At 43.5% G+C, this 144,179-nt stretch overlaps 2 protein-coding genes across 4 annotated transcripts; both read right to left on the bottom strand.

Annotated features, from left to right (window-relative positions):
* Positions 1-69,374: 69,374 nt before the first annotated feature.
* On the bottom strand, positions 69,375-100,356 carry LOC144888489 (guanylate cyclase 2G-like). Of its 3 annotated transcripts, XM_078766508.1 has the most exons (10): positions 99,948-100,356; positions 97,586-97,741; positions 94,283-94,448; positions 94,039-94,179; positions 84,441-84,633; positions 79,583-79,757; positions 72,751-72,849; positions 72,220-72,311; positions 71,937-72,017; positions 69,375-70,142 (listed from the first exon to the last, which is right to left on the bottom strand). In XM_078766508.1, the coding sequence occupies exons 2-10, from the start codon at positions 97,638-97,640 to the stop codon at positions 70,071-70,073; spliced, it is 1,074 nt and encodes a 357-aa protein (XP_078622634.1). In that variant the 5' UTR covers positions 97,641-97,741; positions 99,948-100,356; the 3' UTR covers positions 69,375-70,070. The 3 variants fall into 3 exon arrangements, with proteins under 3 accessions (XP_078622634.1, XP_078622635.1, XP_078622636.1); XM_078766509.1 differs by lacking the exon at positions 71,937-72,017; XM_078766510.1 differs by lacking the exons at positions 97,586-97,741; positions 99,948-100,356 and having other exon boundaries at positions 94,039-94,175; positions 94,283-94,378.
* On the bottom strand, positions 100,349-142,443 carry LOC137437271 (guanylate cyclase 2G). The gene is made up of 15 exons (XM_078766359.1): positions 142,425-142,443; positions 141,735-142,135; positions 128,735-128,879; positions 125,370-125,531; positions 124,773-124,882; positions 119,919-120,060; positions 118,221-118,359; positions 113,026-113,129; positions 112,703-112,857; positions 110,639-110,743; positions 107,487-107,570; positions 104,181-104,285; positions 103,702-103,773; positions 100,549-100,632; positions 100,349-100,423 (listed from the first exon to the last, which is right to left on the bottom strand). The coding sequence occupies exons 1-15, from the start codon at positions 142,441-142,443 to the stop codon at positions 100,349-100,351; spliced, it is 1,902 nt and encodes a 633-aa protein (XP_078622485.1).
* Between the last annotated feature and the right edge of the window lie 1,736 nt (positions 142,444-144,179).

Raw genomic sequence — 144,179 nt, 5'->3', positions numbered from 1 at the left:
ACTCACTCGCACATACACACACACACAAAAGTTAAGCCCCAACTAAAAAGTTGTGGGATTCTGTGTTTGGGGTTCACAGATTTAAAAACGTATCCCCATTATACACACACAAAAGTTAAGCCCCAACTAAAAAGTTGTGGGATTCTGTGTTTGGGGTTCACAGATTTAAAAACGTATCCCCATTATACACACACAAAAGTTAAGCCCCAACTAAAAAGTTGTGGGATTCTGTGTTTGGGGTTCACAGATTTAAAAACGTATCCCCATTATACACACACAAAAGTTAAGCCCCAACTAAAAAGTTGTGGGATTCTGTGTTTGGGGTTCACAGATTTAAAAACGTATCCCCATTACATTTTATTTATTTATTTATTATTTTCAAGGGTATAATCTGCTTACTTGTGTTTTTTGTAATTCTTGTGAGTAAAATGAACCCAAGATTTCTTCTCCATTTAAATCATATAATTTGTAGGTCCAAGGGACTGTATCCATTACATCAATGATTTTAAATAATTCACGAGTCCATTTTTGTGTATAACCTTTCTCAAAATGACTTTTCCATTTGTATATTCTTACAATATCACCAACTTTAAACTTGGGCTTTCTCAAATTAATCTCCTTTTCATATTCTAATTTTGTAAATGTTTCTGATGGTTTTGATTGTGTTGATGAATGAACTGTATTATTGTAATTATCTACAATATCCTGAATTAAATACACCCATTTTTGAGAACCGAGTTGTGTGAATTTTTTATATAATTTCTCTTTTAAAGTACGATTAAAACGCTCAATAACAACTGCCTTTCCTTCATTAAAGGTGCTGTATAATTTAATACCCTTCCCCTTAAGAAATTTCATGAATATTTTGTTATAGAACTCTGTTCCCTCATCAGTCCATAACTTCTTTGGTTTCCTTTTATCCCGATCAAATATTAGCTTAAAGGCTAACATTAAAGTATCACCCCTTTTATTTTTTAAAGGGACAACCCAGGCAAATCTACTCCTCAAATCAATAACGGTTAAAGCATACCTGTATCCCCTGTCATTATTCAATTCAATTAAATCAGCGGACCATATGTGGTCAGTGTATTTAGAATAAACCTTCCTTCTTTTAAACTTTGTGATTATAGGTTTGTGTAATTCTTCAGCCAAAAGCTCCTCAGTCTTGATGGCATCATTAGAGCCTAATAGTTTTTTGAGGAATAACCAAGACCAAGTTTCAATTTAGCATTTATCAAATTTCTCACAATAAACCTATCAACTTTCTCTCTCAACGTTGGATTTTGTATCAAAGACAAATTATACAACATTTCGCTGTCGGCTTTATGTTTTTCAGTCAACGTAGTGGTTTTCCCATAAGCAATATCATGCTTCATACACACTTCGTCAACCCTATTTGTAGGTTTAGACCAAGGTTTAGGATTGTCAGCCTCATCTAATCTTTTATCCAAGTTTGTTCCTGGACCACAGAAAGAATACCCTGGAAGGTGTAATTCCCCTGGAATTCCAGTTGTTGTAAATTTACTTCCTGACAGAAACTTTTGTATGTCTCCTCCTCTTTTAGGAGAGATGAATTGGCACTTTTTAGAGCCACATACTTGACATATTCCTTTTTGATAAACTCTATTATTTTTAGCTTTAACATAAGAGATATTTTTAGATTTAGTTTTCTTTTTACATTTGAGACAATAACTCATATTTATTTATCAGAAAAATTCCGACAGAGTATCAAAACCTTTTTGGTTTTCAACATATACATTTCAATCTTTATTTTTAAAACATAAAGAATCCTAAGGAATGCCTTCACTCTCTCCTCCATTTATTTACAAATAAAAACTAACTAAAGTCAATGACACCAACATCATCAATCACATAATCTTTTCCTTCTTCTTCTTCTTCTTCTTCACCACTTTCTCGTTTAAATCTCTGAAATTGAAGACATTGACGTTCTTATTTTTGAAACCATTATCTTCATAAGAGTTGTTAATTCTTTAATTTCCTCTTCGGTGCGTTGAGATTGATTTATTTGCTTTAATACACTCAATCTTTTATGAATCTCAGTGATTTCCATCTTTTTATATTTTTCCTCCCTCTCTCTTTGCTCCCTCTCCTCCTCCTCCATTTTCTCCCTCTCCTCCTTCTCCTTTTTCTCCCTTTTCTCCCTTTCCTCCTTCTCCCTTTTCTCCCTTTCCTCCTTCTCCTTTTTCTCCCTCTCCTCCTTCTCCTCCTTTTTCTCCCTCTCCTCCTTCTCCTCCCTCTCCCTTTCCTCCTTCTCCTTTTTCTCTCTTTCCTCCTTCTCTTCTTCAACTCCTTCCTCATCCCTTGCTACCCTTGAGTTTGAACCCCAAAGAATATTATACATATACTCATCTGGATTTTGAGATATTCTTGTATCTATAATTATTTTTCTCATAATAGGATACCAATAAGATTTGTTGACGATTTCTAAAAGAGTTTTATATTTCATAACTTTGAGAAGTTCATTTTTATTTAATATTTTAAACAAGTCTCTATTTGTGGGTTTAACAATATCAGTATAAGGCCAGTTTTTTATGACAAAATTCCCATGTATATGCTCCAAATCATAAGGTATGTAATACCGAGCACCCTTTTCTTGTAGGTATCCTTGAATACAAAAATTATAATTCTCTTGTAGTCTTCTTCCTGCCATTTATGTATCAGAAATATATGTGAGATTAATATTATGACAGGTAATACCACCCCATCTTCCCACTACCAAATCGGTTTGTATTCCTCGGCTTTCTATCCTTATCTCATTACCTTCCTTCTTTGTCATGCGAACCATCGCTATACTATCATATATTTTTATTTTCTTAAAATCACGTATTTGTTGTTTACTAATTGTACTTCCACATAAATCCTTATCTTCACCAAGTGGATAATATTCTTCTTTACGAGACTGATTTAAATCATGTAGGTCTTCTATGTTTATTGAAAAAGACCAATTATACCCTAAATCAGGCATATCATACCCCCATTTATTAATTCGCATATTAACTAAATGTCCTTCTTTATAAAATTTAATTGTAAGCAGGTAGTTAAATTCAATGAGGAAAGGTGTATGGTCAGTATAACCAGGTGTTGTGGTTGTAAATTTTACTTGTTTCACAAAACGTGCTGTTTTCTTTAAAGATATATATTGTGATAAATCACTGAATCTAATCAAGTCATTCGCATCTGTAGGGTTTGGATAATTGATTAATTTATAAGTATTCTTCATATTAATATTTTTACTTACACTATATTTTTGTCGTTCAGCCTGTGCCTTTGTATAATAATTTGATAAATCAATATCCTGAGAGGATTTTCCAAAGATAGAACCATCTTTTCCAACATAGGTCATTTATATTAGATAAAAAATGATATCATAAAAATTTTCATTATTGTTGAGTTGAAATAATACATATAAACATAATTGGCCACAACATTTAGAATTAATTTCTTGAACTTGGAATGTTTGATAAACACCATTCTGTAAGAATTGTATTACTTCAACAGGTGGTGGCATACCATAACTATCAAAATAATATTTATCCTGACTATTATGAATACAAACCCAATGAGAACCATTCTGTGTGTCTAAATTCATAATAATATTCTTTGTATTCTTATTTATATGTGTTAATTCATCTCTCATACAAATAACCACATTATCAATTTTTAGTGTTTTACAATACTTAGCTAGTTCTATATTTGACGTTGTATTCTTTCCAAATTGTTTAAACCATTTATCCATTTATTTATGAGAAAGATACAATCCATTACCCCGTTTAGTTAGTTTAACACCCGCTTGAGCGATAGAGGAAAGCATATCTCCAACCAACAATCTAGCTTTATCAGGTAGACTTTCAAGTTTTTGAGCAAAATCTACAATTACACCACTTCCACTAATTTGTTTCTCCAACTCCTTGTTATGTCTTTCCAATTCTTTTTGAGCTTTTAGTTGTGCCTTCCTTTCGTTAGCAGTTTTTACCGCTGCTGAAATACCACCAGTCAATGCTCCCGCCGCACTTAAACCAGCAAATAAAGGAATTAGAAACGGGAGAAATCCTCCTCTTGACTCATCTATTGAATATTTCTTTAACATAGGTTTCGTCATTTTAATTTTAAGTGATCCAACATCATTTAGTGTTTTTACTTGTGTGTGTGTGAGTAAAACATCAATTCTTACAGCTCCTTTTCTTTGAATTGTATTAACATTAATAATACAAGGCTTTTGATTTTGAATACAAGATGTTAATTTATTAAGATTGATTTGATTAACATATACCCCAACCATTTATTTATGAGAAAAAACCTATGTGATATTAATCATAACACCATTATCTGTATTAATCTGTAATTCTGTTTCCTCCAAAAGCAAACAATATGCATTAACCTCTTCACTCTCCCCTCTTTCAATGTATAGAGAAGTATCCACTCGATTAGACTTTATAGTTTCCTTTTGAGAACTCAGGTCAATTGCGTAGATTGTATATAAACCTTTAAATGCAACCATATCCAAAATAGGATCATTATTACCATTACTTTCACACACCTTTTGGTAGGACTTGTAGGCTTCCGCATAATCATTTTTTTCCCAATCAATTTCCAATCTATCTCGCGGATAAAATGTGCCATCAAGAGAAACCCGAAGTTGTTTCACCTTAGCATTATCACTCAGCGCATTATTCTTATTAGTACCGTCCTCTCCATCTGGTTTTTTAAAAATGAGCCAGAGGTATCGTGGCTTTCCTTGAAGAACACCCAAATTCCAAGTGTAGGTAGTGTGTTCCAGTTTAACGTGTTGACATCTTCTTTTAAGGTATGATACATTTAGCGGTTTCTTTGAGTTAAGTCTTCTATTTAACATCTCTTCCGTTTTAAGATTAGGAGTATATTCACTGATATACCAACACAAATCATTAATAACAAATTTATTGTTGTCTCCAAAAGCATTTTCATCCCCAAAAAGCAACCTATTTACATTATCATTCCTTTGTAGTTGAAATCTAATTTTAAGACCATACAAAACTTTATCATAATCGCAAAATCCAAATATACCTTTAAGAGGTACTGCTACGGTAAAACTATTCACTGCTTTTGTTTCATCATTATACATTGACTTCCTTTGACTATAACCAGGGTCTGCGTTTGTACCCGTTGACATATCAGGAATAAAACCTTCAACAGCTCCCTTACCCATTCTATCACTAAACGAATATAGTGTAAATTTCATCATTTCAGATGTAGCAGAGACATAATCAACCGCTTCAACCTCTTGTGTTCCAATATACAGGCGGACACTGTCAAACATTTTCCAGAAGAAATCATTTACGAGTGTAGCATTAGTATTATTCGCAGCCTTAGTGAATTTAAATTTACACAGCAAGAAACTATCAGCTATATTCAAGTAAGTTTGTTGATTATTTATTTCAAAACTTTTTGTTCCGTTTGAATTCCAGTCTGTTCCTGTTATAGCATTTACCTTAAAATAGTCTTCCTTTTTAGTGGAGTTTGAAATGATAATCGTATCATCCAAATCATAGATACTATCAATCGCTTCCATACTTGTATTTATATAGCATTAAAATTGTTGAAACCCTGACCCAAGTATTTTAATGATTTTTTGTCGTTCTTGTGAAGATAGTTGAGTTTTACCTTTTTTTATTTCTTTGATTGCTTGTAATTTATGAGACTCCTTTTGAGCATCTTTTATACTCTTTATAGCACCCGCAACGGAGCCCACGGCAGAAGCAGTTGAACCAATTAGGTCTTTATGTTTAAGGATGGTTGAACCAATACCCATTAGAGTATCAATTATCCCATCTCCTTTATTTCGAAATTGATGACCTACACCTCGTTGTCTCTTAGGTTTATAGTATCCTCTACCCACATACCTTGTATAGTCTGGTGAAAGGAACATGCCCTCCCCTGTAATTATTTTATATTTTCCCAACTCGTGTTTTCTCACAATAACCATTATTTATTTATTGAAAAACTTCACGTAGGTGAATTCTGATGGATATAATTTCATCATTAAAGGATATCATACGATTATCTTGGTCGGTTATCCTAAAATTTACTCTGTATATGGTTTTTCCTGACACAGGTAAATAGACAAGATTTTTTGGTTCCATATTAAATTTATAACCAATCGGGGTTGAGTATGCACTGAATGAAAATATTGTATTTGTTCTTATTCCATCGTTATAAGCACCATCAATCAAATCACAATGAATTAATACTGAATTTATACCGGAGGATATTTGGATAACATTATCACTGTAAAACGTCCTGTTATTTTCAATCTTTTTTGAAGAGAAACCCAATAGCTCTCTAAACGAATTTTCAATCGTGAAATCAACTTTATAATTATTTTTAAGTTTAATAGTTGATTTTGAAGTGTGTTTTTGAATATCTATTACAATATTTTTTGGTTCATCACCTTTTTCTTTCATAAGGCGAGAGACTTCTGAAGATATTTGAGAAATCTCGTAAGCTCCAGGTGAAACGGTTATAGTTTTATATCCACTTCCTGGATTATAACTAAACTTGTTGTTTTTCTCTGTGATATTAAAAAGGGTATTGTAAGTTTCCATTGACAACAAAGATGCCTCATATGAGGTAAGGGGGTCAAGTTGTAGTGGGTAAGGGAATGAAGCTGTGTAATCGCTCGTTGTGAAATTAAAACTAAGAATTGTGCTTCTCATCTTATTTAATATCTAATAAAATATCTTTGTATTGACATTTATTAATTATTTTCATGTTCATCAACTGATCTAAAATGGCTGAGGATTCATTAAAACAATTGTTGTTTCCAGCCTTCTTACTACCTAACAACAATAATAGCCTATTAACTAATTGTGATGGGTCATTTGGAAGAAAACTAACACCCGAACCAAGCTTACTTAAAGCATCAATAATATGTTTCTCCTTCTCATTCTTCTTACTTTTACCAGCAACAGAAACTCCATAATCAAGTGCATTTAGCAACTCAATATATACCCTATCTTCCTCTCTTTCCATATCAAGTGGTTCCTCAAAATATTTTGAACCGCTGAATCCGGGGTTTGTTAGAAGAAACATTAATCTTGGAGTTAATTTAACATTTGGTTGAGTAGAACTCAAGAACATCAATTCATCATTAAATATCAATACCTTTTCTTCCACAAGATGAAACACTGCTGGTTCTTCTGTTGGAATGAGACCTGCTCTGGTTTTTGAACCCGCCGAATATTCATTGTTTTGAAGAGCTTCCACAACATAATTAGGGGGTTGATTTACCTGCTCAAGTTTCCGAAATAATCCCTCGTCATCATATTCTAATTCACCAAGTTCTTGTTTTGTTATCTGACTAAAATCTTTGAGCATTTGAAGTTTTTTCGGAGTAAATTCTACCGTGGGTACTGTAGGTGAGTGTTGAGTTTTCAAAAGTGGTTTAAAGAATTTCTCTTGTTTTCTTTCAAAGGCTTCTTCACCAGTTAGTTTCTGTCTCCGTTTCTTCTTTATCTCTTCCTGTTGTTTAACAACTTTTGAAACTAATTGTTGATGTTCCTTAAACTTTCTTTCTCTTTCTTCAGTATTCATTTTCTGTATTTATTTATTGAAAAATATCATTTAGTATCTCATCTTGTTTCACAACAATATATTTATATTTTCCAATCGTGTGTTTCATATAATTTTCAAATTCTTTTTTACTACATAACGTAGAGCAATTATCTCTCCAAAAATTATTTACATCTATTGAATTTAACTTAAATAAAATAAAAGTATTGGCATTGTTTCTTATTGAGCGTCGAGGGAGTTGAAAATATGATTGACTAAGATATATACAATTACAAGAAGAATGTCTCCCTCTTGTATAGTAGCTATCCATTACTGTTTGGTTTCTCTCATTAACACAATCATCAAAGATGACGAGGTTCTTTTTTGATTTATCTAAATCTTGAGGTGAAGGTATATCATCCGTATTATCACTGAGAATACAAGTTATGGGTTTCGATTTTGATTTCTGTGTATCACAAAATAATTGTATTATATCTTCAATATTATAATCATTCAGTTTGTTTTGAAGTTTAAATAAACCGATAATGTCTTCCTTTTTAAGACCTGCATTAAAACCCTGTGAGAGTAGTTGATACTCGGGTTGAAAACTTGACTTTGTAAAAATTATTAAATTATCATAATCTAAAAAATTAGGACCAAGGAGCATCTTTAAAAGTAAACAGGTTTTCCCACATCCGCTTGAACCAACTATTAGACATCTCAATGAATTTGGAATGTTTTTATGGTTATTAAATTTTATCTTATTTTCCCAAACGGGTAAAAAATCATTCATTTATATATTTGGAAAACAAGTCATCCAACTTTTTTTGAGCTATTTTAGAAACTCTATATTTTATCCTGAGTTCTGGTTTAATTTCAAAATAATTCATTATTTTATTTATGTAGTATCTTGTATTAACATTTCCATTAAAATTATTTTGAATAATAAATATCATTAAACCCTTATACATTTCCTCAATACAAAGAGTCTCTTTCCTTGTAAGAAATGGTGTATTATCACCATAATGCTTAACATTCATCTCTCTTATTAATCTTGTAAAGTAATTCATTTTTGGTTCTAATTTAAAAGAGTTATATGTTTTTTTATATTTCTTATTATCATTAATTAGAATATAATCACAGAATAAACATTGTTTATATGAATCCTCATCATTAAGCCCCACTCTATCACAAGCCGGACAATTCTCTAATTTATCATATGGAGAGTCTGGAAATTCTAAATATCCTTCAGAACTTATCATATTTATGTGGTAAATTTTTACTTAAACTAAACGCAAGTTTATTCATTAATAAATACAATGTTTCAAAGCACAAAAGACAAATTTCAATCAATCTCTACTTCGGTGGAAGATATAGAAAAATATGTCAAAGATGTTAAATTGAACAAAGATAAATATGGAAATTTTTGGGTAAAACCAGTTATGGAAAATAACATGAGCCCCTCTATTTCATTTAAAGGAAGAGCTCTAACTATACCTGGAAAGACATCCATTAAAGTAAATCTAACAAAAGTTTCTCCTCTACTCCTGGCAATTTATTCAAAGCTTGAAAAAGTGATTGACCACGATACTTTGAAAAAGAATGATAAGACCATTAATAATTCTAGAGGAGACATTTGTATTTTCTTTAATAATCCAAAGGGTGTAGATCTAAGTAAAATGAATGATGTTAATATTTCTGGTGAAATGTCATTTCGTTCTATGATAGTTAGAGATTATTTAAAGATAACTTTTGATATAAAAATTGTAGAGATTGAATCTGTTAATGAAAGAAAGTATATAGATATTGATGGGAATATTTTTCTTGCTAATTAAATATGAGTCAATACAGCAGTGAAGATTTTACTATTTCATTGAACTCGGACGATAGTGATGATAGTATTTCATTGAACTTGGATGATGGTGATGATAGTATTTCATTGAACACAGATGATAGTTATGATACTAATAGTTTGTGCTCAAATGATAGTTATGAGAGTAGCTTTATTGATGACTCTGAGTATGATTCTGAGTATTCATGTGATAGTTATGACTTAGATGATTCTGAGTGAAAAAGTGTTTTAGTTTAAGCACAGTGATATATATAAAACGGAGCTGTAAAGCTCAAAAGTGTTTTATTTTAAGCACAGTGATATATATAAAACACCACGTTTTCTCACGCTATAAATATGGTTTATTGTGATACTTGCGAGAAGGAAGTAAAATATTATAAACAACATATTCTCACCGCAAAACATACATACAACATTTTAAACAAACTTTCCCCTCTTCCACCTGAAACAAAACACTGTTCTACATGTAATAAAAATATCCTCAAGAAAGGCTTCAAAATACATCTTAAAACAAATCTACATTTATCAAATTTTATCACAACTAAAAACTCTGATGGAGCATTCAAAGGACATATTAAAATAAGAGTCTTTAACTTCAAACCTCCTGAACCAGAGTCTATAGTTGATGCTGTAGAAATAGTTAAACCTGCTGTTCAAACGTTGATTGAAAAAACACTAAAGGAAATGAAACCACTTAAATTTTATATGGGAGTAAAATTAGAAATGACAAAGGATGAAGGAGTTATAGATGCACCATACATGAGAACTGAGCCACACTTTATATCTTCATATTAAGATTTTAAAACATCAGGAGTCTATGATGAACTTATTAAACAAGAGCAAGATGTGGATAATTCAATCGTAGGAAGTGGATTCAATATAGGAAAAATTATTTACATAGACATTCATATTCTTAAATCAGATCCTCTAAAAGCTTCTTCTTACATTGATTTACCCAGTGTTATCAAAAATAGAAAAGCAGTTATCAATATCAAAAATAAAGACAATAAATGTTTTCTCTGGTCTATTTTAGCACACTTACATCCTCCACATTTTCATGATGAAAGAGTATCTCATTATAAAAAATATGAGAATACATTAAATACGAAAGATCTAAAGTTTCCGATGACTTTAAATGATATTCCTAAATTTGAAAAGATGAATAATTTATCAGTTAATGTTTATGGTCTAACAGAAACAAACAACATTCAGGTTTTAAAGCTTTCTGACAATTGTAAACAAACTCATATTAATCTTCTATATTTTAATTCAGACGAAAATTCACATTATACATACATCAAAGATATTGCTAAATTAATAAAACCACAAGTCTGTAAGAGAACAAATAAAATATATATTTGTTTGCGTTGTCTTAACTTCTTCAATTCACAAGAAAGATTAGATAAACATTCAAATTATTGTGGCGAACATAAATCAACGGTAATCAATATGCCTAAAGAAGGCTCAAAGATCACATTCAAAGATGAAAATAAAAAGATCAAACATCCATTTGTTATATATGCTGATTTTGAAAGTATTTTAGAAAAAATTGATACTGCTTCTCAAGATCCAAAAGAATCATACACAAATAAATATCAAAAACATACTCCTTGTGGTTTTTGTTATTATATCAAATCATCCGTTGGTGATAAATATAACAAGTTAGAGATGTATAGAGGCTCAAATACCCCAGAGGAGTTTGTGAAACGACTAGAAAAAGACTGTGTTCGATTAACCAAGATAATGAGAGAAACCAATAAACCAATGTCCTTAACAAGTAAAGAAAAAAGGGAATTTATAAAAAACAATGTCTGTCATATTTGTGAGGAGAAAATTGGTAAAGGTCTAAAGGTTAGAGACCATTGTCATCTCACTGGTAAATATAGAGGTCCGGCTCATCAAAGTTGTAATATTAATTATCAACTCCCCTCTTTCATTCCTGTCTTTCTTCATAACAACGCTCATTATGATACACATCTATTTATCAAGGAACTCTCAAAGACTTCTGGAAGTATCTCAGCAATTCCAAACACGGATCAGAAATACATTTCATTCACAAAAACAATTCACACATCTCCTATTACTCATATCAGATTTCTTGATACATTTAAATTCATGGCAAGTCCATTGGTTAACTTGGTTCAAAATCTAAAAGAGTTTCCATGTCTTTCAGAGTATTTTTTAGATAAAGATTTTCTAACACAAAAGGGAATTTACCCCTATGACTATATGGACTCATTTGCGAGATTCAATGAAACACAACTTCCTTCAAAAGAAAATTTCTATAACAAATTAAATAATAGTCATATATCTGATAAAGATTATGTACACGCACAAAATGTTTGGGAAAAATATAACATCAAGAATCTTGGCGAGTATCACGATTTGTATCTCAAAACTGATGTGCTTTTATTGGCCGATGTATTTGAAGCCTTTAGATCTGTTTGTCGCACTGGATATGGATTGGATCCTGCTCACTACTACACAGCACCTGGATTGGCCTGGAGTGCGATGTTGAAAATGACAAAACAAGATTTGGATTTGATAACCGATGTTGATATGCTTTTGATGATTGAAAAGGCAAAAAGAGGTGGAATTTCACAAGTCTGCTCGAGTAGATACGCAAAAGCAAATAACAAATATCTTCCAAATTATGATCCAATGAAAGAGAGTTCTTACTTGATGTACTATGACGCGAACAACCTGTATGGCTGGGCAATGTCTCAGGCTCTTCCTTATGGAAAACTTAGATGGGTAAAGGAAAAAGACTACAAAAACGTTTTACAAGATGTATGTATCTCTACACAAAAAGAATTGGATGAAGAAAAAGTTGGTTATTATTTTGAAATTGATTTAAAATATCCAGAGGAACTCCATAACCTACACAAAGATCTCCCATTTGCTTGTGAGAAAGAAAGTCCAAAGAAAGAATGGTTGAGTGATTATCAACGATCGTTTGATATAGGTGAATCAACAGAAAAATTACTTACTACATTATATAACAAGAAAAATTATGTTCTACACCAAAGAAATTTGCGACAATATTTATCAAAAGGTCTAAGAGTAGAGAAGATCCATAGGGTTCTAAAGTTCAATCAAAGTCATTGGTTAAAGGGGTACATTGATTTTAATACACAAAGAAGAACAGAGTCAAAAACAGATTTTGAGAAAGACTTTTATAAATTGATGAATAATGCGGTCTTTGGTAAGACTATGGAGAATGTGAGGAAAAGACAAAATATCAGACTATCAACATCTTGGGAACAAGCATCAAAATTAATTAATAGACCGAGTTTTACTCGAGCTGAGGTCTTTACTGAGAACTTTTGTGCGATCCATTTGATTAAAGAGAGTATTGAAATGAACAAACCTATTTATATTGGAACAACAATTCTTGATTTATCAAAGTCATTAATGTATGATTACTTTTATAATAACTTGAGGAAGAAATATCAAAATGATGTTAATCTACTTTATATGGATACAGATAGTTTTATTTTGAAAATTAATACCAACGATGTTTATTCAGACATGAAAAGAGACATTAATATCTATGACACGAGTAATTACAGTCCAGAGAGTGAGTTGTTCTCTTCTAAAAATAAAAAGGTGATTGGAAAGTTCAAGGATGAATTAGGAGGAAATGTTATGAGTGAATTTGTGGGATTGAGGTCAAAGGCTTATGCTTATAAATACATTGTGAATAACGTTGAAAAGACTGATAAGAAGTTAAAAGGTGTAAAGAAAAATGTTATTAAAGAAACAATAAACTTTAAGGATTATTATAACTGTTTAACAACAAAGAAAGAAGAGTTTAGAAAGATTAATGGAATAAGAAGTTATAAACATCAATTATATTCAGAAGAGATAAATAAGAAAGCATTGGGGGCTTTTGATGATAAGAGGTTTATTTTAGAAAATGGAATTGATAGTCTCCCTTATGGTTATATAAGTATATAAGTGATAAGATATATATATAAGTGATAAGATATATATAAGTGATAAGATATATATAAGTGATAAGTTAAAAAGGGGGGGGGGGGGTTGGGGATTTTAACGGGCTACCGCCGCCTTTTTTACTATTATATAAATGATAGAACCAAGTATCAACCAGACTAAAGAGTGGAGGTGTAATCAACCTTGGTATATAAATGGAAAACATAATGAATGTGAAAAATATCAAATAGGTATAATTGAAAAGGCAACTGGTAAAAAAATTCACAAAACAAATAAGAGAATTAATTTAAATACCGGTGAATTGGGTAAAAAAGATGGAAATATTTTTGAGTGGACGGAAAACTTTGATGGTTGTCAGGAAAATATATACTTTAATTTTAAAATGGTATGTGGCACTGGAGGTGCTCAAACAAGAACATTGAGGGAGGTTTACCATTTTATCTTAGCTCAGTTAAAATATCTTAATAAAGAACCAAACTCAAACATATTTTTTGTTAATATATTAGATGGTGAAGAGAGTGGCAAGAGAATTAAATTATTTCCCACACATAAACAAATATTTGTAGGGTCGTTGTTTGAGTGGGTTATATTCACCAGATGATATTAAGAGTAAAAGGTTAAAAGGTCCATAAGGTCAGAAGGATCACAGGTGTTTAAGTGGTCTAATGAATAAGGATAGCATGTCAAAAGGTTAGAAGGTTCGTAAAGAACAGGGTGAGAGAAATAGAGGTCTTTAGGGGCAATATGGAAGTGAATGGGTCAAAGATTAATCTGCCAGATGATATGTAGAAGAAGGATGATAGGTCTATAAGAGAAAACAAATATTTGTAGTGTTTGAGTGGTCTAATGAACAACATTAAGGATAGGTACTACAGACAAAAGGTTCATAAAGATGAGGGTGGGAGAAATAGAGGTGTTTATGATTTTTGAAAAAGACAAGGGGGTAAATGACATTAGATAGGGATTTCCCATGTTAAACGGAGGTGTCCCAGAAGCAACATTATTACACTACTCGCATACTATGCGAGTACAACATCAACATCACCCACAAACATCCTTACGAACACAGCTGTCAAAGCCAAAAGACCAGGTGAACAAATTTGACAGAAAGAATGTCATCTACAAATGCGTTCCGCAACCTTTTTAGCCCAGGACCCAATTAAAAACCCAGGCATCCAGTCGCGACCCATCGAATCCCCCCCCACCCCCCCCCCCCCCCGAAACGAATTGTACAGTAGTACAATTCGTAATTGAACAATAAAGCAAAGCGACGACAATCATATGTTACGGATTCGTCACTTCCGTGGTTGTGGTTTTCATCCACTTGAAACATTTCTGATTCCATGTATTAATATTGTTGTCATTTAAAAGGAATATATATTTCCATTTTAAAAAGTTAAAAGTTAATGTTTTAAATGAAACAGGAACCGGTCGGCGAGGAAGAGGAAGAAGAGAACAAGCATTACGCCTCGGTCCCCCGTCGGTGAAGTGATGCGAGTTGACAAAGTGGAAGATGCAAGGCGGCCATCTTGGATTTTGACGTGGCGACCCAATTTTCAATAGCGTTCTTCCTTATGCCGAGATACACACACACCAAATTAGAAGTTGGTACTTCGCTTATTTTTCAAGATATTCATCTCACAAGGTACAGACATACATGGCGGCGGCCATCTTGGATTTTGACGTGGCGACCCAATTTGCAATAGTGTTCTTCCTTGTGCCTCGATACACCCACACACCAGATTATAAGTTGGTACTTCGCTTATTTTTCAAGATATTTCGCTCACAAGGTTCAGACATATGTATGGTGGCGGCCATCTTGGATTTTGACGTGGCGATCCAATTTTCAATGGAGTTCTTCCTTATGCCGAGATACACCCACACACCAAATTAGAAGTTGGTACTTCGCTTATCTTTCAAGATATTCATCTCACAAGGTTCAGACATACATGGCGGCGGCTATCTTGGATTTTGACGTGGCGACCCAATTTTAAACAGCGTTCTTCCTTGTGCCTAGATACACCCAAACACCAGATTAGAAGTTGGTACTTCGCTTATTTTTCAAGATATTCATCTCACAAGGTTCAGACATACATGGCGGCGGCCATCTTGGATTTTGACATGGCGACCCAATTTTCAACAGCGTTCTTCTTTGTGCCTAGATACACCCACACACCAGATTAGAAGTTGGTACTTTGCTTATTTTTCAAGATATTAAGCTCACAAGGTTCAGACATACATGGCATCAGACATACATGGCGGTGGCAATGTTGGATTTTGACGTGGGTTGCACCCACACACCAAATTCGAATGAATTCCTTCGCTTACGCACGCACGCACGCACGCATGGACGGACGGACGGACGGACACACGGACGGAGGGGAAAACCATAGTCCCCCTTTCGCTCCGCGGTGCGACAGGGGACAAAAAGAGGGCGGGGCGAGTGAAGTTGCAGAAGAAGCGAGTCGCTTCAAGGTCCGGGGCGAACGTTGTCGAAGGAAAGTCGCTAGTGAACTTTCGGGGTTCCCATGAAAGGGATTCCTATGACAGCGTGGTTAGCGCTGTGACAGATTAACCTGCTTGTCAGGTTTTGCTATCGATTCAGGAGAGAATCATCGCCGTACTGTTGCGCCACGAGACCGGGCCGTCGGCCATTTTGACTCGCGCAGGACTTGTGCTTCGCTCGCGGTTTCGTTTCTTTTCGACAATTCTCACCGCATTCAGAGGTCGATCTTGGGCGTGTGTGTGACGTGGCTTTTTGAAGGCTAATTCGTCCATACCCGAGGGTGTGATCTCTCAGTCTGCAGGGTGCCTTTGGATTTCCCAGTCGCCTTGAGGGCGCCTTTGTACAGCTTCGGCTTCCGCACGGGATGCTGGTCTCGATTGGACATCGTTCTCGCGATCGCTGGAGCGAATCAACGTCGTCTTGAAGCCGGGAATAAGAGATATTGGGGAATGCTCTTATTACACTCACTTGGAGCACAGTGAGTTATATATCACAAAACTGATGGTACCATCATAGGACATATTGATTGTACTTTTGAATACTATTGTTATTGTACTGTTATTCTGGTGTGTCTTAATACAATATTTGTTTGTGAGTAACAATTGGGGTGGCTTCTCCAATGATCTTTGACACACAGAATAACTCATTTTTCTGCCGTGACTCCGCTCGGGGCTCTGAGGTACACCGTGACCAGGGGGTCGGGGAGGAGCACGTAACAGAAATTGGGGGCTCGTCCAATTGACTCGGGGGCTCGAAATTGGGTCTTCGTCCGGGATTAAATTCCTTAATAACATTCGTCCGGGATAGATTTACCTAACATTCCCAGAATTCCCAAATTTGGAATTTTTCTAACATTCCCAAATTTTTCAAAAAATTTGGAAATTTTTGTGTGAAGGTTAACAGGTGCTAACTAATAGTCACCATGGTGTTTGACGCAGAAAAGTTTGCGGCGTCCCCTAATGAGGCACAGTTCCTAGTGTTAAAAAGATCAGAACTCTTCAGATTGGCCAAACATTTTAACTTGGAGGTCCGAGCTCATATGAAGAAAGCAGAGATGCAGACATTGGTGGTAGAATCTCTGGTGGAACAGCGAACATGGACAGAGGTAGCCTTGGATTGGTTACCCGAGGAAAAAGAAGATGTGGAGCTCCGGAAAATGGAGATGCAACTGCAGAGCCAGGAAAGGTTAAAAGAGTTGGAATGGAAAGCCGAGGAGAGAAGAGCAGTGGAAAGGAGAGCTGAATAAGAAAGAAGAGCAGAGGAAAGGAGAGTTGAAAGGGAACTCGTGGAAAAAAAGAGTAGAACAGGAACGAGAACTCGAGGAGAAACGAGCAGAGGAAAGAAGAGCCGAAAGGGAGTTAAAGGAACGTGACATGGAGTGTCAGAGGGAAATTAAACTCAAGGAACGGGAATTAATGAGAGAACGGGGAGAGGTAGCATCCATGCCGGTTGGTTCGACAACTAGTCAGAACACTTGGGATGTTGGTAAGCATGTGAGGCTGGTTCCACCCTTCAATGAAAAGGAGGGTAGCCAAGTTTTTTTTACACTTTGAGAAAGTGGCTCAAATGCTAAAATGGCCTGTGGGGTCCTGGACTATGTTAGTGCAAAGTGTTTTGGTGGGTAAAGATCAAGATATATTTTCGGCTTTACCGATTGACAAATATACAGATTATGAGGAAGTGAAGAAAGCCATTCTCAAGGCCTATGAATTGGTTCCTGAAGCTTACCGGCAAAAATTTCGGAATGCCAGGAAGAGGGAGAGTGAGACCCATGTGGAGTTGGCCAGAATGAAGGAAACCATGTTTGAGCGGTGGTGTGATTCGAAGGGGATTGGGAAAGACTTCGAACTGTTATGACAATTGATCTTGGTGGAGGAATTCAAACAGTGTGTCCACGAGGACATTAAAGTACATCTGGAGGAAAAGAAGGTACCAGAGTTGTATGAGGCAGCAACCGTGGCAGATGACTATGCCTTGACACACAGGATGGGGTTCCACAAACCTAACTTCCCGCCTAGAGTTCGCCAGGGGAGTTATGGTACATCCGGTGCAGAGGACGAATATTCATGGGGGCGGCCGAGAGATGACTATGAGGACAACTCTGATACCGCGACTTTTAGGGATCAGAAGACTACAGTTCCAAGACAGACTTATCTTCCGGGGGGCTCGAGGCAGACCATGAGTTTTTCCTCCGGGCCTACTTGCGCTTTTTGCAAGAAACCTGGACACTTGATGTCCCAATGTTATGCCCTGGAAAGGAAAAATCAGGAGCTGAGTCAGACTAGGACAACTCCGAATGCATTGGCAAATGCGAGAAATCGTCCTTGGGGGACAGTGCCTTGTGAAGGTTCCCATGCCAAAGTTACGGCATCACAGAACGACCTTGTTCAAGAGGGTTACAAACCTTTTATTTCAGAGGGGTTTGTGTCACTGGATGGAGACTTGACTAACCAGAGACCTGTTCGGGTATTGAGGGACAAAGGAGCACATCAATCTTTGATGCTTGAGGGCATTTTGCCATTGTCAGAGAAGACGGCAACAGGTGTTAGTGTTCTTTTACAGGGGGTTGGTGGCTGTGTTAAAGCCCCACTTCATGTCATCCATTTGAAGTCTGATTTGGTGTCAGGACCGGTCACCGTAGGGTTACAAGCCACTCTATCTGTAGAGGGAATATCTTTTGTTATCGGGAATGATTTGGCCGGTGGTCAAGTTTCTGGTAACCCAATGTTTGCTGAAAAGCCTTGTATGGAAAATAACACTGCCCAGTTAGAGCAGGAGATTCCGGGTATCTTTCCATCCTGTACCGCGACTCGACTCGTGCTCTGGGTAGGAAGTGCTCTGAAGAGAAGAGGAAGGTACTGACGTCACGCTTTGCACACACACTTCTTGTCAAGTCCCCTGAAACTAAGTGTCAGCACACACAAGTCAGGGATGGAGGCAATATTGGCAAGCTCTTTGTAGGTGGACTGAACTTCAACACAAGGGAAGATGTTCTGGACTCTGTCTTCGGAAAATATGGACCGCTCTTGGAAGTGCTGCTGATAAAAGACCGGGAGACGCAAAAGTCAAGAGGGTTTGGCTTTGTCACGTTTGAAAACACAAAGGACGCCAAAGATGCAGAAAAGGATTTGAATGGCAAGGATTTGGATGGTCGGACCATAACAGTAGAGAAGGCAGGCCATGGGCGTCGAGGGGGCTACAGAGGAGGAAAACGTGGTGGTCGTTTCAGGGGTAGCTATGGCTCCCGGGGTGGGAGTGGTAGTTTTGGTGGTGGCCGCAGTCGAGATTACTATGGAGGCTCCCAGAGTTACGGCAGCTCCCGAGGGGATGATTATCAGGGTAGTGGCCGAGAAGGAGACCGCTATTCACGTGACTACAGCAACACGCGCTCCAACCGTGATTATTATGAAAGTTAGGAAGGGTTTGAAGCACTGAATGCTGCGGAGCAGCCAAGCCAAGATTCCTACACGGATTAACCGTGAACTCCACGTTCCTAAAGGCGTCCATGTAGTGAATACTTCCAGGCCTCACCACCCAACCACCATGAAACCTGGCTCTCAGCTCGGCCTCCCTAAAAAAGTGCTATAGATTTGCTTGACTTTGGATTTTTGATCACAACCCCTTAACCTTCATTCAAAATAAAAACCAGAGGTTGATGAGATGGAGTTTGGCTTTGCAGGAGTTCGGCTTGGAAATTGAGCATGTAAAGGGCAGGGATAATGTCGTTGCTGATGCTTTGTCCAGAGTGAACTAACTTTGGAAATCTCTGTAGGTTGTTTGAAGTTTTGTTGCTTTATTTTTGGGAACTATTGGTTATCGTTGCTCATGGGAATTGATGAGTTGTGTGTGAGTTTACTTTTGTTTGTTGGGAGAGTTTTGCCTACAAAGAAAGTTTTCGCTATGTTCAAACTTTCTTTCTTGAGGGGGGGAAGTGTTACGGATTCGTCACTTCCGTGGTTGTGGTTTTCATCCACTTGAAACATTTCTGATTCCATGTATTATTATTGTTGTCATTTATAGGGAATAGATATTTATATTTTAAAAAGTTAAAAGTTAATGTTTTAAATGAAACAGGAACCGGACGGCGAGGAAGAGGCAGAAGAGAAAAAGAGGGCGTGGCAAGTGAAGTCGGAGAAGAAGCGAGTCGCTTCAAGGTCCGGCGCGAACGTTGTCGAACGAAAGTCGCTAGTGAACTTTCGGGGTTCCCATGAAAGGGATTCCTATGACAGCGTGGTTAGCGCTGTGACAGATTAACCTGCTTGTCAGGTTTTGCTATTGATTCAGGAGAGAATCATCGCCGTGCTGTTGCGCCACGAGACCGGGCCGTCAGCCATTTTGACTCGCGCAGGACTTGTGCTTCGCTCGCGGTTTCGTTTCTTTTCGACAATTCTCACCGCATTCAGACGTCGATCTGGGGCGTGTGTGTGACGTGGCTTTTTGAACGCTAATTCATCCATACCCGAGGGTGTGATCTCTCAGTCGCCTGTAGGGCGCCTTTGGATTTCCCAGTCGCCTTGAGGGTGCCTTTGTACAGCTTCGGCTGTGTGACTGCCCTTGCCATCCGCACGGGATTCTGGTCTCGATTGGACATCGTTCTAGCGATCGCTGGAGCGAATCAACGTCGTCTTGAAGCCGGGAATAAGAGACATTGGGGAATGTTCTTATTACACTCACTTGAAGCACAGTGAGTTATATATCACAAAACTGATGGTACCATCATAGGACATATTGATTGTACTTTTGAATACTATTGTTGTTGTACTGTTATTCTTGTGTGATCTTAATACAATATTTGTTTGTGAGTAACAATTAGGGTGGCTTCTCCATTGATCTTTGACAAACAGAATAACACATTTTTCTGCCATGACTCTGCTCGGGGCTCGGAGGTACACCGTGACCAGGGGGTCGGGGAGGAGCACGTAACACATACCAAACACTGTCCTTATTTTGTTGTTATTTTGTACGGGTCTCCACGACCATGAGGAGAGAGAGAGAGCGAGAGACCACGCCCCCTTGACAATGAGCAGCGACTTCGATCACAGACACCGCCCACTTGATAGTATTGTTGCGGATATGGGATTGGCATCCATCCATATCCGCTTGTAAATATTCCCCTATTTCCTCAATACTTCCCAACTATCCCCAATCCCCCATTCCCTAGTCCCATTTTCTGTAAACAACACTCTGTAGACCCGATCTCCCCCTATTTCCCCCATTAAATGTCGCATCCAGGTCCACCGCATCTCACGTAGACAACTATAGGACATCTTGCTAGTTATTCTTAGTCTATGTCAGTTAAGGACTCGTTTCCATTAATTCTGACTCTTCGTTGCACCAGAATGTGATTGTATGGCACCGTTAGGAAGTTTAGGACCTCCCAATACCTCCCCGCAGCTCTTCCTCACGGTTCAGCAACAACAACAACAACAACAACAACAACAGCAACGGCGGCGGCGTGGGGAGTGCGCGTCCTCACTCCGGCTTGGTTGGTAGGGCACCAGGCCTTTCCAACGAGCCGCCATCGAACATGTGCTCGACGGGGTTACCACGTAGGGGCTCGCTGTCAGCTCCTCGTCAAGGGCGGAGCCCGGTAACCCCCGCACCCAATGGGAGCGGCGGACCGGTCCCATCTGGGGCGGAGCCAAGCAGCCGAGGGCGTGTCACTCCCCGTTGAGCATGCGCAGGAAGAGGGAGGTGACGTCAGATGCGCGCTGAGCTTGGAGAGAGAAGGACGCCACCCCCGAGCGCTGTGACACCTCCCCGCATCTCTGGACTGGACCGTGCTTTATCCTGTCCCTGAGCCAAGGTGCACCTTGTGCTATCGACTGCCTGTCCTTCCCTGCCATCAATCCCTGTGTAAGTCAGTCTTGTTCCGTTTGTCTGTGATCTGTCTGGGATAGATAAGATTGTATCTAAGTGCCTATCTCTTCTGTGTCTTTACCTCATTACCTTGTAATCTACCCCTTCTCTCCACCACTAATTATATCCTCCTCCGGAGGTCTTGAGAACTGTACCCCTTGCGTCGTTTCATCTATCCCAGTCGTTGTGTCCTTTCCAATCATTGATTTAGCATAGCGCGATTTGGTCAACGTCGGGTGGAATCGGGTGAGTTGGGGAAGAATCGGGGGAACTGTTAGGTCGCGGCAATACCACCGCTCGGTAAATAACATCTAATCCGCGATCCGTAACAGTATTGTCAGCCAATCAGGCGTAAACTCCCTGCCTTGTTAGCAGCTTCCGAAGAGATGAATCCGCCCCTACGATGAATCCGGATGAAGATTTAATGAAGAAGATAAAGATGATGAAGATGAAGAAGATGATGAAGATGAATCTCACAACATTCATTGGCAGTGTATCTTTTGTGAAATAGAATAAAACTTTAATTATTAAAGTGACACGCCAAGATAAGGTGTTTGAACTTTATTTTAATCTTCATCGTGAATAGATGATGAACTTAAAATGTAACATGAACTGATAAACAAAACAAGAATAACTTTCATTGAAAAAACCCGATATGCATCTTAACTTATATCCAGGTTCAATGTTCCGTTATCATGAACAACATTAAATAAACAACTTTCACTGATTAAACCCGAAAGTGAAACTTACAAGCCTAATTCAAATGTTCCGTTAGCAACATTGTAGATGTGGATTATCCACATCAGTGCGATGGTTGACTTTGCATATTGGCTACGAGATAATAGATTCGGCTTTGAAGCGGCGACAATGCGATTCTCAGGTCGGCGCACAGGGCCACTGTCTCCAGTTTGTTTCGATACTTGGATTTCAGATATGTCACCGTTGAGAAACCTGCCTCACACATCCACGTCGTCGTGAATGGCATCAGGAACTTTACCGCGAGATGTGCAATCTCTGGGTACTCATGAGACACTGTCAGCCAAAACTTTACTAAAGTGTCCTTCCTGAACAGTGTCTCAAGTGTACCGTCGGACACGATGTCGATCAAGTCCTCTTTTAATCTGTTGGACAAGTTGCAGCACTGCTGAACGTCGACTGAATAAGGGTCTCGGATCCACTTCTTCTCCACGCGTGGATCAACAGGAAAGTATTCGTCAAATCGTTTGCGCAGGTTCACCAGATGTTCGACAATGACATCCTTAATGTCCACACGTTCCTCAACACACTTGCTGAGCAGATCATCCAGGTTTTCGAACATGTCAAATTCATCATTGGTCTGTACTCTTCTCTTCCATAGATCCAGCTTTGACTTGAACGCCACTATCTTGTCATACATTATGAACACGGATTTCGCCTGCTTGTTCGTTTTGCCCTGGAACGATATGTTCAGATCGTTCAACAAGTTGAAGATGTCGGCCATGTATGCCAATGTTGCGATGAATTTGTTGTTTTTGTAGTAGACTGCCAGGTCTGACCTAGCCACCTCCAAGAATGCGAGGACCTGGTCACGAAGTTCATACAATCTTGCCAAAGCATCACCTCTGGAAAGCCAGTGAACAGCTGCAAAATACAGCACTGTGGTGTGTTCTGCATCTTGCTCCTTACACAGCTCTGCAAACAACCTCGATTGTGGGGCGCTCTTCCTGAGATGGTTGATTGTTTTCACTGCAATGTCCATTGCTTCAGCAAGTCCAGGTGACATATCTTTCGCCGCTAATGCCTCGCGGTGGAGGAAGCAGTGGGTCCAACTTGCCTCTGGTGCCACATCTTGGATGAGCTTAATGACACGGCTGCGCCGACCTGTCATCGATGCCGCACCATCGGTACAAACGCCAACACAGTCTTCCCACCTGAGGCTATGCAATGTGATGTGTTTGTTGACGACTGCGAATATTTCTGCGGCCGTGGTCTTGGTCTGTAGCTCGTCACATGCCAGAATATCCTCCATAAAATCATCGCCATGCCGACAACGAATAAAGATGAGGATCAACGCCTTCTGTGCGATGTCCATTGACTCGTCCAACTGGATGACAAACTTGTTGGCCTCTAGGTTTGCGTACAACTGGTGCTCGATGTCTTCGCCCATGTATATTATCCGTCGGCGAATCGTGTCGGCAGAAAGCGGATTGGTGCTTATCTTGGAAGCCGCCGTCTCTCCAAGCACTTAACTCAGCCGGCCAGGCAAATGACTCCATTTGCTCACCACGCCGCCAGGGCTAACTAATACCCAGCACATTTGCCGATCGTGAAGTCAAGCCCAGTCTCACGGCCTTCTGAGTCATCCGAACATTCCCGAACAGAGATTAGACTCCACACCCCTCCCCCCCTCCCCCCACACGACTCGTGGCGAGGAGGCCACACCCTGGCCTTCGTGATTGGTGGAGGCGCAATGGGATGATTGGATAGTGCTCGGTGGTTGGACAGAGTGGGACGTCATCGTGGAACATTAGAGAGCTGAAGGGGAAAAGACGCAGTCTCGCCATCTTGCCCTCTCCTCTCTCTGTGCTTTCAACCGACGCGGTTGCGTTTTGAGCGGTGCGCGCTAGCGAAGCGAACATTCGAAGCATTGTGAAGTTTTGCAACGTTGGAGGACGGTGTTTCCGAGCGGTGGTTTACTCTGGACGTGCTGTGGCCGCACGGTGCGGTCTGGCCGGGACTTTGGAGTGGGGTGGACGATTTGCCGTGCTTCGCAGCTCGGTGTGCCCCTGTGGTGATTTGCACCATCTTGTGCGGTTCCTGCGCGGTGACTCGGGGACCCGTTTAACGACCACCAAGCATCCCAAAAGTGCTCATCGAGATCAGAGCTCAGTGCCCTAACCAGGGAACATTTATTTTCTTTTCTTTTCCCCCTTGTATGTATATGAATCGGAGAAGAGACGTCTCACATTAGAGTTATAGTTTTACCTCACCTTTCATTTTGATGGTACCACATTTATTTCTATTAAATTCATTGATTGTTGCATTTCCTTCGTCTTGTCGTCTTTGTGTTTGTGGAGATCGGATAACCCCCATGTGCGACTCGTCCAAGGTAAGGACCTCGTTACCCTCAATCACGCGCGCTCCAAAAACTACCACCATATTTTCGGCTTGTACGCCTCTGGAGTAACAACGTTTCGGTCATCCGTCACCCAGGGTCTTAAACCCGGCGACAGGTCAATATACATAATGTTGCGAATATGGAATTTGGCCTCCATATCCGCTTGTAAATATTCCCCTATTTTCTCCAATACTCCCCAACTTTCCCCAATCCCCCATTCCCTAGTCCCATTGCATGTAAATAACAATCAGTAGAGCCGACCTTCCCCTTATTCCCCCATTAAATGTCGTGCCCAGGTCCACCGCACCACACGTAGACAACTTTCGGACATCTTCCTAGTTATTCTTATTCTATGTCAGTTAAGGCCTCGTCTCCATTAATTATGACTCTTCGTTGCACCAGAATGTGATTATATGGCATCAGTAGTGAGTTTAGGACCTTTCCCATACCTCCTCCCATCTTCTTCCCCAAACAACAACAATAACAACAACTACACCAACAATTACAACAACAACAGAGGAGATGGCGGCGGAGCGGGGGAGGATGCGTCCTCACACCGGCTCGATTAGCGCCATCGACCATGCGCTCCACGGGGTTACCACGAAGGGGCTCCTTGTCAGCTCCTCGTCAAGGGCGGAGCCTGGTAAACCCCCCCGCACGCACCCAATGAGAAGCAACGTGCCGATTCCACGAGGCGGAGCTAACGAGCCGAGGGCGTGTCACTCCCCGCCGGATATACGCGGCCACGCGCCGGATGTGACCAGAGATGCGCCTCAGCTTGGAGACTGGAGAGAGAAGCCACCGCCACCCCCAGCGCGACGATACCTCCCCGCATCTCTGGACCGGACCGAGTCGATTCTGCCTTGAGCCAAGAGTGCACCTTGAGCCATCGACTGCCTGCCTTTCCTTGCCATCAATCCCCGTGTGAGTCAGCATTTTGTCCCGTTTATCTGTCGTCTGTCCGGGGTTAATATAAGAGTGTGTCTAAGTGCTTGTCTTCCTATGTTTCCCTCTTGTCCCTGTAATCTAACCTTCCGCCTTAATATAACCTCCTCCGGAGGTCTTGAGAACTGAACCCCTGGTGTCGTATTGTGTTATTGTGATCCAGCCAGGTGTCTTCTTTTTCCTTCATTGGTCTAGCATAGCGCGATTAGTCAACGTTCGGGCACAATCGGGTAACTTGTGCAGACGTGGTCATACCATAAAACCGCTCGGTAAATAACATCCAAGCCACGTCTGTAACAATTGGTGTCAGGAGTGGGATTCGAGGCCCGACCAAATTTTGAAGAAAAAAAAAAAAACGAATAGAGGAAAAAAAAAAAAATTTGGTCAAAATTTGGAGCGGCCGAAATTTGTTTTGTTTTACGAAACTCGAATTTTGCAAGTCGCGCTATGGCGGATCAAGACGGCTGGGGTCCGGTAGGGGAGAGTGAGGCAGGGTCGGTCCAGGACCAAATTGAGGGACGTGAGGAGAGCGAAGCAGCGAGAGTAGCAAACGCACAAAATGGCGCCTCGCTGGTCACCGCGCCCGCGACCGTAGCAGCGCCGCCGATGGATTGGGGCCTATTTATGGAACAAATAAAGGCGCTCATGGTCCAGACAAGTGAAGACCTAAGGAATGACTTGGGAAACCAAATGGGGGTAATGGGAAACCAAATGGGGGTAATGAGGGACGAAGCGAGGGGTACCGGTGAGAAGTTAGACAATAACTTTGAGGAGTTAGACAAGAAAATTGGGAAGTTAGACAATAATTTTGAGGGGTTAGACAACGGGATAAAAGAAGTGAAAAATGGGTTAATGGGGGTAGAAAATAGAATGGCTGCCCAGGAGAATCAGATAGAGGGAGTGAAAAATGGGTTAGAGGGGTTAGAAAACAGTATGGAAGGCAAATTGAGGGACATGAGGGACCAAGCGGAAAGGGAAGTTAAACAAATGGAGCAGCAGATAGAGGGGGTCAGAATGGGGGTAGAAACCAAACTGGATGCTCACAGGGAGGAAATGGAGCAGATGAGGGTGGCATCTGGGCAGGAGATGCAAGTGATGGGAGAAGAGATCAGAAGAGGTGTGAGTGAGGAGGTCGGAGGAGTGCGCGAGGAGGTGAGGCACTGTAAGGAGCACATGGAGAAGGAGGTGAGAAAGGGGACTGTAAAGTTACAAGGGGGCATAGAGGTCCTGACGCAGGAGGTGGAACAGCTGACGGAGGGACAAAAAGAACTAACGGAGCAGGTTCAAAGGAACACTGCGGTATTAGGAGGGTTAAAAGTGACACAGAAAGAACTAAAAGACGACTTGATAGCGACGAAGAGGGAATGTCAGATGGTACGTGAGGGACTGACAACGAGGTTGGACGAGGTGGTAGAGGTAATGGAGACGAAGGACCGGCAGGTGAGGACGCACATGGAAACGGTCAAGGTAGCCTTGGAGGACGAGCTTGAGGAGACGTACCGGGGAATAAAAGAGGTGAGGCACAAATTAGAAGAAGTGGAAGAAGGGGTGAGCGAAATTAAGAAGCGACGGAGAGGGGATAACAAAGAGATAAAAGAGGAGATAAAAGAATTGGTCCAAAGTCTGTGTTTGGATCGTGATGATGTGCTCATTAACCGGATGAGGGATTCGCAGGTGATGGAGGAGAAGCGAAGAGGAAGAGGACCCGGTGTAAGTGGTGACCAATATGGTCGTGCGTATGATGCGCCAGGGGATTTAAGGAGCTTGGGGGTCGAGATGGACCCGGGTGTTCGTGAGAGGCCGTTGGTGAAGTGTGCGACAGGTCTGGTGTGCGAAAGAGGAGGTGTGCGAGAAAGTCCGACTCTGGGGTGTGTGAGGAAAAAGTGCGTGCCAAGGAGTAGTGAGGGTGCTGGCGAGAGTGAGTCGGTCGTAGCGCGTGTGCGAGGGAGCACATGGAAGCGTGGTGTGGCGAGTGTTACAGAGGGTGTGACCGGAGAGTGTGCGCGAGAAAGGTGTGTGACGGCCAGGTGCATGAGGAAAGAGTGCGCTGTCAGAAGTAAGGAAGAGTGTCCACCTGTGGTGAGTGTTACAGAGGGTGTAACGGGAGAGTGTGCGCGAGAAAGGTGTGTGACGGACAGGTGCATGAGGAAAGAGTGCGCTGTCAGAAGTAAGGAAGAGTGTCCACCTGTGGTGAGTGTTACAGAGGGTGTAACGGGAGAGTGTGCGCGAGAAAGGTGTGTGACGGACAGGTGCATGAGGAAAGAGTGCGCTGTCAGAAGTAAGGAAGAGTGTCCACCTGTGGTGAGTGTTACAGAGGGTGTAACGGGAGAGTGTGCGCGAGAAAGGTGTGTGACGGACAGGTGCATGAGGAAAGAGTGTGCTGTCAAGAGTAAGGGTGAGTGCGTTGTCACGAGTGGAGGTGAAAGTAGTGAGAGTGACATGGAGCGTGAGTTAGTTGTGACAGGTGAGCGAGGATGTACACCTGGGATGGAAGGATGCACACCTGGAATGGTAGAGCGTGAGTGGGAATGCACGCTGGAGTTGGTGGTGAGGCACGTGGTTGGGTGTGCGAATGAGGGCACACCTGTGATTGTCACAGAGGAGGTGACAGAGGAGGGGGCGCGAAGAGGTGTTTTGGTGAGGTGTGCGACCAACGAATGTGTGCCAAAGTGTTCGGTGGTCAGGTGTGTGACCAAGGCTGTGAGTGGAATGAGGGTACCTGGGTGTGTAAGGAAGGGTACGAGGAGCATGGGCACAGCTGGATGTGTGAGAAAGGAGCGGGCTTCGGGGTGTAAGCATGCAGGTGAAGCATCGACGTTAGACGGGGTAGAGTTTAGAACGACTTATAGCCGAATCGGGCCCTCGGTGCGTGCCGGGCCTCGCTTTGAACGGCCGCGTCCGTGCTCCACTAGGCGGAGCGGGCGGCTGGATAGGAAGGGTCGTCATGGCAACCACGTTTTGTTGAGACGTGCCGGCAGGTCGAGATCGGGACATTGGATGGCTCCACGCCGAGGTGATGCGTGGGATCTCGGCCCGGGTAAGCCCCCGTCCCTGCCCCGAATTCCGGACGCATCCAGCCGCAGGCACAAAACAACCAGCATCCATTGCTTGGCTTTACGAAGCCAGGCTTTGGACAGGAATTGGCGCACCGAGAGGCAGTAGTGAGTAGACTGGGTGATGAGGTTAGTGTTTTGGACCCAAAATTAGAGAAAAACAAAATTTGATGATTGGCAAGGGATTGGCAGTAGTGATTGGCAGATGATGGGCAGTGATTGGCAAATTTTTGATTTATTGAAATTTGATGTGCAAAATTGGTAGTGAGAGACCCCCGATGTGGTGGGATGGCAAACCCACCACCCTTCCCATATGGGGGGGCAAAGGAGCACTAGCTTAGGGGGTGTATGGCAGTGGAAAACTAGCCCGGGTGGGTTAGGATATGGTGTGTAGGGATCTAGCGAGGATTGACATTAGGTAACGTAAGATTAGTTAGTGACTGATACCTGTAGTGGGGACGCAGGTAGATTAGTATGGATGATAATGACGAGGGAGCGCAATAGTTTAAAGGGACGACTGGGAAGCGCAAGTTTCAGAAGGGAGTAGTTAGCTGAGATGATGCCGTGTTTGTGAGAATTGAACAGGTGTGATTGCACAGGTGTGCAACTGGACAGGTGTGTGGAGCAGTGTATGAGTAGTGAGTGTGTGGATCAGCGCGAATGCGCTTGGGGAGAGAAGGGTGCAGGTGGCACCAGGTGTGAGAGCACAGGTGTGCAGGTACAGGTGTGTGGAGAGAGTTGGAGTGAGTGGTACGGAGTGGTGTGCATGGTGCGAAGGTGTGGATGGGGGAAGAGTGGACCCCTTTCACGAGTACCCGGGGCGGGTAGTGTAAGTGTTAGGTAGAGGGTGCAGGTAAATTGTGGTTGGATATTGGCATTTGTGGTGCGGTTGCAGAATGGTGTTGTGGATGGGTGCATTAGTGTTGTGGAAATGGCTGGGCGTGTAGCCTGTTAGTGTGTGTAGTTGGTTGGGCACTCCACCACTGTGAGGATGTCGGCCAGGTGAGGCCGCAGGTGGGCTCTGGGAGCCGGTAGAGTTGTGGATGGGGCCCGAGGATCCGGAGGATGGACCCGGGTAGCCCAGTGCCAGAGAGGGCACCGAGTGGGGAGAGTGCCAGAGGGCCTTCCCCAGGTAGTTAGGTTAGGGTAAGGAGCAGGTAAGCTCGGAGGCAACCGCAGTGGTGGAGGTGTGCAGGTGGGTAGACCCACTGGGAGAGGTACACGCCACAGCCCAGAAATTGTGCGAGGGCACCGGGAGATGAATCGGGGGAGTGAGACCCCAAATTGAAAAGCACCACAAGTTGGCCAATGGGAATTGGTTTTTAGAACCCATAGAGTAAGAGGGCCAATGGTTTGGCCGGAGAAAGACCCCGGGTAGTGTAAAGTTGTTAAAGTCATTTAGGAAATAGTTAGGATTGAAGAACCTGTCGCACCATACGCAGCCACTTACCTGTGGTGATGATGATGACTCCACACCTGTGTTTTCTTTGGTTGTGTTGCAGAAATGAGAATTGCTGTGAGGATTTGTGAGACGCATCACGACGTGGATGAGACATTGGGGTGATTCCATCTCTCCCTCCCTAGGAGGGACTGATGATGAATTGGTAATGGCAAATTTTGATGTTGAGTTGAAAATGGCAAATTTTGATGAGAGTTGAAAATGGCAAATTTGATTGGTTAGGAGGGAGAGAAGACGAATTTGGTTTATGGGAGGAACGGGGAAGACAGTAGGGATGTTTGTTGATTTGTAAAGTAGATGTTTATGAGTAGTGTTGTGTTTTGTGGATGCAGTAAGGGGTAAGGGAGGGGCCATGTAGGTTACCTGGTGGGGGGGGGCGTACGATAGGAACGTACCTGTCTCACCTGGTTCGCATGTGCCCCCAGTGTGCATCATCTTACATTGCGTGCACTTTTGCGCCCTTACCACCTTACTCACTTGTCTGCTTCTTTTGTCTCCCGCCTCCGAGGATCTGGCTTTGGGGTAGAGAGAGAGGATAGAGAGGTGCTGGCTGCGCAGTTGTGGGCCTGCACTTTCGCTGTTTGCTGCCGGGATCGATACACCATATGGACCGCAATGTTTGTGGCCACCCACAATGGACCGCAGTTCGTTTGCGGCCAAGCACCACCCGGGGATGGACCTAGGGGTCAACGTGGCACCTATGCCATACAGGTGAACCACTTTTAGTTAACACCAAGTGCACCACAAGAAGAGCAAGAGACACCTGCAGGGTTAGGGGTTGTCGAATTTATTTTTATTCCAATGAACAATGGTGACTGCACCGATTGGTGGTGGGGTGGTGCTGTTGATGCTCGGGAAGGGTGCTCTGCACGTTATTAAAGGCCGTCGGCCACAGAGCACTCGTGGGTTGGTGTATTGATGTTGGCAAGCGCGCTCTCTCTCTATGCATAACATCTGCATGTGTCCCTCCAAAAACAGGTCCTGGATCGTAGTGTAAATAGCAGCGTAGTCTTGTAAATAATGCTCCCTACCGGCTGTATGTTTAGTTTGAGAATTCTTTCCGGATTCGGTTATCCTGTGGGTGTGTTTCTGTGAGGAGAAGGGTGCAACGTCGCAGGGGGACATATTTACTCATTTGTGAATATCTGTAAAACTGTCGCACTCAGGGTAGAGTTAATAGTAGAGGGAACTACATTGCGTGCCACACTAAAGTAGGTAAAAATTTATCGGGTCGGGACGCCCCGAGGGTAGAGAAGGGTGCAATGTTGCGAATATGGAATTTGGCCTCCATATCCGCTTGTAAATATTCCCCTATTTTCTCCAATACTCCCCAACTTTCCCCAATCCCCCATTCCCTAGTCCCATTGCATGTAAATAACAATCAGTAGAGCCGACCTTCCCCTTATTCCCCCATTAAATGTCGTGCCCAGGTCCACCGCACCACACGTAGACAACTTTCGGACATCTTCCTAGTTATTCTTATTCTATGTCAGTTAAGGCCTCGTCTCCATTAATTATGACTCTTCGTTGCACCAGAATGTGATTATATGGCATCAGTAGTGAGTTTAGGACCTTTCCCATACCTCCTCCCATCTTCTTCCCCAAACAACAACAATAACAACAACTACACCAACAATTACAACAACAACAGAGGAGATGGCGGCGGAGCGGGGGAGGATGCGTCCTCACACCGGCTCGATTAGCGCCATCGACCATGCGCTCCACGGGGTTACCACGAAGGGGCTCCTTGTCAGCTCCTCGTCAAGGGCGGAGCCTGGTAAACCCCCCCGCACGCACCCAATGAGAAGCAACGTGCCGATTCCACGAGGCGGAGCTAACGAGCCGAGGGCGTGTCACTCCCCGCCGGATATACGCGGCCACGCGCCGGATGTGACCAGAGATGCGCCTCAGCTTGGAGACTGGAGAGAGAAGCCACCGCCACCCCCAGCGCGACGATACCTCCCCGCATCTCTGGACCGGACCGAGTCGATTCTGCCTTGAGCCAAGAGTGCACCTTGAGCCATCGACTGCCTGCCTTTCCTTGCCATCAATCCCCGTGTGAGTCAGCATTTTGTCCCGTTTATCTGTCGTCTGTCCGGGGTTAATATAAGAGTGTGTCTAAGTGCTTGTCTTCCTATGTTTCCCTCTTGTCCCTGTAATCTAACCTTCCGCCTTAATATAACCTCCTCCGGAGGTCTTGAGAACTGAACCCCTGGTGTCGTATTGTGTTATTGTGATCCAGCCAGGTGTCTTCTTTTTCCTTCATTGGTCTAGCATAGCGCGATTAGTCAACGTTCGGGCACAATCGGGTAACTTGTGCAGACGTGGTCATACCATAAAACCGCTCGGTAAATAACATCCAAGCCACGTCTGTAACAATATAATATACATATATACGTATATATATATATATATATATATATATATATATATATATATATATATATATATACACACATCTATATATATATATATACAGTCACGTGAAAAAGTAAGTACACCCCATGTAAAGTTTAGACTTTTTCAACATATTTCAACATACAGCTATTATTATTATTATTATTTTTTTTTTTTTTTTTTTTTTTTTTTGTATACAAGATCGAGGCTCGTGAAAGAGCGAACATTAATCACACAGAAAGACAAACAGACACACAAAACAAATAACATCGGGAGCGGTAGACAAGATGGGGAGAGAGGGGGAAGGACACAAACACAACATTTGAGAGCAGGGACCGAGAGACATGGAGACATCGAGAGAACTGTGGGAGGGAGAGGGCTTTGGGGGGGAGGCATGGGAAGGGGGGGGGGGGGGGTGGGAGAGGTATAAAACATATGGACACTGCCAAGACTTCCAGGAAAGAAGTTGGAATTTCAAACAAGGTGGATCTGGGGTGAATTAGTGGGGGTAGAAAAGATCAAGGTTTTGGATGGGGGAAGATAAGAGATGGTGGTGAACAGCTGTTTTGAAGACCTGGAGGGAGGAGTGTGATTGAAGTGAGTGTGGGAGTTTGTTCCAGAGGCGGGAGAAAAGAGGAATGAAAGAGTGAAGGTGAGCAGAGAGCCGAGATTTCGGCAGTTTAACCATCAGAGGGTGGCTGGCAGATCTTGTGCGACCTGTAGGAATATTTGGGGGACAGAGCACAGAGAGAGCTGGGGGAGCAAGGCCGGAGAGGAGTCGGTAGAAGACAGAAAGACCACCTACCTGCCTGCGGTGAGTGAGTGAAAGGCCCTCAGAGATAGCTTCATCGCGGGAGATTCCAATGATTCTGAAAGCTTTGGATTCAACAGCGTGAAGCCGAGCCAGGTGTGAGGCAGGAGCACCAGCCCATAGGGGAGAACAGTATTCCATTGAGCTGCGGATGAAAGCCTTGTATGTGGTGAGGAGCTCAGGTGTGCCTAGGAAGGACTTCGCACGACGGAGGATGCCCAGTCGGCGACTGGCTTTGGAGGCCAGCTTGGAAATGTGGTTTTCCCAAGAAAGATCATGGCAGATGGTGAGACCCAAAAGCTTGAGCGACAGAACTTCTTGGAGAGGATTGTTGAGAAAGTAGATGGGAGGGTTGTCCAGTCGATCTTTTCGGAGAGACATAGTAAGAGTGTGAGATTTGTCAGGATTGAAAGACATGTTCCACATGTTTGACCAGTCTGTGATTTTGTCCAGGTCTTCAGAGAGTGAGGAGGCTGCAGACTGCCGATCTGAGGGAAGAGGAATGGAGCGGCAGAGAGTGGAGTCATCAGCAAAGAGATACAGAGGATTTTCCAGAGAGTCGGAGAGATCATTGATAAAGACCAGAAAAAGCACAGGGCCCAGCACACTGCCTTGGGGAACTCCAGCCTGAACGGGAAGGGGAGATGAGAGAAATCCATTCAGGGCCACACGTTGACTACGACCAGAGAGGAAGTCCGCAAGCCATGCATGGAGATTTCCATGGATACCATAGGAGGAGAGTTTGGTGAGCAGAGCTGGGTGCCAGACCGTATCGAAGGCACGTGATATGTCAAGGGAGACAGCTCTGATTTCCTGTTTGGCATTGAGGACCTCCATCCATTGTTGAGACAGCAGAAGCAGCATGTCCAGAGTAGAGTGACCTGGTCTGAAACCAAATTGATGATCAGAGATCAAGCCATTGGAGAAGAGGAAAGATTTCATATCCGAAGCAATGATGGATTCCATGACTTTGCTGATAATTGGGAGCAGGCTGATTGGTCTGTAGTTGCAAGGATCTGTTTTTGCACCTTTTTTGTGTAAAGCGGTAATGTTTGCTGATTTCCAGGATGCTGGCAGATGACCTTGAGCAAAGGATAGGGTGAAAAGAACAGAGAGAGGGTGAGATAGAGCGGCAGAGCAGGATTTTAGGACCCGTGGGCTGATGCCATCTGGTCCAGTTGCAGAATCAGAGTCGAGGTTTGACAAAAACTCCTCCACCTTGTCAGGAGAGAAGGTCACAGAGTCCAGGAGCAGTTTTGTTCGACTGGGAAAGGTGGGAACAGAGAGGGATGGGTTTGGGACTAAGGATTTTGAGGCAAACACAGAGTTGAGGCATTCGGCTTTGTCACGTGCGATGTCAACTGTGTGGCCATTTGAGGTAAGGGAGGGGATGGAGGGGGAACAAACACCAGAAACGGATTTGACCAGACGCCACCAGGATTTGGAGGAAGGAGACAGGTTTGAGAGTTCATTCTTGAGTGAGGAGAGATAGTGCTTCCTGGCACTCCTGAGGGTAGACACACACTTGTTCCGAGCTTGGTGGAAGGAACTGAGATTTCCTTCAGTTGGATTAGCCTTCCAAGAGGCAAAGGCAAGTTGTTTCAGGGCAACTGCCTCACCACAAGATTCAGTGTACCATGGACGGGAGGAAGGGTAAGACAACTGAAGGCGAGATGGGATAAATCTGTGCATGAGAGAGATCAGTTTGCTTTGGAAGAATTCCCAGGAAGAATTGATGTCAGAGGCAGTGGAGATGGGAGACCAATCCAGACGATTGATGGCTGCTTGAAGACCGTCCCAGTCGGCCTGAGTGAAATGCCAGACTCGTCGACGCTGAGGAGGCTCTCTGAGAATGGCCAGAGAGATGTCCACTTTGACAAGCACATGATCAGAAGAACCGATTGGAGCAGAAGAAGAGCAGCAGACATTAGCAGGGAAGTTAGTCATAACCAAGTCTAGAAGAGAAGATACTCCATTGGCTGAGATCCGGGTCGGGAAATTGACAGATTGTGTCAATCCCAGTGAGTCACAGAAGTCCTTTGCTGAGGTGCCATGACTGGTGAGAGAGGAACCCACACCCAACCAGGTAGCATGATGACAATTGAAGTCACCACATATGAGGAAGAGAGAGTTGGGATGAGTGGATAGAAGTTGGTCCATGTTGTCAGACAGTGAAATGTAGATGGAGTCATCACTGTTTGGGGGACGGTACAGAACACATATGAACAAAAGGTGGGAGCGGAGAGGAAGCCGTAGCCAGAGGTACTCTTGGGGGTGAGGAGGAGAGAGGGCAGTGCAAGGAGAGTGAGGAAGAGAGTTTTTGATAAAGATAGCCACCCCACCACCAGGCCGAGGCTCAGGTCTATCATACCGGAGGAGGGAGTAACCAGGAAGAGATATTAAGGAATCAGAGACATCTTGGAGGAGGAAAGTCTCTGTTAAGCAGATCAAGTCTGGATTGTCAGAAGCAACCTGTATGGAGAGATCAGTCAGGTTTGAGCGAAGGCCCCGGATGTTTGAGGTCCATACCATTAATGAAGAGAGAGGGGGAGCATCGGGTACAGGACAGGGGAGGGGAGGAGTAGGGTAAGATGAAGGATGAGAGGGGGAGGTAGGGAGAGCAGTTGTTAGTGTGTCAGCGATTGCAGAAGAGTTCCAAGAAAGGGAAGGATGAGGAGGATGAAAGGTTTGAAGGTGAAGGGATGAGGCACAGAGAGGGGTTGTTTGAGGGGGGGCAGAGGAAAGAAGAAGGTTGGGGGGGGTGGAGGTATGAGATAGAAGGGAGACGAAGTGGGGAGGAGGCAGCTTTGAGGAGGAGGGGGGAGGAGGGAGAATTGGAGAGGAATGGTATGGGGGGAGATTTGAATGGGAGGGGTTGGGGGGGAGTTTTGAAGGGGAGGAGTGAGGGGGGAGTTTAGGAGGGGAAGGGCAAGGGGGGAGTTCAGGAGTGGAAGGGCAAGGGGGGAGTTCAGGAGTGGAGGGGTAGGGGGGGAGTTTAAGAGTGGCGGGGCAAGGGGGGAGTTTAGGAGTGTAGGTGCAAGGGGAGGGATTTGGATGGGAGGGGCAAGAGGGGAGTTTAGAAAGTGGATGATTAATGAAAGACGAACATTGAAAACAAATTGGGTTTGTTGTGATTTTCAAGTTAGCAATCCGGGTCAGAATGATGGAGGAGGGATGGAATGAATGTGAATTTAGACCATGTAGTGAGGGAGACGTATAAGATATTGAATTTCTTTTTTTTGAGGTGGAATGAGTTGGAGAGGAAATTGAGAAAAGCCTTTTAAATAGGAAGAAAAACAGCGTGTTGTAAAATACCACTGAGTAAAACACTGAAGGGGAAAGGTTATACATATTTAAATAATATTTAAACAGAACCGTGAACAATCTTATGTGCACAAAAATACCAACGGGGGGAGAGCCGAGAGGGACCACCACGAGTCACGTGAAGGGCAAACGGTGGATGGCAAGGAGTTAATGGGGGCGGGGCGAACAGCACACCTGGACAGAAAATACAGGATGAGTCAACAGTACACGTGGAGATCAACAGTACATTTGATCTTCATTTCAACAATATCGATAGATAAAGGTGATTTAATACAACAAATATCATGAAACATTTATATTTTGTAGTCCATTGTGTAATTTAAATAAACATAAATGCAAATTCCGCATGTGGAAAAAGTAAGTACACCCCTACATTTATCATTACTTCAAATACCTAAAATTAGAATCAGGTGCACCAGCTCAGATGCAAATGATTAGAACATCGTTAGAGAGGATCTTGGAGGAAACTGTCTTATTTAAACCTCAGACATTTAGTTTGGTTTGCTCTTTGTTGTTGAAGTGTTGAAATTGGAGATCTCGTGAGATCACGGCGAGGTCACATCTTTTCGAAGCTGCTCCATGCGCTCACGCTTTCGAAGCTAAGTTATATTTCTCAATTGTGTTTTTGTCGAGACTGTATCTATCTTTCGGTGTATGTACCTATAGCGTATCTTTTGGAAAATTTTCGGTGCTAATTTTTCGTACATGTATACACAATCGTCGGTTAATGGTATCGAGTATTCTGCGGCCTAGTACTCGTAGGCTTAGACTACCGTACCGTCTCCGACCTTGTGGTTTGTTTTTCTCTCAGCGATTCGTCGAATGCGCTGAAATTATTTTCGTTCTCTGTTTCGTACCAGTCGTTCACCCCGTACCTCCTTGTTTAATATCTGTAATCACAAAAAAAAAAAAAAAAAAAAAAAAAAAAAATCCCCTTCCCAGGTCTTATTCGTTTATTTGTTGTTCTTTTTGTTCGTTCGTTCTTCGTTCGCGATCACGCGGTAAGAAATGTATAATCTCTCCCCTGAACAACTATTTTCTCTCATATATTATAACACCCTTTTCTTCTTTTCCTACAAAAGGATGCTTTCGTCTTGCTAACCAAATCTATTCATTCCAAAAAATATATATAATACCATCTCTTACAGTTCCTCCTTTCTACATTCCCTAAACTATCCAGAACTCCATCCCTCCTCCAGTGTCCTCAAACGTATTTTTGACTCGAAGGTCTCAAACTCATTTTGCAAAAAATGTTCGTTTCCCATGAATCGTACACTTTTCAAAATCCAATCTCACCCCTCCCCTCTAAATCCTCCCCATCACCCATCCCTTTCAAATCTCCCCCCTTGCCCCCTCCCTCCCCTCCCTCCTAAACTCCTCCCACACCCCTCCCCTCCGAGACTCTCCCTCGCTCCTCCCCTCCTAGACTCCCCTCTTACCCCTCCTCCTCAAAGCATCCTCCCTGCTTCTTCCTCCTTCCAACTTTCACCTTCATCTCCCCAAACCTTCTGCCTTGCTCTTCCCCCTCCTCAAATAACACCTCACTGTGCCTCACCCAATCTCCATCAAACCTTTTGTCCGCCCCATTCTTCCCTTTCTCCAAGCTATTCTTAAAACTCTGACACACCTTCAACAGCTCTCCCTACCTCTTCCTCCTCTTCCACATCTTACCCTACGCCTCCCCCCCCCTGTTCTGTACCCGATGCTCCCCCTTCCTCTTCATTAACGGTATGGACCTCAAACATCCGGGGCCTTCGCTCAAACTTGACTGACCTCTCCATACAGGTTGCTTCTGACAAACCAGATGTGATCTGCTTAACAGAAACTTTCCTCCTTCATGATGTCTCTGATGCCTTGGTATCTCTCCCAGGTTACTCCCTCCTCCGGTATGATAGACCTGAGCCTCGTCCTGGAGGTGGGGTTGCTATCTTTATAAAAAACTCTCTTCCTCACTCGCCCTCCACTGCCCTCTCTCCACCTCACCCCCAGGAATACCTTTGGCTACGGCTTCCCCTTCGCTCCCACCTTTTGTTCATATGTGTGTTGTACCGTCCACCAATCAGCGATGACTCCATCTACATCTCACTGTCTGATAATATGGACCAACTTCTATCTACCCATCCCAACTCTCTCTTCCTCATATGTGGTGATTTCAATTGTCACCATGCCAGTTGGCTGGGTGTGGGTACCTCTCTCACCAGCCATGGCTCTTCAGCAAAGGACTTCTGCGACTCACTGGGACTGACACAATCTGTCAATTTCCCGACCCGGATCTCAGTCAACGGAGCATCTTCTCTTCTGGATTTGGTTATGACAAACTTCCCTGAAAATGTCTGCTGCTCTTCTTCTGCTCCAATCGGCTCATCTGATCATGTGCTTGTCAAAGTGGACATCTCTCTGACCATTCTCAGAGAGCCTCCTCAGCGTCGACGAGTCTGGCATTTCACTCAGGCCAACTGGCATGGTCTTCAAGCAGCCATCAATCATCTGGACTGGTCTCCCATCTCTACCGCCTCTGACATCAACTCATCCTGGGAATTCTTTCAAAGTAAATTGCTCTCTCTCATGCACATATTTATACCATCTCGTCTTCAGTTGTCATACCCTTCCTCCCGTCCATGGTACACGGAATCTTGTGGTGAGGCTGTTGCCCTGAAACAACTTGCTTTCGTCTCCTGGAAAGCAAATCCAACGGAAGGAAATCTCATTTCCTTTCACAAAGCCCGAAACAAGTGTGTGTCCACCCTCAGGAGAGCCAGGAAACAATATCTCACCATTCTCAAGACCGAACTCTCTTATCTGTCTCCCTCTTCCAAATCCTGGTGGCGTCTGGTCAAATCTGTTTCTGGTGTTTGTTCCCCCTCCATCCCCTCCCTCACCTCAAATGGCTTAACGGCTGACTCCGCACGTGAAAAAGCTGAATGCCTCAACTCTGTGTTTGCCTCTAAATCTTGTGTCCCAAACCCATCCCTCTCTGTACCCACCGTACCCAGTCGTACCCAGCTGCTCCTGGACTCTGTGTCCTTTCCTCCTGACAAGGTGGAAAAGTTTCTGTCAACCCTCGACTCTGATTCTGCAACTGGTCCTGACGGCATCAGCCCACGGGTCCTAAAATCATGTTCTTCTGCTCTTTCACTCCCTCTCTCTGTTCTCTTCACCCTCTCTTTTGCTCAAGGTCATCTGCCATCTGCTTGGAAATCAGCCAACATCACCGCTTTGCACAAAAAAGGTGCAAAAACAGATCCCAGCAACTACAGACCAATCAGCCTTCTCCCAATTATCAGCAAAGTCATGGAATCCATCATTGCTTCAGATATGAAATCTTTCCTCTTCTCCAATGGCTTGATCTGTGATCATCAATTTGGTTTCAGACCCGGTCACTCTACTCTGGACATGCTGCTTCTGCTTTCTCAACAATGGATGGAGGTCCTCAACGCAAAACAGGAAATTAGAGCTGTCTCCCTTGACATTTCACGTGCCTTCGATACGGTCTGGCACCCTGCTCTGCTCTCCAAACTCTCCTCCTTTGGTATCCATGGAAATCTCCATGCATGGCTGGCGGACTTCCTCTCTGGTCGTAGTCAACGTGTGGCCCTGAATGGGTTTCTCTCATCTCCTCTTCCTGTTCAGGCTGGAGTTCCCCAAGGTAGTGTTCTGGGCCCTGTGCTTTTTCTGGTCTTCATCAATGATCTCTCTGACTCTCTTGAAAATCCTCTCTATCTCTTTGCTGACGACTCTACTCTCTGTCGCTCCATTCCTCATCCCTCAGATCGGCAGTCTGCAGCCTCCTCACTCTCTGCAGACCTGGACAAAATCACAGACTGGTCAAACAAGTGGAACATGTCTTTCAATCCTGACAAATCTCACACTCTTACAATGTCTCTCCGAAAGGACCGACTGGACAACCCTCCCATCTACTTTCTCAACAATCCTCTCCAAGAAGTTCTGTCGCTCAAGCTTTTGGGTCTCACTATCTGCCATGATCTTTCTTGGGAAAACCACATTTCCAAGCTGGCCTCCAAAGCCAGTCGCCGACTGGGCATCCTCCGTCGTGCGAAGTCCTTCCTTGGCACACCTGAGCTCCTCACCACATACAAGGCTTTCATCCGCAGCTCAATGGAATACTGTTCCCCCCTCTGGGCTGGTGCTCCTGCCTCACACCTTGCTCGGCTTCACGCTGTTGAGGCCAAAGCTTTCAGAATCATTGGAATCTCCTGCGATGTAGTCAACGCCGAGGGCCTTTCACTCACTCACCGCAGGCAGGTTGGTGGTCTTTCTGTCTTCTACCGACTCCTCTCCGGCCTTGCTCCCCCAGCTCTCTCTGTGCTCTGTCCCCCCAATATTCCTTCAGGTCGCACAAGATCTGCCTGCAACCCTCTTATGGTTAAACTGCCAAAGTCTAGGCTCTCTGCTCACCTTCACTCTTTCATTCCCCTTTTCTCCCGCCTCTGGAACAAACTCCCCCACTCCCTTCAATCCCACTCCTCCCTCCAGGTCTTTAAAACAGCTGTTCACCACCATCTCTTATCGTCCCCCATCGAAAACCTTGATCTTTTCTACCCCGGGTAATTCACCCCAGAGTCCTTGCAGTGTTCATATGTTTAAATCCTCTCCCACCTCCCCCCAAGTCCTCCCGATGTCCCTGCTCTCAAATGTTGTGTTTGTGTCCTTCCCCCTCTTCCCCCTCTCTTTTGTGTCCTTCCCCCTCTCTCCCCATCTTGTCTGCCGCTCCCCTTGTTTTTTGTGTTTTGTGTGTCGGTTTGTCTTTTTGTGTGATTAATGTTAGCTCTTTCACGAGCCTCGATCTTGTATACAAAAAAAAAGAAAAAAAAAGTGTGCGGCGTCATCATGCCTAGATCAAAAGAGCTCTCTGAGGCCTTCAGAAAGAAGGTTATAGATGCCTACGAGTCTGAGAAGGGATTTATAAAGATCTCCAAACAATTTGAAATCAATCATTCGACTGTCCGGAAGATCATCGACAAGTGGAGAAGATTTCAAACAACTGCCAACTTGTTCAGGCCAGGCCGCCCCAGCAAGTTCAGCCCGAGAGCAGACCGCAAGATGCTGAAAGAAATCTTTAAGAACCCCAGAATGTCATCACGGGACCTACAGGTAGCTCTTGCCACTGTTGATGTCAAAGTGCACGAGTCTACCATTAGAAAGAGGCTGCACAAATTTGATCTACATGGGAGGTGTGCCAGGACGAAACCTTTGCTGTCCAGAAAGAACATCAGGGCAAGACTAAAGTTTGCCAATGAACACCTAGGCAAAGACCAGCACTTCTGGAACAATGTGCCCTGGACAGATGAGTCAAAGGTCGAGCTATTTGGCTACAGTACCAGAATACATGTTTGGCGAAAACCAAAGACAGCATTTGACCACAAGAACCTGATACCAACTGTAAAGCATGGTGGTGGAAATATTATGGTTTGGGGCAGCTTTGCTGCATCAGGGCCTGGGCAGCTCACCATCATAGAATCCACGACGAATTCTTCATTGTACCAGAGGGTGCTTGAGGATAATGTGAGGCCATCTGTCGGGAAGTTGAAGCTCAACCGGCGGTGGACCTTGCAAATTGACAATGACCCTAAACATACCAGTAAATCCACCAAGGAATGGCTGAATAGAAAGAAATGGAGGGTTCTGGAATGGCCAAGTCAAAGCCCGGATCAAAATCCCATCGAGATTTTGTGGGGGGATTTGAAACGAGCTGTGCATGCAAGAAACCCCTCAAACATCGCACAGCTGAAAGAATTCTGCATTGAGGAGTGGGCAAAAATTTCTCCCAGTCGATGTCAGAGACTGGTAGACAGTTATAAGAAATGCCTACTTGAGGTTGTTTCTGCCAAAGGGGGCAATACCACCTATTAGAGCCAAGGGTGTGCTTACTTTTTTTTTCCACATGCGAAATTTGCATTTATGTTTATTTAAATTATACAATGGACTACAAAATGTAAATGTTTCATGATATTTATTATATTATATCACCTTTATCTATCAATATTGTTGAAATGAAGATCAAATAGCTGTATGTTGAAATATGTTGAAAAAGTCAAAACTTTACATGGGGTGTACTTACTTTTTCACGTGTTTGTATATCTATACATATATATATATCTATATATATCTATATATATCTATATATATATATATACATATATATATATATACATATATATATATATATATATATATATATATATATATATATATATATATATATATATATATATATATATATATATTGTTGCGGATATGGGATTTGGCCTCCATCCATATCCGCTTGTAAATATTCCCCTATTTCCCCAATACTCCCCAACTATCCCCAATCCCCCATTCCCTAGTCCCATTGTCTGTAAACAACACTCTGTAGCCCCGACCTTCCCCTTTTTCCCCCATTAAATGTCGTGCCCAGGTTCACCGCATCTCACGTAGACAACTATAGGACATCTTGCTAGTTATTCTTAGTCTGTCAGTTAAGGACTCGTTTCCATTAATTCTGACTCTTCGTTGCACCAGAATGTGATCGTATGGCACCAGTAGTGAGTTTAGGACCTCCCCATACCTCCTCCCATCTTCCCCATGCAACAACAACAACAACAACAACAACAACTACAACTACAACAACAACTACCACAACAGCGCGCGGGGAGTGTGCGTCCTCACTCCGGCTCGGTTAGCCGCCATTACCCATGTGCGCCGACGGGGTTACCACGAAGGGGCTGCCTGTCGGCTCCTCGTCAGGGGCGGAGCCCGGTAACCCCCGCACCCAATGAGAAGCAACGGGCCGATTCCATCTGGGGCGGAGCTAACGAGCCGAGGGCGTGTCACTCCCCGCCGGATATACGCAGCGACTTACCGGATGTGAGATCAGATGCGCCTGAACTACGGAGAGCAAAGGACGCCACCCCCAGCGCGACGATACCTCCCCGCATCTTTGGACCGGACCGGGTCGATTCTGTCCTTGAGCCAAGAGTGCACCTTGAGCCATCGAATACCCGCTTTCCTTGCCATCAATCCCCGTGTGAGTCAGTTTTGTCCTGTTTATCTGTCGTCTGTCGGGGCTAGTATAAGACCGCGTCTAAGTGCCTATCTTCCTATGCTGTCCCTCTCATTCCTGTAATCTAACCTTCCGCCATATTATAACCTCCTCCGGAGGTCTTGAGAACCGTATCCCTGGTGTCGTGTCATTTTAATCCCAGCCGTTGTGTCCTTTTCCTTCATTGATTTAGCGTAGCGCGACTCGGCAACGTTCGAGTATAATCGGGTAAACGTGCAGACGCGGTCATACCAAACCGCTCGGTAAACCAACATCCACAACCGCGTCTGTAACAATATATATATATATATATATATATATATATATATATATATATATATATATACAGACTTGGCATTTAATATGGAATATATTTTTTGTGGGGGTGAACTTACTTTTCAAGATGACTTAGAACCAAAAGTTCATTGGAATTATATTGAAATTATTCTAGATTTTGTTAATGTGACCTTTAAAAGAAACAAAAACCACATTTGACATTTCAAAGCAAATAAATTGATCCTTGAAAGTGATGTAAACTGATATCGAACTCAATTCACGGACAGTACTGTGTTAAACTTCTGTACGTTTTCCAGAAGTATCTCTTTATTTTGCACATTAGCCAAAAAAAATTTCAACAAAAGCTAAATTATGACTGGGATTACGGACAGTAAAATTACAGTTCAGTACTTCGTGTAACCCCCACGAGCATTCAGGAGAGCACGTACACGTCGAGGCATGCTGTTCACGAGATTTGCCAAGGTTTGGACAGGAATCGCTTGCCATGCAGTGACAATAGTCTGCTGCAATTCACGCACAGAGGTAGGCTGCTGGTCCAAGTTGTCGATTTGACGCGTTAATTCTGCCCACAAGTTCTCTATCGGATTCATATCTGGGGGCATGGCAGGCCACTCCATATGCTCTACACCACGGTCAGCAAGAAAGTGTTGGATCATGCGAGCACGATGAGGCCATGCATTGTCATCTTGGAAGACAAAGTTTCCTCGAAAGGCTGCACGAGCAAATGGAAGCAATGTTTCTTCTAGAATGACCCTGTACTTGAACTGGTTCAGGTTTCCATTCAGAACAACCAGGTCAGTTTTGCCCCCTGCATGAAAAGCAGCCCAAACGGTCACCCCACCACCTCCAGCTTTGACTCTTGGCACTATACCATCTTCGTTGTGGGCTTCATGCACTTGTCTGCGCACTCGGACGCGGCCATCTTGACGATAGACCAGAAATCTAGACTCGTCACTGAAGGTCACGTGATTCCAGCGTCCTGGCTGCGATTGACGGTGCTCTCTGGCCCACTCCAATCGGTGCTGGCTGTGTTGTCTGGTCAGGCGTGGCTTTCTCAGGGGACGCCTGGCACGATAGCCTGCTTGAGCCAGTCGTTGGTTGACTAGCCTTCTGGATACAGGCACATTTGTCAGTTGCTGCCACTCAGCGCTAAGCCGATTAGCTGACTTGGTATGGCCATTGCAGACTAACCGGTGCAGCTGGCGATCATCTCTCCTTGTGGTTCTGCGTGGACGTCCTGGCCTCGGTATTGGAGTAGGGACACCCCTCTGAGCATTTCGTTTCAGGATCTTTGACACCTGACCTTGAGTGATGCCATACTGCCGAGCAATAGCACGCTGTTTCATGCCAGAATTTCGTAAAGCCACCACTCCATGACAAACAGCATTGTCGAGTTGACGAACTATCTCCAGAGGAAGCGGCAATAACTTTTGTAGATGTGCAGCAGTTGTTTTCCACTAATACAGAACGCAACAACCCTTATATACCCGATTGTGAAGCCAATCGTCAAATGTACCTGTCCGTACATTTTGTCACGCCACCTGTGATATAATCCTGTTATTGACTTCTTGCTGCGACAGACAATCAGTGGCATGGTTCTTTTAACAAAGAAATCACGGAAGCGTAAAAGAAACTCACCAGATTGATATACCGAGTTCAGAAAGTAAACCCAAGTCAAGAAAAAAAAAGATTCCATATTAAATGCCAAGTCTGTAATATAACAAATATCTTTTTTTTTTTCTTTTCTTTTTTTTGTATACAGAGTCGAGGCTCGTGAAAGAGCTAACATTTATCAAACAAACAAATCAAACAAACAAGCAAACAAAGTATATAAAAAGGGGAGCGGTCGACAAGATGGGGAGAGAAGGGGAGGAAGCACACAAACACAACATTTGAGAGCAGGGACATCGGGAGATGTGTGGGAGGGAGAGGGCCTGGGGGGAGGCAGGATAGGTATAAAACGCAAGGACACCAAGGACTTCCAGGAAAGAAGACAAAAGCCACTCAAAAAAGTGGATTTGGGGTGAAATTAGCGGGGGTAGAAAAGATTAAGGTTTTGGATTGGGGAAGATAAGGGATGGTGGGGAACAGCTGTTTTAAAGACCTGGAGGGAGGAGTGGGATTGAAGAGAGTGAGGGAGTTTGTTCCAGAGGCGGGAGAAAAGAGGAATGAAGGAGTGAAGGTGAGCAGAGAGTCTTGATTTTGGCAGTTTAACCATAAGAGGGTTGCAGGCAGATCTTGTGCGACCTGCAGGAATATTTGGGGGACAGAGCCCAGAGAGAGCTGGGGGAGCAAGAGGTGTCGGTAGAAGACGGAAAGACCACCAACCTGCCTGCGGGGGGTAAGTGAAAGGCCCTCGGAGATAGCGTCATCGCGGGAGATTCCAATGATTCTGAACGCTTTGGTTTCAACAGCGTGAAGACGAGCTAGGTGTGAGGCAGGAGCACCGGCCCAGAGAGGAGAGCAGTATTCCATTGAGCTGTGGATGAAAGCCTTGTATGTGGTGAGGAGCTCAGGTGTGCCAAGGAAGGACTTCGCGCGACGGAGGATGCCCAGTCGGCGACTGGCTTTGGAGGCCAGCTTGGAAATGTGGTTTTCCCAGGAAAGATCATGGCAGATAGTGAGACCCAAAAGCTTGAGTGACAGAACTTCTTGGAGAGGATTATTCAGAAAGTAGATGGGAGGGTTGTCCAGTCGGTCTTTTCGGATAGACATCGTAAGTGTGAGATTTGTCAGGATTGAAAGACATGTTCCACTTGTTTGCCCAGTCTGTGATTTTGTCCAGGTCTGCGGAGAGTGAGGAGGCTGCAGACTGCCGATCTGAGGGATGAGGAATGGAGCGGCAGAGAGTGGAGTCATCAGCAAAGAGATAGAGAGGATTTTCAAGAGAGTCAGAGAGATCATTGATGAAGACCAGAAAAAGCACAGGGCCCAGAACACTGCCTTGGGGAACCCCAGCCTGAACAGGAAGAGGAGATGAGAGAAACCCATTCAGGGCCACACGTTGACTACGACGAGAGAGGAAGTCCACCAGCCATGTGTGGAGATTTCCATGGATACCATAGGAGGAGAGTTTGGTGAGCAGAGCGGGGTGCCAGACCGTATCGAAGGCACGTGATATGTCGAGGGAGACAGCTCTAATTTCCTGTTTGGCATTGAGGACCTCCATCCATTGTTGAGACAGCAGAAGCAGCATGTCCAGAGTAGAGTGACCTGGTCTGAAACCAAATTGATGATCAGAGATCAAGCCATTGGAGAAGAGGAAAGATTTCAGATCCGAAGCAATGATGGATTCCATGACTTTGCTGATAATTGGGAGAAGGCTGATTGGTCTGTAGTTGCTAGGATCTGTTTTTGCACCTTTTTTGTGCAAAGCGGTGATGTTGGCTGATTTCCAAGCAGATGGCAGTTGACCTTGAGCAAAAGAGAGGGTGAAGAGAACAGAGAGAGGGAGTGAAAGAGCGGAAGAACAGGATTTTAGGACCCGTGGGCTGATGCCGTCAGGTCCAGTTGCAGAATCAGAGTCAAGGGTTGACAGAAACTTTTCCACCTTGTCAGGAGGAAAGGACACGGAGTCCAGGAGCAGCTGGGTACGACTGGGTACGGTGGGTACAGAGAGGGATGGGTTTGGGACACAAGATTTAAAGGCAAACACAGAGTTGAGGCATTCAGCTTTTTCACGTGCGGAGTCAGCTGTGTAGCCGTTTGAGGTAAGGGAGGGGATGGAGGGGGAACAAACACCAGAAACAGATTTGACCAGACGCCACCAGGATTTGGAAGAGAGAGACAGATAAGAGAGTTCGGTCTTGAGAACGGAGAGATATTGTTTCCTGGCTCTCCTGAGGGTGGACACACACTTGTTTCGGGCTTTGTGAAAGGAAATGAGATTTCCTTCCGTTGGATATGCTTTCCAGGAGACGAAGGCAAGTTGTTTCTGGGCAACAGCCTCACCACAAGATTCCGTGAACCATGGACGGGAGGAAGGGTATGACAGCTGAAGACAAGACGGGATAAATCTGTGCATGAGAGAGAGCAATTTACTTTGGAAGAATTCCCAGGATGAGTTGATGTCAGAGGTGGTAGAGATGGGAGACCAGTCCAGATGATTGATGGCTGCTTGAAGACCGTGCCAGTTGGCCTGAGTGAAATGCCAGACTCGTCGACGCTGAGCAGGCTCCCTGAGAATGGTCAGAGAGATGTCCACTTTAACAAGCACATGATTAGATGAGCCGATTGGAGCAGAAGAAGAGCAGCAGACATTTTCAGGGAAGTTAGTCATAACCAAGTCCAGAAGAGAAGATGCTCCGTTGACTGAGATCCGGGTCGGGAAATTGATAGATTGTGTCAGTCCCAGTGAGTCGCAGAAGTCCTTTGCTGAGGAGCCATGGCTGGTGAGAGGGGGAACCCACACCCAGCCAACTGGCATGGTGACAATTGAAATCACCACATATGAGGAAGAGAGAGTTGGGATGAGTAGACAGAAGTTGGTCCATATTATCAGACAGCGAGATGTAGATGGAGTCATTCATATATATATATATATATATATATATATATATATACATATATATATATATACATATATATATATATATATATATATATATATATATATATATATATATATACATATATATACATATATATATATATATATATATATACATATATATACATATATATACATATACATATATATACATATATATATATATATATATATATATATATATATATATATATATACATACATATATATACATATATATATATATATATATATATATATACATACATATATATACATATATATATATACATATATATATATATATATAATATATATATATATATATATATATATATTATATATATATAATATATATATATATTATATATATATATTATATATATATATATATATATATATATATATATATATATATATATATATATATATATATATATATATATATAATATATATATATTGTTACGGATCTCAACGCCGGCCCCTCTTCCCCTTATCAAGGGGGGATTAATCCCCTTGTCTGTGACTGACCGACGTGGTCCTCGAAGTTACAACGTCCTTACCGGACCGACGGTAGGTAGGGTCCGTAGGCCTAGGGGTTCGCTACTTACCTAATTACTACCGCCAGCCGGGAACGAGGGAATATCTTCTGCCCGAGCCGCAGCGTTAATGGATTACGCCGAGCGAAGCGAACTGCGGCGCGGGCCGTTTATCAAGGGACTAAACCCGATTCATAAAGCATTGGCCAAATCGTGCCACAGGTACTCAATGTGGAAACCTCTAAAACGAACGGATGTGAAGGAAAGAAGGCAAAGGTAGGAAGAACAGGAATTTATTACTAATTATGTGCACAATCAAAGAAACCAAGGGAGAAGGATAGAAATGAAAATAATTACAGAAGAAGAAGAGAGTGCAATTCTAGCTTATCTACACAGGCTTACCTATACCCAGGACAATACAGACAGAACGAACTCACTCACACGAATGGGGGTAGATGGATGCCAGGGATCGATGGCATGGGAAGGCAGAGAAAGGGCCAGGCAGATGGTAGGCGTCGAGGTCCGGCTCCAAGCGCGCGCTCTGATCCACGCTTTTGGGTTCGAGGCGAAAATCCCGGTAAACAGCTCCGCTCCGGGCTGGCAGCGAGGAGCCGGCAGCTCCACGTATTCGGCTTCACACCGGCAGCTTTCTTATTCGTCCTCCGCCTCCTGCGTCTCCGAAGTTCTCTCTACACTCCACAGAATCTGCCTCTGGTCCAGTGCACCTCCCTCAGAACTCTCTCTCTCGTCTGGCCTCTTACGCATCTCTCGTGGGGGTGTCGCGCCGCGGGTTATATGACACGCCCGACCAAGCCATACCCACTGATTTGTGGTTGGTCGTTCGGGGCTCCACCCTTGATGACGAGGTGCGGGCCATGCCCGTAATGTAGCTCCTCCCCCTTCTTCTCCGAGGCTTTACCACGTGCGTAATGGAGGCAAATGCAGTTGGCAATAATGCAGTTGGCAATAATGCGGTTGGAAATGCGGTTGGGAATGGAGGCTTTAAGGAATTTGAAAAGGGGATCTATCTTATTTCATTTGGTGCAATGCAATGTCAACTAGTGGAAAACAGAGCCTTAACTGATACACATAATAAAGAAATAACTATAGAGAGGTTCTATGATTGGCTACGTGCTTGTACATGGACTAGCTAAAGGGACGACCTTTGACCTTTACACAAATGGAGGTATTTACAAAGAATTACTATTTACAGAGGGAGATATTTACAATAATTACAGGATTCTCAAATCCGCAACAATATACATATATATATATATATATATATATATATATATATATATATACATACATATATAATAATAATAATAATAATAATGCATTTATTTTATATAGCGCTTTTCAGGAAGCCCAAAGACGCTTTGACAGAGTGCAAAACATAATGCATAGCAAAACATAAAGACAATTGCAAAAAAAGAAGAATCAATAGGGAAATATTCAAAGCACAAAGGAGGGAGAAGGAGAGGAGATAGTCAGGGGTTAGATGCTGTGGGTTAAATGTTGAATGCAGTGTTGAACAGGTGGGTCTTGAGTGATGTTTTGAATGTGGTGAGTGAGGAGGAGTCTCTGATGGTGTGAGGTAGCGAGTTCCAGAGGGTGGGAGCAGCGATGGAGAAGGCCCTGTCCCCCCAGGATCTAAATTTGGTCCGGATGGGGGGGGGGTCAGGAGGTTGGTACCAGCAGAGCGGAGGTTGCGGGTGGGAGTGTGTCTGGAGAGGAGGTCAGCCAGGTAGGATGGGGCCAGGTTATGGAGGGCTTTGTAGGTCAAGAGGAGGATTTTGTACTGGATTCTCTGGGAGATGGGGAGCCAGTGAAGCTTGTAAAGGACGGGGGTGATGTGGTCACGGGTCCGGGAATGGGTGAGTAGACGGGCAGCGGAGTTCTGAATGTATTGGAGTTTATTGGTGATTGTTGAGGGTGAACCATAAAGGAGGCTATTGCAGTAGTCCAGACGGGAAGTGATGAAGGCGTGGATGAGGGTTTCTGCAGCCACGGAGGAGAGGGATGGACGGAGACGGGCGATGTTTTTCAGGTGAAAGAAGGCTGTCTTTGTGATCTGTTTAGTGTATTTGTCGAAGGAGAGGGTTTGGTCAAAGATGATGCCAAGATTCCGGATGTGAGGGGAGGTGGATACTGGGATACCGTCGATGTTGAGGGCAAAGTTATGGGTGGACTTGGTGAGCGTTTTTGGGCCAATGATGATTATTTCAGATTTATCACAGTTAAGTTTGAGGAAGTTGATTTGAAGCCAGGATTTTATTTCAGTGATGCAGTTTGTCAGGATAGAGTGGGTGGCGGTGGAGATGGACTTGGTGGAGATGAAAAGCTGGATGTCATCGGCGAAGCAGTGGAATTGTAGACCATGACGGCGGATTAAGTGACCGAGGGGGGACAGGTAAAGGATGAAGAGGAGGGGGCCAAGAACTGAACCTTGGGGGACACCTTGGGGGAGGGGAGCAGTGGGGGATTTGCAGTTATTGATGGAGATGAACTGACGTCTGTCAGAGAGGTATGATTTAATCCAAGAGAGGGCAGTGCCGGTAATGTTAAAGGTGGTTTCAAGTCGGGTGAGGAGGATGGTGTGATCGATGTACTCCTGGCTCTGGGGGGTTGCTTGTGTACATCTCTCTTCTACGGCCAAACTTTTGATTTTCCTGTTCTATATGTTGAGACCCTTGGAAAAAATCTGGGTAACACTCCCAGATCAAGTACGTTTTTTCTGCACACCCCAATACGTGATTATGACTTGAGGCCAATTAGCCGAAATAGCAAAATTCAGTTTTCATGGAATAATTCAAGAGTAGGCAGCTTTAGATTCAAATGTAACATTTATTTATCATGTTTAGACATAACTAACACATTTTTAGCATGGTTCAATACTATAAACTGTCTTTTTTAGAAAAAAAAACCCGTCATTTAGCTTTTTTTTCTCAAAAAATCACTTTCAGTTTGATAGGCGCTCAAAATCCGATCACCTCTCATACACCCAATTATGTAGATAAAGCAGCCAAAATTTGTCAGAAGCTTCCTTATGAAGCCCTTTAATAGGGATAAACATGGGTTTCTTTGTGGCTTATCAGTCTTTCACATTTTATATTTTCAGCATATGGTCCGACCTTGCCGATTTTTACAGCCGTACAAACGTAACTAATATCCATTTTTTGTTTTTCAGGCGTGGCCGCTGACGATGGAGTCTGTTACTCTCTCAGGACCGCCCGAAGACAGTTCGTTTGATGCGACAAACTGCATCATCTGCCAGAAAAGCGCGGGGGATAAAACTGAGCACAACCAATGGTTGCAAAAGGATACGAGAAGCAAGTTACATCCACAATGATCAAGTTTCCAAACGGCTTAAGCTGGTTAAAGGAGATGGGTTTGTTTATCATGTGACCAATGACTGTTACAAAAAATACACCATGACTTCAGTTCTCAATAGGAAAAGGAAGAGTCTCGCTGTATGCCAAGACCTGTCCCGTTCTGAGCAGGAAGAAGATAGAAGTACTTGTTCTAAGGCCGTCCGACATCCACCGAATACAGAGACGTCCACAACAGCCTTACGTCAAGTGAAGTGTATTATCTGTGACAGTAAATCACACAAACAACAGTACACGAAATATCGCATTAGTGAATCAGGCCGTGCTTCAGCCTTTCTGGCTGCGACAAACTTCTTTCAAGATGATGTGTTCACCCGAACGTGCGACCTTCAAGATGCGCATTCTGTGTTTGGAGCAGATCTGTACTACCACAGGGACTGCATGACTAAATACTTGTATAAGTATGACTCGTGATAAAGCTTCCATACCAAAAGTGTCTGAGAAACAGCTTGCTTGGAATCAGGTTGTTAAAGAGTTAGAGCAAGGCCTAAAAGAAGGGAGGGGTTATGAACTTAGTGCTATCAGAGACTCTTTGAACAATATTGATGACAAATGTAACTTTCGTAATAGAGATGTAAAAGTTTTCTTGTTGAACACTTTTGGTAATGAGATTGATTTTACATATCCCAGTTCGTTCAAAAACTCAATGATGGTATTCAGTGTTCCAAAGAAAGTGTTAGCTGAGCGCATTCGTTCCCTTGATCCTGTTCAGGTATGCGCTGGTGTGATTAGGAAGGCTCTAGATGAGTATGATTTTGGCCTTGACGATAGCTTTTGTGATGCGCATGATCTAAAGCATTCCTTGAGCGAGATGAATATCCCTGAACCTGTACTACGTTTTTTCAGTCATTTGTACAATTTCAATCCTGACACATATGCAAAAGCAGCCGAAGCTGTCATGACAGAAAGTGATGAACCAGTTGATGAGGATGACGAAGATGATGATGACTACGATACCGGTAGCAAGCCATCAGGTAACAGCCTCTCCACACAGCGTTGCAGAAAGATACAATCTGTCTTCCAAGTCATGCACTATATCCATCACTGCGGTAGAAAGAGAACTCCAATGCATATTATGAATGCGGAATCAGTTCATGGTCTTGGGCGTGGTGGCAAAATTGTAACTACAGTTCTAAACCACGGAGGACTAGCAATCAGCTACCCGGAGCTGCGTAGGTACCAACATGACCTTGCCACGTTTACAGCACAGCACAACAACGATCGCGTTTCACTGCCGTCACACTTTGATCCTGGGCAATTCACCTCCGGTGCAATTGACAACTGGGACCATGAGGGGGCAAATGTATCTGAACATGACACTGTGACTGTTCTCTACCAAGACAAACCCCCGTCGTCGACCAGTAAACCAAAGATTTCTGACACGCAGGTCACACATGGTCCACAGTCATTCAGTTTAATATTAAAATGCCAGGTACTGTCCGACTTTCACAAGCCTGCACGCCGTGCTGACATCCCAGCAACTTACAAAGTGGCCGAACTGCCTTACACTTCCTCCGAAGCCGATGCAGCAAAACTGAAGGATATTTCTTGGTCCCTCGCACGCTTGAACGTCATGCATGATGAAGTGTCCATCTACCCCGAGTCGCAAACAATGCCATCTTGGAGTGCTAGCAACTCTGTTTGGACGGAGGAGGCCATCCCATTAAAGAATCTTGCATTTGTGCCTGTTCTGCCGCATCCAGTTACAGAGTACGCGACAGTTTATACGGCTATGAAGAACTTTATGGACATTGGTTCTCAGCTGACTCAAAATGAGATACCAATGTATTGTGATGAAGGTGTTTATTGCATCGTCCGTGATATACAACTGCTGAGACCAGAGGAATTCAGGACCCTGGTTCCATGCCTGGGAACGTTTCACTTAGTGAAAACTGTTTTGAAATGTATTGGCAAACTCCTGGATGGAAGTGGCGCGGACATCACATGGTTGCAGGCTGGTGTTTTTGGTCCAACTGTCATCGAGAATTCCGTTCTACATGGAGGTCACTACAGCCGCTGTCTTGAGGGTATGCAGCTCCTTGCTGAAGCCTTTGAACGCCTCCAGTACAAAGAATTCTTCTCCGAGAAAGGCATCGACTAATATACACATGAGCTTGCCATCCTGACGAACCTCCAGTCTAGTGTCAAGGAGAAATGCATCACAGATAGTCAGAAGTATATGGTTCAGTTTGCTGATGCATCAAAAACGTTGGTCGAAGATTTGAACAGATTCATCCAAACACGGTCTGATACCAATGAAAACTTCAAGTTCTGGACTCAGTTCTTGCAAATGATGGATATTGTCCGTGATCTGTTGAGAGCTGATCGTGAAGGGATTTGGGAACTGCATCTTGACGCTGTCCAGCGTGCATTGAACCTGTTTGCGGCATTCGATTCGACCAACTACTTGCGATGGTGTTCTCTCTACCTTGAAGACATGCGACGTCTACCTGAGACTGCACCATCAGTTCATGAACAATTTGCCAAAGGCAATTTTTCAATCAGAGAGATACTGGCCGATTCACCGCTGTTGGAGGAGACCAGAAATTAGAGCAAAGCATTAACCTTTCATCTAAGTGCAGCGATAGAGTCATTGGACATGCAATGCAAAAACAGTATGTCGCCCAGTGGGACCTAATATACCATGAAATGATGGCAGTGAAGAACCTACATCGGCAATACAGTGATGTGATTGACAGGACACATGAGACTTACAGCCACCACGAATCATCTCAAGCCACAACGAACCGCAAAGAAGGACATATTCAGGAGATGATGAGATTCATTGAAGAGAAGGGGTCCCCTCTGTCTCTAGACGCTTCCAAAACACTACAAAACTTTGTGACAAAAGAGGTTATGTCCGATGATATAAAAACTGACATGCTCAATGCCTTTTCAAAAGGAAAAGAGAAGTACCTGAAATTCAGAAAGGAAAGGTTTGTCACCAAGACTGAACGAATAAGCAGTACCATTCACCGCACAAACTTGAAGACGATGAAAACTCTTCGAAAGAAGCCACAGAAGACTACCAAGACGACAGTGAAGGAGATGAACATCGCTGAGAGAAACATAGAAATAGCTCGGGAGCGTGGCCTCACCACTGATGATCTCTTAAAGTACGATGTTGTTCCCTCCCCAGTGTTGTTTGATGATGCAGGAATGATGACTAAACCAGCAAAGAGCCAGCTACTGAAGGAGTTGGAGACGCACCTAAAACCGGAAGAATTTACATATAGTCATCGGAAAGACGCATCATTTGTAGTTGACATCATGGCCACAATCCGAAAGGTTAATGCTACGAAACTCTCCAAATTCAATGACCTTCTATCAAATTTCATGTCATTTTCGGCCATATATCATCGGTTTGGGCGGACTGACTATGTCTTTGACATGTATTCTGATGATCCATCAATGAAGGACAGCGAGAGGAAAAGGCGAAGTGACACTCTACCCATCGAATATACTTCAATAGAGCCATCAACACCACTACCTAAGGATATGAACACATTCTGGCCTTCCATCAACAACAAACTTCTCCTTGAAAAACTGATCTGCAGCCATGTTCGTTCAAATATTGCAAATACCGGTCAGTACCCAACTGTACTCGGACAGGTGACCAGAGAGAACGAGGATTGGAAATGTATGAAAATGCACAACGGAGATGAGAGCGCACTGGTACACCTTCAATCCACATTTGAAGAGGCGGATCTTAGCATACTCCTTCATGTTTTGGACGAGCTCAAAGAAGGACACAAAATATGTGTTGTCATCTCCAATGATACTGATGTAGTTGTTGCCTTGCTCCACCACATGCCTGTCTTTCTCCAACATGACCTAGAGGAGCTGTGGGTACGAGCTGGAGTTGGAGATAGCACTCGGTATGTGCCCCTTCATACCTTGTTCGAGCGCATCGGATGTCAACTCTGTGCTGTTCTTCCTGCCGTACACAGTCTTACAGGATGTGATATCACTAGCAAAGTTGGGACCAAGAAAGCCACCTTGAATGCCGAGCCAGAAAAGTTATTGAAGCACTTTGGAGGGTTGCCGACCCTTTCTCAGCCTTTGATCAAGAATGCAGAATCCTACTTGGTCAAAGTACTGAAACCAAAAAGCGATGCGAATAAATTTTCGAACTTGCGTGCGGAGATCTTCCATCATGTCAAAGGGAGTTCTCATCACAACCTGCCACCAACCAGCCAAGGTCTCCTGCCACATATGAAGCGTAGCTTTTTCAATGCCTACAATATCATGCATGCTTTGGAGCTTCATCAAGATTCTGAAAATGTGATCGCACTTAAGCCAGAGGATTGTGGTTATACGCATGACAAGGAACAGCTGATACCTGAGACAACGTGGAAAACTCTAGAATCACATTGGACAGTTGTCTGTTCATGCACTAAGTGTGCCAGGTCAACATGCCCCTGTAGGACCGCCATAATCAAATGTGTAAATTTTTGTCATTGCAAAAAGGCTTCCCCTGATGCCTGCAAGAATCCTGTCGCTTGATAAAGAGTACATGTATTGAAGTTGCACGGGTGGTAAATGGTGGTAATTGACAGCACGCGCTTCCTTGTTATGACAGTTATATTGGGTTTGTGGACATGTTATGATTTTAATTCATGAATCCTTAAGCTATGTAAGTGTAATAGTTTTGCTTAAGCTGAATTTTGAGCGAAATTTAGTCAACATCATTGCCAGGAGGTGTTTGGCGGCCATTTTGAAATTATGCAAATTAGGTGTATTCAAAAGGGGTTGATTATGGTTCCAATGAATAGCTTGCTATCAAAAACCCATACATAGACACCAAAATCAGCCGAATATCACACTTACTTCTAAAGTTAGACCAATTTAACCAATTTTGGTTTATACCGCTTTTTGGGGTAGGGGTAACCTTTGTTAACATTTGACCCCACTGTCACTATACAATATAATGAATCATAAATATGATGCATGGAATTATTAAAGGGCTTCATAAGGAAGCTTCTGACAAATTTTGGTTGCTTTATCGACATAATTGGGTGTATGAGAGGTGATCGGATTTTGAGCGCCTTTCAAACTGAAAGTGATTTTTGGAGAAAAAGAAGCTAAATGACGTGTTTTTTTTCCTAAAAAAGACAGTTTATAGTATTGAACCATGCTAAAAATGTGTTAGTTATGTCTAAACATGATAAATAAATGTTACATTTGAATCTAAAGCTGCCTACTCTTGAATTATTCCATGAAAACTGAATTTTGCTATTTCGGCTAATTGGCCTCAAGTCATAATCACGTATTGGGGTGTGCAGAAAAAACGTACTTGATCTGGGAGTGTTACCCAGATTTTTTCCAAGGGTCTCAACATATAGAACAGGAAAATCAAAAGTTTTGCCGTAGAAGAGAGATGTACACAAGCAACCCCCTAGAGCCTATACAAATGGTGTCAAAGGCGGCGCTGAGGTCGAGGAGGATGAGAATGTTAAGGTTGCCAGCGTCAGAGGAGAGGAGAAGGTCGTTGGTGATTTTGAGGAGAGCAGTTTCAGTACTGTGGTTGGAGAGGAATCCGGATTGGAATGTTTCATACAGGTTATTGGCAGAGAGGTGATGTTTGAGTTGAGTGGCTACAGCGCGTTCCAAAACCTTTGACAGAAAGGGTAGGTTGGAGATGGGTCTGAAGTTATTTAGGGTGTCAGGGTTTAGTCCAGGTTTTTTCAGAATGGGGGTAACAGCAGCAATTTTGAGGGATGGTGGGACGATGCCTGTAGACAGGGAGGAGTTTATTGTTGCAATGATAAGTGGAGAGAGAGCAGGAAGGGAGGCCTTGACAAAGCTGGAGGGGATGGGGTCAAGAGTGCAGGTGGCAGTTTTCATTCCGATGAAGAGTTCAGAGAGGTCAGTAGGGGAGACTGGGGAGAATTGAGACAGGGGATGGCAGGATAAGGGGGGGCAGGTGGTTTGAGGGGGAGCGGGTGCGGCGGTGGTCAAGCTGTTGTAGATGTTTTCAATTTTGCGTTGGAAGAATGAAAGGAAGGAGATGCAGTTGTCTATTGTGAATGACTGGGTGGTGGTGTTCAGGGGGCTGAGGAGTTTGTTTATTGTAGAGAAGAGTGCTTTTGGGTTTCCGGAGCCAGAGTGGATAATTTGAGAGTAGTAGGCGGAGCGGGCGCGGGAGAGGGCATCTTTATAGTGTTGTATGTGGTCCTTGTAGGCCTGGAGTGAACTGTGAGACCTGTTTTATTGCGGAGTCTTTCAAGTTGGCGAGCACGAATTTTCATCAGGCGGAGTTCAGGGGTAAACCAGGGAGCAGAATGGGTGAAAGAAACTGTTTTGGTTTTTATAGGCGCAAGTTGGTCAAGGCAGGAGGAGAGAGTGTGGTTGTAGTAGTCAGTGAGGTCAGAAGGGGTGTGGAGGTCAACGAAGGGAGAAGTGGACATTTTTTCAGAGAGGGTCGATGAGAATGAGGCAGGTGAAAGAGCGTTTAGCTTACGGAAGTTGATAGTGCGATAATGCCTTGGTGCTGGGGTGGGGATGTTGATGGTCAGAGTGATGGCTAGGTGGTCAGAGAGAGTGAGGTCGGAGCCAGAGAGATGGTGCAAAATTAGTCCAGTAGAGCAGACAAGGTCCAAAATGTGACCACGGTTATGGGTAGGAAAGTTGACATGTTGAGTGAGGTTAAAGCAGGTGAGTAAATCAGTGAAGTCAGTGGTTAGCGTGGAGTCAGTGGAGTCCATGTGGATATTGAAATCACCAAGGAGGAGGATTGAGGGGGAGAGGGAACATAGCTGGGTCAGAAAGTAGGAGAAGTCAGACAGGAATGATGGGTGTGGTTTGGGAGGGCGGTAGACAACAGCCATGACTGACTGTGTGTGACCAGAGAGTTTAAAAGCCAGGTGTTCAAATGATGGAGCAGATGAGATGGAGATGAGGTTGGTCTTGATGTCTTGTCGGTGAATAACGGCAATTCCACCACCTCGGCCATCCGAGCGTGGTTTATTGATGTAAGAATATCCATTGGGTGTGGTGAGGTTGAGCGTGTAGTAGTCCAGTGGTTGTTGCCAGGTCTCAGTGAGACAGAGAAAGTCCAGTTTATTTTCCAGGATGTAGTCGTTCAGGATGAGGCATTTGTTGTTGAGGGACCGGGTATTGAACAGGGTGAGCTTGATGTTGTTTTGTACGGCGGGTATGAATCCAGGTGATTTGGCCAGGGTTCGCAGACAGGAGGTGCGATTTTGTGCGTTGTTGTGACCAGGTGTGTTGGGACGATGAGTGGGAGTGCGCTGAGCCGACCAGAGGATGGGGATGGAGTGACCTGATTGTAAATATATATATATATATATATATATATATATATATATATATATATATATATATATGTATGTATGTATGTATATATGTATGTATATATACAGTCGTGGCCAAAAATATTGGCACCCTTGCACTTTTTCAAATAATGTACCAAATTTTTTTTTCAAAATAAATTGTTGAAATTAAACAAGACCAAAAGTCTAACAGCGGCGTAGCCGGGCTTGTAAAATATTATAAGCCACAAACAAACATTATTAGATTTTTAAACAGTCGCTAATGCTGTTTATAACATTAAACACAGAAATTTGGAGGAATCCAGACATCCATGAGGTAGGTTTTACTTACAGAACTGAGGGAAGATTTACTTTAATCTATATACACCACAAGGTTTGGAGGTGTGCTCATTTACCAAACAGCTAGCGCTTGCCAAGCCAGCCATTCCTTAACGGTTTTGAATGGAGTGTTTGCTCGAATGCTTAAACCACTTGGCGATCTCTCCACAAGAACCTTTGTAAATGAACACACACCCAATGTTATTGAGACCCGACCATAGATCGACTGTAATCTATATACCCCAAAGAGGAATGACCCTTCCTGCAGCGCCTGCAGGAATGACCCTTTTACCTCATTATTTTATTGGAAGTAACCACGGCACCATTCCTTGTGGTGAAATCAGGTATTTACCTCATTATTTTATTCCAAGGAGCCACGGAACCATTTCTTGTGGTGAAATCAAGTATTTACCTCATTATTTCATTCGAAGGAGCCACGGCACCATTTCTTGTGGTGAAATCAAGTATTTACCTCATTATTTTATTCGAAGTAACCACGGCACCATTCCTTGTGGTGAAATCAGGTATTTACCTCATTATTTTATTCCAAGGAGCCACGGAACCATTTCTTGTGGTGAAATCAGGTATTTACCTCATTATTTTATTCGAAGTAACCACGGCACCATTTCTTGTGGTAAAATCAGGTATTTATTCGTGGTTACCACACATTTCTGTGGTAAACCAAATGTCTGTTTTTGTGAATAACTACTTTATACCTCAACCTTTGTGGAAATCTAATCTACATTTTTCTCGTTTTTTTAGCTAACCCTAACACTACAAATATGTTCTCGTAGTCGTGGTATTTATACCTCTGATTAAATTATTATCGCAAACAAGTGTTGAGGTAATCGATGGTATCTCCATTTGTATCGTATCAACCGAGTGAGATACATAGATTACCGTAATTCCGACAATGCTCCGCGAGTTGCGTCAAAATGCCGCTGGTGTCCAGGTACACCAAGAGCGAACGCCGGAGCCTCCATTCCCGCCTCGACGCCATGACGCAACGCTCCCGTCGTAGCCTCGTCTTCTTCTCATTGGATTATTCTTCCTCTTCTTCTTAGATTAGATTCAAATAATTATGGTCTTTGACACGTCGCCCTTTTTAAAACCTTGTGAGGAAATTGTGACTGCTTTAAGAGCCATGCAAAGCCTGTAATGCATTTATAACATTGTGGGGTTGTGCATCGAGGGTACGCTAGAGGGGGCGTGGCCAAGAGGAAGAGGAGTTCCGGGTAAAGGACGGGCGCGGAGACGATTGGTACAAGATGTGCGTCCGATGTTGGATTGAATACTAGAGGTTCCAGGGAACCTGAACTCAACTGGTCTCTATCAATATGGTTAGAATATGCATAATAGAACCACAAACTATATAGTTTATATGTGCTAAAGAGGTACAGTAACGTTGAAGGTATCTCATGTTTAAACAGGAAACTAGAAAAAATTGAGTTTTAAGTGAGGCATGAAAAGTAAAACTACAAGTACAATTACTTTTCTCAGATTAAACGGCACAAGTTTCATCAAATTTGATCAGTATTTGTGACTTTTAGAGCTTGGACGTCGTCCAAACTGATGTTTATGGGTCAAGTCATGTCATAGGTCACGACGAGGTCATTTTTCGGACATCGTCAAAACCCGTAATATATGTGTTGAGGTTTCTTACATACTGTCTACACACCAAGTTTCAGCCTTCTAGCTACATTAGGAAGTACCAGATTGACAAAAATTGATTTTTCCATATGGCCGCCCTGCCGCGCCCATTTTTGGGCATGCAACACCCAAATGCAATCCCAAACTTTCACAAATGCAATCCCAAACAAATCAAACTCCATAGCTGGACATAGTCCAGTTGAGTTAAAAACTGTTGGACATTTCTGAATTCTTCATTCTTGGAGTACTTTACGACACAACAAACTGGCGACGAGAATGGGATTGAACTTGAATCCACCGACACCCTTTCTGCCAAACCCGGGTGAGCCTTCGATGCTTTTTACGGCCTGGACTCGTGTCTGAAAACTTCGTGCTGGTGATACAGGAGACAACACTTGCTGCTGCGAGGAAGCGCGCACTTTTGATACATTGCTTCGGCACCGAAGGTCAGAGACTCTTCTATACATTAACAGTAGCTGATAATAGCTATGAGACTGCACTTGCGGCCTTGAGGAATTTTTTTTGTCCCAAGAGTTCATGTCGTGGCAGAACGATATAGGTTTTGGCAACGTGGTCAGGAAAATGGCGGCGAGTCCACGGAACAATACATCGCTTCATTAAGGGAGATGGTCGTCACATGTGAGTTTGGAGAGCTGGCAGACGAAATGATCTGGGACCAGCTGGTCGAGAAAACAAACTCACCTCGCATTAGAGAGCGGTTACTGCTAGAAATGGGACTGACATTACAGAAAGCTATAACCATCGCTACACAGACTGAGTCGGCAATGGCGGAGGCCAAGATCATAGGCCAAGGGGCTGCTAGTGCCATGCAGGCCATACATACACCCTGTGCAAACACAGGATTCGCAGAGCAGCAAAAGACCCTTTAGACTCGCTGGGAGAGGTATTTCAGATCAGCGATCCCAACCGGCTCAAGGGAAGACGTGTTATAGATGTGGTTCTGTAAACCACACAGCTAATTACTATTGATGCCCAGCAAAGGACGCACAGTGCAACAGCTGCAAAAAGAGAGAACATTTTGCTAAAGTATGCCGGAGCTCAAAACACGTTCACGAAGTGACTGTGCCCGGACGTGAATGTATTGAGTGTAGACAATAGGACTCGAGATGCTGATAAGATAATGTGCACTGTACAAGTTACTGCTGCCGGGGGAGAGCCCGTGGACAACTCACCGCCTTCTTGTCCCGGATGCACTACAACCACATTTCATCAAATTAGCGCATGACACTCACCAGGACATAGTGAGGACAAAGCAGCGGTTAAGGGATCTGTACTAATGTTAGATACAGGCTCGGCAGTATCCATACTTCGTGACTCTGTCTACATGCAATGCTTCAATAATGTGTTACTGACTGAGCCAAAACTACACCTGGTTAGCTACCTGAGAAACCCAATTCCTGTGTGTGGTTGCCTGCATGCCAATGTGACTTTCGAGAATCACTGTGCACCTGCTGAATTCTACATAGTGCGGAGCGGCACTGCCATTCTGGCCAGAGACCTGGTTGCTGCACTCGACATGCAATTACCGAATGGTCGCATCACCTCTTTCACCAAAAACAGGGCAAATCAAACTCCAGTCGCAAATGTTTCAGGTGACAGCAAGAAGGACACCCTGGGCTGTGCAAAGGGGTTCATTCATCTCGTTAAAATATGACCCAATGTGACTCCAGTCCAGCAAAAGCTGCTCCGCTTGCCTTTTTCTGAGAGATGCTGTTTCTCAGGAGTTGAAAAAGCTCATTAAATTGGATGTAATTGAGCCAATTGAATCTTCAGAGTGGGTTTCACCAATTGTAGTGACAATGAAGAAAAACGGAGGGATTCGTGTATGTGTGGATTGAAGAGAACCAAATAAAGCTGTGGTGATTGACGGATATCCTCTTCCGCATATGGAGGAAATGTTTGCCGAGCTGCGAGGCAGCACACTTTTCTCCACACTGGATCTGCAAAGTGCGTACCATTAGGTTGTACTGCATGAGCACAGCGGGGACCTCACTGCCTTCATTACGCACGAGGGACTGTTTCGCTACAAACGAATCCCTTACGGGCTCCCTTCAGCACCCAGTTGTTTCCAGAGGATGATGTCTGCCATTTTTAAAAACCAGCCCAGAGTTCGGTGTTACCTAGACGATGTAATCGTTTTTGGAGGGACACCTGAAGCACATGACAAAAACCTTAGAGAGGTACTACAACGTATCGATGCAGCTGGGCTGAAAATTAACCTTTCAAAATGACACTTCAGACAAACGGAGTTGTCCTTTTTTGGACATGTGGGGTCACACGCAGGCCTGAAACCTGATCCTGCTCATGCTGCGGTGTCACAAGCACCCTTTCCGAAAGACATGCAGAGGTTGCGCTCTTTTCTCTGATTCACGTCATGGTATGCCAAATTCATCCCGAACTACGCATCGGTCGTGGAACCTCAGATAATTACTAAGGGGACCATCCACTTTCTCCTGGTCAGTCAAGGCACAGCAAAGTTTTGACTCAGTTAAAAAACTGATTAATCAGTAGTCCAACTCTCACTCTTTTTGATCCAGAGCTATGCACCATAGTGACAACTGATGCCTCTGATTATGGCCTTGGAGCGGCCCTGCCGCAAATCCACGCTGACAAAACAGAGAAAACTATCACATTTTCATCCCGAACACTGACTGAATCGGAAGGAAAATATTCCACGGGGGAAAAGGAAGCGCTTGGATGCGTGTGGGCGACAGAGAAATGGAGGACTTATCTCTGGGGCAGACACATTTCACATTACGCACTGACCACAGTGGTGCCACTACACAAATGGATTGGAAAGAGCTGTAATGCGCGTGGCCAGGTGGTCTGCACGGCTTCTGTCATTTAATTATGACATTCAATACAAGCCTGGCTCTGAAAATGTAACAGCTGATTGCTTGTCTCGCCTGCCACTACCTACTTCAGAGCCAAGCCTGGAGGATGATGTTGAGGTTGTCGTGCTCACATCGACCCTCACTGCTTTGACAGCTGAATAATTCAAAACTGCCTGTATTTCCTGCCCTGTTCAAGCAAAGCTGCGAGAAATGCTTACGAAATGCTGGCCGAAAACGTCAAAAGGCCTGGATCCTGATCTCCTTCCTTACTTCAGATTGCAAAGTGAACTGTCATTACAAGAGGAATGCGTGATGTGAGGTACTCACCGCCTTCTTGTCCCGGATGCACCACAACCACATTTCATCAAATTAGCGCATGACACTCACCAGGACATAGTGAGGACAAAGCAGCGGTTAAGGGAGCTGTACTGGTGGCCAGGAATGGACGCGCACGTAGAGTCCGCAATCAAAGATTGCATTACCTGTCAGCAGCACGACAAGACAGCTGTGACACACGCATCACCGCTGCAGCCGATTCCTTATCCTGACGCAGCTTGGGAGAAACTGGCAATCGACATAGTGGGGCCCTTCGATTCTGCACCACTGGACTGTCGTTTCGCTATCACACTCATCGACTACTTTAGCAAATGGCCAGAAATTGCCTTCACCTCCCATTTCACTTCCACTACAGTGATCAAGTTCCTGTCATCTGTCTTCAGCAGAGAAGGTAACCCAAAAGAGTTGATATCCGACAATGGTTCACAATTCACCTCTCGGGATTTTGAAACCTTTCTGAGAGACAGACATTACTCACAGAAAGTCAGCAGTCTACTACCTGCAAGCGAATGGAGAAATAGAACAATTCAATCGAAGCTTAAAAGAAAGCTTGCTCACTGCTAACATCGAGGGGAAAGACTGGAAAACATTTACAATGGACTTTCTTCAAACATACCGGGCAACCCGACATGCCACAACACAGCGATCACCTGCTGAACTGCTCCATGGGAGAGAGATGCACACCAAGCTGCATGTATCTGGGTTACAGATGCCAAATGCCAACACACCGCCACGCAAAGACACAGCACTCACAGTACAAGAGAAGCAGACGCAAAAAACGCAAAAGGCGTACACCGACAAACGGCGGGGGGCAAAGGATGTGCTCTTTGAATGTGGCTCCTTTGTCCGAATGAGGAAACCTGGCATCCTCTGAAAGAGACAATCTAAATTTTCAGCGCCTCTCCAAGTTATGGAGCGAAGAGCATCTCACACGTACAAACTGTCCGATGGACGGATCTGGAATGCTTCTCATTTAGCAACTGCCTGTCAAGGGAATGAAAGAGACGATACCGAGCAACCACTCCTTCCTGACATCACCGCACCACCAGCTCAAGACACATCAGAATCTGTGCCATCAGAGTCGGCCGGGATGCCAGAGTTCGCAGACCTCCAGTCTGGACACGAGATTATGTGATGATGTAATCTAAAGTTCTTGGAGAGTAAGAAAAGGAAGCAATGATAAACTGTTGCCATGTCTATTATTACTTGTTTTATGGTTAATCCACGCTGTGGCATTACTACATTTCATCTTCTAGTTAACTACATATGTTGTTGGTCACTGATTATGGTATGCATGTGGATGAAGAAAGGGGGACATGTGGTGTTGTGCATCGAAGGTACGCTCGAGGGGGCGTGGCCAAGAGGAGGAGGAGTTCCGGGTAAAGGACGGGCCGTAGAGAGGATTGGAACGGGAGGTGTGTCCGATGTTGGATTGAATAAAACTGTTGGACATTAATGAATTCTTCATTCTTGGAGTACTTTACGACACAACAAACATTGAAGTCATAAAATTGTTATTTATTATATTGCCGATGGTGTCGACAGTCCGACATTTTTATTCGAAAGAGGAGGGTGGTAGCCAGTAATAATGGGAACGGTAGCATTTTTGTTTCTGAATAGAGACTGGTCCTCGGTTCGATCCATGGTGGAGATGCTGCTATCATCCATGAGGGCGCAATAAAGCACTTTGGTTATGGTTTCCCAAAGCTGTTTTAAAGACCTGGAGGGATGAGTGGGATTGAAGAGAGTGAAGGAGTTTGTTCCAGAGGCAGGAGAAAAGAGGAATGAAAGAGTGAAGGTGAGCAGAGAGTCTTGATTTTGGCAATTTCACCAGAAGAGGGTTGCTGGCAGATCTTGTGCGACCTGTAGGAATATTTGGGGGACAGAGCGCAAACAGAGCTGGGGGAGCAAGGCTGGATAGCAGTTGGTAGAAGACAGAAAGACCGCCTACCTGCCTGTGCTGAGTGAGTGAGAGGCCCTCGCAATCGGCTTCATCGTGGGAGATTCCAATGATTCTGAAAGCTTTGGTTTCAACAGCGTGAAGCCGAGCAAGGTGTGAGGCAGGAGCACCAGCACAGAGAGGAGAGCAGTATTCTATTGAGCTGTGGATGAAAGCCTTGTATGTGGTGAGGAGCTCAGGTGTGCCAAGGATGGACTTCGCACGATGGATGATGCCCAGTCGGCGACTGGCTTTGGAGGCCAGCTTGGAAATGTGGTTTTCCCAGTAAAGATCATGGCAGATAGTGAGACCCAAAAGCTTGAGTGACAGAACTTCTTGGAGAGGATTGTTGAATAAAATAAAAACGGAAAAATGAAGCCTCATGGAGGAATCTCGGCACCATGAACCCCACATTGACGTGGTTCTTGGCACCATGAACCCCACATTCACGTGGTTCTCGGCACCATGGATCCCACATTCACGTGGTTCACGGCACTATGAACCATACATTGATGTGGGTCTCGGCACGGTTCTTCATAAACATCATGTGTGTAGTTTCGGAGAAGAGAGCAAATACCTATTTTGGGGGGTCAATCCCCCCCCCCCCCTCCCCTTCAACTTCACACTTTGCAGCAGCTTATTTAATTTTGTGGAATATACTTGCAGAAAAGCCTGTCAAAAGGGCAAGCGACACTTCTGTATTTTCACACTATTTTGCCTTGAAAACTCGGGCTATACACACACATATACACATCACAATGAACCCAGGCACAGTCCCAGTATGTTCCCATGAATGGTCTATTTGGGATGCTAGAACTAACTTTTCCATTCATGGGGCATAGATAAACCATAATGGCTGATCGCCACTAAATGCGCCGTATTCGCGTATAGGGTCATGTTGTTTAGAGGCTTCCTTCAGATTTCCAGTAGCTTGTTGGCAAGGTTGTCCCATATACATTTTGTTCCTAGATATATATAGATATGATTTTTAGCAGCCAACCTTTTACAGCACGCCATGTCTGTTAAACCCATTTGGTCCTCTGTGTATTTAGGATGTGCAGATCATCTTCCGGCCTGTTTTAAGGGACTTGTATTTGTCCGTATTAAAATGGAATTTTGTATTTATACGTCTATGGATAAAGTGCTGATCTTTAAAAGTATATGGGCATTGAATAATGTGCTTTGCTCTGTTCAAAATGGTAGTTTGATCACACATTGATCACTCCTTGAACATAATATGTAACTTTGTGAGGAACAATACACTTGAATTTTTTTTTACCTGCGCCACCAAAGGTGGATGGAGGTTATGTTTTCACCCCTGTCTGTCTGTCTGTTTGTGAACAAGATATCTCAAAAAGTTGCGGATGGATTTGGCAGAAACTTGTTGGACAGGCTGTGTGGTGTGCCAAGGAAGAAGCGATTCAATTTTGGTGAAGATCTGGATCCAGCTAGTAGAATTTCAAAAGTGATTCTTCACCATTGAGTGATATGGCCAACCAGGGTATGCTCTCTACTGAGTGCTGTTCTAGTTGTGAATGCCATCCACCTGATACCGCTCGTGCCACACACTTTGATACCAGATGACATTGTGCAGCTGGGTATTCGACTATTCGTGCTTCGGATAAAATGGATGCGGAGTTCCAATATATCTTCTTGAAGGATGATTTTCCGGTCTTCACCGAAGGGAATCAAACGACAATATGTATTGTTCATTTGATGCAAGTGATATTTTCATGGTACTTTCTTGAAGAGTGTTACTATTGTGTATGTGAGAGTTCTTCATACAATTACTTGTTTTGTTCGATACAATTGCCTTGGTGTGGTTTTACCATGGTTTAATAGAACAATCAAAATAACAAATCTTTCTGCCGCATTCCCTCTCGAGACTCTGAGGGGCACCGTAACCGGGGTTTGGGGAGGTAACATGTAACAGTATCAATGAGTGGAGGAAACGAAACGAAAGGCCGAATGTCCTGTGTGTCGTGCAGCGGTGAGTACATGCACACCCTCTGCAACCTTGATTACATACATGAAGCGAAAAAACATGCCTAATGTTTATGACACCCTTTTTATTTTCACATTAATCGGCCTGGAAAGGTTGGGCTAAAACTGAAATTACGTCCAAAAAGCTCATTTATTACACAAATTGCTGATCACTTTATTTGGGCGGTGTATATGCAACAGACCGCTGTCTCGAGCGTTCCCTAAAATAAAAGTAATCTGCGTTACACAAATGAAGCAAAAAACATGCTACTGGTTTTGTGCATATATAATACATCGTGATTATATAGCTCGGATGACTCCAATTGCACTCGGCCATGGGCTGAGGCTAGAGGTCGATGTGCCTTCACAAAATGGCGGACGTATGGTTTTTTTTTTCTTCAGGTTACAATTGTGGGTTGAGTTGGCCCAGTTGTCCAATCAATGAGGCACAGGCAATCTGTTCACACATACATGCATACATAGTCCAAAAACCTCTTATTTTGGATTTTATATACATTACATAGACTGGCGGGCACTCCTGCCCCTGGGCGGGAATACCTTCTCGGCCCACCTACAGTGGGCAATGTGCTGTGGCAGTCTTGGAAATGCACTTTAGAATTTTTGAAAGGAATTTTATTGATCACAACACATCAAACTCAATATCATAAGATAAAGCAAGATTATCTGTAATACCTGCTACAACCAAAGGCGGAGCTATTTCCACTACATGTCAATTTTGGAATTTCGGTGACTACTTTTGCTCCATTATTAGTAAGATTGTCCTTAAAGAAACCGGAAGCTTCATACTCACATTACACCGAGCAATGCCATCGACTCGGAGTAAATTTACATCGACACAATGAATAGAAATTCAACATTTCACGAAATTAAACTTTAAAATGTGCTACAGAGACATTGTTTAACTGAGTGAAAATAATCACGTGCATGGAAAAGTTTGAAAATAATTCTAAACAATGGAAAAACCTTTTTGTATCACCATGACTAAAACTTCCACAAAGCCGAAGTCTTCGTAGACTACTTTCAGTTTTATGTAACCTCCAGGAAAATGTCTCCTTTGTCAAGCTGGTCATCAAATGGAGTGGCTTGGAGTGCTGTCATTGGAATCGATACTGACGTTATTCGTTTCACTGTCTGACATCTCCTGTGAGAGGACACCATAACATTAGCATCGATCACAAAGCGTGTCACATACTGGATTCAGTCGTCAACGTTCCAACTTTTGCCTGTGACGTAGTACCTCCACTACTACTAATAATAACAGTTTGTAGTCTGCTGGAATATAGACTGTTGACCAGATTTTCACTCTTAAACCACTTTGAGTAAAATAAGAAGAAAAAAAGATTCGCTTATAGGTTTGAGTGCGTTGTACCATCTGATGGAAAAATAACAAAATATATAACAAGGAGAAAGGCAGGAGCTTCAACTATAACATTATAAAATCGCTTTTGTGGAAAAGGAGGGACATATCAGAAAAGGTAAAGATGAAGAAATGACGAATGCAATAGTTACACCGACTTTGGTGTATGGATCATCCATATGCATCTTAAAAAAACAGAGAAGAAGAAGAAACTAGATTCCTATGAAATGCACTTTATTTGTATACAGAGTCAAGGCTTGGGGAAGAGCTAGAACAATGAACAGATCAGGAACAGAGAGAGACAGAGAGAGAGAGAGAGAGAGAGAGAGAGAGAGAGAGAGAGAGAGAGAGAGAGAGAGAGAGAGACGATGAATGACGCCAACAGCAGTGAGAAAATAGAGGGAGAGTTGGACAAACAATGGGTATGGGAAGGAATGAAGAGTAGGGGAGGATGCACGGGGTGTTAAATATGCATACAGAAGGAAATTCTCAGGAAGGAAAAACTGGGAATTTGTAAGGTGTTGGGCTTGGTGGGAGATAACAGGGGTAGAAAAGATTATGGTTTTGGATTGGGAATGTTATGGAATAGTGGTGAACAGTTGTCTTGAAGATGTGAAGGAAATAATAAGATTGAAGAGAATGTGGAAGTTGATTCTACAGGTGGGATCAAAGAGAAACAAATGAGCGGAGGTGAGCAGTGATCCTGGATTGAGGTAGTTTCACCAAAAGGGGATTGCTGGTGGACTGTGTGTGCCCTGCAGAAACCTGGGGTACAGAAAATACCCACAAGTATACATACATGTAAAACTACAACATCACTTGGAAGAGAGCATACCGCCGCCAGGCTGAGCACTTTACATTTTGGATCCCACTGATAGGCCGGATCTGGATTGGTATCTGCATCAACAATCCAAAATCAAATCAATTCGTCCTTGACAAATACCCAACTTCTCCACTAAATTTCGTCAGAATCTGTCCACAACTTTTTGATAGACCGTTTGTGGCCCCATCTCAATGGTGAAGAATTACTTTTAAAATCCTCGGATCCAGATCTTCACCAAAATCTCATCATTTTATCCGTGTCACATACCCAACTTGTCCACCAAATTTCGTCAGAATCTGTCCGCAATTTTTTGATAGACCGTTTGTGGCCCCATCTCAATGGTGAAGAATTACTTTTAAAATCCTCGGATCCAGATCTTCACCAAAATCTCATCATTTTATCCGTGTCACATACCCAACTTGTCCACCAAATTTCGTCTGAATCCGTCTGCAATTTTTTGAGATATCCTGCTCGCAGACAGACAGACAAACAAATATGAAAGATGTCGGGCATAGCACGATACTTGCAAAATCCAACTACACAATAGTTGCCATGGAAACGTAAATTTGGTAATTTGGAAAATTTGACCTTTCAAGTGTTTTACATGATGGAATGTTGTGCACAACCGAATCTGTCCATAAGTATTTGAGACGTCATGCTGACAGACAAACAAACAGACCCTATGGAGACATTCAGAGGTGAAAACGACCTCCGTCTACCTTTGGTGGCGGATCAGGTAATGACCGGTGCCTTACCTTGAGTTCGCTGAAGTCAGGTAGAGGCAGTGTGAAGCCTTGCTTCCCATTCAACCAGTACGTATTCTGAAGACCCTTACCCTAGTAGATCATTGGATGGCATGTAAGTAAATACTTAAGAAATCAAAGGCATGCATGCTGCAGGGTAAACACAATATTTTTGATCATGTTTATATTTTAAATCAAACAATTTCACACAACTCAGTGTTTTTATCTCGACATTGTAAAATAAAGATTTATCTTCATTTGGAGAATGTATCAATCCTACAATCATTGCACTTACCTTGATCTGCATCGTTTCACGCTTCTCCATAAGAAAACCACCTTTCTTCTGCAGGAGGTTGGACGTCCGCTCCGAGAGTAGAATGCGCAGAGCTTCGTGTAACAGTGGATACAAAGGTGGTGGAATTAAAGAATGAATAACCATCATGACCATCATCAACATCATGTGGTACGGACCTTTTATTGCAAAGGTAGCTTGGCTTGTTGGTGATGTTGCATTAACGGAAATGAGCAATTTTCTGGATGTTTGCAAATGTGCCGACCACTAATTCTCTCTAAGGGGCAATTTATTTATATAGTATTAATTAAGTATCATTCAGAGTGGTGGTGGCGCTGGTCGGACCTTGAAGGTGGGCGTTCACATGAAACATGTGAACCACAGGTCTGGAACACCTGCATCATGTCACCTCGCCTTGGTCTGTGATCATGCCACTCTGGATTGAAGTCGTACAAATCACCAAGTCCCCCGCCTCCCTCCCCCAGCAAGCTATTAGTAAGAATTCTGAAACAAGATGTATTATTAATAACTTACGCTTGCTGTTGCTCTCCATCCGCGATGCCATGTTGACGGTATCACCAAAAAGACAGTACCGTGGCATCACCGAGCCAACCACCCCTGCCACAACTGGCCCTGCCAAAAACACCCAAGCACGCTGGTAAGCAACAAAATGATGCACCTAGAAAGCTTATTGGTGACAACTTGGAGAATCTAAGCACTTTTTATTTTGATATCCAGGTCAGGGAAAGAGCACAGTTGCTAAGTCATTACCTCCACATTTTTTTTATGTCTCGGTGGTAGGATGTTCCACAATGATGTGTTCGAGTTGAATTTAGGATCATCAGTAATTTTGCAGTTTTATTACCACCAATGTATGAATCTCCGAATATCGGCAGCCTGGCCTCAACTGACACTCAGCTGTCATTTTCAAATACTGTACTATAATCCAATAAATTTGTGTTTCTATTATTAGTTTTTGCAGTTCGCAACCGGCCACTCTGGAACTGATAATAATAATAATAATAATTCATTTATTTTGTATAGCGCTTTTCCAGAAGCCCAAAGGCGCTTTGACAGAGTGGAAAACATAACGCATAACAATACATGAAAACAACAATTGCAAAAAGACAAGAATCAAGAAAACAAACAGCAGCGATATACGGCATATATATAAGACAAGAATCAAAAAGACAAGACAAGAATCAATAGGGAAATATTTAAAGCAAAAGGAGGGAGAAGGAGAAGAGATAGTCAGGGGTTAAATGCTGTGGGTTGAATGTTGAATGCAGCGTTGAACAGGTGGGTCTTTAGTGATGTTTTGAATGTGGTGAGTGAGGAGGAGTCTCTGATGGTGTGAGGTAGTGAGTTCCAGAGGGTGGGAGCAGCGATGGAGAAGGCCCTGTCCCCCCAGGATCTGAATTTGGTCCGGATGGAGGGGGTCAGGAGGTTGGTACCAGCAGAGCGGAGGTTGCGGGTGGGAGTGTGTCTGGAGAGGAGGTCAGCCAGGTAGGATGGGGCCAGGTTATGGAGGGCTTTGTATGTCAAGAGGAGGATTTTGTACTGGATTCTCTGGGGGATGGGGAGCCAGTGAAGCTTGTAAAGGACGGGGGTGATGTGGTCACGGGTCCGGGAATGAGTGAGTAGACGGGCAGCGGAGTTCTGAATGTATTGGAGTTTATTGGTGATTTTTGAGGGTGAACCATAGAGGAGGCTATTGCAGTAGTCCAGACGGGAGGTGATGAAGGCGTGGATGAGGGTTTCTGCAGCCGTGGAGGAGAGGGATGAGCGGAGACGGGCAATGTTTTTCAGGTGAAAGAAGGCTGACTTTGTGATCTGTTTAGTGTATTTGTCGAAGGAAAGGGTTTGGTCAAAGATGACGCCAAGATTCCGGATGTGAGGGGAGGTGGATACTGGGATACCGTCGATGTTGAGGGCAAAGTTATGGGTGGATTTTGTGAGCGTTTTTGGGCCAATGATGATTATTTCAGATTTATCACAGTTAAGCTTGAGGAAGTTGATTTGAAGCCAGGATTTTATTTCAGTGATGCAGTTTGTCAGGATAGAGTGGGTGTCGGTGGAGACGGACTTGGTGGAGATGAAAAGCTGGATGTCATCGGCGAAGCAGTGGAATTGGAGACCATGACGGCGGATTAAGTGACCGAGCGGGGACAGGTAAAGGATGAAGAGGAGGGGGCCAAGAACTGAACCTTGGGGGACACCTTGGGGGAGGGGAGCAGTGGGGGATTTGCAGTTATTGATGGAGATGAACTGGCATCTGTCAGAGAGGTATGATTTAATCCAAGAGAGGGCAGTGCCGGTGACGTTAAAGGTGGATTCAAGTCGGGTGAGGAGGATAGTGTGATCGATGGTGTCAAAGGCAGCGCTGAGGTCGAGGAGGACGAGAATGTTGAGGTTGCCAGCGTCAGAGGAGAGGAGAAGGTCGTTGGTGATTTTGAGGAGAGCAGTTTCAGTACTGTGGTTGGAGCGGAATCCGGATTGGAATGTTTCATACAAGTTATTGGCAGAGAGATGATGTTTGAGTTGAGTGGCTACAGCGCGTTCCAAAACTTTTGACAGAAAGGGTAGGTTGGAGATGGGTCTGAAGTTGTTTAGGGTGTCAGGGTTTAGACCAGGTTTTTTTAGAATGGGGGTAACAGCAGCAATTTTGAGGGAAGGTGGGACGATGCCTGTAGACAGGGAGGAGTTTATTGTTGCAATGATAAGTGGAGAGAGAGCAGGGAGGGAGGCTTTGACAAAGCTGGAGGGGATGGGGTCAAGAGTGCAGGTGGCAGTTTTCATTCCTATGAGGAGTTCAGAGAGGTCAGTAGGAGAGATTGGGGAGAACCGAGACAGGGGATGGCAGGACAAGGGGGGGCAGGTGGTTGGAGGGGGAGCGGGTGCGGCGGTGGTCAAGCTGTTGTAGATGTTGTCAATTTTGCGTTGGAAGAAAGAGAGGAAGGAGATGCAGTTGTCTACTGTGAATGACTGGGTGGTGGTGTTCAGGGGGCGGAGGAGTTTGTTTATTGTCGAGAAGAGTGCTTTTGGGTTTCCGGAGCCAGAGTGGATAATTTGAGAGTAGTAGGCAGAGCGGGCGCGGGAGAGGGCATCTTTGTAGTGTTGTATGTGGTCCTTGTAGGCTTGGGAGTGAACTGTGAGACCCGTTTTATTGCGGAGTCTTTCAAGTTGGCGAGCACGAGTTTTCATCAGGTGGAGTTCAGGGGTAAACCAGGGAGCAGAATGGGTGAAAGAAACTGTTTTGGTTTTTACAGGCGCAAGCTGGTCAAGGCAGGAGGAGAGAGTGTGGTTGTAGTAGTCAGTGAGGTCGGAAGGGGTGTGGAGGTCAATGAAGGGAGAAGTGGACATTTTTTCAGAGAGGGTGGATGAGAATGAGGTAGGTGAAAGAGCGTTTAGCTTACGGAAGTTGATTGTGCGATAATGCCTTGGTGTTGGGGCGGGGATGTTGATGGTCAGAGTGATGGCTAAGTGGTCAGAGAGGGTGAGGTCGGAGCCATAGAGATGGTGCAAATTTAATCCAGTGGAGCAGACAAGGTCCAAAATGTGACCACGGATATGGGTAGGAAAGTCGACATGTTGAGTGAGGTTAAAGCAGGTGAGTAAATCAGTGAAGTCAGTGGTTATTGTGGAGTCAGTGGAGTCCATGTGGATATTGAAATCACCAAGGAGGAGGATTGAGGGGGAGAGGGAACATAGCTGGGTCAGAAAGTAGGAGAAGTCAGACAGGAATGATGGGTGTGGTTTGGGAGGGCGGTAGACGACAGCCATGACTGACTGCGTGTGACCAGAGAGTTTTAAAGCCAGGTGTTCAAATGATGGAGCAGATGAGATGGAGATGAGGTTGGTCTTGATGTCTTGACGGTGGATAACGGCAATTCCACCACCTCGGCCCTCCGAGCGTGGTTTATTGACGTAGGAATATCCATTGGGTGTGGTGAGGTTGAGTGTGTAGTAGTCCAGAGGTTGTTGCCAGGTTTCGGTGAGACAGAGAAAGTCCAGTTTGTTATCCAGGATGTATTCGTTCAGGATGAGGCATTTATTGTTGAGGGACCGGGTGTTGAACAGGGTGAGCTTGATGTTGTTTTGAACAGCAGGGATGAATTCAGGTGATTTAGCCAGGGTTCGTAGGCAAGAGGTGCGATCGTGTGGGTTGCTGTGACCAGGTGCGCTGGGACGAAGAGTGAGAGTGCGCTGAGCCGACCAGAGGACGGGGATGGAGTGACCTGATTGCAAATAAACAAACTTGCGACCGGAGCCACGGTGAATGTACCTGGGTCGTCGGAGGAGTCCATTTGATTTGATGGCAGAGATGCATGATGGGGTGGAGCGGGTATTGAGCAGAAGAAGCCTTGCGGCGGAGTACTTCAGAGCCATGCCAGGCAGGAGCGAAGGGACGAGTACGAGGCCAAGGTCGAGGAGGCAAAGCGGCAAACGCAGCGGCAAACGCAGCGGCAAACGACTGCAGCCGCTAATCAAGACCACAGCGGCAAACAAGGCCACAAGGCCACCGGCAAACAAGGCCACGGCCACAAGGCCACCGGCAAACAAGGCCACGGCCACAATCAACGGGAGCGGGCCTTTCGAATTCCGTATTCCGTACCATCAAAAGCAGATTCCGTTATCCAGCCGGAGAACACGCGGCACGTGCGGGTGTGAAAAGGCAGGACAGGTGTGAGATGTCAGGTCAGAAAGGTAGAAGCAGACCCTGTACATCCATCCAGTCGGAGAAGCGGCGAATATGCAACGCCAGCGTCCTCTCGCAACCGAACCCGAACCTGATGGCTTGCGGTTCACAACCGGCCACTCTGGAATTGCATTAATGGCTTGCAGGTCGCAATCAGCTACTCTGAAATTGATGGCTTGTGTTTCGCAACCGGCCACTCTGGACTTGGCTTATGGTTCGCAACCAGCCACTCTGGACTTGCCTTGTGGTTCGCAACTGGCCACTCTGGCTTTCATGGCTTGTACTTTGCAACCGGCCACTCTGGACTTGGCTTGTGGTTCGCAACCGGCCACTCTGGACTTGGCTTGTGGTTTGCAACCGGCCACTCTGGACTTGGCTTGTGGTTCACAACCGACCACTCTGGATTTGATGGCTTGTACTTTTCATCTGGCCACTCTGGACTTGGATTGTGGTTTGCAACCGGTCACTCTGGATTTGATGACTTGTACTTTGCAACCGGCCACTGTGGACTTGGCGTGCAGTTAGCAACAGGCCACCCTGGATTGTATGGCTTGTACTTTGCAACCGGCCACTCTAGATTTGATGGCTTGTACTTTGCAACTGGCCACCCTGGAATTGATGGCTTGCACTTTGCAACCGGCCACTGTGGAATTGGCATGCAGTTAGCAACTGGTCACTCTGGATTTGGCGTAAGGTTCACAACTGGCCCATCTGGACTTGGCTTGCAGTTCAGCCTTTTTTCTTCATTCTTTTCACATGCGGTGATGTCACATAACACAACAATAACTTTTCAACAATCACTAACAGTAATATTTTCCTAACCATGAACAATAACTCAATATTGTAGTTGCAAAACAAAAAGTATTTGCATTTTTTGTAAGCAGTAAACAAGATCGGTCCATATTTTCTGTAGATGGAGGGACAGGATAATGCACTATCTAAAGTATGTAACTTAGACACTCTCTCCAATCAAAAGAAAGACTGCACATTTAATCTTATGCCGTTAACATACCATGTAACCCTTGAAAAAAAACCTCTTTTGCTGCACAATACAACAATCAATCCTACAAATTGAAAGATACACCGAATCTTCTGAAAGGTGCCACCAAGAGTTGAGTGCCAAAAAAATACAAAGCGAGAGAATCCAAGAAGACTCGGAAATCCTGAGCACAGTGATTTGGCCGGATCTAGCATAATGTGCAGATGGTGGCAGACGTTTTACAGCGACCAATTAAGATGGCCAACTTTGGTGCGAATTAATGTAAAACAACTGCTGAAGGAAACGAGAGAGTTCATGGAGCACCGTGCCCCGCACAGTCTTGATAAATAAGGACATGGGCAGGGTCTGTGAGTGGCAAATTTGATTGTTCGTGATGACGTAAAATGCCATAATATTTTGTCGCACGTCGTGCTAAACAGAAAGGTTTTGAAAGTGTGAAGAAGGCGAATTTTGTTCTCCAGTGTTCAAATATATAATTCAATTGGAATAAAAGTAAGATTTTAAAGGTTGCAGAGAAAAACTTTTTCCAGATTTTTACCATCATTGATGCAGCGTCATTTAAACCACCTTATCAAACAAGTTACATTAATTTATTCATGTCACCTGTCCACCAAGTTTAGACTGAATCCATCCAAAACTTTTGAAAATCCATCCAAAAAAAATCCAAACAAGAAAAGGAGCAATCGGAGATTGCAAACCCTCGCCAGGATGTATTTTCGGTGGTTTTTAAGGCTTTTGTGTTAAAACAAATATGGCGGCAGAACCACGTTACCGATGACGTCATCATTTTGTTTTTTCTAAACAAATTTATTCCTAGATTATGCTCAAGAAATTTCATCTTTATCAGATGAAGTTTTGTACTTGTCAAATTATGATGTCATAATGGAGGCACCTATGACATCATCATTAACATTTTTTTCCCCATGGAGAGTTCTTTACAATGAGCAATGTCTCAATTTTTCCTATTCAGCGCATTCGGAGATATGGAGGTGCAAAGTTTTTCGGTTTTTCCAAGATGGCGGCCGAACCACGTGACAGATGACGTCATCTTTTTTTTCTCCACCAGTATATGCCGACATGGCGCTCAAGAAATTTCATCTTGATAGGATGTTTGCTACTTGGCGAATTATGAAGTCATAATGGAGGCACCTATGACATCATCATTAACATATTTTATTCCCCATGGAGAGTTCTTTACAATGAGCCAAGTGTCAATTTTTTCTATTCAGCGCTTTCCGAGATATAGAGGTGCAAAGTTTTTCGATTTTTCCAAGATGGCGGCCAAACCACATGACCTATGACGTCATCATTATCATTAAAAATTTCTGCAGGTGGAGTTGCACCGATGGTGAAAATTTCCTGTCAATCGGACCAACGGTTGCAGAGAAAATCATATTTATTCTGTGCGGACAAACAAACAAGCAAACAGACAAACGGACTCAAATGCAATACCCTCTCCTCTGGCGAGGGTAAAAATCTTGCTCACAGACAGACTGACAGACAAACACAAACATGGGTGAAAACATAGCCTCCGTCCACCTTCGGTGGCAGAAGTAAAAACAGCTTATCAAGGACATTTCAGCGTTACTTTGCCAAAAGTTTTCGAGACTCCACAGTTAACCCACTTTTATATCAAGTAGTATAGCATACCCGTCTTTATCATTTACCGCTATGAATTCCAGAACGCAGCATTATGGCCTGTTGGGAAATGTCTGGAAAACTGAATGAGCTGATGGCGCTGATAAAGTGCAAGGCCATGGTTGCCACCTCGCTCACATGATTCAAGCCATTACGCTGTGGAACGCCTGAGGTCACCATGTATGCATCCCCGATGGTCTCCACCTGCCAACGGACAAAGCAAGAGCCTTAGAATGTTTTATTTATTTATTTTAAGACACTTTATTGTACTTTTTTATTTTTTTTTATACAGGTATCAGGACACAGAAATAGGATCCTGAGGATCAATGGAGAAAATGTGATAAAGGGAAAATAGCGGGCCGACAACAAATGAATGCACCAAAAACAAGGACAAGAATTGCAGCCCGATGTTGAGAAAAGGTCTCAGCAAATGTGGGAAAAGAATGGCAGGAACAGCAAGATTAAAATGTTAATCAGTGTGATGACACTTGGTTTAAATTCATTTTGACTCTACCTGTTCACAAAGCTTTACTTTCCATCAGAACTTCAGGTGTCTATACTTACTCTCCTTCCATCACCTCGGTCACATCAAACGGCCGCACCTAAGGCCACACTCAAAACAAGACTCAGTGTTTCAACTCGGTGTTTGTCTCAACATCTTGTGTACCCAGCCCATCCTGTGCTGTCCTGTCCCCATGGAAGGTAAAGCCTATAAAATTATAATATTCCTCAGCCAACAAAAATAGAAAAAGAGACTCCACAATACAATGCCTTCTAGACTCTGGACATGCTGTTATTTCTCTCTCAGCAATGGTTGGTGGGCGTACATCTCAAAAGAGAGGTTAGGACCGTCTCCCTGGACATGTCTCGGGCATACAACACCATCTGGCATCCTGTACTGCTTGTCAAGCTCGCTACCTGTGGCATACAAGCCGGCTCCATACCTGCCATTCTGACTTCCTCCACTCATGTAGTCAATGTATTGTAATCAACAACAACAACAACAGGCATTTTAAGGCCATTTTCCCTGCGAGACCGGGGGTTAGCCTTGCGGTCCCCATGACAATCTTCTTCATTTTGCCCTATTTTCTGCATCTCCCCTTGTTAACCCCTTTGCCCGCATTTCTTCTTCCACCACCTTTAGCCAAGTCTTTCTCGGTCTTCCCCGTCCTCTACTTCCTACATTCATTTCCATCACTCTTCTCTAACAGTCACTTTCATCCTTCCTCAACACATGACCAAACCATCTCAACCTGTTTCTCTTCACAGCATCAATCACAGGCTCTATTCCCATCATCTTTCGCAATTCATCATTTGTCTTCCTCTCTCTCAACGATACTCCGCACATCCACCGAACCATTTGCATTCCCACCCTTTCCAGCCTTCGTTGCTGCTCTACATTCATTATCCATGTCTCGCTCCCATAAATCATAACACTTCTCACACATGCAGCATACACCTTTCCCTTCAGCTTCAACGACACTCCCCTCCTCGTCAGCACGCCACTCAGTTCCCGAAACTTCGTCCATGCACATCTCACTCTAGCAACCGTTGCCGAGTCTGATTAACCGTCTCCATTCAGCATGTCTCCGAGGTAGCAAAATGTTTTCACACCTTCCAGCTTCACGCCATCTCCAAGATCCAACTCAACATTTCCTCCATCTGCAGCTCCCTCTGTGCACACCTTACACTTGAATGTAGCTGCCACACTGGTTAATGACCCTCTCAGACCACTACATTTTTGATGAACCCACTCAGCGCACATTGTACATTGAATGGAGTTCACACCGACACCCTTCCTGCACACAGCACACGGCCACTTACCAGTTCTTTCCACCTCACCACATGCTTTACCTCTTGCCATCACCTTCGTCTTTCAGATATTCACCTTCAGACCTTTTGCCTCCATACATTCCTTCCACTTGTTCATCTTTTCCTTCAGTCCATCCATACTTTCCGCAATCAACACCAGCTCATCTGCATACAAGAACTCCCACGATAAACCCTCCTTTACATTCCGAGCCAGCACCTCCATCACAGCTACAAATACTAGTGGGCTTAGTATCAACCGCTGATGCACTCCCCACCTTCACCTCAAACTCACAACTGTTCCCGTCCTTCGTTCTTACAACTGTGCGTGCTCTCTCATACATTGCCATCACTACTCTGATCAACCATTCCTCCACTCCTAACTTCCTCAATGCCCATGTCACTACTTCATGTGGAACCCCATCGAATGCTTTCTCCAGATCAACAAACCCAAGAAACAACTTCTTCCTCTTTTCCATTTACTTCTCCTGCAACGGCCTTACAATAAAAAGCGCGTTTGTCGTTCCTCTTCCTGGCATAAATCCAAACTGCATTTCATCGATCTTCACTTTCTTCCTTATCCTCTTCTCCAACACCCTTTCCAATACCTTCATTCCATGCTCTAATAACTTTATCGCTCTATATGAGCCACAGTCCAGAGGGTCACCTTTCCCCTTGTATAGATGGACGAGGGTACTCAGTTCCCAATCCACTGGAATGCGGCCTTCTTTCACCACTAGATTACAGATCTCTGTCATTCTCTTCACCTCCCAACTTCCCGCTGCCTTCAACATATCTCCCACAGCTCCCGTCGGCCCTCCCGCTTTTCTACTCTTCATTGCTTTTATTGCTCCCTCAACTTCCTTCTCAGTTATCTTCTCTGCCGGTCCTAAGACTGGGTTACTCTCTATGTTGCCGTCCCATTCAATATCTGCATTCAACAGCATTTCCATATATCTTTTCCATCTTCCTTCAATTCCATCTGGGTCCACAACGATTTGTCCCACTTCATCCTTCAAGCAACTCACCCCCATCACATCACACCTCTCTTTCGCTATCTGCTTTCAATCCTGAATTCCGCTCTCTGATCCTCTTCCAAATCCAAGCGTTCTCCGAACATTTTCCTCCATGCCTCCTGCGCCTTTGCTCCCTCTTTCTTTGCAGCCTTCTTGGCTGCCTTATAACTTTCATGCTCTGCCTTTTCTGCCCCCGTACCCTTCATCTTCTGCACACCTTGAACTTCTTCCTCTTCTCGTCAATCCTCTTTCCAACTTCATCATCCCACCACCATGTTTCTGAGTGCCTCGTTGGTCCTTTAGTCCATCCACATACCTCACCAACGGCTCCCAACAGACTATCTTTCATTGACTTCCAACCACTTTCAAGCTCAACCACAACATCCTCTACCATACTCAGCCTCTCTTTTAATGCCTCCCTTACTTTCACCTCTTTCAACCTCCACACCTTCATTCTCGGTTGGTACTTCACCTCCCGAGCTCTCCTCGCACCTTTCACCCTTATGTCGCAGACAACCAAGTGGTGCTGTGAAACAGCCTCCTCCCCCGGGATCACCTTTGTGTCCTGGAGGTGCCCCCTATCTCGCCTACGCACCATCAAGTAGTCAAAGGTTGTCGTCGACCCACCTGACGTGTATGTAACAAGCTTATTATCCTCTTTCTGGAATTGAGTATTACAAATCAACAAATCAGCTCCATCAGCAAACTCCAAAATCCTTTCACCTTCTCCATTTCTCACACCATATCCGTAACCCCCATGAACTCCCTCAAAACCGTCTATACTCCTTCCCACATGTCCATTTAGGTCTCCTCCTCCCACAACAACTTCCTCATCTTTCACGTTTTCCATCAGCTTCTCTATCGCACACCAGAACTTGTCCTTCGCTTCATCGCTCAGACCAACCTGCAGAGCATATCCCGAGATGACGTTCACTCAGAGCTTTCCCATCATCATTCTCCAAGACTGCTTTTGTAATCAATCACTTTATGTAATTTTTTATTGTAATTTTGTAATTTAAGACATCACTAAGAGCTTTCCAATGTATTGTAATGTATGGAAACATTTCCTTTCTTCTCCCCTACTCTTCTACTCTCTACCATTGAAGACTGGAGTGCCAATGGCATGGCCCAGTCATGGTCCTCATATACTGTACATAAATGACTGATGCTCTGGAAAACACTCTCTTCCCTTTTGCAGACCATCCCATTGGCAGGCAAGTGGGAGCTGTTTCTCTCTCCTTGCTGATCTGGAATTGATTCGATGCTAGTTTGATAAATGAAACATGTTTTTCAATCCTGATAAATCTCACAATCTCACTCTGTCCCTCCAGAAGAATTTTCAAATGAACCCAGCTATCTATTTCCATGGTCAGCCACTGGAAGAGGTTCGTACCTCAATGGAGTGCCGATCTCTATCGACTTGAGCACCAGCGTCACATTTGTCTTTCCTTGATTCTGTGGAATCTAATGCTCTCAATATAATTGGCATCTCCCACAACGAGGCCGCAGCAAAAGGCTTCGCAGGATAGTCAGTGGCCTCTGATTTTACCATGTCTCCTCTGGTCTCACTCGCTCTGATCTCTCAAGCATCCAACTCTTCCCAGCTTCTCCAGGATGGAGATGTTCTATTAGTATCCCCCTTCAAGTTGAACTCCAAAAATCCAGGTGAATGTGGCATTGATATAGTGGGTCTATTGTCCTCCTCCTGTGTCGAGATGTCCTTGTACAAGAGAGGTATATGGGTATTATGTACACAAAGGGAATAAGCAAGGTGGGGGATGGGGTAGGTGGACCCACTCGGGGCTATTCTTGCATTTTATGAGGCATCCATTTATTATGTAAGCAAATGTGTACAAAATAAGTGAAAATATCCACCATACTTGCATACTTAACAAGTATAGATGGGTCTTGTGCTGTAACGAATGTGAATGTGTGATGACATTCCTTAAGACTCGAGTTTGCCTTCCTTAAGACATTCCAACATCAGTTTTGTCTCTCAGTATTCTCAGAAGGAACGTAATGTTATATTTTCGTTTCATTCATACCGCAGCTTGTTGTTCACCTTGTATACATCGTAGTGGCTGGTGATCTCATCAAAGAGTCCGTAGAGCTTGTTGAGAAGATGCACGACCTGCATCGGAGTACAAGCTGAGCAGAGATTGGTGAAACCCACAATGTCACAGAACGAAATGGTAACCTCTTCGAAGAACTCTGGGTCCACCGTTATCCCCGATTTCAGCTGCTCGCATACTATCCTGGAACATGATATAAAGTGTGGTTAATTTTTACATAAGGTGCCTGAAAAGAAAATGTGGCTGTATGGATTACAAGTTGGCCTGCTTCGCATCGCATTTCAATTGAATGTTATATTTTGAACACGAATCGGAACATGAATCAGAAAACAAACCTGTAGCTTGGGGAATAAGGATAAGTTATCCCTGTATGTCTTACCCGTTGTGATTTATCCTTTGTCCCTTATGGTACCGCAATAGAAACTAGCGCAGGAAGTGCCCATTGGAATTACACTAAAATAATAACAATAAAAACCAACCGGAAGCCAGTTCTGAGCACGGCCATTTGGACGCACCAGCTATATCGCCACGGAAGATAGGCAGGCTGAAGACACGCCCCGATGAGCCGTGATTGGCCAGGGCGGAGCAAGAAGCAACTCGCTATTGGTTGGGACTTGACCAACAGGAAGGCAGGAGCAAGAAGCTACCCGCTGATTGGTGGAGGGAAGGCCGACGAGGAAGCAGAGCGCCGATTGGCAAGGACCACCGATGACGTTAGAGGCGCATTGCGCGCTGATACGTGGAGAGCTGGACAAGGTAGTGGTGACCTGTGGGCATTGGTGGAGAGGGTTGATGACGTCATGAGACGGCCAATAAAAGAACTCTGGGTGGCATTTTCTCTCTCTCTCTGCCTCTTTGGATCCTTTTTGTCTGCCTTCCCCGTCACAGGCAGCTTTACCAGCAACGGCGGTTGTGCCGGCATCGTCACACCATTCTCTTGTTCGGCTGGTGTCTGGGCATTGAGAGCTGCAGTTGACAGGCAGAGAAAACGCGTGGATGAGTGCTACAGCGTGACGAGGCCGGGGTGAGCGAGACGCCTGGTGAGGCCTGGCAGCGAGCGAGCGAGCGGACTGTGGCCTTCTTCCCACCAAGAACACCACCGGGTCCGGACTGCGCACACGGGGCCTTGATGATTCCTGACGAGACCCCACGAGCTGATCAGAGATAAGTTCACTAAATAATCACACTATTATTTTATCCAGTTTACATTTCCCTTCGTCTGTGTTTTTAAGTCTGGTGTGAGGGACGTCCCGATTAGGAATTTAGTTTTACTGTCGCGTTTTTCTTGTTACTGGCATTATATTTAATAAACCTGTTTATTTTTGTACATTTTAAATCCGGTTAGTGCGAGTTATTTTCTTTACAGGCTTTGGGACTGACAGTGATCGCGACAGGTAAGCTTCAGCTTCCTCTTCCCCTTTCTTCCCCCGCATATATAAAATCCGCATTTGGGCATCGCCTTCGGAGTAAAAGCTTGCGTTTGGCCTTCCGTGACTCTCCCGGTGTTAACTGAGAGCAGTCACGACAATATTTTAGTTAATCTAATCATAACACTAATCCCTTCGTAGTGACTGCAAACGTACTAGAAGTTAAAATATATCATGTTCTACATATTAAAGAAGCGGCAGTTTTGTGTCCGTTACGTCATTACGACGGCTGCTCCACTGACCAACATTTTAATTTACAAGTAGGCCTGCACCGGCTCACTACGGGAGCTGCAGAAAGGGTCATTCCTCTTTGGGGTATATAGATTACAGTCGATCTATGGTCGGGTCTCAAGAACATTGGGTGTGTTCATTTACCAAGTTTCTTGTGGAGAGATCGCCAAGTGGTTTAAGCATTCGAGCAAGCATTCCATTCAAAACCGTTAAGGAACGGTTGGCTTGGCAAGCGCGGGCTAGCTGCTTGGTAAATGAGCACACCTCCAAACCTTGTGGGGGTATATAGATTACAGTAGATCTTCCCTCAGTTCTGTAAGTAAAACTTACCTCATGGATGTCGGGATTCCTCCAAATTTCCTTGTTTAATGTTATAAGCAGCATTAACGACTGGTTGAAAAGCTAATAATATGTATTTGTGGTTTATAATATTTTACAAGCCCGGCTACGCTGCTGTTAGACTTTTGGTATTGTTTTTACTATGTCTACCTGTCTGGAAGTCAAACAAAATTAAAATTATCTCCAAACACGAAATGTACTGTTTTTAAAGACGTCATAAAGGACACAAACAACAGGCACGAATAACTAATGTAACGTGTTAAATAAGGTGGTCTAATAGACACTGGCATCTATAGTGCAGCGGCATAGCAAAAATTTAAGAAGAATTGTGCATTTTGTGATGGAAGCACCAAATTTGGCACAATGATAGAATGTTATATTTAGAACATTTTCAGATATGGAACCACTTTGAAATTCACCCAAGGTCGCCGCCATATTGGATTTCAAAATGGCGGCTTTAAAAATCTGTAACCCTTAGTGGGGGTGGCGGAAACAAATCCTACAGGCACAATTATTGCCCCATTCACCCTATATCTTTTCTAACATCAGTAGACACATTACAGCGGCGATTCTGAGCTCAAGGGAACATCTAGGGGTCTGGGGAGTGAAAAATTTGAAAATTTCGGCCAAAAATACCCCTAAAAGAGGTCATTTGGTGTCAAATTTCAGGGGGGGTCGTGTATTGTCCTGTAGATAAAACATGCTGGTCCGTTGATTAACCCCTAATTAAACGACTTTTTTGTTTGTTTGCTCCATCCAGGTTTCAATCATGTCGAAGCAGTTCAAGTTAGTTCATGTTACCAAGCATGTAACTTCAACGCCAAAGACGCCACTGGACTGGGAACTCTGTGTTCTGTGTCAAGTTGATATAGGAGAGTCCCTACAGTGTCCTGCTGTCACGAAAAGAACTGATGCAGGTGCTGGATACAAGACACTTGAAGACAATCTATCAGCATTCAATAAACTAGGCAAGCTGCCACAAGACGTGGACTTGCAACGACTGGATGAAGGCCAAGGGATAGCTGCCACTCTAGCTGCCCACCAAGCCAAGTGGCACAAGTCATGCAGGGTGAAATATAACACTACCAAGCTACAGCGGGTACAGAAGAGAAGTCATTCAGAGGGAAGCCCTATCCCCAGTACAATCACAGATAAGTACAAGCTTACTAGGTCTCAGGCAGCTTGTGTTGATAGCATATGCGACAATTTGTGCTTCTTCTGCCAGCAAGAGCTTGGTTTGGAGTTTCATCAAGCAGCGACATTGGAACTAGATAAACACGTTCGCAAGGCTGCAGAGTTTCTTCAGGATACCACTTTGTTAGCCCAACTGAGTGCTGGGGACATGGACGCAAGAGAGGCCAAGTACCATAAGAAATGTTTGACATCCCTATACAACCGCGTGAGGGCAGCAAAAAAGCTTGCTGAGCAAAGCCAGAGCACGGTAGATGTCATTTCAGCAATAGTCCTTGCTGAACTGGTAACGTACATAGAGGAAACTGCTAAAGAAGAAGACACTGCTCCTGTATTCAAGATGGCAGACCTCACCAAGCTCTACACAATGAGAATGGAACAGTTCGGAGTTGTGCTGGAAACACGAGTCCATACAACCAGACTCAAGGAGCGTATCCTGGCACACTTCCCTGATCTGCAGGAGCACAGGCAGGGAAGAGATGTCCTGCTGGTGTTTCAGGAAGACATTGGCAGTGCATTAGCCAAGGCATGCCAACATGATATTGACAGTGATGTTGTGCACCTGGCACGAGCTGCAGGGATTATAAGGAAGGATATGTTCCAGTCATCTCAGCCTTTCAATGGGTCCTTCTCAAACAAATGTCAAGAAGAGTCTGTGCCACAACTGCTGCTGACAATGGTCTCCATGATTTTAGAGGGCGCAGGCATCAAAGATCAGGCATGTCAGTCATCGGCATCGGCGTCTGTGACAATAGCTCAACTTCTCAAATACAACAGTGTGAAGCATGAGAGGAGAGGTGCAGGCACAGACGTACGACACAGCATTAGTCAAGAGACTCCTTTGCCAATATATCTTGGCTTGATGCTTCATGCCCATACGAGAAAGAGGGAACTGGTTGACACATTATCTGGACTAGGGATCAGCATTGCCTATGATAGAGTGCTACGGATCTCTGCAGAGCTGGGGAACGGGGTCTGTCAGCGCTTTCGGGCGGAGAAGGTGGTCTGTCCCCCAAAGCTCCGCGGTGGAGTGTTCACCACATCAGCTGTGGATAATATAGACCACAATCCCAGTTCCACGACAGCACACGACTCCTTCCACGGAACTGGTATTTCATTGATACAACATCCAGACTATGACAATCAAGGCACAGACCGAGGTATTGTCATCATCGGGGGTGTCTCAAATGTCAAGACTGTGGAGGACCTTCCACGGTATTACACAGATGTACAACCAGTTAGTTCACTTGCCAAAAGCCACCCTGTACCAGCTGGAACCCAGGCGTCGCTGCAGAGGAATCCTGCACAAGCTGAACTGGATAAAGAGAAGAGGTGGCTCCAGACTGTGAAGGATGCATGTGACAGTGGTGACACACAGAATCCAGGAAACATTTCTTGGGCTGCACATCACGCAGAGAACCAATCGGCCAAGGATACTAGTATCACAGTCACACCCACTGCCTTGCTTCCCCTCTTCCATGACCAAGCCCACTCAGTGGCAATGATCCGCCATGCCATGGATGTCGTGAAAGCAGCGATCAATGAGCTAAACCCTGGACAGATACCCGTCGTCACACTGGACCAACCACTTTATGCGATCGCCAAGCAGGTGCAATGGAACTGGCCAGACACACATGGTGAAGATCTCTTTGTGGTCATGCTGGGTGGTCTACACACAGAGATGGCAGCTTTGAAGACAGCAGGAGACTGGCTGCAAGACAGCGGTTGGACACAGGCATTGGTTCAGGCAGAGATAGCAACAGCTGGCACAGCAGACTCCTTCTTGCGTGCAGCTCACGTCAGCCGTACAAGACGCGCCCACCAAGTAACTGTTGCTGCCCTACACATACTGCAGCATCGTGCATATGACATATACAACGAAAGAGCAACTGCAAGAGGTGAGGAACCATTGGAGTTCGAGGCATGGTGTGACCAGAGAGCAGCGGCATGTCCACAGTTTCAGTACTGGGCCACTGTACTTAACCTGGAGCTCTGTATACTCCTCTACATACGTTCACTGAGAGAGTCCAACTTCGCGCTGTACATGGACACCCTACCAGAGCTAGCTGCATGGTTCGCTGCATTGGGCCATATCCACTATGCTCGCTGGTTATCAGTCCACATCAGGGACATGGTTGGCATTGCAGAGAAACACCCAGATGTTGCTGCCAAGTTCCATGCGGGGCACTTCACATCCAAGAAGACTAGGCATGCTTTCTCCGCCATCTCCCTAGACCAGGCTCATGAACAAAACAATGCCACGGTCAAAGGCGATGGCGGGGCAGTGGGCCTAACTGAAAATCCAAGTGCCCTTCGACGGTGGATGGTGGCTGGCCCCGAAGTTGCTCGGGTCATCACAGAATTTGAGACCTCACAGCAACTGCGCCAAAGGGGAGAGCACACCCACCACCACGAGCAAACCGACAGTGTGCAGAAGAAGTTCGTCCAAGATGTCCGTGCACTGACAACAGTCATCGAAGAGATGGGCAGCCCCTTTGAAGAAGAAAGCACAGATTTGCTGGTCCTGGGCACACTGGAGATCTTGGGCCCAGCTGTTGTAGATACTGTGCGTACAGCTTTACAGATTGGGAGAGATCAGTTCCATTAATTTGAGAAGGAACGTCTGGGAGACAGATCCAAGCCACTCAATGATGTCATCAAACGCAACAAACTCCCGTTGTTTTCATCCATCAAGGTCAAAGCTGCCCAGAAGAGCAAACAACAAGTAGCCTCTGCAAAGAGTGATTCAGAGCTCTTCTCCAGACTATACATCGCATGCCAAACCAGAGATGGGGGTCTCGAGCAGTTCTTCAAACACGAGAACAGCGCACATCCGCCAGCACTCTCGCAAAATGGACAGCTCCGCTTTGGTTCCAAAGCTGACTTGTTGCAGCCCTTAGAACAGCTTGTCGAAACAAAGTCGGACCCACCACAAGTATCTTCTGTGATCCTCGATGGAGCTGTAATAGTTCAAATGCTGAGCCCAGGCCAGACCAAAACATTTCTTGACTATGCCACAAAAGTATTCGTTCCATACATTATGTCACAGCTTCAACATCGATCTCGTCTCGATCTAGTGTGGGACCGCTATGCAAAGTCAGGCAGCCTGAAGGCAACTGCAAGGACCAACAGAGGCAAGGGAATACGCAGACGTGTCACTGGCTCTGCCCTCCTACCAGGCAACTGGCACAGTTTCCTCCGTGTCGACGAGAACAAGGAGGAACTCTTCAGCTTTCTGTCTAAGCAGGTCACGGAGTCCATCGATGTGCCAGACAAAAAGCGTCAGTAAATCAATTTCCGCCATCTTGAAATCCAATATGGCGTCAGTAAATCAACTTCTAAGTAGAACCATTCAATTCCTTGACCTCAAGTTTGTACATCCAGACACTAAAATCAAGGCTGTAGCTGGTATAGAACCAGAAATATTTGTAATTAAAGATTTTTAAGCCGCCATTTTGAAATCCAATATGGCGGCCACATTGGGGTGAATTCCAAAGTGGTTCCATATCTGAAAATGTTCTCCATATAATATTCTATCATTCTGCCAAATTTGGTGCTTCCATCACAAAATGCACAATTGGTTTGCTATGCCGCTGCACTACTACAGCGGTATTCTACGACCTTTAAAATCATTATTGTATTTAAATTGAACTAGGGCATGCCCGTACTATATATAAGCTAGGACGTGCCCGTACGTGGGTGCCCGTTCCTTGCCAAAAAAAAAAAAAAAAAAAAATTTGTGTAGGGGTGTGTGTGTGTAAACATCCTAGGGCGTGCCCGTACGTGGGTGCAAAAAAACATGCGTGCAAACAACAACAAAAAAAAACTTTGAAACCACGTGGCAGTAACGACCACAGAACCCCCCTCCCTCTATTTACATGAATGGTTTGGTCCATTCGCAACGACCACAGAACCCCCCCCTCTATTTACATGAATGGTTTGGTCCATTCGCAAAGCCAAAGCGAACGACCACAGAACCCCCCCCTCTATTTACATGAATGGTTTGGTCCATTCGCAAAGCCAAAGCGAACGACCACAGAACACCCCCCCCCCCCCTCTATTTACATGAATGGTTTGGTCCATTCGCAAAGCCAAAGCGAACGGCGAACGGCTAAATCGCCATAGCTCGGTAAGTACTTGTCCGATTAATTTAAAACCTTGAAAAGGCACATCCTCGGGTCCCCAGCAATATACCTGGCAAGTTTCAAGTATATCGGACCGGTAGTTGTCGAGAAACAGCGGTCACAGACAAACAAACGTACAAACGTACAAACGTACAAACGTACAAACGTACAAACGTACAAACGTACAAACAAACACACAGAGATTACTGGAATTATAGATAGATTACACCCTTGAACACTGTGTGATGTCTGGTTTTCTACGAACTCTCTAGTTGTTTAAGTACGGGGGTTAAAACATGGGGATAATACTTGAAGGGAAAATCGACACATGCACAGGTCAGTCCGTGCAAAGTCACAATATGGAAGACGTACCGTGGCTGGCAGGATTGCCTCGACTCCAGTGGTATGCACACTCACATCTAACCTCTCTGTCCTGGAATCTCAGCCAAGCTACAAAATGTCATCCTGGTGTCTCGCAGGCATGGTGATTCATCAACGTCTGTGCCATCCTTCGGATGGACGTTAAGCTGGGCGTCCCGTCTGCCAGCATCAGTCGGTAGACGTTAAACGTTCCATTCCGTCCTTTGTGAAGAGCAGGCGAGTTATCACTGGCACCATGAACAAATTACAAATTCCTACCCCAACCTACAGAGGGCATTGCATCAGCAGCACAAATCGTGCCTTCAGGCAATGATACTTCTCTCAATCTTGTGCTGCATAGGAAAGAAGAAGAAGAAGAAGAAGACATACCAACAGCTCTTCTGGAGATTGTGATTCAATTTGAGTGCCACAACAATGTAATGCCAAACATTAACTGGAACGTCACTCTTAGACGTCGCAAAGTCGACCGATATGCCCACATTATTTCATAATTTTACATACTTGTACTAAGTTTGATTTAAATCCCTTCACCTGCTCTTAAGTATAACATTTTTACCTGACATGACCTCTGACCTTTAATGCAGAAATTTTATCAGTTCTCGTCTCTGCATCATAATATGTACTTGTACCAAGTTGGTTGGTTCACAAGTTAGGGCAGTAACAGAATTTTTTTTTACTGAACGGGATCTCTGACCTTTGACCTCTTGAGCCCAAAATCGAATAAGTTAATCTATCTTTAAATCATTATACATACTTGATCTAACTTTGATTTAAATCCCTTCAGCCATTCCCAAGTTATCGCAGCAAAGAAAACCTATGATGGACGCATGTACGGACAGCCGGATGGAGAACCCGAAAAGATAATGCTTCTGGCAACTCCGTCAGTGAATGAAATGAATGAATGATTTTTATTTTTTTTAAGGCCATTTTTCCCCACTAGAGTGGGGGTTAGCCTTGCGGGCCCCATGACAATCATGGTTCCCTTTTTGAGGCATGTTTTTATGGCCGGATGCCCTTCCTGACACAAACCGTTAGTTGCCTCTTATGATGCGCAGGGATACGGTGTACCTATTCTAAATTGTGGCACACATGGGCACATTCATCCCAGCAAGCTGGTACTCAATTTGCCGACCCCGGAAGGATGACAGGGTGAGTCAACCCCCCTGGTGTTAATTCAGCGATCGACCGGGATTCGAACCCAGGATCCTAGGATCCCAACCCGGCACCCTAACCGCGAAGCCAAACCGTCAGTGGAGACATAAAAATACAAACTGAAAAAAAATTAAGGCTGCTGGTCTCAACTTTGGCATTTTAGGACATCATGATATTCACAAAACAAAAATAATTGAGTCTTAATCATTAATCGATTTGAAACCCAGGATACGAGCACAATAAATTGATGATCCCAAAAAGGGTTATTGGTCGATTTGGAAAACTAAACTGGAAGCAAATTCAGTCCTGGGTATAATGAATGAAATTAGGTGTCAGTGTAATAACTTTCCTCGGTGTCCGTTAATAAATTACCAGAATCACCTGGGTAATTTCCACCCTGGAAGTTGATCCCACGATAAGCCTGGTGTTGGCTTAGCGGTTAGGGTGCCGGCTTGGGATCCTAGGATATTGGGTTTGAATCCCGGTCGATCGCTGAATTAACACCAGGGGGGTTGACTCAGCCTGTCATCCTTCCGAGGTCGACAAATTGAGTACCAGTTCACTGGTAATTCCCTGTGTGTCACAAAAAGGACTGACAGGGTTGGCGGCAGGAAGGGCATCCGGCCATAAAACATTGCTTCAAAAAGGGGACCATGGTGCCCAAAAAAGGCCAACCCCTGCTCTGCGGGGAAAAATGGCCTCCAAAGGTGGTTGTATATATATATGTTGATCCCACAACTTACGGTGGCAGGAGACTTTTGAGCAAAGCGTCCGCACGGTTCCTTTCTATCTCCAGTTGGTGCGTACGCTCCATCACCACGTCTTGCAGGTGTTTGGCATAACTCTGTAGTTTGTCAATCATGCTGTCCATAATGTTCGACTTTCTGGTGAGAGAAAACAAATCGTTGCACGAATATCCAAGGACGAAGAGCATCCCATTTTGAAAACATTGAGCAAAGGAAGCGATTTCAAAAACATGACGTCTACCCATGTGGGATGGTGTTCCGCAAGATAAGCCGGATGCTTTTAAAGCTGGGCCTCTCCAACGGTGACTCGTTCCAGCAAGACTCCACAAGGTTCTTGATCAAGTCAGGACATTTGTTTGTGACTTTGGGTCTCACCAATTCACCCGCAAGTAAAGCCGACACAATGGCTAAAACGAAAGGAAAGATCACTGCATAGAAGGAATGTGCCACTGTGCCACACTGCATAGTGCCACGTGCCCATTTAACCATGACATTATATATATATATATATATATACATACATATATATACTGTATATACATATTACATATATACAGTCACGTGAAAAAGTAAGTACACCCCATGTAAAGTTTTGACTTTTTCAACATATTTCAACATACAGCGATTTGATCTTCATTTCAACAATATTGATAGATAAAGGTGGATACAATATAACAACTATCATGAAACATTTACATTTTGTAGTCCATTGTATAATTTAAATAAACATAAATGCAAATTTCGCATGTGGAAAAAGTAAGTACACCCTTGGCTCTAATAGGTGGTATTGCCCCTTTTGGCAGAAACAACCTCAAGTAGGCATTTCTTATAACTGTCTACCAGTCTCTGACATCGACTGGGAGAATTTTTTGCCCACTCCTCCATGCAGAATTATTTCAGCTGTGCGATGTTTGAGGGTTTCTTGCATGCACAGCTCGTTTCAAATCCCCCCACAACATCTCGATGGGATTTAGATCCGGGCTTTGACTTGGCCATTCCAGAACCCTCCATTTCTTTCTTTTCCGCCATTCCTTGGTGGATTTACTGGCATGTTTAGGGTCATTGTCATGTTGCAAAGTCCACCTTCGGTTGAGCTTCAACTTTCCGACAGATGGCCTCACATTATCCTCAAGCACCCTCTGGTACAATGAAGAATTCATAGTGGATTCTATGATGGTGAGCTGCCCAGGCCCTGATGCAGCAAAGCTGCCCCAAACCATAATATTTCCACCACCATGCTTTACAGTTGGTATCAGGTTCTTGTGGTCAAATGCTGTCTTTGGTTTTTGCCAAACATGTCTTCTGGTACTGTGGCCAAATAGCTCTACCTTTGACTCATCTGTCCAGAGCACATTGTACCAGAAGTGCTGGTCTTTGCCTAGGTGTTCATTGGCAAACTTTAGTCTTGCCCTGATGTTTTCCTTCTGGACAGCAAAGGCTTCCTCCTGGCACACCTCCCAAGTAGATCAAATTTGTGCAGCCTTTTTCTAATGGTAGACTCGTGCACTTTGACATCCACAGTGGCAAGAGCTACCTATAGGTCCCGTGGTGACATTCTGGGGGTTCTTAGAGACATCTTTCAGCATCTTGCAGTCTGCTCTTGGGCTGAATTTGCTGGGGCAGCCTGGCTTGAACAAGTTGGCAGTTGTTTGGAATCTTCTCCACTTGTAGATGATCTTCCGGACAGGCGAATGATTGATTTCAAATTGTTTGGAGATCTTTTTAAATCCCTTCCCAGACTCGTAGGCAGGGGCACCACCAGGGATTTTGGGCCCCATGAATAGATATCGCAATGGGCCCCTATGAAGCACGTGCGCACATTTTTACCTAATGTTCTGATAATTTTTAGGGCCCCTGTCAGTGCAGGGCCCTTGGAATCATCCTAACTTTTCCCCCCCTTATGGCGCTCCTGCTCGTCGGCATCTATAACCTTCTTTCTGAAGGCCTCAGAGAGCTCTTTTGATCTCGGCATGGTGACACCGCACACTTCAACAACAAAGAGAAACCAAACTAAATGTCTGAGATTTAAATAAGATAGGTTCCTCCAAGATCCTCTCTTACGATGTTCTAATCATTTGCACCTGAGCTGGTGCAGATGATTCTAATTTTAGGTATTTGAAGTAGTGATAAATGTAGGAGTGTACTTACTTTTTCCACACGCGAAATTTGCATTTATGTTTATTTAAATTATACAATGGACTACAAAATGTAAATGTTTCATGATATTTGTTATATTATATCACCTTTATCTATCAATATTGTTGAAATGAAGATCAAATAGCTGTATGTTGAAATATGTTGAAAAAGTCAAAACTTTACATGGGGTGTACTTACTTTTTCACGTGACTGCACATATATACACACACACTCGTGGGGTCACCCGTGGGAATACCACGGGCATGGACGTCTTCATTTAGTTTAGATGTTGCACATTCAGTTTTACAAACTGTCAGTGTAAATACTGCCAATTTATCAGATCCACAAATAATGTAATCTACACAATGTATTTACTTCTGATAACATGTGAATGCATGTGCAATGTGCATGCACATGGGAAATACATTTTGAAATGTGTAATTACATCTCATGTAAAATATGACTTCAAGGGCTCAAATCCTCATTCCCCCCCCCCCCCCCCATCCCTCCCACACCACACACACACACGGGGGAGTGGGTCACACCACACACACACACGGGGGAGTGGATCACACTACACACACACACACATGGGGGAGTGGGTCACACCACACACACACACACACACACACATGGGGGAGTGGGTCACACCACACACACACGGGGGAGTGGGTCACACCACACACACACCGGGGAGTGGGTCACACCACACACACATGGGGGAGTGGGTCACACCACACACACACACACACGGAGGAGTGGGTCACACCACACACACACACACGGGGGAGTGGGTCACACCACACACACGCACATGGGGGAGTGGGTCACAACACACACACGGGGGAGTGGGTCACACCACACACACATGGGGGAGTGGGTCACACCACACACACACATGGTGGAGTGGGTCACACCACACATACACACGGTGGAGTGGGTCACACCACACACACACGGGGGAGTGGGTCACACCACACACACACAGGGGAGTGGGTCACACCACACCCACACGGGGGAGTGGGTCACACTACACACACATGGGGGAGTGGGTCACACCACACACACACAGGGGAGTTGGTCACACACACACACACACACACACACGGGGGAGTGGGTCACACACACACACACACACGGGGGAGTGGGTCACACATGCACACACGGGGGAGTGGGTCACACACACGCCACTCCCCCGGGCAGACGTACCACAGAATCACCTTCGGAGAATATATATATCGATTTTTTTTTTTTTTATCCATCGGCTAATGTAATGGAGTTATATCCATCGTAATGTAGCCACACACACTCACATAGACATACTGACCAGACAAACACTTAACACAGCCACTGCCGTCACTTTCCGGGATGCTCTGAGTACATTCACTACTGTCATTGACACTATTACCCTCTGGAGTGAGGCCACAGCCATGAAAAAGTTCATCTTCTTCATTGCAGATCATATGGTGGAGGAGCAGGCCGAAGCTGTACACGTCACCTTGCTGCGAGCCAAGGGGAGGTGGACATTGTTGCCGAAGAAGTTCTGGGGCGGTCCACAGGAGGTCTGTGGTGTGTGGATCAGGAATTGGAAAGGGAAGGGAATAGTGCGGTCACATTCAACACTAGACCGAGTAAAAGAAGGTGCTTTGAAAAAGGCAAAAACTAAGGTTTACATGAAACTGGTCACTCAGGTTGTTTTCAGTATTCTTTACAGTTTTCAATTCCACCCTCAAGGGGAAGACACAAGTGCAGAGGTTTCAACTATTGACTGCATCAGAGACCTCTGTCATCCATCAGATCACAACATTCAATCTGATGCCATCATTAATGGCGGGTGATGTAAACGAGGCATTGTGCTTTCTGTATCATTCCAAAATACGCCATTTGTGTCTGTCCGTCTGTCTGATGAATTTCTGACGCCAATACATTCCGTCCTTACTTATCCAATCTCAACCAAACTTGACAGGATGACGAAGGGTTACACAATGAAGGTTGTAGCGCATTCATTTGCCCCCCTCCCCAAGGGGGTTTTCTCCCCCGAGCAGGCTTTCCCCACCATTGCTGTCAATGGCGTTGCGTGTTGAGGTGTATATCCATATTAAGTTAGCTTTATCGTGGCGTTTTTCCAAAGAAGAAGATTTATCGTGGTGTTTTACCAAAGACACTATTAATAACAAAATTAATGATAATCGCATATTATTAATGTTATTACAAAACAATACGAATACTAATAATGTCCCACTTCCCCAAGGCGTTTTTCCTGCAGTGATAATGTGTATAAATAGCTTATAGTAATAAACCACAAACACATATGCTTAGCTTTTTAAACAGTCGCTAATGCTGTTTATAACACTAAATGAAGAAATTTTGAGGAATCCCGACATCCGTGAAGTGAGGTTTACTTACAGAACTGAGCGAAGATCTACTGTACTCTATATAACCCATAATTGTTGGGTTATTAACATGGCCCTTTCTGCCGCTACCGTGGCATTTTTCGTAGCGAACTTTTGAAACTCGCTCCTGCTGTTTGATACGAAACTGAAAGGGAAAAGCTCGGGTTGTTCTCCTTTACCAAGCAGCTAGCTAGTGCTTGCCAAGCCAGCCGTTCCTTAACAGTTTTGAATGGAGTGCTTGCTCGAATGCTTAAACCACTTGGCGATCTCTCCACAAGAAACGTGGTAAATGAACACACACCCAATATTCTTGAGACCCGACCATAGATCGATTGTAATCTATATACCTGAAATAGGAATGACCCTTTCTGCCCCTTCCGGAGTCTGCGGGTGTACTAGTTCTTCAAATTTTGTAGCGTCACCTGCAGGATATCTCAAAGAGTTGTGGACGGATTCGGCCGAAACTTGGTGGACAGGTTGTGTGTGTGACAAGGAAGAATCGATTCGATTTTGGTGAAGATCTGAATATGAATTCGGATATGAGAATTATTTAATTTTCTAAGTGATTCTTCACCATTGGCAGATAGGGCCAAAACCGATACATAGCAGGATATCTGAAAAAGTTACGGATGGATTCGGCCGAAACTTGGTGGACAGGTTGTGTGTGTGACAAGGAAGAATCGATTCGATTTTGGTGAAGATCTGAATATGAATTCGGATATGAGAATTATTTAATTTTCTAAGTGATTCTTCACCATTGGCAGATAGGGCCAAAACCGATACATAGCAGGATATCTGAAAAAGTTACGGATGGATTCGGCCGAAACTTGGTGGACAGGTTGTGTGTGTGACAAGGAAGAATCGATTCGATTTTGGTGAAGATCTGAATATGAATTCGGATATGAGAATTATTTAATTTTCTAAGTGATTCTTCACCATTGGCAGATAGGGCCAAAACCGATACATAGCAGGATATCTGAAAAAGTTACGGATGGATTCGGCCGAAACTTGGTGGACAGGTTGTGTGTGTGACAAGGAAGAATCGATTCGATTTTGGTGAAGATCTGAATATGGATTCGGATATGAGAATTATTTAATTCTTTAAGTGATTCTTCACCATTGAGCGGAGGTATGCTCTCTACTGAGTACCGTTCTAGTGTGGACTGTATTTCATAAGTTTTTTGAAAGGAAATAGTATATTGTTTGTTGTTATGAACTAAATCTCTCTCTCTGACATGAACCAGACTCTTCACAGAGTGTCGGTGCCACAGGAGCAGCTTTCTCAGCAAGCGTTATACTGGGTGGTTTGCCATTGCCTTCCCAGCAGTAGTTCGGGCAGGAATTTGTAATTTGTTTGTCGTGCCGGTGATAGCTCACCTACTCTTCACGTAGAACACCGTGCGATCTTTAGCGTGCCCCTACCAACGCCGGCAGATGGGATGGCCAGCTTAACGCCCATCCGAGGGACGGAACACGCATTAATGAGTCGCCCCGCCTGTGAAACACCTGGGTGACGGTTTATAGCTGGGTCAGGATTCGAACCCAGGCGAAGCAGCTCAGACGCGAGATCAATATGACCGCACTGGCATCTTGCAGCCACACAACACCCTTATAGGATAGTCCATTTGCGATTCCCATTTGAGCAGATCCCTCAGGATAAGTCCTTTCTAACTGTCTGCGAATGCCTTTGTAACTCACATGTGTTAAAGTTCATTCATGTATCTGAACATCATTCCCAGAATTGTCAGCATTTGTACTCTCAACAAACGTTCAGGTTTTTACTGGACATACAGACCCACGGCCTCGTCTCTCTTTTCTCGAAGAGATGGGAGTCCATATCCGGTTAACATGATCTGCGAGGAAAAGGGCAGGATTCATTCCCAACAGTACATCATCATATAAAACTATGAACATTGGGTTGGGCTGAATCGTATGGTGTCGACAAGCCGATAACTTATTGCTGAAAGAAACACGTTACTTGGAGCAAGTTGTTCACGAGGCAGGTGGACGGCTTCAGATTGCCATGAGATTGTAGGCCTGACATGTGAATGAACAGCATCCCCTGCATGGCACAGGGAAGACATTGCATCATGGGACAAAGCCCATACTACTATGTGTACCATATCATACTATGGTACATGGTATCATGGCACAAAGCCCATACTACTATGTGTACCATATCATACTATAGTACATGGTATCATGGCACAAAGCCCATACTACTATGTGTACCATATCATACTATGGTACATTGTATCATGGCACAAAGCCCATACTACTATGTGTACCATATCATACTATGGTACATTGGTACATTGCATAATGGGACAAAGCCCATACTACTATGTGTACCATATCATACTATGGTACATTGCATAATGAGACAAAGCCCATACTACTATGTGTACCATATCATACTATGGTACATTGCATCATGGGACAAAGCCCATACTACTATGTGTACCATATCATACTATAGTACATGGTATCATGGCACAAAGCCCATACTACTATGTGTACCATATCATACTATAGTACATGGTATCATGGCACAAAGCCCATACTACTATGTGTACCATATCATACTATGTTACATTGCATAATGGGACAAAGCCCATACTACTATGTGTACCATATCATACTATAGTACATGGTATCATGGCACAAAGCCCATACTACTATGTGTACCATATCATACTATGGTACATTGCATCATGGGACAAAGCCCATACTACTATGTGTACCATATCATACTATGGTACATTGCATAATGAGACAAAGCCCATACTACTATGTGTACCATATCATACTATGGTACATTGCATCATGGGACAAAGCCCATACTACTATGTGTACCATATCATACTATAGTACATGGTATCATGGCACAAAGCCCATACTACTATGTGTACCATATCATACTATAGTACATGGTATCATGGCACAAAGCCCATACTACTATGTGTACCATATCATACTATGGTACATTGCATAATGAGACAAAGCCCATACTACTATGTGTACCATATCATACTATGGTACATTGCATAATGGCACAAAGCCCATACTACTATGTGTACCATATCATACTATAGTACATGGTATCATGGCACAAAGCCCATACTACTATGTGTACCATATCATACTATAGTACATGGTATCATGGCACAAAGCCCATACTACTATGTGTACCATATCATACTATGGTACATTGTATCATGGCACAAAGCCCATACTACTATGTGTACCATATCATACTATAGTACATGGTATCATGGCACAAAGCCCATACTACTATGTGTACCATATCATACTATGTTACATTGCATAATGGGACAAAGCCCATACTACTATGTGTACCATATCATACTATGGTACATTGCATCATGGGACAAAGCCCATACTACTATGTGTACCATATCATACTATAGTACATGGTATCATGGCACAAAGCCCATACTACTATGTGTACCATATCATACTATAGTACATGGTATCATGGCACAAAGCCCATACTACTATTTGTACCATATCATACTATGTTACATTGCATAATGGGACAAAGCCCATACTACTATGTGTACCATATCATACTATGGTACATTGTATCATGGGACAAAGCCCATACTACTATGTGTACCATATCATACTATGTTACATTGCATAATGGGACAAAGCCCATACTACTATGTGTACCATATCATACTATAGTACATGGTATCATGGCACAAAGCCCATACTACTATGTGTACCATATAATACTATGTTACATTGCATAATGGGACAAAGCCCATACTACTATGTGTACCATATCATATTATAGTACATGGTATCATGGCACAAAGCCCATACTACTATGTGTACCATATCATATTATAGTACATGGTATCATGGCACAAAGCCCATACTACTATGTGTACCATATCATACTATGGTACATTGCATAATGGGACAAAGCCCATACTACTATGTGTACCATATCATACTATGGTACATTGCATAATGGGACAAAGCCCATACTACTATGTGTACCATATCATACTATGGTACATTGCATCATGGGACAAAGCCCATACTACTATGTGTACCATATCATACTATGGTACATTGTATCATGGGACAAAGCCCATACTACTATGTGTACCATATCATATTATAGTACATTGGATCATGGCACAAAGCCCATACTACTATGTGTACCATATCATATTATAGTACATTGGATCATGGCACAAAGCCCATACCACTATGTGTACCATATCATATTATAGTACATTGGATCATGGCACAAAGCCCATACTACTATGTGTACCATATCATATTATAGTACATTGTACCATGGCACAAAGCCCATACTACTATGTGTACCATATCATACTATAGTACATTGTATCATACTACTATGTGTACTACATTGTGTACACACATTCTACATTGACTACTATGTGTACCATACCATACTATGGTAGTTATAATACACGATCCCACCAAAATATTTGGGAAATCCCTTTTGCTAATCATATGCTGGTTATGCAAATCTCTGGCAGGAATTCTTACAACAGTTAGGGAATAGAACATCACAACACCCTAGCAGAAGCCTGTGGTAAAAAAAATACCACGATATGAAAAAAAAGAAAAGAAAGCCTTTTTTATTCTTTCGATGGTTGAGAGGGATAAAAAAATGTGAGGTTATATATTTATTATTATATCTGAAAATATCCGAGTGCCACACGGACGCCATCCCAATTTGGAGATGATGCGTCGGCATACTTTACGTGCATGATGTTAGTGCCATATTACATCTTGGGTCATTGTGCTCTTTTCATTGAATAATATTATGTATGAACGATTCCCATTGGTGAGCAGCTGCTTCAATAAGGAATGAAAAGAAATAGGATAGGCAATACACAAATATGGCTACAGAATCCCATCTCTAATCTAAGTTATAGGAAAGTTGTAACGGATGTTTAGGGCATGAAAATAAGTGATTAGGACATGAAGAGGCCTTGTAAGATGTTAAGTGGCTGCACACCATAGCTTGTCATGCATTTTCAATATGATCCAGTGTCCCCTATGACCTTTGATAATATAGTGTTTAAGGTTAAATGACTAAAGTGATTTGCAGGCATACATTGATGATGTCATTGGCAAACGCCAAATGGAAGGTCATGTCCAGGTTGAATGATTTTGTCTTCAGGAAATCCTGCAAAGCACCAAGAAGATCCTTTGAACAACAACTGATGTAATTGGTACACCAATTAAGGGTCCATTCAATCTGGTTTATTATGATCCAATTGCAACAAAGTCGGTTATTGCCTTGGACAAGGTCATCAAGGCCCGGCTTAAGGCCATTTGGTCCTACATCCACGTTCCAGCACTCTCAGCTAGTCAGAGAGTGCCGATTTATAGAGCGAACCCCAATAAAGGAGCAACCACTATAACATATTCCCATTACAATGAGCACGGACAAGCAACCATGGGTTGGCAACCACTGCGGAGGCAACATGGGTCTAATGGCCTGGCCTCCTGCATCGAGGTTCCTTGTGAGGGAACTTATATTATTAACTTGTTGAGCTACCCAAACCTAGTTGGGGTTTCGATGATCCATACCTTAAGACTACCAAAGGCACAGTAATGTGTAAGGAGGCAGACATTTGGGTGATCCAGGCAGGCACCGAAGAAAGGAGCCAAATTCTCATGACGCAGTGGATGGATCTGTTATCAAAACACAATTTCAAAACAAGAAAAAGAGCAATCAGAGATTGCAAACCCTCGCCAGGATATATTTTCAGTGGTTTTAAAGGCTTTTGTCTTAAAACAACTATGGCGGCCGAACCACGTGCCCGATGACGTCATCATTATTTATTTTCTAAACTAATTTATTCCTAGATTATGCTCGACATTTCATCTTGATTGGATGAAGTTTTGTACTTGTCGAATTATGACGTCATAATGGATGCACCTATGACATCATCATTAACATATTTTATTCCCCATGGAGAGTTCTTTACAATGACCCATGTCTCAATTTTTTCTATTCAGCGCTTTCAGAGATATAGAGGTGCAATATTTTTCGCCTTTTCCAAGATGGCGGCCGAACCACGTGACCGATGACGTCATAATTATCATTAAAAAATTACACAGATGGATTTGCATCTATGGTGAAAATTTCCTGTCAATCGGACCAACGGTTGCAGAGAAAATCATATTTATTCTGTGCGGACAAACAGACAAACAAACAAACAAACGGACTCAAATGCAATACCCTCTTCTCTGGCGAGGGTAACAAGGATATCAATTGGGATTTTTGTAACTTTTGAAGAATTTCATTCACTTATGTTACATTTGAAATTATGTTACATTCTCAAATATTGCTGCGGGGACGGCCATAGGGGCTAAAGGGAGTGAGATATTATATAATGTTTGTCGTTTATTGTTTATTAGTAACCCAGTTTTAAGACCGGCAGAGAAGATAACTGAGAAGGAAGTTGAGGAAGCGATAAAAGCAATGAAGAGTAGAAAAGCGGGAGGGCCGACGGGAGTTGTGGGAGATATGTTGAAGGCAGCAGGAAGTTGGGGGTGTGAAGAGAATGACAGAGATCTGTAATCTGGTGGTGAAAGAAGGCCGCATTCCAGTGGCTTGGGAACTGAGTACCCTCGTACCTCTATACAAGGGGAAAGGTGACCCTCTGGAGTGTGGCTCGTACCGAGCGATAAAGTTATTGGAGCATGGAATGAAGGTATTGGAAAGGGTGTTGGAGAGGAGGATAAGGAAGAAAGTGAAGATCGACGAAATGCAGTTTGGATTCATGCCAGGAAGAGGAACGACAGACGTGCTCTTTATTGTGAGGCAGTTGCAGGAGAAGTACATGGAGAAGAGGAAGAAGTTGTTTCTTGGGTTTGTTGATCTGGAGAAAGCATTCGATAGGGTTCCACGCAAAGTATTGACATGGGCATTGAGGAAGTTAGGAGTGGAGGAATGGTTGATCAGAGTAGTGATGGCAATGTACAAAAGAGCGCGCACAGCTGTAAGGACGAAGGACGGGAACAGTGGTGAGTTTGAGGTGAAGGTGGGAGTGCATCAGGGGTCGGTACTAAGTCCACTACTATTTGTAGCTGTGATGGAGGTGCTGGCTCAGAACGTAAAGGAGGGTTTACGGTGGGAGTTGTTGTATGCAGATGATCTGGTGTTCATTGTGGAAAGTATGGATGGACTGAAGGAAAAGATGAACAAGTGGAAGGAATGTATGGAGACAAAAGGTCGGAAGGTGAATATCGGAAAGACGAAGGTAATGGCAAGTGGTAAAGCATGTGGTGAGGTGGAAAGAACTGGGAAGTGGCCATGTGCTGTGTGCAGGAAGGGTGTCGGAGTGAACTCCATTCAATGTACAATGTGCGCTGAGTGGGTTCATCAAAATGTAGTGGTCTGGGTGGGTCATTAACCAGTATGGCAGCTACATTCAAATGTAAAGTGTGCACAGAGGGAGCTGCAGATGGAGGAAATGTTGAGTTGGATCTTGGAGATGGCGTGAAGCTGGAAGGTGTGAAAACATTTTGCTACCTCGGAGACATGCTGAATGGAGACGGTGGATCAGACTCGGCAACGGTTGCTAGAGTGAGATGTGCATGGAAGAAGTTTCGGGAACTGAGTGGCGTGCTGATGAGGAGGGGAGTGTCGTTGAAGCTGAAGGGAAAGGTGTATGCTGCATGTGTGAGAAGTGTTATGATTTATGGGAGCGAGACATGGGTAATGAACGTAGAGCAGCAACGAAGGTTGGAAAGGGTGGAAATGCGAATGGTTCGATGGATGTGCGGAGTATCGTTGAGAGAGAGGAAGACAAATGATGAATTGCGAAAGATGATGGGAATAGAGCCTCTGATTGATGCTGTGAAGAGGAACAGGTTGAGATCGTTTGGTCATGTGTTGAGGAAGGATGAAAGTGACTGGTTGAGAAGAGTGATGGAAATGAATGTAGAAGGAAGTAGAAGACGGGGAAGACCGAGAAAGACTTGGCTAAAGATGGTGGAAGAAGAAATGCGGGCAAGGGGGTTAACAAGGAGAGATGCAGAAAATAGGGCAAAATGGAGAACATTGTCATGGGGACCGCAAGGCTAACCCCCGCTCTAGCAGGGAAAATGGCCTTAAAATGCATGTTGTTGTTGTTGTTTTGTTTTTTGTTTATTATTTAATTAACAAACGCATAGCATAAGTGTTGGTTTCTGTGTGAAATGATAGGTCATGTGTTGAAGATTGTTCTTCTTCTTTAACAAGTTCTGTACATTATTTTCACTGTCGAAGTGTTGGTATGATGCACTGTCTGGAATTAGCAACGGTAAATCATGATGCGAGTAACACCATGACCGTTGAGAATTGGTGTGATATGACCTGCCTGTGAAACACGAGGATGACAACATCTAGCTGGGTCAGGTTTCTAACCCAGGCTGGAGGGTCGAGAGAGGAAGGTGTGTATATCTCTCGGGTACCCTGCCAGCCATTCACATGCAAACTTTGTACAAAATAATTGTGAAGAAGCCTTCCGACGATAAAATAGCAGGTTTGTTCTGTCTTTATCATAAGCTTTACATATTGTGCTACTTGTTATGTTGCACTAGTGCATTCAAAGACCAGCGGCCAGGTAGCAGCCTTCCAAAGTCAATGTGATTAAAAGCATGGGAAAAAAGAAAACCCTGCCTAAAAAACAGCTTTAGGTCAATTCTCGTAAAATGTGACTTTTACTTTCAAAGTCAAGGCTCATATAAAAGCATCATTGAGAACACGCGGTGAATGAAGACCAAATTATACTGAGTGAGAGTTGAGTGCACACGTCTTCTGGTCAGCACAGAGTTGACTATGAGCAATAAACTCTTCACACGTACTCGATGTCCCATTTCATGACAGAACTGTGAGGTACATACCATATTTAACTCACTGATCAACTTTTTCTTCTCAATTTTGTTTGGAGAGGGCAGATCTAAAAATATGACAGAAACTCGATTGCCCTGAAACAAAAGGAACATGCATGTTATATTCTAACACGTGAGCAGGTGCGTATAAAACAATGAAATAGCAATAAAGTCTGCTGTGATATAAAAAGTACATCAATAAAATAAACAAGATGTCATGCAGAGCACGATACTTGCAAAATCCCCCCGCCCCCGAAGAAACAAATTGTCCATTTCATGAAGATCAAAATTGACGATCTTCATCAAAGCTCGGGTTAATAGGATGTAAAGTGATGATTTTGGAAGTTTGACCTTGAGTTGACCTTTTACCTATTTGACCTCAAGAATAGTTGGTTTACCAGTTCATTGAGCCAATATGCAAATGCTGTTCTATTTTCAAATCAATCGGATGAAAATTGATGATTTTTGAGATGAAAATGTATGATTTTGGAAGTTTGACCTTGAGTTGACCTTTAATGTTTTGACCTCAAAATAGTACGTTTCCCAATTAATTGAGGCAATATGGAAATGCTGTTCTATTTTCAAGTCAATAGGATGTAAAGTGATGATTTTTGAGATGAAAAGTGATTATTTTGGAAGTTGGACCTTGAGTTGACCTTTAACCTTTTGACCTCAAAATAGTACGTTTCCCAATTAATTGAGGCAATATGCAAATGCTGTTCTATTTTCAAGTCAATAGGATGTAAAGTGATGATTTTTAGATGAAAAGTGATTATTTTTTAGATGAAAAGTGATTATTTTGGAAGTTTAACCTTGAGTTGACTTTTGACCTTTTGACCTCAAAAATAGTTTGTTTCCAAATTTAGTGACTCAATGTAGAAATGCTGTTACATTTTCAAGTCAATTGGATTTTAAATGGCGATTTTAGAAATTTGACCTCCAGTTGACCTTTGACCTCAAAATCAATAGGCTTCTCAATTGTGACGACCTCTACAACTTAGTGAAGTTTCGTGAAGATCGGTTGAAAATTGTGACCTGTAAGCGACTGACATACAGATAGACAAACAGACAGATAGAACAAGCATTCTGAGTATTGCACTGTAATACATGTCCCCTACCAAAGTTCAAAGTGCCATAACTTTGTCAAAAACGATCGAATATGCAAATTTATGCACGGTTGATGCTGGTTTTCAAACTTGATCTGAGGTATGCTGAGACACGTGTGTCACGCCTCGCCTCGTTGATAAGCCCGCAAGGTCGCTCCGTGGAGCGGCCTGCACGTATTGCATGCACTGTGTGAATTATATAAACTAGGGCATTGCCCGTACGTGGGTGCCCGTTCCTTGCCAATGCCCGTACTATATATATATCTAAAATTATATCCCCCCCCCGGCCCCCCCCCCTCTATTTACATGAAATGGTTTGGTCCATTCGCAACGACCACAGAACCCCCCCCTCTATTTACATGCAATGGTTTGGTCCAAAGCGAACGGTTTGGTCCATTCGATGTGATTCGATGATTCGATGTGAATGGTTTGGTCCATTCGCAACGACCACAGAACCCCCCCCTCTATTTACATGAATGGTTTGGTCCATTCGCAAAGCCAAAGCGAACGACCACAGAACCCCCCCCTCTATTTACATGAATGGTTTGGTCCATTCGCAAAGCCAAAGCGAACGACCACAGAACCCCCCCCCCCTCTATTTACATGAATGGTTTGGTCCATTCGCAACGGCAAAGCGAACGGCGAACGGCTAAATCGCCATAGCTCGGTAAGTACTTGTCCGATTAATTTCAAACCTTGAAAAGGCACATCCTCGGGTCCCCAGCAATATACCTGGCAAGTTTCAAGTATATCGGACCGGTAGTTGTCGAGAAACAGCGGTCACAGACAAACGTACAGACGTACAGACGTACAAACGTACAGAGATTACTGGAATTATAGATAGATTATTACCAACTCACGGTCTGAGGTACCAGCGATTCAGGAGATATCCATTTAAAAAAAAAATTTCGTTTAATTAACGATATCTGCCAAACCACGTGCCCTATCGCAAATTCCAAAAGGACATTTTAGTAGACTGACGTGCTGAACAGATCTGTTAAGTATCCCCTCGATTGGATCAAAAATGAGGGAGGAGCTCGGTTTTAAAGGTTCATGCTTAAAAACGTCATAACTCTGAAACCATGTGACGCATGACGTCATGCTCGCTGACTTTTTTTGTTCGTCACGGGTATGCGATTCTGCCTGCAAAGTTTGGCCTCGATCTGTTCAGCCGTTGCAGAGAAAAAGGGGTTTTCGTGTTTTCACGAAAAACAATATGCCGACCGAACCACGTGACCTGTGACATCATAATAACCATTAAAATATTCTCCAGACCGAGTCCATCGTATGGTGAAAATTTGATCTCAATTGGTCCTATTATTGCAGAGAAATTGGTTTTTAAAGGAAATTAAAACTTAAAATGGCACTGAGTTAAGGATCATCAGAATTACCAAAGTTCAAAGTGCCATAACTTTGTCAAAAATGATCGAAACGTCGTGAAGTTCGAACTCGATCTGTAACTTATCATGAGGAAACCATGTACCAAGTTTGAAATCATTAGCATTAAGAGTTTAGAAAAAAGGTCCGGAAAACTGTTCTTTGCGTGACGGACTGACGGACAGAGGGACGGAGTGCAAACCTATAGTCCCCTCCGGTGTACACCGGTAGGGGACTAATAACACACAAGACCAACCAATATCTTTTTTTTTCTTTTTTTTCTTCTTTTTGCGATTTTGCAAGTCATAAAATTCATTTTGAAAGCCACGAACACGGTGTATACAAGAGCTGCTCATGTTCTTCTAAAACCTGGCGAGAATGACATCATAAGTAAATGGACATGGCTGCCATGCGTGAATGTGAACACCAGGCTTAGTGTCACAATGATGTCTGCAATAGAGATGTTAGATTTGCACTAAAGTTATGGGTAGAGAGAGAGAGAGCAGTGAATGATGTTCATGGGCCTGCACTTTTCTGTCAAGAATATTCTTGCTTCACAAAGTATTGTTGCATCGTTTGACTGACCTGGCTCAGTTGGTTCAGGTGTTATAAGTGCACCATATGCGGCAAAAAATAAACGACCCAAGTCAATGGTGCGTCATCGCAAATCAAGCAATGTACCTTAAAGAGGCCTACGGTGGTGTAAAATGCGTGAGCGGTCTCCACAGTGTTTGTATCATGCGATTCAGAGGTGACCTGAGAGCTTGCCGAATGAGACGTCCCCACCTGTGGGAAAACGAAGCATTACACTCAGATACTCTGACAACAAAACAACATCACACTGTCATGGCGGTGATGACATGGATGCAGGCCTGCTCCATGTAAAATGGTGCTGTTCAAGACAGGTGTTGTTTGAAACTTGTGAAAACCCACATGACCACCGCACACCTGTCTTTCCTTCCTGTCGAAAAATTGCGATGGTCATGACGTCATCTGTGTGACGTAGACAAAGGCAAGGTTGTCTCAGCATGCAACGGATAATGGCCGCACAACTCGCTTCAGACTAGTCAGGAAGTGAATTTGACGAAGAATTTTCTGATGAAGATTCTTATGTTAGTCAAAATCATGATAAAAAGTACCCGCAGAAAAATATCCTCGAGATGACGTAGCGGGTCACTTGGGTAATCAAATTTATGTGTTTTGGGGGCGGGGCCAATCGAGCTTAAAAGGATACTCAAAAACATGAATATTGTCGTGTTCCTCGCGATTAAAACCGTCGGAGGAATGGATTGCCGAACAAGCTGTTACTCGGAGGCTTTCAGTTCAAAAATATTGTGAGCATATGCGTGGGGGCATATGGGGGAGGGGGAAGCCAAAGAGCTTGCCTTCCTGGGTCCCACCGGCAGTGTTCAAACATGCAATAAATAACTCAAACAAAATGAGTTTAAAATGTTTAAAAAAAAACAATAACAGGTTTATTAAAGAAAATACCGGTCACAAAATAATGCATGATAAAAATAAATTCCTAAACGGGACGTCCCCACAGACAGACTCGAAAAATAGACGAAGGGAAAAAGAACTGGAAAATAAATGTGTTATTTCGTAGGGGACTTAGCTCAAATCGGCTGGGGTGTCTCGTCAGTAATCGTCAGGCCCCGAGCGTGCAATCCGAACGCGGCTCCTGACTTGGCGGGAGGAAGGCCTCGGTCGCCTTCGTTCACTAGGCTGCGCTCGTTGGTGCGGAGTAGGCCTGCGTGAAGCGAACGGCAGGCGTGCAGCCTGCTCTTCCACGCCGTGCTCGTCCACCCGTCCTCTGCACGGAAAACCGCAGTTCCTGGGCCTCGGCTCTTCCTCCTCACAACCGCCAGCAAGATGACCCAACACGGCCGCTCACGATGAAGCTTCCCCGTGCAGAGAGCAAAGCACAACCGTCCACTATCGCTTTTGGAACGAGAAGGCCCAAGAGGGAACGTTTGCTCTCAATCCCCAAACGCCAGAAGCAAGGGGGGAACGAGGAGAAGATGCCGGTACACAACCATTCACTGCCAGACCCGAGAAGGGAAAATGTCTGCCGCTCCAACCACTCTGTGCACGCCGCTCTCTCGTCCTCTCCCGTTGCCCCTATCTCATCCAACCAGTGCGTGCCACCTCTACCAGTGCTTGTCAATCAAAACCCCAACCAATCACTGCTCTTCGGGGCGTGGCTCTCGGCCTTGGCCGTCCTGTGTCCTCACCACGTCGGTGTAATCAGCGGTAGTGCTTGATGCATGACTTCCGGTGGTTATTATTAATTAGTGTATTCATTAGTGTGTCGATTGCGTGGCTTGGCTATGTGTCTAGTGCGGTCATAAGGAACAAAGGTATAGATTACAGAGGTATTTATAAACAGGGAATTAATTTACCCATAATCCTTCGCTAATTAACAAGCGTTACAAGCCCCACTCCTCTGATGGGGATGAATATACAAACTTAACCCGACAGTCCGGTCTAAATACAGATTCCCTACTTATTACATGGGGTGGTTCTTCTTCTTCACAACAATCGGAGCACACTAATCTATACATTCTACCTGGTTCTAAGGTAATCATTGTCTATCCCCTACAAACGTAACAATATCTTCTTATTCCAAAAAGAACAACGATTAAGTGTTAAGTGAAGCCATATATCTATTAATTAAACCAAACTTGATTTTGTGCGTCTGTGACCTTTAAACAAAGATAAACATCCCGAGGGACAGACAATGACCTTGTTGCTGTCAAGAATGGTGATGTCCTCGAACTTGACTTTCCACCAGGCCTGCTCTTGGACGACCCTCCGACGCGTTATTCTCCACATGGCGAAACTCCCAGCGAACACCAGGATTACACTCAGGAGGACCACGGCGATTAAAACAATCGGATCTGCGGTGATTTGGAATGTGCAGAATCAGGACTGTTGAAGAGAAAGCTTCTACTTAGTCTTGGTGTAAAATAAGGAAATTAATTTCATTTGAACCAAAGGAAAAGCGTAAAATAAGGAAATTAATTTCATTTGAACCAAAGGAAAAGAGACAAATGTACTGGACTTACTGCTGAACACTGATGTGCACAATTCATTGTCAAAGCCACACCTTGGAGCGTCTGATGGAGGCCCTCGTCCTGGCCACGCCATGAATTCGTACTCTTTGGTAATGCTAGAAGATATGAAACAATTCATACTCATCTCACGGAGTGCCTCGTTCTCCATTGGGGAATCAAAACCGCGCCGTGTCCGAGCATACACGTGCTTACATTTGATCCGTGTACGCATTATTTATGAAGAGGAGGAAGTGAGTGGGAAATTAGGGAGAATTGATAAAATGATAAAGAGCGCAATTATAAGAAGGAAAACTGAGGATATGGATAATTGTTGGCAGAGGGGTGAAGAAGGTAAGGTGTGATGAGGTCAAAAGGTCAAATAACAAAAAATGCAATTACGGACACATTTTAAAACATTTTTAAATGAAACTTTGTATTTGCCATCAACATTGGGGGACGCATGAAATATCTAACGATTCTTTTTATTTGACCACTTATTCATGCCCCAGGGGGTGAGGACTTAGTGTCACAGGTGAAAATGGGGAAAAATAATTTTAACTCAAAATTTGATATTGGTGGTGGAACTATTTGCCATTTTTGTCCCCCGTCGCACCGAGGAGCGAAAAGGGGACTATGGTTTTCCCCTCCGTCCATGTGTGTGTCCGTCCGTCCGTGCGGGCGTGCGTGCGGGCGTGCATGCATGCGTAAGCGAAGGACCGCATTCGAATTTGGTGTGTGGGTGCAACCCACGTCAAAATCCAAGATGGCCGCCACCATGTATGTCTGATGCCATGTATGTCTGAACCTTGTGAGAGGAACATCTTGAAAAATAAGCGAATTACCAACTTCTAATCTGGTGTGTGGGAGTATCTAGGCATAAGGAAGAAACCTATTGAAAATTGGGTCGCCACGTCAAAATCCAAGATGGCCGCCGCCATGTATGTCTGAACCGTGTGAGCTGAATATCTTGAAAAACAAGCATTCTGAGTATTGCACTGCAATACATGTCCCCTACCAAAGTTCAAAGTGCCATAACTTTGTCAAAAATGATCGAATATGCAAATTTATACACGGTTGATGCTGGTTTTCAAACTTGATCTGAGGTATGCTGAGACACGTGTGTCACGCCTCGCCTCGTTGATAAGCCCGCAAGGTCGCTCCGTGGAGCAGCCTGCACGTATTGCACTGTGTGAATTATATAAATTATTACCAACTCACGGTCTGAGGTACGAGCGATTCAAGAGATATCCATTTAAAAAAATATTTTCGTTTAATTAACGATATCTGCCAAACCACGTGCCCCATCGCAAATTCCAAAAGGACATTTTAGTAGACTGACATGCTGAACAGATTTGTGAAGTTTCCCCTCGATTGGATCAAAAATGAGGGAGGGGCTCGGTTTTAAAGGTTCATGCTTAAAAACGTCATAACTCTGAAACCATCAGTAATTTATTATATTTTTCGGTTCACGATCAATGATCGATCTGCATATATATGTTGCTCGGCTTGGCTCCGCCCCTCCGGAAGGCACGCGCTGTGTCGCGCTGTTGACGTTCGCGAGACGAGGCTGAGGACGCGCAGTGCGGCTTGAGGAGAACTCGAGAATAAACAAGAGATATCCATTTTTAAAAATATTTTCGTTTAATTAACGATATCTGCCAAACCACGTGCCCTATCGCAAATTCCAAAAGGACATTTTAGTGCTGAAGAGATCTGTGAAGTTTCCCCTCGATTGGATCAAAAATGAAGGAGGAGCTCGGTTTTAAAGGTTCATGCTTAAAAACGTCATAACTCTGAAACCATGTGACGCATGACGTCATACTCGTAGACTTTTCTGTTCGACATGGGTATGCGATTCTGCCTGCAAAGTTTGGCCTCGATCTGTTCAGCCGTTGCAGAGAAAAAGGAGTTTTCGTGTTTTCACGAAAAACAATATGGCGACCGAACCACGTGACCTGTGACGTCATAATTACCATTAAAATATTCTACAGACCGATTCCATCATATGGTGAAAATTTTTATCTCAATCGGTCCTATTATTGCAGAGAAATTGGTTTTTAAAGGAAATTAAAACTTAAAATGGCACTGAGTTAAGGATCATCAGAATTATGAGAATTACCAAAGTTCAAAGTGCCATAACTTTGTTAACAATGATCGAAACGTCGTGACGTTCGAACTTGACCTGTAACTTATCATGAGGAAACCATGTGCCAAGTTTGAAATCATTAGCATTAAGCGTTTAGAAAAAAAGTCCGGAAAACTGTTCTTTGCATGACGGACTGACGGACTGACAGACTGACGGACTGACAGACTGACAGAATGACGGACGGTGGGACGGCGTGCAAACCTATAGTCCCCTCCGGTGTACACCGGTAGGGGACTAATAAGCGAAGTACCAACTTCTAATCTGGTGTGTGGGTGTATCTTGGCACAAGGAAGAACGCTATTGAAAATTGGGTCGCCACGTCAAAATACAAGATGGCCGCCACCATGTATGTCTGAACCTTGTGAGCTGAATATCTTGAAAACAAGCATTCTGAGTATTGCGCTGCAATACATGTCCCCTACCAAAGTTCAAAGTGCCATAACTTTGTCAAAAATGATCGAATATGCAAATTTATGCACGGTTGATGATGGTTTTCAAACTTGATCTGAGGTATGCTGAGACACGTGTGTCATGCCTCGCCTCGTTGATAAGCCCGCAAGGTCGCTCCGTGGAGCGGCCTGCACGTGTTGCACTGTGTGAATTATATAAACTAGGGCATGCCCGTACTATATCTATATCTAAAATTATATCCCCCCCCCCTCTATTTACATGAAATGGTTTGGTCCAAAGCGAACGGCTTGCGAGTACGGTGACAATCCCCCCCCTCTATTTACATGAAATGGTTTGGTCCAAAGCGAACGGCTTGCGGAGTTTGGTAAAGAAATCGCCATAGCATGCACAAACGCGCAGGAAAGCGAAAGAATCGCAAATTAGTTTTAATTAGTTTTAAAACATCGTTTAACGCCAACATAGCGGCAACATAGTTTGCCAACGTGAAATAAATGAATACGCTCTCAAATGTGCCGTCCGAGGCAGAGTCTGTTCGCCACGTTCGGCACACGTGATAGCTCGCTGCTCTCTGATTGGTTGAATCGTTTTTTGGACATAGCTCGGTAACTACTTCTCCGATTAATATGAAACCTTGAAAAGGCACATCCTCGGGTCCCCAGCAATATACCTGGCAAGTTTAAAGTATATCGGACCCGTGGTTGTCGAGAAACAGCGGTCACAGACATACAGACATACAAACATACAAACATACAAACATACACACAGAGATTACTGGAATTATAGATAGATGATTACCAACTCACAGTCTGAGGTACTAGCGATTCAAGAGATATCCATTAAAAAAAAATATTTTCGTTTAATTAACGATATCTGCCAAACCACGTGCCCTATCGCAAATTCCAAAAGGACATTTTAGTAGACTGACATGCTGAACAGATTTGTGAAGTTTCCGCTCGATTGGATCAAAAATGAGGGAGGAGCTCGGTTTTTGAAGGTTCATGCTTAAAAACGTCATAAATCTGAAACCATGTGATGCATGACGTCATGCTCGTTGACTCTTTTGTTCATCATGGGTATGCGATTCTGCCTGCAAAGTTTGGCCTCGGTCTCTTCAGCCATTGCAGAGAAAAAGGGGTGTTCGTGTTTTCACGAAAAACAATATGGCGGCTGAACCACGTGACCTGTGACGTCATAATTACCATTAAATTATTCTACAGACCGAGTCCATCATATGGTGAAAATTTTATCTCAATCGGTCCTATTAATGCAGAGAAAATCTTTTTTAAAGGAAATTAAAACTTAAAATGGCACTGAGTTAAGGATCATCAGAATTATCAGAATTACCAAAGTTCAAAGTGCCCTACCTTTGTTAAAAATGATCGAAACGTCGTGAAGTTCGAACTTGACCTGTAACTTATCATGAGGAAACCATGTGCCAAGTTTGAAATCATTAGCATTAAGCGTTTAGAAAAAAAGTCCGGAAAACTGTTCTTTGCGTGACGGACTGATGGACTGACAGACTGACGGACTGACAGACTGACAGACTGACGGACTGACGGCGTGCAAACCTATAGTCCCCTCCGGTGTACACCGGTAGGGGACTAATAAGCGAAGTACCAACTTCTAATCTGGTGTGTGGGTGTATCTAGGCATAAGGAAGAACCCTATTGAAAATTGGGTCGCCACGTCAAAATCCAAGATGGCCGCCTCCATGTATGTCTGAACCTTGTGAGCGAAACATCATATCATAGCATGTTTTCTGCGTCTTCCACTTTGTCAACTCACATCACTTCCCCGACGGGGGACCTAGGCGTAACGCTTGTTCAACTTTCCTTTAGGTAACTAGCACCAGAACAAATCAAGTTACTGGACATCAGGACATGAGTCTACAGCAAGTAAAGACTCACATGGAAATATAAGGTTTATAGCAACATTAATAATTGCTGCCTAACCCCAATAGGGGGATATCAGTAGTGCACATAACTTGGTCATAAACATTTCTGGAAGTTCAAATACACCTTGGACACCTTCCTATTGTCCTATCGTTTTGAAATGCACTGTGGGATATTTAACGTCAGTGATATGATAGTTTACACTTGGGCTGGAAATTAAACCCAAACTATAACTTAAAGGTGAGTACGCAACATCCTGCCAAGTGCCAATCCAAGAGAACACAAAGTGTACAGCAAACATAATACGTTGTGAAGCTTGTTGAGAGAACCACATTAGAAACTGGAACAGCATTCAGTAGAGCACATACCTCCACCAGGCTGAACAAGTTTACTTTTTGTATACCAAGGATAGGCCGGATCTAGATTCGGACCTGAACCAAAATATAATCGGCTTGCTCTTGTCACTTTACCAACTCATCCAGCAAGTTTTGTCATAATCTGTTCACAACTTTTTGAAATGTGCTATACATCGTTTTAGGTCTGATCACTCAATGCAGTGGTGAAGAATCACTCTAAAAATGATCATACCTGGATGTTCACCAAAATCGTCCCTCTCACACAACCATCATGTCCACCAAATTTCATCCAAATCCGCTCATAACTTTTTGAGATACAGTGCTCACAGACAAACAGACAGACAAACAGAGATGAAAACAACCTCCGCCCACCTTCGGTGGCGCAGGTAACGAGATACTAACGTGAGCACGTTGTTCAGGGAGTCGTATCGAAGGATGGGAGTCAGACGAGGTCCAACACCCGGCAGGTGTAGAAGAGCGCGTACGACATGTTGCATTATTCGACTTCCGAATGCATCCAGAACAACCTCTCCTGTTATGCCTGACGTTATGAAAAATAATACTGATATCTGTTACAACAACGATAAATCATTGCCTGTACAGGTGTAAATGTAACAGGTGTAGTTCACCATCACAATTCCCTCCCAAGCATGTCTCTCTCCTGTGTTCGCAGATTCCACTTTCCTCTTGATCTGCAGACATCATGCATTTTTATGTCTATGTTGCTTGTCTATGCCTCGTCTTCCTGCACTCTGTTTTTTGTCTTGTTAGGATGTCTACGAGCTGTCCTCTGTTGTCCAGCTCGATAAAAGAGCTTTGACGTCGGAAGAAAATAAAAAGTTGCATATATGATGGTGTCTTCTGAAACATGTGGCTTTTATGGAATATAAAACTATGCAATAAGTTTTGCATAAAAACAACAAACTTTTTTAAAATAGTTGGAGCATCTGCTCAGTGTCTGGGAGGTCAGTGGTTCCGAACCTTGGTCGAGTCTTACTACTAGAAATGGTACGTGCTACTTCCTTACTTGATGTTCAACATTTAAAAAAGGATAAGGCATGGACAAACAACCATAGGTTGGTAATAATAGCACAGCCTTCGATGGGCCGAATTGTCTCCTTCTGCGTCAACTTTCCTTTTTCAGAGAATCTTATTTTTTTAAATCTACCATATAAAACACGTCTGTTTCCGTGTTTGTACACATGTATGTCCCCGTTCATATGGACGATTTGAGTCAGGTTTTAAGGCTAATCTTTTAACACTAATGTGTGTTCACCGAGTTATATTTATAGGAATATAACAAACTCGAAAAACATTTTCCAAAAAAGAGTAATTATGTCTCTCCTATTGGAATTGTAGATGTTGGCTTGCAAACGGAACCTCAAGGGTGGTGTCCAGAAGCTTCTTTTTTTTTATAATAATAATAAATACAAAGTGCAGGGAGGCGAAATTTGCTGCACATGATGTGCAATGCACGCAGAGTAAAACGAGTGTTAATTTACGTCCGTAGGATGTCTAATAAATAAAGAAGATATAAGCACACCTGACACGAGGCCGAGGCTTCAGACTTGGGCACGCTCAAGAGGCTGCACCGTCAGATAAACTGATCCATAATAAACTTTTATACCAGTTTATCATAATGATCGATTTTAAAAGGTTGCATTATTTTTTGTTCAAAAACCAAGTCCATGGTGGTAGTTTGCCTCCAGGATGTCTAGGACGAGTTCAATGCCTGACAGAAGAATACCCAAACCAACTACAAGGTGTCATGTCACAGCATCACAATTACGGTGATACTTCAAAGAGAGCGCTAAGGAGCTGGAATGTTAAAACGAATGTGTCATTAGATTAGTGTCATGGATACCTTTCGAGTTACTGTTTCAAGGTCTAAAAATGAATACACTGCAGATGATCTTAATACGTCATGAAACGGAATAAGACCGCAACAATGAGACAGACAGCACCAACTGGGAACAATTCATGATCAGATTGTGGAGGTATGGGGGAAGGGAAGGGGAAAGAGCATGTGAGAAAAAAAATAATGGAAAAAAAATTTGAAAAAAATAATGAAGAAGAAGAAGTAAAGAATTGGAACCATACCATGGAAATTCACTCTTCCAGAGCGCACCAGGTTGGTTAAAGCCCGACCATTACGTGGATCTCCACCTGTATTCAACAGCTCGCCTGCAGCAGTTACGTACAGCATAATGGCATCGTACAGATAGGCAGCGTAGATGCTCACCTGGAGAACATGGCAATGAACACAAGGTGAGAACATCAAGAAATGTTAATCTCTCCTTTTTCCACAAAGGCTTTTTCATACCACTACTGCAGCGCATGGAGGAGGTATACTACATGTTGGATGGAAGCTTACATAACAATCATGTAGTAGTGTATACATGGGACAGAAAAAACAAATACAGTCATGTGAAAAAGTAAGTACACCCCATGTAAAGTTTTGACTTTTTCAACATATTCCAACATACAGCTATTTGATCTTCATTTCAACAATATTGACAGATAAAGGTGATATAATATAACAAATATCATGAAACATTTACATTTTGTAGTCCATTGTATAATTTAAATAAACATAAATGCAAATTTCGCATGTGGAAAAAGTAAGTACACCCCTACATTTATCACTACTTGAAATACATAAAATTAGAATCAGGTGCACCAGCTCAGGTGCAAATGATTAGAACATTGTTAGAGAGGATCTTGGAGGAACCTGTCTTATTTAAACCCCAGACATTTAGTTTGGTTTGCTCTTTGTTGTTGAAGTGTGCGGCGTCACCATGCCTAGATCAAAATAGCTCTCTGAGGCCTTCAGAAAGAAGGTTATAGATGCCTACGAGTCTGGGAAGGGATTTAAAAAGATCTCCAAACAATTTGAAATCAATCATTCGAGTGTCCGGAAGATCATCTACAAGTTGAGAAGATTCCAAACAACTGCCAACTTGTTCAGGCCAGGCCGCCCCAGCAAGTTCAGCCCGAGAGCAGACCGCAAGATGCTGAAAGAAGTCTAAGAACCCCAGAATGTCATCACGGGACCTACAGGTAGCTCTTGCCACTGTTGATGTCAAAGTGCACGAGTCTACCATTACAAAGAGGCTGCACAAATTTGATCTACATGGGAGGTGTGCCAGGAGGAAACCTTTGCTGTCCAGAAATAACATCAGGGCAAGACTAAAGTTTGCCAATGAACACCTTGGCAAAGACCAGCACTTCTGGAACAATTTGCTCTGGACAGATGAGTCAAAGGTAGAGCTATTTGGCCACAGTACCAGAAGACATGTTTGGCGAAAACCAAAGACTGCATTTGACCACAAGAACCTGATACCAACTGTAAAGCATTGTGGTGGAAACATTATGGTTTGGGGCAGCTTTGCTGCATCAGGGCCTGGGAAGCTCACCATCATAGAATCCACCATGAATTCTTCATTGTACCAGAGGGTGCTTGAGGATAATGTGAGGCCATCTGTCGGAAAGTTGAAGCTCAACCGAAGGTGGACCTTGCAACATTACAATGACCCTAAACATACCAGTAAATCCACCAAGGAATGGCTGAAAAGAAAGAAATGGAGGGTTCTGGAATGGCCAAGTCAAAGCCCGGATCTAAATCCCATCCAGATGTTGTGGGGGGATTTGAAACGAGCTGTGCATGCAATAAACCCCTCAAACATCGCACAGCTGAAAGAATTCTGCATGAAGGAGTGGGCAAAAATTTCTCCCAGTCGATGTCAGAGACTGGTAGACAGTTATAAGAAACGCCTACTTGAGTTTGTTTCTGCCAAAGGGGGCAATACCACCTATTAGAGCCAAGGGTGTACTTACTTTTTCCACATGCGAAATTTGCATTTATGTTTATTTAAATTATACAATGGACTATATAATGTAAATGTTTCATGATATTTGTTATATTATATCACCTTTATCTGTCAATATTGTTGAAATGAAGATCAAATAGCTGTATGTTGAAATATGTTGAAAAAGTCCAAACTTTCCATGGGGTGTACTTACTTTTTCACGTGACAAATGGATCAAGAAAGATGGCGGACAGCTATGGATGATGTTATCTGTCATGTCGAAGGGATGCAAGGAAGGACAAGGATGAGGCATAAAATCGTTTACTTAAATGATGTCACAATTCAATGGCTGTGAGAAAGGTTAAGGAACTGGACCTCATTATCAGACTCGAGTCGTACGTTGAACGGTTGCTCTGCAGAATACATTCGGACAGCCTTCAGGAAGTCAGAGTACTCAGAGGAGGTATTCGCCTCAAGACCGATGACCAGCAGTGGTGCCAAGAAATTGCGCGTCGTGTTCTGCCAAACTCCTGTTTCCCATAAATGATCCTAAACATTCGGAACAAAATCAGTTTCTATGTATAGTGATAAAAATTATCAGAAACATTTCGTATCTGAAGTGACATTGTCGCATTCTGGCCCCTCAACAGTGATGTGGAAGGATTAGGATAATAAACAAGTGCAGGTGAGTTATCCGTTCACGTTTGTACCAATACGGTTCTTTCAAAATGACATAATCCGCCCCCAAATTGCTCGGCATGCATGTGCAGAAACGCCTGGTATGGAAGTTCATCTTGGAGGCCCCGGACGTAGTATTTCATGCCTGCCAGATAAGGATTGTAGCATGGAATGACTGAAAAAACTTTTAAAGAATCCGAAAATACTTGCAAGGTACCTGAGAGAAACGGGTGTGCCTCTGTGCAATGAAAGATTTAGAGAATTTTCTGATCAACTTGTCCAAAAATTTGCAGAAAACTCCCGACGCAAAAACGGCAAAACTGTAAAATCTCCCAACGATATGGGTCTGTGAAAGGCCCAAAGGTTAGTAGACGGGCGTGTTCTACCCAATCCTTCGTGCTTCTCATCATCAATGGGAAGGTTTTATCTTGGGCTTGTCGATGCACAGGGTAAGTTTAAAATGATGATATTTATTATTAATCATGTTTGGTGGGGGGAGGGGTAGGTCGATTAGAGCGGGAGGTGTATGAGCTGCAAGTGCCATTATAAAATATATATATTTATTTTTTGTTTGTTTGTTTGGTTTCAGGGCCACAAGAAAAAGTATACTCGATTTTTCCAGCTATTGGTGAAAGGAGAAGCGTCCATGTGTGTGTGTGTGTTTGTGTTATAAGTATAACCACGGTACACGCTAGTTAATTGTATTGACAGGAAATGGTACAAACCAAACTCCTCTCTTCCACGGATATTTCTCTTGTTCCTATATTCTCGTGAGTCCGATTTGCATTCAGAACAGAACAGAACCATTTTGAAATTGCCACCTTGTCGTTTCAATGCTGAAAATTGTGTTTAAAGCACTATTTGAATGATAGATTTCACGCGAGTAACGACAGGTTAAAAGTGACCCGTGAGCCCAACCAATGCACTGTAAACATACATACAGCGCATGCACAAAAGGCCTCATTTAGCATTCATATGTCATTTTGAAAGTCACACATTGCAGTGATACGAATACAAAAACTATCATGACCAAAAGGTTTTCCATCTGTGCATCTATCCTTTTTTGTGGTTTACACATTTTACAAAGTATGTTCCCATCTGAAAATTGCCTATCATTGTGGAGTAGATTCTTATTAAGAGGATTGGTCTTTCAAATTGATTTCACTGAAATAATAATAAATTTTTTAAAACTTAGTTTATATTTTTTAATTGTTGGTCAAAATTTGTCTCAAACACTGTGCCTCTTAACAAAACTCTACTCCATCCACAATTCCAGATTATATGCACCAAATATTTTCTTCAATGCCTGATACGAACACATTACAAACTAGAACAATGCTACTTCGTCGCCAATATGCCTCCGCATAGTCCAACAATGGGTAGGTGCCCTCTTTTACTGTCCTAAAAATAAACAAGTTTGATTTAAATCCCTCCAGCTGTTTTGAAGTATCACATTTTCACCAGCCATGACAGGTTTCACATCTATCGGTGAAGCGGTTTCGGAGAAGGGATTTTTAAAAAATATCGGCTTTCAAGCTAATATGGCTGCCATACCACATGACATATGACCTTAAAAATGTACACTCTGCATATGTATGGGCAAGGGATCAAGTTTGTGAAGTTTCGTGTTGATCGGATAAGGTTCGTTTTTGTATCCAATATGGCTTGTATCCAATATATAAGTCAACATGACCTATGATGTCATTATTTTCAAACTATATGTAACAGTGGTGCTAGATGATATTTGTAAAATTTCACATCGATAGGGTAAGTGGTTTCAGAGATATAATTATTTAATATTTTCCTTCAATCCAATATGGCTGCCACACCATGTGACCAATGATGTTTTTGTGATTATCTTTTAATCGCAATGCCTAGTCAATGACACATGTAAAGTTTCGAGTCAATTGATTTGGTGGTTTGGGAGAAGATGTTTTTATTAGGTTTTAGGTTAAATCTAATATGGCTGGCAAACCATGTGACCTATGATGTCATAAATTTGATATTTCAATACAAATGGGTCATAGATCATGTGCAGACAATTTCAGATTTTTAGGATAAGGAATTCGATGATAACATTTTTGGCTGGTATACCACTTCACCTATGATGTCATAATTATCGTGCTTTTGTTCCCCATTGGGAGTACTTGACAATGTGGCAAGTTTAAAATTTTTCGATGCCACGGTTTCCGAGAAATAATTTTTTAATTATTTGCGTTTATTCCAAGATGGCTGCCATACCAAGTGACCTATGATGTCACAATTGTGATAAAAAAAACATTCTGCATGGGTGTCACTCCTACCCTGAAAGTTTCGTCTTAATCGGACATATGGTTGCTGAGAAAAACGAGGTTTAGCCCGTACGGACGGACGGAAGGACGGACGGACAGCCCAAAAACATAATGCCTCCGGCCACCTTCGGGGATGGAGGCATAAAAAAACACATTTTGCAATAAAGAAAACTGACCTCGGGATGTTCGATTAATAGAAAGGCAAATTCTCCGGACGTCATCCCCTGTGCATTTGCTTCCAGCATGACATCATATCCCTCCATCTTGCTGGCAATAACCACTATAACTGGAAAACACATCCAACCATTCACACAATAGGATCACCGAAGCTTCCATTATCATGTAGGCCTCTAACAATGGGGACCTTTAACAACGGGCCACTCTAATGCTCCAGACGTCCGGTCACGCTGCTGGAATCTCTGCTTTCTGCTATGCTATTTCATGAGCTTCTTAGCCGGCGCAGGACCCTCTAAATTTGACTTTATTAGAATTACTATAATGAATTTTTTTTTTACATGAGACAACATCATGGAAGAGCAAGATCGAGGCTCACATAGGATATTGAGGCAACAGTTGGACAGTTATTTTCAAGGCTTATCTTGCAGAATTCCTGCTTTTCCGACCATGGTCCTCCCATTATTCTCTGGCTTTCCAACTTGAATTTCTGCTCTGCCTAATGGACTCAAGTCTGCCAGGCAGGCATTGACCTCGTCACCTCTAATATCCATTCCTGATCTCCCTCGTCTGCTCTCTCTCCATCAAACCATCCTCACCCCTGGCCACCTTGCCGATTTCCATGACAGCATGACGAATAGCTGTGTCGTTTCTACGTTCCACCTTGACCTTGCTGATGATGGTAGCATGAGCAGACAAGGCATCATCCACCGCCAGCCACAACTCATTCTGCAGCTTCCAACCCTGGGCTCCCCCGACACCTAGTAAGGCACACCGGTTCCATCCAAAGTGTGCCAGTGTCGCAAGCAACACCTGTTCGGTGGTCAACAAGAGGGGACTTTTTTGTCATGGAATGTCTGAAAAGTCATTATGACTTAGTAGCTAAACAATGACTACAAAAACGCTCTTTAAAATACCATTGCTCCAATTTCCTTCTACCATTCAATTCTGCACAATACTATTGGAGATATAATGATGGTGTGGGCGATTGGTATTTTGTTATATTGTACTCCACTATTAACTTTTGCTTTAGGAAGGTACTATGTGAAAAACATGCCATTTAATGTAGTAGGAATCTATTCTTTAATGGAGCAGGAATCTTTACTATGATGGAGAAATGGAATCAATTCGTCCTCGTCACACACCCAACCTGCCCACCAAGTTTCATCCGAATCCATCCATAAATTTTTGAGATATCCTGCTATGTATAGTTTTCAGCCCCATCTCCCAATGGTGAAGAATCACTTAAGAAATTAAATAATTCTCATATCCGAATCCATATTCAGATCTTCACCAAAATCGAATCGAATCGTCATTGTCAGACACCCAACCGGTCCACCAGGTTTCATCCGAATCCTTCCATAACTTTTTGAGATATTGTGCTATATAGTTTTTGGCCCGATCTCTCAATGATGAAGAATCACCTTTAAATAATCTTGAAAATCCGGATGTTCTTCAAAATCTAATCAATTTGTCCTCATCACAAGCACAACCTCTCCACAAAATCTCATCTGAATCCGTCCACAATGTTCTGGGACATCCTACTCAGAAAAACAAACAAACAAAGATGTCATGCAGAGCACGATACTTGCAAAATCCACCACTCTCCCCAAATAAGTTTTTTTTTTTTTTTTTTGTATACTGAATCGAGGCTCGTGAAAGAGCTAATATTTATTTCACAAACAAATCAACCAGACAAACAAAATATATAAAAAGAGGGAGCGGAAGACAAGATGGGGAGAGAAGGGGAAGCACACAAACACAACATTTGAGAGCAGGAAGATGTGTGGAAGGGAGAGGGCTTGGGGGGATGAGGCGTGGGAAGGGGGGGGGAGGGAGAAGTATAAAACACAAGGACACCAAGGACTTCCAGGACAGAAGTTGGTATTTCAAAAAAGTGGATTTGGGGTGAAATTAGCGGCGGTTCAAAAGATCAAGGTAATGATCATGGATACATCAAATTGTCCATTACATTAAGATTAAAATTTACGATCTTAATCAAAGCTCGGGTCAGATTAAAATTGATTATTTTTCAGGTGAAAATTGATATTAGAATTTTGACCTTCAGTTGACCTTTTACCTTTTGACGTGACCTTGAGTTAACCTTTGACCTCAAAAATAGTTGCTTTCCCAATTTAGTGAGGCACTAAGCAATTGATTTCTAATTTTCAAGTTAATAGCATGCAAATGGACAATTTTTCAGACTAAAATTGATGATTTTAGAATTTTGACCATGAGTTGACCTTTGACTTTTTGACCCCAAAAATAGTTGGTTTTTCAATTTTGTGATGTACTATGCAACTGCTCTTCAATTTTCACATTAATTGGATGAAAACTGATGATTTTTCAGATGAAAATTGATGATTTTAGAAGCTTGACCTTGAGTTGACCTTTGACCTTAAAATAGTTGGTTTCGCGAAATCAATGAGGCACTGTGCAGTTGCTGTTTAATTTACAAGTCAACCGGATGAAAATTGACGATTTTTCAGATGAAAATGGAATTGAAGATTTTAGAAGTTTGACCTTGAGTTGACCTTTGACCTTTTGACCAACAATAGTTGGTTTCCCAATTTAGCGACTCAATATGCAAATGCTGTTCAACTTTCAAGTCAATCGGATGAAAGATGACAATTTTAAAAATTTGAGCTCAAGATGACCTTTGATCTCCAAATCAATAGGCTTCTTCCTTATGACCAACTATACCTTATGACCAATTTAAAACTGTGACCTGTAGGCAATTTACAAACAAACAGAGAGACAGAATAGCACACAAGACCGACCAATATACTTGGAAAAATCTTCGATTTTGCAAGTAACAAACAGACAGACAGGGGTGAAAACATAACCTCCGTCCACCTTCAGTTGTGGAGGTAATAATGAAACAGTTGTTCCAAAACTATAGACCATGGAAATGCACTTTTCCTAAACAGATAAAGCAAAAAGTTTATGTAACACAAACAGAAGTTAAATGAGTTAAACAACCATAAGTTGGCAAGACAGTACTTGCACAAGGTTCCATGGGCCAAATGGCCACAAAGTGCGTTTAAGTCTCTATATAAGTTTTGAGGGGGGAGGGGCAGTAGGGGGTCGCTTCCTAGGGACCTGGGGGTCTGTTGAGGGTCCCGAGCTTCTCCCGTAAATTATTTCAAACATTACAGTACAGTGACCTCGTCCTCGCTTCCTCATTATTACATGATCGAAGAGTCATGGCCGGTGAAAGATCACGTTATGGTAAGGTTTTTTTTTTGTAGTCCCACGTTCATTTGGGGTTGGCCGGGGTAAATTTGGCTCAAGTCTAAGGTTACGGCAGGAATTGATCATTTGTTCAGGATGCCCAAGCTGTAACTTGCCCACTGTTCGCGAAGGACACCGTGGGATCTTTAACGTCCACCAACTAATGCCGGTGATGGGATGGAACGCCAGTTTAACGCCCATCGGACGGACATTGAAGAATCACCCGCAGTCTGTAAAACACCAGGATGCCAGCTTGTAGCTGGGTCGGGATTCGAACCCAGGCTAGAAAATCAAAAGCAGCACCGCAAGCGGCCGCCAAAACACGGACAAACACAAACTTCAACTTATTTCATCGATTTGTTAATACTTTATTTATTTCCTCTTCAACACTTATCGTGTGAGCTAAAAAGGCTGCTGCTGTGATTTTTCTTTGTTTATGAGCTTGTTGCTGTTCTAATTTAGGATCTTCATTAAATAAATGTATTTTAAAAGGTTACAAAAGAGAGAGAATTGCTTGGGGAGAAGCCTGTACTTTGTGGTGTATTGGTTATAGGTTATGTCTTGTGCATTAACCAATTGGTGATTTCCAACAAAGTCTGAACTTTTTTTTTTTAGCCTGGAAATGCCATACTTAGTGATTAATGGAGTCAGTCACAATCAGTCACATAATCAGTGAATAAGGTGGAGAAACAAAGCCTTCTCTCTCCAATAAAGAGGAAACAATTATTACACTTGGTTTCCACCTGTGAAAGGCTCCGAAATGAAGAGACAAGACGCAGAGAAGTTGAATAAGCTTCAATGTCATCCAAGGCAGGAACAGATGATGTGAATGCAAACATGGGGATGTTCCAATAGGAAGCCAGTAAACCTGTAGTCTGTGGAAAGAAGAACACAAAACAGCAACCTCTTTTTCTCTCTTCACCCTCCCCCACAGAACAGCAGATCTCAGCACATCCTTAGCTCATCATCTCCTAATGGGAATATGCTGCAAGGCCAGGCTAACATTAAAGTTCCTTTTAATACTTTATCTTCTGAGCTATTCTCTAAATAAATAAATACATAGATTGTACACCTCCAAGATGTACATGTAATGGTCTCCCCTCCAAGTGATCGATTGTACCTTCATGTCGACGTCACTGCTGAAGAGCTGAGTGAGGCCCATAAAGGCCAAGCCACAAGGACAGGTACGGGGATTGATGGACGTAAATTTGTTTGTATGGTGCGGAAAAAATCAAGAAAGGGGAATCAGTGTGGTGTAGGAATGTAGAGGGGAGAATGTACAGGGAATGAATGCAAGAATGTACAGAGAATGTAAGAATGTACAGGGAATGAATGTACAGGGAATGAATGTACAGGGAATGTAAGAATGTACAGGGAATGAATGTAAGAATGTACAGAGAATGTAAGAATGTACAGGGAATGAATGCAAGAATGTACAGAGAATGTAAGAATGTACAGAGAATGTAAGAATGTACAGGGAATGAATGCAAGAATGTACAGAGAATGTAAGAATGTACAGAGAATGTAAGAATGTACAGGGGAGAAGGGACACAGTGCTGATCTTAACCATCGAAATGACTTCTTTTACACCTTGCTTACCATAACAAAACATGGTGCCAATCGGACTCTTATCCAAGGAAAGGTTGGACAAGGGAGAGTGATAGGGACAGTTTGAGGTGTTGGCGACCTCTTGCTCATCTGCAGCCGACTGACGAGTCCAAAACGTACTGGCGAAAACGACGCAGACTGGCAAGTCCATCCACCTCCTCCTCTTCCTCTTCACCCCCTCCGACAATCCTGGCTTGTTTTGGTTGAGCCCACATTTAAGTTCGATTTCTTTCCATAAAATGCTTAATGTTTTATACGGTTTTAAATTTTAAGTTGCGTGCAATCGGCCAGAGACAAAGTAACTTGCTCGTGTTGGAATCACCTTAATCGCTTCAGCCGTTATTGTGCTAGGTTGGGCAACAGTTTAACATTGTTTTTAGAGGGGAAGACGAAGACGAAGTACAATTTGGCGATATAGTGATCTCCCGATGTGGTACTTTAGTTTTGGTAGTTCAGAAAACGCTCGAGAATAAGAGGTATGGCTTTTACAATCCTCATATCCTCACTCTATATTATATTTTCTCAGCATACTGCTTTGTACACATTTGATGCAGTGGCCATTTTTTCCCATGATCATCCCTCTATATAGAGTACCACCGCACTCCATGATAGCACTCGATACAAGATCGAGGATAGGTCTTTACGAAGAAAGCCTCTTGATTAGCAAAGAAAAATAATAATATAAAATCTTTGCAACTATTTCAGTGAAATTGGTCTGAAAAAGAAAATCCTGTTAATGAGACGACAATATTTTTCACTTTTTAGGATATGTGAACCCCGACTTTCCTTTTTCTATAAATCCTGGGTCTGCTTTTGGTGACCTTACTGAGAATGCAAACTGATGCCCCCATAGATGACCGTGCAGTCCACCAATTCTGACCAGTTTGTTTATTATAACTCCAAAATTAAGGATGTTCTTTGTGGATGCACATTGGACAGGGATTCAATTACAGTTGTGCCGCTGATGCAGTGCCTCTGTATGTTAGGATAGAAATTTGGGAATTGGACAAGGTACTTGTGATAACTTACCTACCTTGTGCGAAAACTCGGATCTTTAACGTCCATAGTCCAACAATGGACGGTGCTGGCAGATGGACCCTGCGGCCTAATGGGTCCACCATCTTAACGTCCATCCATCCAATGGACGGCATATGCGTAATGCCTCGGCCTGCGTGCAAACACCAGGATGACAGTTTATAGCTGGGTCTAGATTCGGACCCAGGCGAGACAGCTCAGAGACGAGTGTGCATACCTCTAAGATATCTTGGCAGCCCTTGAAAATTATAGTTACATGTTAAAAGAAGAACAAAATTAAATAGCATGGTATTCTTCTGGATTCCTTTTTGTCGTAGTGCATTCACCACCCTTGAAATCATTCCTCATTAAAAATAAAAAAACAGTTTTTAAAAAATTGCCAAAATCTCACGTGACATGGTTTGTAAGTCATTTAACAAAACATACCTGCCAAAAATCGGTTTTAGATATTCCTACAATACAGGAGGGCATTGCCATTCGCAGGGGTTATGTTCTTGAAAATCCATGTGAAGCGCAAATCTGCAAACGTAGGGGGTCGTGGGAAATCGGGTTAGGGACTTCAACTTTAAAATTTCTCACACCTTCTTGTCCAAACTGTACCCTTAATTATCATGTTTGCGCATTATTTTTGTGCTATTTCTTGTCATGAATAAAATGTATTAAGAACATAAAATAAAGTTTATTTTCCTGTATTCAGAACATAAAAGAAAGTTGATTTTCCTGTCTGAAGAACATAAAATAAAAATGATTTTCCTGTATTAAGAACATAAAATAAAGTTTATTTTCCTGCCTTAAGATCATAAAATAAAGTTGATTTTCCTGCATTAAGAACGTAAAATAAAGTTGATTTTCCTGCATTAAGAACGTAAAATAAAGTTGATTTTCCTGCATTAAGAACGTAAAATAAAGTTTATTTTCCTGCATTAAGAACATAAAATAAAGTTGATTTTCCTGCATTAAGAACGTAAAATAAAGTTGATTTTCCTGTGTTAAGAACGTAAAATAAAGTTGATTTTCCTGTGTTAAGAACGTAAAATAAAGTTGATTTTCCTGTGTTAAGAACATAAAATAAAGTTGATTTTCCTGTATTAAGAACATAAAATAAAGTTGATTTTCCTGTATTAAGAACATAAAATAAAGTTGATTTTCCTGTGTTAAGAACATAAAATAAAGTTTCTTTTCCTGTATTAAGAACATAAAATAAAGTTGATTTTCCTGTATTAAGAACATAAAATAAAGTTGATTTTCCTGTATTAAGAACATAAAATAAAGTTGATTTTCCTGTATTAAGAACGTAAAATAAAGTTTCTTTTCCTGTATTAAGAACATAAAATAAAGTTGATTTTCCTGCATTAAGAACGTAAAATAAAGTTTATTTTCCTGCATTAAGAACATAAAATAAAGTTTATTTTCCTGCATTAAGAACATAAAATAAAGTTGATTTTCCTGCATTAAGAACATAAAATAAAGTTGATTTTCCTGTATTAAGAACATAAAATAAAGTTGATTTTCCTGTATTAAGAACATAAAATAAAGTTGATTTTCCTGTATTAAGAACGTAAAATAAAGTTGATTTTCCTGTATTAAGAACATAAAATAAAGTTGATTTTCCTGCATTAAGAACATAAAATAAAGTTGATTTTCCTGCATTAAGAACGTAAAATAAAGTTTATTTTCCTGCATTAAGAACATAAAATAAAGTTGATTTTCCTGTATTAAGAACATAAAATAAAGTTGATTTTCCTGTATTAAGAACGTAAAATAAAGTTGATTTTCCTGTATTAAGAACATAAAATAAAGTTGATTTTCCTGCATTAAGAACATAAAATAAAGTTGATTTTCCTGCATTAAGAACATAAAATAAAGTTGATTTTCCTGCATTAAGAACATAAAAGAAAGTTGATTTTCCTGCATTAAGAACATAAAATAAAGTTGATTTTCCTGTATTAAGAACATAAAATAAAGTCGATTTTCCTGTATTAAGAACATAAAATAAAGTTGATTTTCCTGCATTAAGAACATAAAACAAGTGAATCCACTTGGATTCCGCCCAGGTTGGCACATGGAAATTATGATGTAGCATAATTATCATCTCGGGTCAAGATTTGAAATTATGCCATGGTTTTTGTAAAATTGCTACTAGTATTCACATTATGTACTTTCACCAAAACATACATCATCATAGAAACATACATAGAATTTGGGTCCTCTGGGTCATTTGGGTCCTCTGGGTCATTTGGGTCCTCTGGGTCATTTGGGTCCTCTGGGTCATTTGGGTCCTCTGGGTCATTTGGGTCCTCTGGGTCATTTGGGTCATTTGGGTCATTTGGGTCCTCTGGGTCATTTGGGTCCTCTGGGTCATTTGGGTCCTCTGGGTCATTTGGGTCCTCTGGGTCATTTGGGTCCTCTGGGTCATTTGGGTCCTCTGGGTCCTCTGGGTCATTTGGGTCCTCTGGGTCCTCTGGGTCCTCTGGGTCCTCTGGGTCATTTGGGTCCTCTGGGTCATTTGGGTCCTCTGGGTCATTTGGGTCATTTGGGTCATTTGGGTCCTCTGGGTCATTTGGGTCCTCTGGGTCATTTGGGTCCTCTGGGTCATTTGGGTCCTCTGGGTCCTCTGGGTCATTTGGGTCCTCTGGGTCCTCTGGGTCATTTGGGTCATTTGGGTCCTTTGGGTCCTCTGGGTCATTTGGGTCCTCTGGGTCATTTGGGTCATTTGGGTCCTCTGGGTCATTTGGGTCCTCTGGGTCATTTGGGTCCTCTGGGTCATTTGGGTCCTCTGGGTCATTTGGGTCCTCTGGGTCATTTGGGTCCTCTGGGTCATTTGGGTCCTCTGGGTCATTTGGGTCCTCTGGGTCCTCTGGGTCCTCTGGGTCATTTGGGTCCTCTGGGTCATTTGGGTCCTCTGGGTCATTTGGGTCCTCTGGGTCATTTGGGTCCTCTGGGTCATTTGGGTCCTCTGGGTCATTTGGGTCCTCTGGGTCATTTGGGTCCTCTGGGTCATTTGGGTCCTCTGGGTCATTTGGGTCCTCTGGGTCATTTGGGTCCTCTGGGTCATTTGGGTCCTCTGGGTCATTTGGGTCCTCTGGGTCATTTGGGTCCTCTGGGTCATTTGGGTCATTTGGGTCCTCTGGGTCATTTGGGTCCTCTGGGTCATTTGGGTCCTCTGGGTCATTTGAGTCCTCTGGGTCATTTGGGTCCTCTGGGTCATTTGGGTCCTCTGGGTCATTTGGGTCATTTGGGTCCTCTGGGTCATTTGGGTCCTCTGGGTCATTTGGGTCATTTGGGTCCTCTGGGTCATTTGGGTCCTCTGGGTCATTTGGGTCCTCTGGGTCATTTGGGTCCTCTGGGTCATTTGGGTCCTCTGGGTCATTTGGGTCCTCTGGGTCATTTGGGTCCTCTGGGTCATTTGGGTCCTCTGGGTCATTTGGGTCATTTGGGTCCTCTGGGTCATTTGGGTCCTCTGGGTCATTTGGGTCCTCTGGGTCATTTGGGTCCTCTGGGTCATTTGGGTCCTCTGGGTCATTTGGGTCCTCTGGGTCATTTGGGTCCTCTGGGTTATTTGGGTCATTTGGGTCCTCTGGGTCATTTGGGTCCTCTGGGTCATTTGGGTCCTCTGGGTCATTTGGGTCATTTGGGTCCTCTGGGTCATTTGGGTCATTTGGGTCATTTGGGTCATTTGGGTCCTCTGGGTCCTCTGGGTCATTTGGGTCCTCTGGGTCATTTGGGTCCTCTGGGTCATTTGGGTCCTCTGGGTCATTTGGGTCCTCTGGGTCATTTGGGTCCTCTGGGTCATTTGGGTCCTCTGGGTCATTTGGGTCCTCTGGGTCATTTGGGTCCTATATTCCTATCCTATAACATATATATCTCCTATAACCTATCCTATAAATATAGATTTGATGACGTCATGTTTACACATCTGAGCGACAGAAATGAGCGACAGAAATGGGTGACAGAAACTAGCTTCACTTTTGAGCGCCCGAAATTCCCAGGCAAACGCTATAACGCACCAGGTTTACAACCTGTGCGTTAATAAAGTTTATTTTCCTGTATTAAGAACATAAAATAAAGTTTATTTTCCTGCATTAAGAACATAAAATAAAGTTTATTTTCCTGCATTAAGAACATAAAATAAAGTTGATTTTCCTGCATTAAGAACATAAAATAAAGTTTATTTTCCTGTATTAAGAACATAAAATAAAGTTGATTTTCCTGTATTAAGAACATAAAATAAAGTTTCTTTTCCTGTATTAAGAACATAAAATAAAGTTTATTTTCCTGCATTAAGAACATAAAATAAAGTTGATTTTCCTGCATTAAGAACATAAAATAAAGTTTATTTTCCTGCATTAAGAACATAAAATAAAGTTGATTTTCCTGCATTAAGAACATAAAATAAAGTTGATTTTCCTGCATTAAGAACGTAAAATAAAGTTTATTTTCCTGCATTAAGAACATAAAATAAAGTTGATTTTCCTGTATTAAGAACATAAAATAAAGTTGATTTTCCTGTATTAAGAACGTAAAATAAAGTTGATTTTCCTGTATCTATATATATAAAGTAGAGTTGGCCTCTGTGTCTGTAACCTGATCTACGATCTCTAAGATCTCGAGAACCCGTGGACGGATTTGCGAGCGGAAAGTACTGTTCGACTCGGGATGGTCCCAGGAATGTCATGGAGACATAAACATTTAAAAAATTTCGGGTTTTAAAATTAGCGTATTATTAGCACTAGCAGAAGAGAGAGGGATTCGAAGGGAGGGAGCGCAGCGCTTCTAGCGCTTCTGACTACAGCACACCTTAAAATTAAAAAAACTTCGGGTTTTAAAATTAGTGTGTTACGCGTAATTAGCGCTAGCAGAAGAGGGAGGGAATCTAAGGGAGGGAGCGCAGTGCTCCCTCCAGCGCTTCTGTTAGCGTAATTAGCGTATTTCGGAACGTTAATTTTTCAACTTCATTATTCGGAATCAGTACGTCCCAGAGAACCTTCGTAACGTTAATTTTTCAACTTCATCCGATTGACATGGGACCAACGGCATGTGACAAAGAGTGAAACATACAGGCTACATTTATTTGACGACAATGAGTTCCGACTTCCGACCTCGGTGGGATGACAGGCTGAGTCAACCCCCCTGGTGTGAAGGGGGAGGAGGAGGGGAGGGGGAAGAGAAGGGGAGGGGAACGAGGGGGAAGGGGATGGGAGGGGGGGAGGGGGAGGGGGAAGGGGGAGGGGGAGGGGGAAGGGGAAGGGGAGGGGGGGGAGGGGAAAGGGGGGGAGGGGGAGGGGAGGGGCCCTTCTTCCCCTGGGCACCCCCGCACCCTTCCCTCCCCCCTTCCCCTCCCCCCCTCCCCCCCCTTCCCCCTCCCCCCCCATTCCCCTCCCCTCCTCTTCCCCCTCCCCTCCTCCTCCCCCGCTTCCCCCTCCCCCCTCCCCCCCCGTTCCCCTCCCCTCCTCTTCCCCCTCCCCTCCTCCTCCCACTCCCGTGCAAAGCCGGGTACCTCTGCTAGTTAAGAACATAAAATAAAGTTGATTTTCCTGTATTAAGAACGTAAAATAAAGTTTCTTTTCCTGTATTAAGAACATAAAATAAAGTTTATTTTCCTGCATTAAGAACATAAAATAAAGTTGATTTTCCTGCATTAAGAACATAAAATAAAGTTGATTTTCCTGCATTAAGAACATAAAATAAAGTTGATTTTCCTGTATTAAGAACATAAAATAAAGTTGATTTTCCTGTATTAAGAACGTAAAATAAAGTTGATTTTCCTGTATTAAGAACGTAAAATAAAGTTGATTTTCCTGTATTAAGAACGTAAAATAAAGTTTCTTTTCCTGTATTAAGAACATAAAATAAAGTTGATTTTCCTGCATTAAGAACATAAAATAAAGTTGATTTTCCTGCATTAAGAACATAAAATAAAGTTGATTTTCCTGCATTAAGAACATAAAATAAAGTTGATTTTCCTGCATTAAGAACATAAAATAAAGTTGATTTTCCTGTATTAAGAACATAAAATAAAGTTGATTTTCCTGCATTAAGAACATAAAATAAAGTTGATTTTCCTGCATTAAGAACATAAAATAAAGTTGATTTTCCTGCATTAAGAACATAAAATAAAGTTGATTTTCCTGTATTAAGAACATAAAATAAAGTTTACTTTCCTGTATTAAGATCATGAAATAAAGTTTAATTTCCTGTATTAAGAACATGAAACGTACCTTTAATAACAATGATGATAAACTTGATCCAATAATGCGATGGCTCGGATGATGATTGTGATGATAAAGATGACTTATTTATCTATTCATATGCAGCCTGTGGCTGCTTGGCTGCATCATTTTCTAGGGGGCGAGTCTGTGCTGGTGATGCAATGCCTCCTTACCATCTGGTGCTCATTTTGCCGACCTCAGAAAGATGACAGGCTGAGTCGATCCTCCTGGTGTTAATTCAACGGCTTGACAGGGGCTTTAACTCTTAAAGTCGGTCTTTAACTCTTAAAGTCGGTCTTTAACTCTTAAAGTCGGTTGTCCAGTCGGTCTTTAAAGATCAGCAGCAGGAACGTGTTCTCTGCTGTTGTCTCTTTAAAGACTGACTGGACAATCCTCCCATCTACTTTCTGAACAATCCTCTCCAAGAAGTTCTGTCACTCAAGCCTTTGGGTCTCACTATCTGCCATGATCTTTCCTGGGAAAACCACATTTCCAAGCTGGTCTCCAAAGCCAGTCGCCGACTGGGCATCCTCCGTCGTGCAAAGTCCTTCCTTTGCACACCCGAGCTCCTCACCACATACAAGGCTTTCATCCGCAGCTCAATGGAATACTGCTCTCCCCTCTGGGCTGGTGCTCCTGCCTCACACCTAGCTCGGCTTCACGTGGTTGAAACCAAAGCTTTCAGAATCATTGGAATCTCCTGCGATGAAGCTAACTCCGAGGGCCTTTCACTCACTCACCGCAGGCAGGTAGGTGGCCTTTCTGTCTTCCACCGACTCTTCTCCGGCCTTGCTCCCCCAGCTCTATCTGTGCTCTGTCCCCCAAATATTCCTACAGGTCGCACAGCCCAGCAACCCTCTTATGGTTAAACTGCCAAAATCAAGACTCTCTGCTCACCTTCACTCCTTCATTCCTCTTTACTCCCGCCTCTGGAACAAACTCCCTCACTCTCTTCAATCCCACTCCTCCCTCCAGGTCTTTAAAACAGCTGTTCACCACCATCTCTTATCTTCCCCCATCCAAAACCTTGATCTTTTCTACCCCCGTTAATACACCCCAAATCCACTTTTTTGAAATACCGACTTCTTTCCTGGAAGTTTTAGCAGTGTCCATGTGTTTTATACCTCTCCCACCCCCGCCCCCCACACCCCCACCTTCCCATGCCTCCTCCTCCAAAGCCCTCTCCTTCCCACAGATCTTCCGTTGTCCCTGTTCTCTGCTGTTGTACTTGTGTGTTTCCCTCTCTCTCCCCATCTTGTCTCCCGCTCCCTTTATTGTATGTTTTGTTTGTCCGATTGTTTTTTTTGTGATTGATGTTAGCTCTTACACGAGCCTCGATCTTCAATACAAAAAAATAAAAAAAATAAAAATGAAGACCCTAGGATCTCAAGCCAAGCTACCTTGACAGTTAAGCCAACACCAGGCTTAACGATGAGTTTATTGGAGATGATGGTGATGTTGGAGGGTGTGAGGCTGTTGTTGGAGGGGGAAAAAACATGTTGGAGGGTGTGAAGGGGTTACTGTGTTGACGGCCCATGGTAATTAGGTGAATAAATGTGGAAAATAGTTCTCCAACCCACAATGGTTTGAGTGCATTTTCTTTGTTTCCATGTTAGCAATGGAGGTGAGCAGTTAAAAAAGAGGAACAAATGAGTCGAGGTGAGCAATGGAGGTGAGCAGTTAAAAAAGAGTAATAAATGAGTGGAGGTGAGCAGTGACCGCAATCCGCAAACCTTGCCTCGATAAGCTCATTACGATAGAGTGTATAACAGTATAACACCCTTTTAAAAAATTTATCTGCCCTCATTGATGGTTTCCACATGATTTGCTGCTTGAAATCGATCTGTTTTTAAAATTCCTCGGCCATTTCAACCAGAAGCAATCAGCTTGTTATCGCTTGCCAAGCCAGCTGTTCCTTATCCCCCATTTCGTTTGATTGCTTGTTGGAGTGCTTAAGCCACTTGGCGAGGGCTCTACAAATGAAGTTAGATCGCTCACGTGGTCTGGCAGCCATTCCCCCAACACCCCTCCCATTTCCTCGCTCCACTCTCCTTCCCTTCTCTCTCTCCTCCCTGCTCCTCCCCTCCTCTACCCCTCCTCTCTCCCCCTTTCCTTCTTCTCTCCTCTCTCATTTTTCTCTCTCCCCTCCTCTCTTTCCCCCTCCCCTCCTTCCCTCTCTCCTCTCCCCTTCCCTTCCCTCCTCCTCTCCTCTCCCTTCCCCCTCATTCATAACCAATCAGGAAGCGACTCATTGTTACCCAGAAAGCCGGGTATTTTTGTTCATAATATATACAATACATGACCAAAAGTATGCGGAGACCCCTTCTAATTAGTGGATTCGGCTATTTCAGCCACACCCATTGCGGACAGGTATATATAATCAAGCACACAGCCATGCATTCTCCATAGACAAACATTGGCAGTAGAATGGGCCGTACTGAAGGGCTCAGTGACTTTCAACATGGCACCGTCATAGGATGCCACCTTTCCAACAAGGCAGTTCGTCAAATTTCTGCCCTGCTAGAGCTGCCCGGGTCAACTGTAAGTGCTGTTATTGTGAAGTGGACACGTCGAGGAGAAACAACAGCTCAGCTGTGAAGTGGTAGGCCACACAAGCTCACAGAACGGGACTGCCCAGTGCTGAAGCACATACCGGGAAAAACTCGTCTGTCCTTGGTTGCAACACTCACTACCGAGTTCCAAACTGCCTCTGAAAGAAACGTCAGCACAACAACTGTTCGTCGGGAGCTTCATGAAATGGGTTTCCATGGCTGAGCAGCCGCACACAAGCCTAAGATCACCATGCGCAATGCCAAGCGTCGGCTGGAGTTGTGTAAAGCTCACCACCATTTAACTCTGAAGGAGTGGAAACGCGTTCTCTGGAGTGATGAATCACGCTTCACCATCTGGCAGTATGACGGACTAATCTGGGTTTGGCGGATGCCAGGAGTATGCTACCTTGCCAAATGCATAGTGCAATCTGTAAAGTTTGGTGAAGGAGGAATAATGGTCTGGGGCTGTTTTTCATGGTTCAGGCTCAGCCCCTTAGTTCCAGTGAAGGGAAAATCTTAACGCTACAGCATACAATGACATTCTAGACGATTGTGTGCTTCCAACTTAAGGCAACAGTTTGGGGAAGGCCCTTTCCTGTTTCAGCATGACGATGCCCCCATGCACAAAGCGAGGTCCATACAGAAATGGTTTGTTGAGATCGGTGTGGAAGAACTTGACTGGCCTGCACAGAGCCCTGACCTCAACCTCATCGAACACCTTTGGGATGCATTGGAATGCCGATTGCGAGCCAGGCCTAATCGCCCAATGTCAGTGCCCGGCCTCACCAAAGCTCTTGTTGAAAGTCTGGAAGATAATGGAAGCAAATCCCTGCAGCAATGTTCCAACATCTCGTGGAAAGCCTTCCCAGAAGAATGGAGGCTGTTATAGCAGCAAAGAGGGGACAAACTCCATATTAATGCCCATGATTTTGGAATGAGATGTTCGATGTTTGGATGTCCACATACTTTTGGCCATGTACTGTATATGTTCTTGTGACTCGAGTAGGATCGCGTGAGATCTCGAGAGAGTACGCCACAGTGTATGCCTGATGAACTAGACGGTATTCATAGAATACTTACCCTGCACAGTCAACTTGGTGCGAGCCAACTCTTCCGTTTTTCAAGGGTTTTTATTTTATCCAATATGGCTGCCAGACCACTTGAGCGATGACATCATAAATTTACATTCGGAAATATAATTGTTCCATAGATCACGCTCAATAAATTTCAAACTGATCGGACTAAGCGTTGTACTTGTCGAATTATGACGTCATAATGAAGGCACCGATGACATCATCATTAACACATCATATTCCCTATGCGGAGTACTTGACAACGCACCCCGTTACAATTTCTTCCATTGACCGTACCATGTGACTTATGACGTCATAATTATGAATAAAAAAATTATAAAAGCGGAGTCGTTCGCATGGTAAAAGTTTTGTGTCAATTGGACCAACGGTTGCCGAGAAAATGAATTGTAAAAATGCAGGCACGCACGCACTGATCATTCAAGACTACTTTTCGCTTCACGCGCGCAGGGTAATAATTGAGGCAGTTATCTTACACCACCCACTCCCTCACCCTCCCCATCACCCTCACAATACCCAACGCAATCCCACACCCTCCCCTCGCCCGCTCCACAATCCCCCATCAACCTTTTCCCCAGGCGGTGTAAGTATCGAGTCGGTTTTGCGTCATGTCCGTGTCGTATTTATCCTGAAACTAAATCCAACTGATTTTATCTGTAATTTAATACAAAATCCTTCATAAGCCGCCAATTGAACGGAAAAGCAAACCTACCAATCCATAGTGAACATCTACCGGTGTTTTAATCTTCACTACCAACACCGCCTTCTTCACCGACGCCATCTTCACCTCAATCCCTTCACAAAGTTCGAAACGATTCGGATCTACAATACCTCAGAAAGTGTTTTCATCACTATCACATCACTAATTTTGTGTTCAATAGTCTCTTCACAATCCCACTGATCCGTTTCGACAGACTGAGAACCCTTCAGAGTTGCTAACGACGGTGGAATCGGTGTCGGAATCCGAGCTCGAAGTGCAGTTTCCCTGCGTAAAACCGCCATTTTGCTCAAGGTGAGAGCACGTCATGACGTCACTGGAGAAATCGACACTTTGATTTGCAAATTTTTATTTTTAATCTCCCCTTCAAATTGGACCACGATTAATTTATTGTTTTTAATGGTTTTCAGAATTTTTTTTTTTTGCGTTCGCGTTCCCTTTTAAAGACGTTGTGTAGAATGTGTCATTAAATATAAAAAGACAACTTGATGAAAATGATAACACAAGTAAGACCCACCTTGGAAGCTTCTGAACAGACAGGACCCAGCAGCATGGCGATGTCCATTTCCCGAACCTGACTGACGAAGGAGGCCAGAGAGCGCCCTTCGTCGCAGGTGCTGTCCGTGTAGTTCAGTTCGAGCGAGATGAGTGGACGGGAGTCGTTCCAGGGTCCAGGTATCCGATGACGAGTGCCATTGTTAACGTTTTGCACGGCGAGCAGTGCGGCGCCACCAAGACGTCGGGCGCTCAGAGGGTGCGACAGGTTGAACGGGGCTTGGAGGCCCAAGACCAGGTGTGTCGTGCTCGGACGAGTGGACCGTGCGCCAGGTGTCGACGAGTGTTGTGGAGACGTTGAGGAGAACGCATTGGCGATGCTGGGAATGGTAATCAATAAGTGTATTGCAATAGAACAGCGACCTGTGATTGGAGAATAAACATAAACATGTCTAAAATCAAAACTTTTAATACATGTGCCAAGAAAAGGTAGCCACATAATTAAGGTAAACCTAATTCAATTCCAATCTATGAATGGTCCGGTTCTTTGGGCAGGTGTGACCTACAGGTAGCTCCATATGCAGATTCCGATGAGTTGAGACATCTTAAAGAAAATTTGTCTCCAGTTTTACACATTAATTATATAATGTCATCAAGTTGCTTTGGTCAGATTTTAAAACTCAGGTAAAAGAGCAATATCAAATAGGTTTACCTGCAATCGATTTGCCCATTATTCGTGCCCCATTGCCACACGCAACCGATGGATGCGCTCAGGTCCTTCGGCTTTTATATTGAAGATGCAAAGTCCCATTTGCAAACAGGTCCATGTCCCCAAGGAGTATGAAAACAACGCACTTGATGAGGCGTTTTAATTGGGGAAAAAACCCCAAAATGTTGAAAAAATAAGGTCAAGATGACCGTAAAAAGGTCAAGTCTCATTAACCTTTCCAGGATCCCAATAGGCGTAGGAGATCCCCCTGTGGTTATACAGGAATCGGAGCAAAATCTCACCTGTGAACACATCATTTAAGACTTCAGGTAACAAAGGCCACAAGCTATATTCTGGCTCCAGTAGAGCTGTTAGAAATTCATTTTTTATGGACACCAAGGATTGAAATCAAGGTAACTCCTCTCCACCTCGTCCACACAACCCACTCAAACTCCCTCGCCATGTGTACACGGCTGTCTCGAAACGAGGCCTCCTCAAATTGTGCCGGTCTGAGGTCAATTCCAGAAAATTCATCCCTTTCCTTCATTAAAAATTGTGCATTTTTTCACCATAATCCCCCTTTCCAAGCAAAATAATAAGCTATCTTGGTTTAATTACGCAATGGTGCAACTAGCACGCCCATCATGTGGCGGACAAGTAGTACAGGGTCCGCCAATAGTTGTGACTGTATTTCAAACAGCAATGGAGGAAATAATAAGTATGTCCTGCTGAATATATAAGACTAGCAGAAGTACCCGGCGTTGCCGGGCGGGGGAGGGGGGGGGGGGAGGAGGAGGAGGAGGGGGGAGGGGAGGGGGAGAGGAGATGGGGAGGTGGAAGGGAGGGGAAGAGAGGGGAGGGGGGAAGGGAGGGGTAAGGGGAGGGGAGTGGGGAGGAGGAGGATGGGGGAGGGGAGGGAGGAGGATGGGGGAGGGGAGGGGGTAGGAGGATGAGGGGGGGTAGGAGGAGGAGGCGGGAGGGAGGAAGGTGAGGGGAGGGGGGGAGGGGAGGGGGGAGGAGGAGGAGGGGGGGTAGGAGGAGGAGAAGGGGGGTAGGAGGAGGAGGGGGGGTAGGAGGAGGAGGAGGGGGGGGAGGGGAGGGGGAGGGGGAAGAGAGGGGGAGAAGGGGAGGGGAGGAAAGTGGCTCACGTTTCTGAGTGAAAGTGGCTCACGTTTCTGAGTGAATGTGGCTCACGTTTGAGTGAATGTGGCTCACGTTTGAGTGAATGTGGCTCACGTTTCTGAGTTAAGTGTGATGCCGATCAGGAAGAAGAAGAAGCCAAATTACCAAATTCGTACACTTCCGGAATTGTTTGTATTCAAATGTCTGGTAATTGTTTTGTATTTATTTATGCGAATGTGTACTTGTATATAACTGTCATTAATTTAAAAAGGCTTCGGCACTATCGAGCGATTTTTTTGATTTTTTTTACTCCATAAAAACGAACTTAAAAAAAACCTTTTTTTCCCCTAAAACACTCCCGGGCACTCACTGATGAACCTCTGAAAGTTTGATGAAGATCCGTTCAGCCATCTCTGAATAAAACGCGGACACACAAAAACTGGACACACACACACACACACAGACAACTCGGTTCATATATATCGATGGAAATGAAAGAACACTTTGGAGATAGTTCACAATTTACTTCATGAAAAATCACATCTGATGCCAGTGTTTCCAACCGATTGTTAAGGATTTCCCTACGAATATCGTCTTTTAGTTCCTCTGTATGGATGACACCAATTATTATCCTTT

Source organism: Myxine glutinosa, chromosome 12 (assembly GCF_964187855.1).
Source record: "Myxine glutinosa chromosome 12, kmMyxGlut1.1, whole genome shotgun sequence".
Taxonomy (NCBI): Eukaryota; Metazoa; Chordata; class Myxini; order Myxiniformes; family Myxinidae; genus Myxine; species Myxine glutinosa.
Note: the sequence above shows the minus strand (reverse complement) of the source record. Positions and strands in the feature narration are given on the sequence as shown.

What these genes read in the sequence shown, in the direction of transcription:
- LOC137437271 (XM_078766359.1), bottom strand. An exon ending in TCTGTTCAGAAGCTTCCAAG is followed by an intron (nt 128,880 to 141,734) that starts GTGGGTCTTACT and finishes TTCTTTCCACAG; the next exon opens with ACTACAGGTTTACTGGCTTC. An exon ending in TTCACAGGTGGAAACCAAGT is followed by an intron (nt 125,532 to 128,734) that starts GTAATAATTGTT and finishes GTGCCTTACTAG; the next exon opens with GTGTCGGGGGAGCCCAGGGT.
- LOC144888489 (XM_078766508.1), bottom strand. Translation starts at nt 97,640, where the DNA reads ATGATCTGCAATGAAGAAGATGAACTTTTTCATGGCTGTGGCCTCACT. An exon ending in CGGAACACCATCCCACATGG is followed by an intron (nt 94,180 to 94,282) that starts GTAGACGTCATG and finishes TTCTCTCACCAG; the next exon opens with AAAGTCGAACATTATGGACA. An exon ending in GCCACTACGATGTATACAAG is followed by an intron (nt 79,758 to 84,440) that starts GTGAACAACAAG and finishes GTCCGTTGGCAG; the next exon opens with GTGGAGACCATCGGGGATGC.